Here is a 144179-nt window from a genome sequence, read left to right as displayed (position 1 = left end):
TGATAACTCATGCACTTTCAGCTTTAACTGACTTCGAATGCGTCCCGAGGTACTGACTTACAGAGTCAACGTGTCAGAGTCCCAACTACTTCATTACGACTGACACGACTGGTGACCGATAACGACTGGTGACTGGTAAGAACTGAGTGATGTGAGGTTCGCTACTGGACTTTTATGGACGATATGATTTCCCGCCGGGGTCAGCCGCGGTCAACTCCTGGAGAGGGGGGTTGGTTATCCTAAATCGGCATATGCAGGCGGATTTGGATCTCTTGCTTTATCCTACTTAATACACTGGCGATACACATTCATGTGTCGTATTCTGAACTCCTATCGTTCGGTGATCATGGAAATATCACTTAATTTCTGTCCTCCACCTTTCGCGCGCTAACTCGGCGTCCCTGATGGCGTGCTCATCTCGACCAATGGCGAGATAGCGTGGGTCATTTCCACGAATTCATTACTTTAATTTATTACGATTACAATTAATCAACATGGGAACGATATCACAAAAATCCCCTCTATTCAATTTTGTGGTTGGAATAATTTAATTATTGTTATCGGAGAAGCTAACTGGAGTTCACTCTGAGTTTTTCTTATGTTGGTTTATCTGCGGGCCTGTGATAAATTTTCTCATTGGTCAACACCGCTTCGGTTAGTTTGAAATCTCTTCCTTGTAACGTTGACAACACCAAATGCCTCGGGCGTGGAAAAAACTGGCACGTCACATTCTCGGTATTGGTGATACATCCGCTCGCCCTTGGTCCGAAATTTATACTCTTTCACTTCCTCGAAGTCATTATTCTGTTGTTGTGAGCTCTAGATTTAATCCTCTTATCTTCTGGTCAAGAAACATTTTCCCCCCTAATGACAAGCTTACTATGTAGCGACGGACAGTCGCGATATGTCCGGGCTATGTTGAAATTCTCCCGTCCACACAAAACTGACACTGTATTTCATTTGATATTTCTATATATCTGTATTTCTCATATCAAAATCAAATCATGAAACTAGGGCCTATCTCATCAGGGTACAATACAACCACTCAAGGCAATCGTACGGTGAAGCTTCAAAGGATAATTTTTCGCAACTAAACAAAACAATGTCAATTGAATAATTCCTAATATCCAACATATGTATATGTTTATGTTTTTAGCAAATATACAGTTTCGCGTACATTTGAAACGCGCTTTTCGGATTGTAATTAGATAACTGAATGTCTTTATGCTGTGAAAACGTACTGCCAATTAGACAGATCACGATTTAAATCACATTTTAGTTATAGGCATTTCCACCGACAGTTGCTCTGAAACTATTTTAAGATAATTTCCCTTTTTCACGCTAGGCACATGCTGAGGTTGTACCTTAATTAACATTTGGTCGGCTTACTTCTAAAACCTCGTATGTCCCGATGCACTTTCTACACATTATTTTCCTTAAGCCTGGCCACGCCTCCCAGCCATATATGGAGTTGCAGTCCATCAGAACAATTTTCATTGTGAACAATTTCCTATGCCGATGTATAAAGGAAAATGGACCTTATATTACTGTATAGTAGGGATGTTGTTTTCATCACGTATTTACGCATTCCTAATGTATAGAGCATTTAAGGTTCAATTTATCTTGTTATCTTACTACTCTCGCGGGTGACATAATGCATCACCCAGATGAACCGAATAATCTATTGTCAAAATAAATGGATTAAAGTTTGGGAAAATATTACAGAATGAAATTTTTGGTATCTTAAAACACATCAACTATATCAAAATAGTATACTCTGACGTTGTTCACAATTTCAATGATCGACCATGCAAGGAGCAAGTCAGCCTAGCTTCAGTCACAAGTGACATCAAAGAGTGGTCCCCGCACTCTCAACACTGTTACTGACCAGTCAGAAACAAGTTATGTACACAAGGCCTGCTTCCGCTAAAATTCCTACTGCCACCAATAATCGCAGGCTTCCCCAACAGAGTGAGACGAACCCAGACCATTCGACTTTCAGAGAATTTCAGAGAATTCTATTGGCGTAAAATATCTGAAAGGGTGGCCTCCCTATTTAAGGCAGGCTGAACGAGTCCGACACGGTACAGTTTGGGCTCAGATCTGGTAGTGATTCAGTCAGTTGAGACAGTGCTGTGAAATACTAGATCAGCGTACTACAGTGTCACCGGAGTGCTACTTGTGAACTGACGACGAAGGGGAAACTATGCACCTTAACAACGTGAGTCAGTGGACCAAGTCTGCTACGTGTGAACGAACCATGTACCGCATATATACTTGGGAGACTAAGTTGTTTATTTATTGATTTATTGTTTTTTTTAATCCGTTTACCTTCCAGTTTTTCTTCTTTCTTCGGACTCAGCGAGGGATCTTACCTGTACCGCTTCAAGGGCAATGTCCTGGAGCGTGAGACTTTGAGTCGGAGGATAAAAAAGGGTAGGAGGACCAGTATCTCGACTAGGCGGCCTCCCCAGCTTATGCTGAACAAGGGCCTTGTAGCGGGGAAGGGATAGACAAGGAAGAAGGAAGAAAGCGTCCGTGGCATTAAGATAGGTATCATCCCGGCATTTGCCTGGAGAAGAAGTGGGAAACCACGGAAAACCACTTCGAGTATGGCTGAGGTGGGAATTGGCCCCTCCTCTACTTAATTAACGTCCTGAGGCTGAGTGAACCCCGTTCCAGCCCTCGTACCACTTTTCAAATTCGGTGGCGGGGGCAGGGCGGTGGCAGGTAATCACACTAACCACTGCACCACATAGTCGGACGACTGTGTTTATAATGGCGCGAAATGTGTGTTGCCACTAATAGTTGTACAGGTAGTTTAATCCTGAAGTGCGCTCATTTCATAGTGATATTCATCAATTTGTTTGTTTTAATGGTATTAAGCAGCTCACCTGTATAATTCATCGTTTCAATACCCATGTGTTTCTGAAACTGTGAAAGGAAGCGTAATCATGAATAAGCATACTTTAGAAGCGCAAATAATATCTGGTAAACAATCTTTCACATTCTGGTACACCAAATTAAGAAATGGTAGAGAAAATTTACGTTTAAGAGTAAAAAAGCACGTAGATATTAAATACATTATTTTAATATGTATCGACTGAAGTGACCGTATGCTACGGCTAGTTCTTCATTTATAAGTTTGTCGAAATTTACTTTGATATCTTTCACCAAGTAGAGGTAGTGGGGTACTTTTACAGGAGTATATAAAATATGTGGGCAGTTTGTGCCCTAAATCAAATAAAACAATGCAAGCTGCTTTACGTCGCACGGATGTAGATAGTTCTTATGACGACGATGGAACAGGAAAGAACTAGGTGTGGGAAGGAAACAGCCTTGGCCTTAATTAAGGTACAGTCCCAGCATTTGCCTTGTGTGAACATGGATAACCACGGAAAACCATCTTCAGGGCTGCCGACAGAGGGATTCGAACCCACTATATCCCGAATACTGGATACTGGCTGTACTTCAACTATCGAGCTCGGTACACAATATAATGGGTAAACGATAAGCCCTAACGAAAAATACAGTGCACTGAGTTGCGTTGAAATTAAATTTTCTACATAAACGTCGTATGCATTTTCTTCGTTACTCCAACGGTTTTCGAAAAGTTCAGCTTCCTTGCGTTTATAGCTGTTGTCACCTTCGCTAATGAACAGGCTACTATTTTTTCGGGTGAGTCGTTGTTTGTGTGTTAACAGGACAGCTGAAATGTAAGCCCGATTTCTACAGAAAGCGTTTGGACACAAAACTAAAATTGCATTGCTGAGAGTGCTAATCGTGCTACCCATATTTGGGAAATGCTGTAGCCTATATTTTGTTTTTTTGTTTTTTCAGCAATTTTCGTTTTCTTCATTAGTCAACGTATTATATGTATATTATTTCTCTTCTTTATCTGTTTACCCTCTAGGGTCAGTTTTTCCCTCGGACTCAACGAGGAATCTCACCTCTACCTTCTAAAGGGCAGTGTCCTGGACCTTCAGACTCTGGGTCGGGGAATACAACAGGGAAGGATGACCAGTACCTCGCCCAGGCGGCCTCACCTTCTATGCTGAACAGGGGCCTTGCGGATTGATGGATGGATTGGAAGGGATAGACAAAGAAGAGGGAAGGAGGCGGCCGTAGCCTTAAATTAGGTACCCTCCCGGCATTTGCCTGGAGATGTGGGAAACCACGGAAAACCACTTCCAGGATGGCTGAGGTGGGAATCGAACCCAGTTGACCTCCAGAGGCTGAGTGTACCCCGTTTCATCCCTCGTACCATTTTTCAAATTTCGTGTCAGAGCCGGTAATCGAACCCATGCCTTCAGGGGTGCCAGCTAACCACTACACCACAGAGGCGGACATATGTATATTCCGTTTTCATTAATATTGTGCAGGTTTAAGATTCATATTTAGTAGGTTTATAATTCATATTTCATTTGCGCCATCTATATAAATAAAATTGTATGTGGTCCACTGTCTGTGATTTCGTTTGTTTTGCCATCTTTTTAGATATTTATCCGTTTCAGGACAACTTAAGACCGTATCAGTAATTTTCAGCTTTCGTGTCTGTTTATCTCCAACTGGCATTAGAAAAAGGGACCTGTCTTTGTAATGAAAACTCCCCATCTCAATTGTGAATGGCAGTTGGCACGCGAGCCTGTCTTTATATTAGAAACTCCCGAACTGCTCTGTTAATAGCAGTAGGAAGTGTGGCCAGCCATTATCCTCAAAACTCCCTAACGAGCACCTTACATTAGAAACAACGTATAGGGCCTTCCCGTTTTGTTTCTCGGATAGCGCTAATAGACATGCAATTTAATATATTACTCACTGCGTGTACAGTAATTTACGAACGTGGTGTGCACTCGATTGTCGGGAGGACATAACCTGTATCGTCCTCGCGCGAGTAAAACCTCGTGTGCCATAATGCTCTTCCTGTCCGTTATTTTCTTTAAGACTGGTCACGCCTCCTACCACATATCGATATGCAGCCCATCAGAACAATTTTCGCTGTGTTCATTTTCCCATGCTTATGCTGTGTGAGAGGGTAAATACGTCATGCAAACGTATATTCGTACAGTACGCTACAGTAAAATTCATTTTCCTTTACACCTTGGCATAGGAAGATGAACACAATGAAAATTATTCTGATGGATGCATATCTATATGTGGGTAGGACGTGTGACCAGTCCTAAGGATAATAATGGACAGGAAGAGCATTGTGGGGTATACGAGGTTTTGCTCGCGCTTCCACGATGTATTTACAGTATGTACCCGATGAGAAGGTCGTACGTAACATCTACAAGAGCGTGTTCTATGACGCCACTTTAATTTAAACACTTTAGTCCGTTTTCATAAATCCGTACGAAGAAAGGGTAATTCAGCTAGATTGTAATATAATACAATTAATCTTTTAGACATTCTATACAATTTTATGACTCCCAGGCGTACTCCCAATTGGTTCTTTTATTGTACGCCATTTGCCCACTTCAGAGAGAGATAGTAATGGTAAGTAGCTTGTGCATTACTGCAAATTAGACTCTAAATACTCTAAATCGGTGCGAATGTACTTCCAAATTTATCATAACGTTCAGACGTGGTATTTCCACGTACATTCAATCACATTTCGCACATTTATTCCATTATCAGGAATATCACTCATTTACGATAAGTGCATCTTTTGATATGGTGGACGTTGGTTTGTTTAAACATTTGTTCACTTTTGTGTAATGTTGACTCCTTGGTTGTAGCAGACAGTCCTGAAAGCTAGAAGATTGGAATTTGAATACATATCGTCGCTGGAACGGTAAAAGGTTGTATTCCACAAAGCTCTTCCTATCAATTATTCTCCTTAAGACTGGCCACGCCTCCCAGCCACGTATGGATATGCAGTCCATCAGAACAAATTTTGTTGTGTTAATTTTCCTATGCCCATGTGTAAAGGAAAATGAACCTTACAGTACCGTACTGTAGGAATGCACGTTTGCAATACGTATTTACGCACTCCTAGTGTACAATGCATGTAAGGTTCATTTTCGTTTAATCGTCGACATAGGAAAACGAACACAATGGACATGGTTCTGATGGACTGCGTATCGATATGTGGCTGGGAGGCGTGACCAGTCTTAAGGAGAATAATGGATAGGAAGAGTACTGTTGAATACAACCTTTTACCGTTCCAGCGACGATATACAGTGATCAATACCAAAGTGAGATTGGTGATGAAGAGACTTCTGAACAACGTACGAGGTATTGTGTATCATACTGTATAGGAGTACATATACTATATTTTTTTTAAATCATCAGTGTATATTCACAGTGACATGTAGTGATTAAATCTGCAACAAGAAGGAAGAAATGTAAGGCAGTGAATCCAAGGCTTTATTCTTAAAGGAGGAAGTGAGTTCGATGAGAAATTTGGTCAACACCTGACATATTTTTGGAACATATTATATATAGACTATAGAAGTCGAAGCGTATTTTAGTTGTGGTTTCTTCTTCAGTGGGAGAATATGTAGGTAATGAGAATGATAGATGGTAAGGAAAGGATTAGGCCTATATTCGTTTTGACTCACAGGTCATTTTAGGGATGAAACTTTCGATGGAATTAACGTAATTAATTCACACCGAACCTGTTAAATGAGGCGTACGAAACTGAGTAGGTTACGCAGATTTTCTCATTCTTTTGGTAACACTTGGGGATGCAAAGTATATTATTTGAACTTCATACCTGGTAGGTAAGGTAAGAGATGTAGAGACCTCAAAGCCAGAAATATAGCAATAAATGGGTACTAACAGAAATGTTTAGTTCTATGATTCGTTGACTTAACCTTTTAGGCAAAACTCCGAATGATATGGTAACTTGGAATGAAATATTAAATACGCTGGTAATAGTGATATTATTTTTGATAATGTCGACGATTGTTTCCTTAATAATATATATATATATATATATATATATACCAGGTAGCTCTCGAACTACGTACTTTCTACTTATAAATATCCCGCATGCACAAACGATGAATGGGATATCTACCAACTGATTTTCACAGGGGAACTACTGCCAGCGGGCAGGTTACGTCAGAATATGAAGAGATAAGGACCGGAGTATCGCTTGCAGCATGTTACTCAGCGCTACCGGTCAAATGCACCCCTTGCATTAGTAAACATCGTTTTCGACCGCATTGTTCTAGGCTGGTGTATGGTACAGCCGCACTATATTTGCTGTCTGCATATCGGCAATGGCTAACGTGTTCAGCAGCGACGAATATACAGACATTATTTTAATCTGGATAACCTGGTCGGAATGCAACAGAAGCTCCAATGAGATGTATGCCTTCTACATACGTACTTCACCGAACAGTATTGGTTTTTGTTTCATACATGGAACTCGTTTATCGAGTGGAATGTCTACACGTGTATAAATTAATAAGTTATTAGATTTACTTTTCTGCATCTTTGGCGTGTCTACAAACAGTAGCGGTGATAGGGGGTAGTGTGAGGAGGGACAGTCGCCCCCCCCTCACTTTGTGGGGTAAACATTAGATTTCTATTCCACTTTAGCCAGCTAGAACTAGGATTTATTTTTTAAAGATCTGTTTGTACAAACCTTGTTATCTTATCTGCTAATTACTTCGGTTATTTTCTTTAATTATTAACATAATTATTGAAGGAAATACGCACAAAATGTTGTTCGTCGCGGCTAACCAATTTATATAGCACTACGGCAAGTAGTGGTGACTTTGCATGTGCTGTGAGGAAGGGTATTAGGGGTACATTTTTTTGCCAAGGTCGTGGCCACTGAGTTATAATTCACCCGCATGCCGCGCGCATTCGTCAGTCTGGCAGTCTCTTTATTGTCTGTTAGTTTCTTAGTGTGTATTTAAATACAAAATGATTTTAATTGCATAATCATGCAGTACTTCTATTTAATTGTACCGGGTGAAGTGGCCGTGGGGTTAAGGGCGCGAAGCTGTGAGCTTGCACTTGGGAGATAGTGGTTTCGAATCCTACTTTTGGCAGCCCTGAAGATGGTTTTCCGTGGTTTCCCATTTTCACACCAGGCAAGTGCTGGGGCTGCACATTATTTAAGGCCACGGTCGCTTCCTTTCCACGCGTAGCTCTTTCCTGTCTCATCGTCGCCATAAATCCTATCTATGTCGGTGCGACGTAAAGCCAATTAAAAAAATATATATTCATTTGTAATTGTATTTCAACGGGAGATAATACCAACGTTCCTTTCACTGGGCTAAATTATTTTTTAGCGTTATGTTATTTATTAAGTAAATGTATTTAATCTGCTCAATAGTATGTGTGAGACCTGGTGAAAATTTTATTATACTGTACCAGTAAAAGAGCCCGACTCTCAGATTAAATTTTGAAGTAGCACGACTATAGTTCTCAGGGCGAAAAACTGGATTAATTGTAGCTAGGGCTCGGTACAGGAGGTAGGGTCCTATCTACAGAAAAACTTTGACTCTGATTGCACAAGAGTTTATTCAAATAAGTCATGAATTTGCACATCACCTCTAAGTAGAAATGGATTGTCTTCCTCGTATTCCAATAGCATGGCTCGGGTTCTCCAGCTCACCAAGCCAAGCTGGTTGAAGCACGTTCCAGAAGACTCCAGGGATTCCAGGGACTCCAGATACTCCAGACAGAGGCAGCTGGACTGTCTGGATTGACGGCAAGTAGAGATGTCTCGAACTCTGAGGCCCGGGTTGAACCCCGGTGATCCAGGCGATGTTGTAGATAATCATGTACAACCTCAGCCCAAGGAGACTGAGAGGATTGATGTTCCCAAGGTCACTAGTAGCACTGAGTCCATGAAAACCTTGGATGATCAACTTATAAGCAGAGTTCTTGATAATTGTACATCAAGACTTCCAACACTCCTAAAACGATATGAGTGGTATTAATAATTTAGAGTTCATCACTAGGAAAATCCTCGTCCCCGAATAACTTTTGGCAACGAAAAATACAAGTCCCTTCTTGTGAAATTATAGTTAAACTCAAAGTTCATTACTGGCGATGGTGCAAGTCTTTGCCTAAACTCGAATGAAAACACAAGTCCATTCACTTGGAAGTTTGAATATATTTAAAGTTAATCACTGGTGAAATTCATAAAGTCTTTGAGTGACCACTGACAAAAACACAAGTCCTTCCACATAAATAAATTCACTGACGAAATTTATAAGTCTTTTAAACCAACACTGGCAAATGTACAAGTCTTTGAGTAAATGTAAGTGAAATCCTAACTTCGTTTAAAGCCGTTGGAAAGTTAAAGTTCATCACTAGCAATGTTAATCAATCACTGTCTATTAGAAGGATGAGTTCCTCAACAGCTGCAAATATTCCACGTAAATAATACAAGTCCATTTCACGAACACTTAGAAAAATTCCAATCTCGAATACTCGTAAATAATACAAGTCCATTCAATGATCACGTAGAAACGTTCTGGTCTCGAACACATGAAAATAATACAAGTGCATTCAGTGAACACTTAGAAAACATCCAGCTTCCAAGACGCGTAAATACACTGACTGACAAAGCAAATGCAACACCAAGGAGGAGTGGTTCGAAAGGGATGAAAGTTGGGGAAAAAACAGAGACGGCACGGAAGAATAATTGATGTTTATTTCAAACCGATATGCAGGTTACACAATGCGCACGGCATCGACTCAGTAGGATGTAGGACCACCGCGAGCGGCGATGCACGCAGAAACACGTCGAGGTGCAGAGTCAATAAGAGTGCGGATGGTGTCCTGAGGGATGGTTCTCCATTCTCTTTCAACCATTTGCCACAGTTGGTCGTCCGTACGAGGCTGGGGCAGAGTTTGCAAACGGCGTCCAATGAGATCCTACACGTGTTCGATTGGTGAAAGATCCGGAGAGTACGCTGGCCACGGAAGCATCTGTACACCTCGTAGAGCCTGTTGGGAGATGCAAGCAGTGTGTGGGCGGGCATTATCCTGCTGAAACAGAGCATTGGGCAGCCCCTGAAGGTACGGGAGTGCCACCGGCCGCAGCACATGCTGCACATAGCGGTGGGCATTTAACGTGCCTTGAATACGCACTAGAGGTGACGTGGAATCATACGCAATAGCGCCCCAAACCATGATGCCGCGTTGTCTAGCGGTAGGGCGCTCCACAGTTACTGCCGGATTTGACCTTTCTCCACGCCGACGCCACACTCGTCTGCGGTGACTATCACTGACAGAACAGAAGCGTGACTCATCGGAGAACACGACGTTCCGCCATTCCCTCATCCAAGTCGCTCTAGCCCGGCACCATGCCAGGCGTGCACGTCTATGCTGTGGAGTCAATGGTAGTCTTCTGAGCGGACGCCGGGAGTGCATGCCTCCTTCAACCAATCGACGGGAAATTGTTCTGGTCGATATTGGAACAGCCAGGGTGTCTTGCACATGCTGAAGAATGGCGGTTGACGTGGCGTGCGGGGCTGCCACCGCTTGGCGGCGGATGCGCCGATCCTCGCGTGCTGACGTCACTCGGGCTGCGCCTGGACCCCTCGCACGTGCCACATGTCCCTGCGCCAACCATCTTCGCCACAGGCGCTGCACCGTGGACACATCCCTATGGGTATCGGCTGCGATTTGACGAAGCGACCAACCTGCCCTTCTCAGCCCGATCACCATACCCCTCGTAAAGTCGTCTGTCTGCTGGAAATGCCTCCGTTGACGGCGGCCTGGCATTCTTAGCTATACACGTGTCCTGTGGCACACGACAACACGTTCTACAATGACTGTCGGCTGAGAAATCACGGTACGAAGTGGGCCATTCGCCAACACCGTGTCCCATTTATCGTTCGCTACGTGCGCAGCACAGCGGCGCATTTCACATCATGAGCATACCTCAGTGACGTCAGTCTACCCTGCAATTGGCATAAAGTTCTGACCACTCCTTCTTGGTGTTGCATTTGCTCTGTCAGTCAGTGTAATACAAGTCCATTTAGTGAACACTTAGAAAAATTCCAGCTTCGAAGACGCGTAATAATACAAGTCCATTTAGTGAACACTTAGAAAAGTTTCAGTCTCGAAGGCACGTAAATAATACAAATCCATTCAATGAACACTTAGAAGAATTCTGGTCTCGAACCCATGTAAATGATACAAGTCCATTTCACGAACACTTAGAAAAATTCCAGCTTCGACGACACGTAAATAATACAAGTCCAAACACTTAGAAAAGTTTCAGTCTCGAATGCACGTAAATAATAAAAGTCCATTTAATTAACACTTGTAAATATTCTGGTCTCGAACCCATGTAAATGATACAAGTCCATTTCACGAACACTTAGAAAAATTCCAGCTTCGAAGACACGTAAATAATACAAGTCCAAACACTTAGAAAAGTTTCAGTCTCGAAGGCACATAAATAATACAAGTCCATTTAATTAACACTTGTAAATATTCTAAGTTCAATTACGAAGACTTAGAAAATTTTCTACAACACTCGAAGTCTTATGAGTCCACTTTATAGTACTTGGAAGAATCGTCTTCCCACACTTGTATAATGACAGAGTTCCACGATGACAGTAGCAGCAAGAGTGTCCCCGCTGACTACTCAGCTGAGACTGTCTGAATAGGCTACAGTAGGTCCTCCTTTTATTCAATCCGGGATGTCTTCGTCATAATACGGTTTGATTGAATATCTCCCGAATCCCTCGATGGATTTGCTTGAAACTCGAGCATTGGGACGTTTAGGTGATCCCAAACAAGATGACATATCGCTCGATTCACTAGCATCATTATTACAGAAATTTCAAAATTTTCTCCATCGAACTCTCTAGAACAAGTGACGTGGAATCCAGAAAATACCAGTCAAGGCTGGTAACACGTGTTGAGACGAGCGGGCGGTCTTGCTAGCCCCTGTGGCTACGTCACAGCTCACAGTCGTCATACACTCGCTAGCTGGTCCTCGCTGCTGGTAAACAAACCAGGCGTGCTCGGAACATTACGCGTGGTAAATAAACGTAACTTATGCTCAAAAATACTTATGTACAGGTCGTAACCGGTACAATACAGCATTGAATCAAATTCTCAAAAGAAAACTATTATTACGAATAATCCACGGGGCAGGTTAATTACATTTACGTATAAAATAACATAATAAAAACGAAAGAATTTAATCCGGTGAAAGTAAAGTTGGTATTATCTCGCGTTGAAATTACAATTACAATTAAGTATTCGGGAGATAGTAGGTTCGAACCCCACTGTCGCCAGCCCTGAAAATGGTTTTCCGTGGTTTCCCATTTTCACACCAGGCAAATGCTGGGGCTGTACCTTAAATAAGGACACGGCCGCTTCCTTCCCACTCCTAGCCCTTCCATGTCCCATCGTCGCCATAAGACGTATCTGTGTCGGTGCGACGTAAAGCAACTAGCAAAAAAAATGACTTGCATGTATGAAACAAATACTGTGCGGCGAAACACGTGAGTAGAAGACATACGTCTGTTTGGAGCTTCTGTTGCATTCCCACGAGGCTGTCCAGTTTAAAATAATGCCTGTCTGTTCATCGCTGCTGAACACACTAGTCATTGTCGATATGCAGACAGCAAATACAGTGCTGCTCTACCATACACCAGCCTTAGGAGTATGCGGTGGAAAACGATGTTTACTAACGAAAGTGGTGCATTAGACCGGTGTCGCTGAGTAACATGCTGCGAGCGACACTCCGATCCTTCTCTTCATATTCTGACGTAACCTGCCCGCTGGCAGTAGTTCCCCTGTGAAAATCAGTTGGTAGATATCCCATTCATTATTTGTGCATGCGGGACATTTATATGTAGAAAGTACGGCGTTCGTGAGCCACCTGGTATATATATATATATATATCCTTTCCCTTGCTATTGGTTTACAGTCGCCCTAACACATTGAATGTTTCGGCAACTGAAGAATATGAAAGGGCTTGGATTTGAAAAGAAGTGGCCGTAGCGTTAGTTAAGGTACATTTATCTGGTGAGAAAGTGATAAACCACGGAAAAACAACTACAGAGCTGCCTACCCCGGGATTCGAATACACGAACTCCCAAATGAAAGCTAACAGCTACGCGACCCTAACTGCACAACCAACTCGCTCGGTTGCTAAGCATAGAATTCTCGTCCTGTCATCTCTGGAGTATTGAACCTCTGCGTAGATTACTAGTAAAAATATCACGCTTTGTGATCTCTGATCTTGGACGCGATGGATTCATGTCACCCCCTCCATGGTCTCGCCGAGGTTCTGTGTAGGTTAGACAAGCGGGTGTGTATAGACCTCGGTGACCATCGAGGGAGGAGATGTCTAGATATCATGACGGTCAATTACAGGGTTAGATTTGTTAGTTTGAAGAGTAACTTGAATATTGGGATATTTTTCTTTTTTTTATGATAGCAGGGTTAGGGAAGTCTTAAATTTTAATTCTAAATGAGAAACAAAATTTTTAAATGTACGTGAAGTATTTCCAGCATGCAAAGTGGTTTATTTTAATTGCTATACATAAATTAATAACGATAGGAATTGAAATGATATTTCAACTGAGTTTGTAGACTTGGGGCTACATTTCGATACTTCATTAAGCTCCCTTTGATAGAATGCAGGTTTAATTTTCGGCTTTAGTGATACGTTTATTGATTTCTGTTCGTTATGTTGCAGTGTTTCGAAACGTCCCTTGCGAGCAAATTGTTATTTTGTTAAAATTCTTCAGTAGCTGTTGGATGCGTGTATCGTAAACTTATTTAAAGCTGCCTGTGATGGAGATATTTTATTTCACAAGCTTGTGGCCAAATCTGTTCTCATCATTTCAATTTCAATTTATTTTAAATTGTAATTTAAACAAAGTGTAGTGTCCACTTACGTTTTCCTTTTAACTTGCCTTTAACCGGCGCGCCTCCATATTTCTTTGTATTACCTGACTGACTGGTAACCGTAGGAAATCTGCCATCTGGGCCAGTGCCCTAAATGAAGTTCAGAATTGATTGATTGATTGATTGATTGATTGATTGATTGATTGATTGATTGATTGATTGATTGATTGATTGATTGATTGATTGATTGATTGATTGATTGATTGATTGATTGATTGATTGATTGATTGATTGATTGATTGATTGATTGATTGATTGATTGATTGATTGATTGATTGACGTATTCTTCAAAGTTTGATGTGATCTCTTGCGGTCTACAGGTAATATTAATACTATTGCTATTATTATTATTATTATTATTATTATTTTATTATTATTATTATTATTATTATTATTATTATTATTATTATTGTACCGGAGGTTCACCCGCACCGTGCATTTAAAATCAGCACCTTTCTGTGAGCCATCTACAACATAAACATGGAAACTCAGTTTGGAAGAAGTCTGAACATTCACCGACAGATGTCTCTACTATCAACTTAGGTGCCCCTCTCATCAGAGAATGGACACTTAAATTTCAAAAGAAATTTTGTAGTCATTAGTTGGTAAACCTGAATTTTTTGTAAAATGTTTTCTGTTTTCTGAAGTTATCAACACTTCTGTCCCTTCCCGCCAACTTAATATTGCAGCCAATAGGGAATTTTGTACATTTATTTAATTAACAATGAGAAAATTGTTATATTTATTAAATTAACCAATAAGAATTGTGGGTGTGGCAGGGCTTCGACCCAGAGAAATCTGGAACCATTCTCTCTCTCCTATAAAACCTGGGACATTTGATCTTTGATCGCTCCAGACCAGCAGTAGATTCTGTTAGTACAGGAGGCAAGGGAGGGCTTGCCTCGTCGATCTCCGGAACGTCCACCAGCTCAAGGTAATGGCAGCTGATATTTTGTAAGCCTGTGATAGTCTCAGAAAGCCAGTACGAGGGGAAGGTTTAACTATTCTTTAGTAAACTTCTAATTCTAGATGAAAACTCTCAAACCAGTCTTAAAAAACTTAACCGAACTTAAGGAATAAAGAGTGAGATCCTTCTTGTATTCTCTTTCAATTCGATATTGAGGTAACTATGATTTTGTAATCTACCTCTAAATTTTGTAAATTATAACTTTCTCTCCATCTAGTCACGTTCGTAGTATAGGCTTAGCCTCTGTAACTTCGGGCCGTAAACCCATATCGTGTTTTAATTATGTTCTGGTGAATTCCAAGGGAGTGTAAATGTTCGCCTCCTAACATTTTGATTTTCGGCCAGTAACATCAACATATTCTTTTTTAACTAAGGACAGGTAGAATGGACACTTATTGCCCCTGTTAAAGTTCACTATTTTCATTCTGTTTTCCCAAGTAATTTCGACTGGTGAGCAAATAAGGCAGTGTCTACTGTTGGTTTTGTTAAATGTTCTATGTGCCTTTAACAAGCATGGAACTTGTACATGTTGGAGAATAGCTTCCTAATTGTGTTGAGCAAAGACGCTCGCTTTCCACTATTGTAAATTCTAGAACTGAGTCTCCTTGAGTATTGACTGAAGGGAGCAGTAGTGCTCGTGTAAAGTTTGTAAATTAGAATCTTCAAGCTCATATTGTTATTTAATTTTGTTCTGGAAGGTTTGTTTCTCGAGCTCATGAGCTGGACGTTTGTACCTGATTATTTGTCGTTGCTTAGCAAAGTTTTAACATTGAAAAGAAGAAAAAGGCAAGAAATAAAATTACTAATTTTAAAATTTTAATTAAAATTCGATCTTTTCTCTATCCACCCACTCATGCCCGCACCTTCTTTCACCTCTATAAACTACGGTGTCCCCGTAACAATTGTTTATACAAGCGAATGGTCCAATAAGGATCACGCTACAACTTCATTTATTTCTCTTCTTGCAGAGTTTTCTCTGTGTCCTACACTCCTTTATACTTTCACTGGCCCGCTTCCGTTGTTCAGCTGTCCAGGCTCTTCCGGTCTTCTTATTTCTTCCTGCAGTCTGAACATCTTCCAGATTCTTCAGTGTGCTCCTAAACGTATTCCTTTCTAACATCTGGTCTTCCAAGATGCATAACCTTTCCATATCCATCTTCATTTCCTTAATACATGCTGTAGTGGTCTTTTCTCTCCAGAAGTAATCAAATATCTGTTTTGTAAGTCTGTTTGCCTTCATTCTGTGCGGATGTCCAAGAAACGCCAGCCACCTTTCCTTCATGGTCTCCGAGAATATTTCCACCTTTTGGTAAACTTCTTTGTTGCATTGAAGTTTCCATACGCTTTCGGTTTAGACAGCTCCCATAATTCTGTGGCTTGGTTCTAAAACGGCCAATGTCAAGATTTATCAAAACAGGTTTTATTGGTGTATGTCATAAAGTTTAACGTGCTCTCCGTAATGTTGAAACGGCCAATGTCTGAGCCATATATGATGAGAGGACACTGGGCCTTGAAGATGTAAGTCCCAAAGGGTTTTAGTAAGTTTCTCATTATAAAAAAGTGCAAATCTTGACAATGACCCTTCTTCTCATTTTATATTTCTTTTAAGAATGGCCAATGTCGACATTGGCCTTTTTTGCTGACAGATGGTTACAACAATTGAAACAGTGCTGTGACAATTGACTTAATTCTGGCGGAAAAACTCAATATTAAGAGTTGTTCCTTTAAAAAATTTCTTAACCATTTGGTGTACTGTCAATGTGGAATCTAAATACTCTTGTTAGGCGCGAACATCATGTTTCACAGTGTCAGAGGACAGTCTTTGACATCAGTGGTAAGTAATCTTTTATTTACAATAACCACAAATCTCTTGTCTTACACGTACGATACACTAATTAGGTTCATTTCGATTATATATTTGTAGTTCGGTTCCTTATTTATTATTATTTGCTTTTTCTTTAGAGAAAGCTTCAAAAGATTTACCAAAAAATGATCGGTCAGTTGTCACAAATGTAGTTTGTGACGACTCTGGACATTAAAATATACCAGATAAATCACGACTTCAGTGATTATTTTGTTCTGAAGGTAGGAGTACAATGATAACGCTAATGATACGTTGTATGTTTGAAGTGGAACAACAGCAACATTTTCATTTAACCCAAGATGCTTACGATCAGAAAGAAAGTGATCAAAAGTAAGCCGAACCGAATTCCAGTGTTGTAAACCTGGCCTTTGATTTGCAGAAATGACTACCCACTCCCTTTCAATAAAAATGTTACTTGCTTTACGTCCCACTAACTACTCTTTTACCGTTTTCGGAAACGCCGAGGTACCGGAATTCGGTCCAGCAGGAGTTATTTTACGTGACAGTAAATATGCCGACACGAGGCTGACGTATATGAGCACCTTCAAATACCACCGGACTGAGCCAGGATCGAACCTGTCAAGTCGGAGCCAGAAGGCCAATGCCTCAACCATCTGTGCCACTCAGTCCGCCCACTCCTTTTCTACGTTGTGGTGTGGCATTTTATAGAAGAAAACATTGAACATTCAGCTTGACCATTTATGTACAGAGACTTAAGGAATGTTCTCCAGTATGTCACATTTGGAATGCAACAGCGGCAGGAAGAGGAGGCCTAGAAATAACTTCGTGTCTATGTGATTATTTGATGAAACCGACCGACGAAATTATTGAGGTACGCCTGTATAGCAATACATGCACGATACAAAACTAAAATATATTTATTTCCATCATGTTTCTGAGAGTTATGGAAGAATTCATGATTCATGGAGATTTGGAAATCAACCACAAGTTTCTTGACGTTGGACATACTCAGTTGGAAGCTGATGAAATTCACGCAGCCATTAAGAAGGAAAAGAAAACAACAAATGTTGAAGTAGAACTGCCAAGAGACTGGGCCAAATTATTAAACATGGTTTCCTCAAAGTCACCCATAATTTTAAAAGAGCGTGAACAGAAGTACATATACACATTTAAAGATTTTATGAGAAGTCATTATCTTGATACAAAATTAACACGGAAGGGAATGCTGTTGTTTGGAAAAAGATAAAATGGATGAAGTATCACTTAGATATGCCAGATCATGCTGCATGCAGTTCATCAATCACAAGAGAGCCAATCCACAGTCAGAGGAAAGAGATGAAGGCGAGGATGAGGATGCTGATGAAACGAGTGATATATCGTCGTTGCCGGGACAAAACCTCCTATGTGATAATATTTTTGGAGATATACTGACCCGCAGCACATACGTTATGAAGAGTGAGAATGCCTTGACCACATTCATACAATATTGCACCTTAGATGACAGAACCTTACTGGCCAAAGTTCTAAGTTAAAATGTTTCACATAGGAGGTTTTGTCCCGGCAGCGACGATATGTTCTTATTTCTCCTCTTTTAATATCAACCATACTGTATGCAAACTATTTGTCTGATATTAAGAAATGTGAATAAACATTTTTCCTACAGATTGGAGACTAAGCAGTGTTTTCATTATTTACGGTGACAAAATACGATTTATGGAAGATGTAACAGTTGTTACCAGTTATTAAATTATTTACGAATGAATCAACGATTTAATTAATGTAAATAAGGAAATATTTATCTTAAAATCACCCTTTTCTGGTTATTCAGTGTATGTGAACCAGAATTCCAAAGGGCCAATAAGTAATTTAAGATAATTTAAGATAATTTATGATATTAAAAAGGGCCAATGTTCTCTTAAGCCCTTTTGATTTTGAAGTTGAAAATTCTAAAAATCTAGTATTTAAAAATAAACTTCAGTTAAGTTGATTTGCAATAATGATGGGAACAAATATCCCCCAATAAATCGTTAACATTTGTCAGAAAATGACAAAAAATATTCAAAAGCTTATAACTTAAATCAAGATTTTTTACATTGGCCCTTTTATAAACAAGCCACATAATTTTTCTGAGGATTCTTCTTTCTAGGACCTCTAGCTTCTCCAGCTTGTAGTTCATGGAGAGGAATTCACTGGCATACAGGCATTCTGTCTTGACGACGGTGTTGTAATGTTTTAATTTGGAATTTCAGGATAAGCACTTCTTATTGTAGATGTTTTTTTGTCAAGCCGTATGCTCTCTCCGTTTTTGATATCCGATCTTCAACTGCAGCTTTTTCTAGTCCCTTCTCCTGTATCGTCTCACCAAGGTACTTGAACTTCTTGACCCTTTATATCCATCCTCCATCTGTTTCCAGGGATTTTGGGCCATCTTTGATGTTCGTCGTGAATATCCTCTTTGACATGACTTGCTGACGGAGGTCCAGCCATTGAAAGCGCTGACGTGACATTTTATGCTCTAGGAACAGAGTGGGTTATAAAACCGTGTTAGCTGTAAAACGATGGATGTCATACTTATCCTCTGGATGCCGTAAAGTCTCTTTAGAGGAATAATTCCATATTATACCCTGTACAAATTACGGTGACACAATTTGTATAAATGTAGGTCGGAAGCGAGAATATGCGTAACATACGATGCTGCACATTTTTTAAGTACAACGTCATTTGAATTATAAGAAAATAGAATAATACATGCAGAACCAAAAGGTGTAGATAAGAAAGATAACAGGAATTGTAAGTTTTGATTTGAGATCATTTTCACATTCAGTTTTCTAACTTAAGGACACCAGTTCGATATATTTAATTAAAATGTGGTATAGAAGCTGGTATTTCCATTGTGTCTATGCTAATATGATGTAAGAAACCAAGCCATATGGCACTTTACCCTAACCAGCGACTGACGCTCAGCCTGAAGACCTGCAGATTGCGACTTTACGCATGATCAATGGGACTAATCTTCGCGGCTACTGTTGTTAGCTTCCTACAACGGGGTCGTCATCTCATCGTCAGATAACCCGTCGATAGTAATCACGCAGGCTGAGAAGATCTCGAACCAGTCCACAGGTCCAGGTAAACAACGGAGCCAGCTAGAGCAATCTGTGTATGTATTGTTCCCCATTATCTTCAGTCACGATTTTTAAAAGTGGAATTAATCATGTTAATGAAAGGCATTTAGGCATATTTAAAACCCTAAATTGAAAGACAGAATGCCAAGAAAATACGAGAATTTTCCATCATGAAATCCCACATGTCATATCATGAGATGAGGTAATGCATAAAAAATCTCCAGGTAACTGAACCTAGGTTTCTTAACGTCCTGCATGAGAAATAATCCTTGAGTTTTACGCCTCTTACTGTACTGTAGGTCCAACCCTAGTCACGTTTCTCTACGGGTCGGTTATGAAACGAGATGAATATTCGTAGCGAGTTTGCACTACCGGGTTCCATTCCCGACGTCAAGCTCATAAGAAGAGTTAATATATGAATATATGATCAATCAATCAATCAATCAATCAATCAATCAATCAATCAATCAATCAATCAATCAATCAATCAATCAATCAATCAATCAATCAATCAATCAATCAATCAATCAATCAATCAATCAATCAATCAATCAATCAATCAATCAATCAATCAATCAATCAATCAATCAATCAATCAATCAATCAATCAATCAATCAATCAATCAATCAATCAATCAATCAATCAATCAATCATCACTTATCTGCATTTGGGACAGTTGCCCAGGTGGCAGTATTCTTCTGTTTTTCACCAAGATTTCTCTTAAATAATTGCGAAGAATCTGGACATTTATTGAACATCTCACTCTATAAATTACTCCATTATTCCATACTGAACCCATGACCTTTGTGCCGTAAGAACATTATGCATAAATCGACAATCATTTAAAAGTTGGATTCTTGATAGCATGGATTTGACACGTGACGAGGGGGTGATTACCTTCGGTCCCACGCTCTGGGGTACGTGACGTCAGCCACACGTGTCAACGGCGGAAGAATCTCAAGTCATTTTTGGGAACTATTTCAAAGCGCGTGTACATGGCGTGATCCAAGCCGAGTCAAAAAAATATATAGTGCCTATCAAAGGGGGTCAATCATCTCGCAAATCGAACCCGTAAAAATTTTAAATGTCCATGAACACTACCGCCAGAAATGTAGCAAGCATGTAGTCACTTTCAAAACTCTTGAAATTACAGTTTAGGTAAGTCAGAAAATTTATAGAAATTTTCTTGGCGGCAAAGGGAGATATCCGAAGAGAGGGGGTAACTGCTATAAATATGAAGGGACGCCATGACGAAGTCTCCTTCTCCGGCATTTGTGATACAAAGCGGGCGAAAAATTGTTGAGCTGCTCTGCGAAATCAAACAACGAAAGTAGTTTGAGTTCAACTGCAGATTTTAGCCATTGCGGCTAGGTCTTGACTCAATTAGGAGATAGTTTTCTTGAGTGAAATAATTGTACCAGATAGGACGGTCAAAGTACTGAATAAATTCTAATGTGATTAAGTAATCCGTGTGCGGAAATGATTATAGTCCATTGTGTGCGCTCAGCAAACAAGTGAAGGGTATTTTCTTTTTGTTTATGTTTTATTCCAGGAAACTTGAAGAAAATTAATAATGAACTGTGAAGCCATGTATGTAAAAATGGCTAAATAAAATGCCAGGGTCGCAGGTGAGCCCTATGACGAACAATGGTGTGACGACATGAGGTAGGTGACTTTCCATCTTACTACCTCTTATATTTGGTCTCGTGATCTCTAAAAGTGTATTTGAATGGGGATATACGACGCAGTGGTCATCCCTACTAAGTTTTGTAAATGTGAGAATACGACTAAAAGAGTCATTTGTTTCATTTTCCACTTGGATACATTTTTGAAGTCTTGCGAGTGCCGTATAATGTTGTAAAAGTTACTGAATAGGGTTTCGAAGTGATATCACGTCCAATGTAGATCGTCATCCGTGTGAGTGTACTGCCTATATATTGTGAGGTCAAATTAAGATGTTCATTCGACGTAAAATTTTTCTGTCTGCAATTTGACGTTAATAATAATAATCCATGCACTCATTTTCAATCGAGTGGAAGCGCGCTGTCGGGTGAGAACCTAAGGTGATGAATTTGGTCACGGAGAGATACGTTTTTCTAGGCCCATTTTAAACTGTGTCTGACTGACAATAAAAAGATATAGTAGAATGTTTCAGTCATTTCTCGTAAAAATCAAGTTATTAAATACGATATCATTTATGTGAAGTTATTCATGATTAATGCATTGTGCGATATTAGACGTCGAGATTTCTAGTGAGGAGTTCATTCCAGTTCTTTGTCGATGATAATTGTGGAGCTGGGAAACAGAGGTTAGTTTTGTTGATATGTGATTTGTGAATCAGGTTGGACCTGTCATTGAAGCCGGGACATGGAGGCCCGAGGAATGTTTTATATGAGTTGAAATGAGATGTGCAAATCAGGTTAGAGTCCTGTCATTGAAGCCGGGACATGATAGCCCGAGGAATATTTTATAATATGGGGAATGGAAAGAAATTCATAGAAATCCATAGCGGTATTAATTGGCGACGCGTATAATTAGTGTGGGCATCTTGAAGCTTAATCTGTGCATTTTGTTGGTTAGAATATCGTATTTGTTTAATTATGTCGGCAGAGTTTAAAGAGAGCATTTTGAGAAGCCAGTCAACTGTGAATAAACCAGGTGTTTCATGTAACTGCCAAGCGAACATTGGTGGTGAGAGGCCTCAGCTGATAGGGAGAAACAGCGGGGATATAACGGGACAGGCGTGGAATTAAGATTGTACTGTATTCTCGGCCGGGGAAAACGTTAAAATGCTGGATTTAGTTGAAATTCATAGCCGGTAATGATCTGAGTATTGTGAAATACTGTAAATGGGGACGTAATGAACATTTTAAATCACGAACTTTGAGTATAAGGAACAGAGTAACCAAATTCAAGGTTGTCCAAAATATAGAGCGATGGTTGTGATGATCGGTTTGTCTGCGAGGGGTGTGCAGAATTCTTAAATGGTAATGACGAGATATGACATAGTAATTATATGGCGAATTGTTTGGTTTGTACGTAGATTCTTAGGATATCCAAGTGTTAATAACGGTTAGGACTAGATTAGATTTTAAAGTGTGAGATCAGAAGAGAAGATATATAACTGGACATGAATTATGTAATAATTCTTTTCCAGCCAGATAAACATCGCAATATTGAATTTACATCAGAGCTGCGTAGGAATTTGTGAAGAAACCAGAGTCAGCGGAGATAAATTTACTGATCTTTAACATTTCGTTAAATCATTTAAATTTATTTAATTATTAAATTCAGTGAAACCGCATTTTGAAATAACTTTAATCAAGCGAATAACTTGGAGATGCATTCTGGAAATTTTAGTTTGTTTTCTGGGGAATATTAAATGTAAAGTAACGATTAAAGGGACATATCCGAAGGAAATGGATTTTACTGCCACAAAGTTTGTGAGCATTGCTATTGTTGTAATTATTGAACTTTGATTGATTGAGCAGTGAATGTGCTGGGGATAGTAAAGTGGGAACTTTGGTCATCAACCGATGTAACTTAATTGTGTTTAGCCTTCAGCCTAGAAACTTGGATGGTCAGGGGGTCATCAACCTCAGTGACTTAGATTAGGGCCATATGCCATTGTAGCATCATTTCCTTGCGGTCATCATCCACAATGACTTTAAAGTAACTTATAAGAGTAGATGTCGGTCCATGACATAGACGCAGGTCACATCGATTCAATTAAGGGTCCATGCCGTAGAACCACTGTGTGGCACACACCAATTGGACTGCCTTAATTATACCCAGAGTCCAGAGTTCGTGTTACGAGGGCTGGACCATAACGAATCACTATGATGGTACATGTGGTCTCACATGGAAGCCGAATTTAAGGATTTCCAGACTTTCCTTTCTTAAATGATTAATAATTGAGACAATGGTTTCTAGTATGAATGCCCGTCAGGCAGTTACGTTAAAGTCTCACACCAGTGTTCTGACCTTTATGTAAAAATGATTGTGGTGTCCAGTGGACACAATTGACTTCTATGATACCATTGACATATCAGAATGCTTCAGAATTTTCCTGAATAAATAGGAATCTTTTAAACAGACCTTTCATTCCAGTAGATAGATTAGAATTACTGAACCCTACCTTTACCTCAGCAAGTGACGAAGAACCCGATACGACCCAAGAGACAGATCTCATGAACTTTGCTGATAGGTAAGGAAGGTAGGTATCACTCAATATGGACCAAAAGGGTTCAATACCTAACTCCTAATGTAAATGAATATTTACCCCAATCTTTCCTCTTGAATTCCAACTATATCTCAAAATTGTGATCTTTCCTAATTTTAACACCACCACTCAAACGTATTCGTCTGCCAATGTCATTCTACGCCATCTCTCCACTGAGAGCTCGGAGCAAACATTCTGTCGAGCAGCTCGTCTACTTTCTCCCAAGTCTTCCCACCCCAAATTCTGCAACATATTCTTAACGCCACTCTTTTGTCGGAAATCATCCAGAACAAATCGAGCTGATTTTCTTTGGATATTTTCCAGTTCTAGAATCAAGTAATCCTGATGATGGTTCCATACTCTGGAACCATTCTGTAGTTTGGACATTAGCAGAGAATTGTATGCCCTCTCCTTTACATCCTTACTAAAACCATTAATACTGTTATGACCATGTGCTGAGATCTGTACCCTTTATTTACAATCCCGTTCATGTGATTACCAGAAATAAGTTCTTTCCTCACTTTAATACCTAGGTACTTACAGTGATCCCCATAATGAACTTCATAATGGTACTAATCACGGGTGAAGCATAACAATGGTGTTCCTCCTATAGTGGTACTAAACACAGGAAAAGTAGACTCATGGTGTTTCTTGCATGGTAGTACTATTCATAGGCAATGTAGACCCATGGTATGTCACACACAATGGCACCACTCACAGGTGATACAAATCCATATCGTCGCTCGACCGGCAAAAGGTTGTATCCCACAATACTCTTCCTATCCATTATTCTCCTTAAGAATGGTCACGCCTCCAAGCCACATATGGATACGCAGTCCAGCAGAACTATGTCCGTTGTGTTCGTTTTCCTATGTCGACAATTAAACGAAAATGAACCTTACATGCATTGTACACTAGGAGTGCGTAAATACGTGATGCAAACGTACATTCCTACAGTACGGAACTGTAAGGTTCATTTTCCTTTACAGATTTGCATAGAAAAATGAACACAACAAAATTTGTTCTGATGGACTGCATATCCATACGTGGCTGGGAGGCGTGACGAGTCTTAAGGAGAATAATTGATAGGAAGAGCTTTGTGGAGTACAACCTTTCACTGGTCGAGCGACGATATAATATGAATATAAAGTTGGAATTCAGGATAGGGGAAAATATTCATTAATATGAAGAGGAATGGAAAGGGATGAAATAATTTATCAAGAAAAACCTTGGATACATTTCCTAGTTCTTTGAAATCGTTTAAGAAGAGACTAGCAAGATAACGGTTATGAAATCTGTCACCTGGGTGACAGTTCTAAAATCAGATCAACAATGATCTATCGACCGATTGATTGGTTGATTGATTGATTGATTGATTGATTGATTGATTGATTGATTGATTCATTCATTCATTCATTCATTCATTCATTCATTCATTCATTAATTAATTCATTCATTCATTCATTATGTGCGCCATTATTTTTTCTATGTCCAGAAATATTTCGGAATCCTTAAATAAAAACCACTTCCATGATATCTTAACAAAGAAACAAATTCTCTCAGTGACTTGTTTATTTTAGTGCCAATATTGCTTACTTGAAAAGTACGGGCCACTAGTGGGTGGCCTATATGTGTTCTCATTCAACCCAGTCGTCCTTCGGTGGGAAGTTAGGTGGTACTACAATAAACATTCAGTCATCATCTTCCGGGCAAAACAGAAAATGGTCCCTGTTGGCTATAGAAATGCCTAAAATAAGCTGCAGATATATTCTTCAATTCCACCAAAACGTCACTGATAGACCTTGAACAGTTTGTAGTGAGTATTTGGCGTGGGAGAAGTTCTTGTACTGTTATTCAAATGACCTTTCATGAATAGATGTTGGAAGTTTATTCTATATCGGAAAATAGTAGAACATTTTTATAGCATCATGCAGGACAACAAAACTAAATGTTCTACTGATTTAATTATTTCGTTGGCCGTACGGCCTAGTTTTAATTTAACTATGTGGGTCGTTTGTATTCAGTTTCAAAGAAATCCGATGTGTCACAGCATCCAATTTGTTTCCAGAAAGGTACATATACCTCTTTCTCTTATTTTGCAGCAAATGCCCAAACAATGTAGACGCAGTGGGGGTAGAAAATATATCTGTCTTTTAATTTCGCACAGTCTCTTTCGAAGCTGTTGCTAATGACTAAAATAAGAAATTTAGAAACAAATTACTTTCCAAGGAAAGCAGAAAACTCATTTTAAGGTTAATTTAGAAATAGTAAACCATTACTCTGTTTCTTGTTAGCTTCTACCGCTTAGGAATATGAATTCTTCCTTCTTAATCTCTCCTTGAAATTACATATCAGTCCTACGTCTGTTCAACTATCTCTTATTTTAAAAAGCATTGCGTTAAAATAACTGAAAGCTCTGCCAGTGACGCAATTATTCCAATAAATAAACTCAGGGTTGAATCAAACTGTTGTAAATGAGGAATATTAGCTCAGACACAATGTTGGTGATGATAGTGATTATTGTTTTAGAACAAGTATCGTGATTATGATTATCAATTCTGTTTGCTGGACGTGGCAACCCTCGTTGATTTATCAAGCTAAGTGTGACACAGAAAGAATAGAATGATAATACTTGTAAACTGACAAAATAGATCACTCGTTAGATAATAAAACTTTCCATTACACGTTTTTTATTCCAAAGCACTGGATTGGAAAAGCAATACATTATTAAGGAGAGTTATCCTGTTTTAATTTCAAACCAATTATTGTTTCCTGCAATTTATCGACTTCTATACGTTCACATAGTTCTATAACATACACGATAAAACTTTGAGGTAGGTAGCGGAATTTGATGGAACAAACAGGAAGAGATATTTCAAGTTTATTGTAGTGCAGATGTTACGAAGTTCTAAAAATTTACAGCACATAGAAGATCAACGTCAATGGCACCACATCAGTGTTGAAGAAAGGAAACCTCGTGTCTTACACTGCTCTTCCTCTCCATTATTTCCTTTCTGGTCATACCTCCCAGCCACATATGGATAAGCAGTCTAGCAGAACAATTTTTCCTATGTATGTGTGTAAAGGGAAATGAACCTTACAGTACCATACTATAGGAATGTGTTTGCGTGGCGCATTTGCGCACTCCTATAGTATACTGTACAAAAGTTTGATTTCCTTTTACACCTTCTCATAGGGAAATTAACACAATATTAACATTGTTCTGATGGACTGCATATCCATGCGGCTGGAAGGCGTGATTATTTTAAGGAAAATAATGTACAGAAAGAATATTGTGACATACGAGGTATTGTTTCTTCACTGACAATATACAAATCAGTGAGGGCTGCATAATATTTCTTGAAACATTTTACAGTGTAGGGTTATATAAGAATGTGATAATTACTTGAAATGTCGGAAGACAGGAGCCCTTTGCCACAATTTGGACTCCCCCCTATATTGTAAAGAAAAAATTCAGTCGTAGGATTTTCTTACGCTACTGCGGGAAAGCAAACATAAGGAATATTATTCACTCTTATCCATGAGATAGTAATACCCTGACGCTGAAATCTGAAGGTGAATATCCGGAATGTCAAGGTGCCTTTGAAAAACTGGCAGATTATTTAGTCCTGAGTTGACCTAATCTCATTCAACAACTATATTTTAAGAATATTAACTGCAAATATGTAATTATTTTGAATTATTGTCGTGTTAGATATTTTCCAGGAGTGATTCTTTCTCTATCATTTCATCAGTTTGAAAGCTGCATCCTTAACAGCAACGCCAAGTGGCATATTTCTCGACTTGTAGAGCTTACTACTAACGAGCACTTATACTGAAGGCATGAGAAAGGAGTTATCATAGATGTCACGACTGCATATTGCGTCAACTAAAACTAATATGAAAATGGGTTTTCGGCGCCTATTTACAGCAATGGAATATGTTTCTTCAACTCAATATATATATTTGCCGGTGTTCCCAGCAGGATTTGATTGGCTAGTGACCACGCGGAAACGCCTAGGCAATCTCTCTGGAATATATTATTGAAGGGGATTATATCGATGGCCTAGAATGAATACCTCGTATCTCACAAAGTTCTTCCTATCTATTATTTCACTTAAGACTGGTCACGCCTTCCAGCCACATCTGGGTATGCAGTCCATCAGAACAATGTTCGTTGGGTTTATTTTCCTATGCTTACACGTAAAGGAAAATGAACCTTATAAAACGTATACTCTACGAGTTAGTAAATATGTCACACAAACATACTTTCCTATAGTACGGTAAGGTAAGGTTCATTTTCCTTCACACACCGGCATAGGAAAAAAGAACACAACGTACATTGTTCTGATGGACTGCATATCCATGTGTGGCTGGGAGGCGTGGCGAGTCTTAAGGGAAAAATTGGATAGGAAGAACTTTGTGAGATACGAGGTATTCATTCTAGGCCGTCGATATAATAAATGAAGTGGCACTGGCTGAGAGAAAGTAGGTCGACGGATGCTGAGCGGGTGTCGGCCGACAAGCGGCCACGGATGATGCGCGGTCCGACAGCTCTTTACTCCGATCGACCAACTGAGCAAAGGACGGGTGGTCACGGCTCTGCCGTCGTCCCACGCCTCTGTATTTGGGAGACAGGGAGGGTCTGGTACCCACCATCGGCTGTCTTAGGAGTGGTTTTGCATTCTCCTCCGCTAAGGCGGGTGTCGGGACAATTTCTAGTATAGGCCACGGCTGCCAACCCTCTCACTTTCTCAGCACATCTCTTTCTTCGTTACAAATCCCCTGACCTGAGAGACGGTGTCACCATCCAGGAGGCCCACTTCCCCCTTTGAGGGAAGGAATGAAAACATTTAGTAGTAGTGGTAGCTGGGAAAGTAAACTATAAAAGTATGTGGACTGGGGAGGAACTAATAACACTCCAGTAAAAATAGAAAGATTCGATATTATGCAGTATTCAAGAATGTTATAAAAAAGGGTAAACCATTCATCGCAATGTTATCGTTTGGTATCGATCTTGATATTAGCAATTATTACCACAAAGAAAATTTCACCAGAGCAATTATTACCACAAAGAAAATTTCACCAGACTTCACAATTCTAGTTTATAGCAGTGGTTCTCACTCTCTGAGAGAGCGTGGCCCAATAGATTCTTCTGCAATACGAGGACCCAGTCCCAACGTATTTACAGATACAGTAAGTACTGTACGTTATCAATTTTTTGGTGTTCATCCATTTAACTAAAACAAGTGTTAGTATTTAGGTATTTTCGTAATATTAATTATTATTACAATGAAAATGAAAACCTACAACCTGTTTTCCAGTCATTGGTCAGGTCCGGGATGGAATGAATGAAGCAGATATATGCTGTTAGTACGATGGGGTCGCCACTCCCAAAGTGATTTATTAATGACTGATAGATGGTATGAAATGAGAATAGAGATTGTTGCTGGAATGAAAGATGACAGGGAAAACCGGAATACCCTGAGTAAACCTATCCTGCCTCCGCTTTATCCAGCACAAATTTCACATGGAGTGACCAGGATTTGAACCACGGTATCCAGCTATGAGAGGCCGACGCGCTGCCGTCTGAGCCACGGAGGCTCCCTATTAGTACAACATTAAACTAAATTAATTAACAGCTTCTGTATTTGAATTTTGAGCAGTCAGTAATATGGCAGGTTTCAGTCAATTATTTACTCAATGTTTCCTTAAATTATTTCAAAGAAGTTAGAATTTTATCGATGAATTTCCTTGGAAAATTATACCAATTCCTTATTCCTTTTCCTGTAAACAAACATTTGAACCAGTCTGACCTCTTGAATACCAACTTCACGTTTATATTATGATCCTCCCTTATTTTAAAACCTCCATTTAAGCTTAGTCGTCTACTAATGTAATTTCATGCCATCACTCCGCTTACAGCTCGGAACATACCGCTTAGTTGAGGCGCTCATCTCTTTACACTCAAGTCTTCCGAGCCCAAAGTTTGCAACATTTTTGTAACTATACTGTTTTGTCGGCAATCTCCCAAAACGAATCGTGTTGTATTCCTTTGGATCCTGTTATGGGTTCCAAATACTGGAATCATACATTAATTCTGGCCTTTCAAAAGAATAGCCCTCTCTTTGTCATCCGCAGTACAACTTCTAAATACTCTCAGAACCGGAGATCTGTAATGTTTATTAAAATCTCGTTAATGAGATTATTCCAATGAGGGTCATTCCATACATTAACCCCTAAATACTGCCAACGGCCGTAGCCGTGTTGAAACACCGGATCCCGTAAGATCTCCGAAGTTAAGCAACATTGGGCGTGGTCAAGATTTGGATTGGTTGCCACACGCTGTTGGTGGGGGGTAAGGGAATGGAGGAGCGGAAAGGAACTGGCCATCCTACCGTACGTAAACTCCGGCTCAGGCACACCTCTGCGGAGGTTCGGACCTGCCTTCGGGCAGAATACACCCTTACCTTACCATACCTAAGTACTTAAAGTGATCCCCGTGAAGAACTTTGCGCCCATCAAGACGAATTAACACTGAGAGGACTTTTTCTCTTAGTGAAACTACAACGTGACCTGTCCATTCCGTTTGCCATCATACCATCATCTGATCGCAATCTCACAACATTGTCGATGTTGCTTTGCAGCCGCTCACAATCCGGTAACTTATTTACCACTCCATAGAGTACAGCATCATCTGTAGAAAACCTTATATGTATTTCCAGCTCTTTATTCATATCATTGTCACACTTAAGAAAACCAAAAATTCTAATAATACTGTATTGCGGAACTCCCCTCGTAGTCATTACTGGATCAGATAATGCTTCTTCTTCTTCTTCTTCTTCTTAATCTGCTTACCTACCAGGGTCGGTTTATCTCTCGGACTCAGCGAGGGATCCCACCTCTACCGCCTCAAGCGCAGTGTCCTGGAGCTTCATACTCTGGGTCTGGGGATACAACTGGGGAAGATGACCAGTACCTAGCCCAGGCGACCTCACCTTCTGTGCTTAACAGGGGCCTGGCGGGGGGGTGGAAAGATTAGAAGGGATAGCCAAGGAAGAGAGAAGGAAGCGGCCGTGGCCTTAAGTTAGGTACCATCCCGGCATTTGCCTGGAGGAGAAGTGGGAAACCACGGAAAACCACTTCCAGGATGGCTAAGGTGGGAATCGAACCAACCTCTACTCAGTTGACCTCCCGAGACTGAGTGTACCCCGCTCCAGCCCTCGTACCACTTTTCAAATTTCGTGGCATAGACGGGAATCGAATCCGGGCCTCCGGGCGTGGCAGCTAATCACACTAACCACTACACCACAGAGGCGGTGATAATGCTTCACCTTCTCTTATTATTCGAGTTCTATTTGATGTTCGAGTGTTTATGATGAACGAACAGGTCTCCACATCCCAAGTAGTTTTAGATAACCTCGTTCTATACGTGCAAAATCTTTAATACAGCACGTGTCGCTATCCGTGATAACCACACGCCATCCTGACTGTTAGCAGATCCCACCACGTCGGTGGTATGGGATTGCTCGTGTTTGACGTCTTGAGGTAAACATACATCAGGGGATCTCTTAAACAAAGTTCTAGGCATTAATGTCTATGGGCGTGTTGTTCAAGTAAACCAGCATATTTTATTACTACCCACATCCTTTACTTTAAAACACGACTGCCTTTGAATACTTATGTATTTACACGATCAATATATCTCGGAGATGATGTTTGTTTGAAATAATTCTGTAGAGAACTCGGCCTTTATACGGCGTTGTTCACCTAAGACATTGCATCGAAATAACTTGCAAATCATTAAATAAAGCGACACTCTATTTTCACATTCTCAAATAGTATGGAAGTGTTAATAAAATATTTTGCTGTAACTTTCAGTGGGATTATTAACAAGATGTGGCACAACGATATGTTGACATATTCCTTTGTCGTGACTTCAGTCAGGCAACTAATACTGCACAGTACGTACAACCTTGTTTCGTAAATGTTATGCGATTTATCCTTTCGGTTGGAAACTTTCTTATGACGGACGAGAAGAAGATATGAAAGGGAGATTTATGTTCTTAAAATAAATAAAATTGTTGTTCGTTGGTTAGTATCACCTCAACATGGTCCAGCTCCATGGGCTTGCGTTTGATCACAGGGGTCCCGGGTTCGATTCCCGGCAGGGTCGGGAATTTTAACCTTAACTGGTTAATTTCGCTGGCAAGGGGGCTGGGTGTATGTGTCGTCTTCATCATCATTTTATTCTCATCACGACGCGCAGTTCGGCTTCGGAAGTCAAATAAAAAGACCTGCATCTGGCGAGCCGAATTTGTCCTCGGACACTCCCGGCACTAAGAGCCATACGCCATTACATTTCATCTCAGCATGCACTGCAGTATTAAATGAATCTCTTTGGTCTGTGATATAATCTTTTCTTCAGATGTGCAATGTCACTGATGGTCAATATTTCGAGTAGATAATAAAATATAAACTTTGTTGGGAGTGTCAAGAATTAAGGAACTACTTTTCAATCACCTCATAATTAATTTTACTGATCGTTTCTTGTTGTTCATCAAACAGCCAACGTATGACCGTAAGAAGGAATTCAGCGTACTGGTTTTAACGCATAAAGGAAAAATGGCGATGAACATGTTTTTATGTGACTACCTTGAAGCATGTGAGAAGTTGTAGGATGTTACGTACCAGCACCAAGCTTCAAGGGGGATAAATCATTCACCGAAGAACACAAGACTCATATGAAATAATAATTGCTTCTATTTTTTAAGAGTAAACGAAACGTGTACAAGACAAGAACCTTTTTCTACAGAAAACCACTAGGATATGAGAAGACATTAAGTGACTGTCTTGGATTTTATGTTGATCCCCGTCCATTGAGAGATTTTGAAATCATATATACCTCAAAGTCTGCACCTGAATGAGCAGTCTTTAACGCTGAAGGATGGTTGAAAAACATCAACCTTTGTCCCGTGATAGTAGAACACACAAACAGATAGAACAGAAAACTGAAAATCACTGATATTTTTAATTTGTACCCCTAGCAGCGGTAGCGTTAGATCTCGTTGTCCTCGCTTGCAATTATATACGGTACGTAAATTAGGGAATAATGAACTAAACATAAATACATGATTATGAAACAAAAAAATTATAACCGATCTGTAGAACATATAATAAAGAAAGAAGGAAAGAAAGAAATAAAGAAACGAAAGCTCAAGAAACAAACAACTCGCCCGTTCAAAGAAAAGTAACGGACCAAATTACTACATAACGACGGCCTAGAATGAATACCTCGTATCTCACAAAGTTCTTCCTATCCAATTTTTCCCTTAAGACTCGCCACGCCTCCCAGCCACATATGGATATGCAGTCCATCAGAACAATGTACGTTGTGTTCTTTTCCTATGCGGGTGTGTGAAGGAAAATGAACCTTACCTTACCGTACTATAGGAAAGCATGTTAATGTGACATATTTGCTAACTCCTAGAGTATAAGTTTTATAAGGTTCTTTTTCCTTTACTAGTAAGCATAGGAAAATAAACCCAACGAACATTGTTCTGATGGACTGCATACCCAGATGTGGCTGGAAGGCGTGACCAGTCTTAAGTGAAATAATAGATAGGAAGAACTTTGTGAGATACGAGGTATTCATTCTAGGCCATCGATAAGCTGGTGCATAAATAGAACTCAATATAAAATAACGCACGGGCAACACAAGTATGGCAATATACGATGACATTACTTAATATATACAGTATATATCGAACACAATACATTATGACATACACGTTAAATCAAATGTAGCGATAAACAGTGATATTACATAACTTCTACATATATGAAGTTTTTTGTTGTGTTCTTGCTATTGGCTTTACGTCGCACCGACACAGCTAGGTCTTATGGCGACAATGGGACAGGAAGGGGATAGGACTGGGAAGGAAGCGGCCGTGGCCTTAATTAATGTACAGCGCCAGAATTTGCCTGGTGTGAAAATGGGAAACCATGGAAAACCATCTTCAGGGCTGCCGACAGTGGAGTTCGAACCCACTATCTCCCGAATACTGGATACTGGCCGCACTTAAGCGACTGCAGGTATCGGGCTCGGTATATACGAGTATATGTGAAGTTAAAGCTAAATATTATGGACATACACGATATTAAATAAAGTAGTTATAATATTTACATCATGGCACTTATAAGCACTTTATTTTCACAGTAAAATGGCAATATTACTAGTCTACATATCTGTATCACAAAACCTACCTTTGCATGCATATCACGAACTTCAGTAAATCGACGCCTGGTACTGATTACATGAGAACGGAGCAGATTAAACATTTTAAGCCAAGGATCCAGCAGTGGCCTGAGGTTACACAAGGTATGGAGGAAGACTAAAGTGGCAACCTTACTAAAACCTGGCAACGAATCTCAAGACCCTGTAAGTTATCAACGAGTCTCACTACTGTTCAAGCTTTCAAGATTCTTGAATTGAATAGCTGATGACATTGACAAAGGGATAATTGTGAAACAATAGGGTTTCAGACCGGGAAAGTAATGTAACATGGAATTATGTTTTCATGATATCACTTTCATTTAATTGCACCTACCCGCACTTGCTTGTATATGAATTGGTCAGAATGTGAAATCTTCCGTAATACTTTTGTTTAGAGACCGCATAATCAAGGGAACGTAACACAATGTTATTCTGATGAAGCCTTCAGCCGACCAGTTGGGACACTGTGGCGCAATGTGTTTAAATGCAAATATTACTCGAGAATTCCCTTCACCATATAGGCTTGAATTAGGTTTAGAATTCGACTGAACTTGATTACTTTAATGTTTATGCCCTTTTATTATCATCACTCAATACTCGCTAAATAGTAAATATAAATCGAGCTTCAGTTTCTCTACAGATAAATTATTGAACTCTCATTATACTGCTAGAGATAATCTCTACTTTCACTCCTAAATTATGGGAGTGTCTTAGAACTCCAGTTGGTAGCTGGAAGTGCACTCTCTGTTAGAAGGGAGATCTATTGAACATAGCAGAATAGTTTGCGGAAAGTGCCGTTCTAGTGTTACTCCTACGGAATAAGAACCACAAATTAAAGTTTTCAGGGGATATATTCATGTGTCCATTCAGATTTTGATATATCGACATAAGTATATGAAACCTGCCGTGCCTGTCTGATTTCATCCAGGGACGAGCTTCGTAGGTAGGAGTTACATGAGCATCAAATTAAAAGCAAATCGAAGACAGAGTTATAGTTGCAATTTCGGTGCTTTTTTTCACGCTTCACATCAAGAAGTGAAGTTAAAGCTCCGTCTCATCACTTACAAATTATACATGTAAGTTACGAGCTAATAAGTTAAGGTAAGTATAAATATGTGATTATGGAACAGAAATAAATACTAAAAATAACATATCTGGAGAATATACACTAAAGAAGGAAATTAAACAAATCTCAAGAAACAGAATAAATCCGAAATACAATACTTCATAGAAAGAGGAAAATATACACCGTGATGAAGAGTAAATAAAGTATCATATGAAAACATAAGGCGGTGCATTAAAATGAAGGCATTACACGATAACGTAAAGGGAAGGCAAGTATGGCAATAAACAAGACAAGTATTACTGCAATCAACGTTTGGGGAAATGTTGTCATTACTTCTTGTCTTAAAGACGTTTCAGAGGGTGTAGCGTCAGGTATATATTTCTACATGTATTTCTTACGTGTTCAGACCAGTCATGAGAGTCACACTTAGGTTCTTCACTACTTTGCTGAACGGCATTTCAAACTGTCACAGAATTATTTGTTTTGTATATAGAGCATTTAATATTCTTTGAGGATCGATTGTAATTCTTAGAATTGTTTAGGGCCTAGTAAGGGAAAATTGCCACTGGCGTACACACTTACTTGTTGTAGGTCGGTGTTTATATATCGTATTGGGTTTGATGTTAACATAGCAGCAAATATTGTGGTAATTTGCATAAAGTTGACATCTCTTATATCATATTGTAGGGAAGGTATAATCAATATATAGGGAGAAGAGTCCCATGAACAGAACTCTGTGGTGCTCCTGATCTTCTGAGCAGCCATTCCGAATTAATACCGTGCATGAGCTATAATACTTTGCTTACCATCTCTATGACATGCACTGAAAACTTTTAAAATCTTCAATACCATAAAATGATTGAAGATTTTTCAAAAAAGTATTTTATATTTGTCGTATCAAATGCACTTCTAAGTCAAGGAGAGAACGCATTATCACCTTCTATACGCAGACAACATTGACCTACTTGGTGAAACACGTGAAATGTCGTGGCAGCCTTAGAACATTGGAGAAAATCTTTGCAGACAAATGGACTCGGAATAAGGCGTATGAAGATGGAGTATATGTTCTGTAACTTTGCCAAGCCGGAAGTGCAAGGTTCACGCAATATATATATATTTAGCGGGTCAACCATTGGCAATGACGAATAAATTCAACCACCTGGGCTCAGTTATTACCACCGATACGAAGATTGATGACGATGTGATGCATTGATTTCCAGATGTCCTCGGTCAGTTTGAGTAGGCAGAGACCGTGCCATGACCCTTCTTGAAGCCAGACGGCAGTGGGTCCATAATAGAGTGAGTATGCTGGTAATACAATATTTGAAGATGCACCAACCGTTAAAGTGCTTTGTGAAAAGCAAGGAGAAAATAAGAGAGTTATTGGACAGAAGTTTCAAACGTGGGATTACTTTAGCTTAAGATACTTCCAATTGGTTGTTAACGTTCTATTCGTCATAAAATAATTGAAAATATAGGTGAAAATATGGAGAACAGCGCCCAAAGTATTATGTATAATAGTTAAAGAAATATAATCGACACTAGGCACCCTGGATTTAATGGTATACAAATGTGTATTATCTTCCTTAGTGCTGACGGAACGAAAGACAAACTAAGATGTATTTTGTGGGTCATTGACAAGCCATCCTCCAGTGATCTGCTAAGTGGATTAGACAAAATACCTGTCTCCCGTGAAATTCACGTTTAGTCCGTCTAGTGGTATGTCGGATACCTGTATTTTTCGCGTGTTTTACCGAATTGCGAATTTTAATTTTGTCAATGCCACGTTTCTACATAATACTTATTGGTCTGCTTAATGGATGAATGCAACAAAAGGCATCAATTAATGAAGAATTTCCTTACGTACTGTGTTCACTATATCATATAATTTTCCATAAATCATTTTATTTGAATTTTATATTTTTTAAATTATAGCACTTTCTTTCCTTTGTAAATTGATCCCTTTCTTTTGTAAGCATTTAAAATAACTAGACGGATAAGCCATGTAGTATATATTTAACTTAGTTTTTCATATTTCTACATTAATCACAAAATATCGACGGCTTACTTCTAAACCCCCTATCTCGTAATGCGTTTTCTACCCATTATTTTCCTTAAGACTGGTCACGCCGCCCAGCCACATATTGATATGGAGCCCATCTGAACAATTTTCGTTGCGTTCATTTTCCTGTGCAAATGTGTAAAGGATATTGAACCTTAAATGCATTATACTGTAGGAGTGCATAAAAACGTGATGAAAACAACATCCCTACTATACAGTATGGTAAGGTCAATTTTCCTTTACACATCAGCATAGGAAATTGTTCACAGTGAAAATTGTTCTGATGGATTGCAACTCCATATGTGGCCGGGAGGCGTGGCCAGCCTTAAGGAAAGTAATGCGTAGGAAGTGCATCGGGACATACGAGGTTTTAGAAGTAAGCCGACGATATGTTCTTGCATTAGAATCTATTTAATATTTTAGTTTCTTCTTATTTCCTTATTATCTTTCAAGATCCGTGGCAGATAAAGGAACTCATTAGCTCAGTGGTAAATTGTAATCTATAAATTCATTTCATTTTAATTCAGTTTGAGGGTATACCTTCTTAAAAAAAGAAACCAAGATCAAAAACCGTTGGCAGGAATACTTCATTGAATTGCTAAACAAAAAATTCCCCAGGTACGTGGCGGTTCCTTAATGCCTTGTGCAGGGCTCTGTGCTTATGTTCACCCCGGCCGAAGTAAAGACAGCTGTGTCAAAAATGACGAATGGAAAATCAGTAAGACCTCATGACATTTCATCTGAGCTGTGGAAGGTTACGGGTCCTGAAGGATTTGGTTGATTTACTGTGATGTATAATAAGATCCTCCCTGACGCACCCATGCAGGAGAAATTTCGCCAGAGCTAACTTGTGCCTATCTCCAAGCAGAAGGGAGACGTTAGGGAATGCGGGATCTATAAAGGCATTAAAATCACCCGACGCACAATAAAAATTTCAGAACGTGTCAATGCGAATCGCATCCAGAAAATGATAAGCATACATAAGAACCAGTGCGGCTTCACAACTCGAGTCTGAACTTGTGATGCGATTCAATATTGATGGAGAAACATTGTGCACTTCACAAGGATCTCCACATGGTTTTCATTGATTTAGAGCAAGCTATTGACTACGTTTCTAGGGAAATCGTTTGGACTGCACTACGACACCAAAATGTTCTGGAGGAGTATGTGGGGCTGATGCAGGACTTGCACGTTCGTCACTCCACAAAGGTGAAGTCTAGTTCTATTACCTCTGGGAGTTTCGCTGTTGAAGCTGGTGTTCATCAAGGTTCATCTTTGAGCCCTATCTTATTCAACATAGTTATTAACTCTCTCACAGAAGGACTGATGAGACAACTGGACCCTTCTATACGCACACGACATCGACCTAGTTGGTGAAACACGTGAAGTTGTCGTGGCAGTCTTAGAACATTGGAGAAAAGCGTTCGAGACAAATGAAGTCAGAATAAGCCATAAGAAGACGGAGTATATGTTCTGTAATTTTGCCAAGCCGGAAATTCAAGATCCACGCAATACATATTATTTTTAGCGAGTGAACCATTGGCAATGACGAATAGATTCACCCACATGGGATCAGTTATTGCCACCCATACGACGATTGATGACGACGTGATACATCGCTTCAGCATTGGATGGATCACATGGTGTTTGCTGACTGGCGTCTTACGTGACAGGCAGATGCTTATAAAGCTCAAAGGCAATATATTCAAGACTGTTGTTAGACCTGCACTCCCTCACGCCTACGAGTATTGTACAGGGCAAAGGAATCGTATTGTACAAGGCAAAGGAATCGTGATCAGAAAGAAATTATAGGAGCTGCAGTTGCGCTGGTACTGTGACCGTATGCAGGTCCCGATTTAGTGAATATGGGCCAGTGTGTCACCGGGCTATCTTTGTCGGCGTGGCGCGTGTGTCCTTGAATCAAGTGGTGACTGGTTTCTAACCTGAACGGGGAGCTTGACTGACTAGGGGAAGTAAAAAATAAAAATAAAAGTATACGAAAGATGAAAATAGTTAGAATAACTTATGTTCGTTTGCAGCTACACTGGATTTATAGCAAAGGAGGGCCGATGACCTTCGATGTTAGGCCCCTTAACAACAAGCATCATCAAGCAAGCTAGTATAGCAAAGGGAATATTTACAATATTTTCGATGGCGTGATATGAATAATTGAGAAGATGTACAAAATTATATTTGGTTGGACAGTGCTAATGATATCACGTGTGACTTGTAATAATAAGTAACTGAATTTTTAACTTAATTTGAATGATATTTCAGCAGAAATTAAGGTGAATTTATTTAATGAAACCAATAAGAATTCAGTACATGAATTGACTCTACTTCCTACAACGAGTGCACATCTACAGTACTTAAAGCGAGTTATACGTACACGAGCTCTCACTTACTCACATACCGGTAATTCACTCACTCCTGTTACTTCGTTCGCTTCGCCAGAACGTCAGAGGGAAAACAGTCATCGACAGGGATATTGGACTCATTTCCTGTGTTCAACTTTTGCATCAGATCGCGACAGTCTAGGACTCTAATTAGGGCTAACCAACCGACGTCGAAAATTTCAGTTAGCTCATAAAGTACGTGTCTTTTCAATAGTTTGCAGTATTGTGCTCAGAATTTTTCTTAATTCGTTTGGCACAAGTTTCAGCAAACATCAGAGACTGTAAGCTGGAAGAGGGCCTCTACATAGTGCATCGCCAGAAGAAGGAAATTCGTGCCAGAGACTCCACACATTCCGTCATGAGCTTCTAAGTCCATAGACCGGCGTCGACAACGGAGAAATGCAAGCATTTCCGCCCTAGAATGTGTGATTGAGGACCCCAGGAGTTCGTCATGAAAGACTTCAGTACAAGTTAAGTCGACAACGTCTTTTTTATATCTGTTCTCTGTTGCTCTTCGTTTCTACTACTATTCTCTCTTTGAGATAATCTCATTATCAGTAGTTGATTTCATTTTCACGATTTATTGGTTATTTCCTTATATTTAAGATAGTACTTGAAACTTAATCCGTGTACTTGTTTGATTCCCGACCACGTGTTGTTGAGTTCGGAAATGACAGATCAGTTGAAGTTATCCATGTGTTATCAGAACCATCCTTTCTTATTGTACGAATTTCATTATTATAGTGAGTTAATCTGTGTAAAATGAATGTATCAAGGTAATATTTTCCCAATATTTTTTTACATTTTCTTGATAAATGAACTTATACTCATACCTCGTGGTAATGATAGCATGTCTTCAGGATATTAATTCCGAATCGAGATTATGGATTTAGTAAGAGTACATGTGCCGTGATATATGATTATTAATGGATTATTTAGTCATCGAGACAGAGTTAATGGGAATAAGACTTGTTATGGGACGATAACAGGGTCTTATAATTTTTCTGACAAGACATTGTGTGATATGCAGTTATGAGGAATAGTAGTCGTTATTATAATGTTGTTACGGTATGTGGAATTTATGTGAATTTAGTACATGTGATATTAGTCTTTATGATATTAAATTGTCACGTGTTAATGTGGCAACAATTTTATACACGATGTTGATCTTGGCAGACGGGAGATAATGAATCTTCGAGATTATAAGAGGTGTAGTTACTATAGTAACGTCTTCCGATGATAATAAGAATAGGTCCATGTTAATCGATGTGCTCAATAATTCAGGCTTAGTATTTTGGAATAAGCTTATTCTGATAACTCATGAAAGTCAGTAATTCGAAGGTTCAAGTATGGGTAGAGGACCTTAAGTCTGGGAAATAGATCCTCAATTTAATATCTTAATAATTATATTATAGTTCGATACCAGGCGAGCTCACTTTTCATCACCATGATTCGTACCCACGTGGAGAATTTACATTTTCAACGATACTTCTAAACGAACTTATTGGAAAGTCGTGATATTGATTAATACCCGAATGTGACGTGTAGATACTGTAAATAGTTCTTTGGAATTTCCCAGTAGTTAGTGGTAGATTTGGTAAGATTTCTAGTGCTAAGACATTTCTTGTGTACTTGTGATGTGATAATCTGTGACACTTTAGTGATATTTTAGTCATAGCTGTGGACAGGATTTCCACGTTGATGACGTATATTTTTTCTATTTAATGATTTTTTCGAGGAGTCATTATACTAACTTCAGTTCTCATGATAACCATGCGATAGTAAATTTAGTTGTTAATTCTCACGAGGAGATAAGTGGGAAGGACGTTGAACAATTATACTCGACGTCTCGAACTAACTTTATTAGAAAACAAAGTTTATTCAAGTTTCATTAGATGTTAATAAAATTTTCGATGAGCATAACCTCACTGTATTTTGTTAAAGGAAGTAAACTTGTTTATCTTGAACATTTTGCCTTACACACTTCATTAAAATTCAATGCATTTTTTTCAGATTGTTCAAGGAATTAGTGGAAACAAGCTCATTTCTCAAATGAATAAATTTCAAATTATTAAATTAATGTTTATCAAAAAGAAAATACGTTGTATTCAACACTGTTAGAATTGTAGGGAAAACTAAGTCACGTGTACCACTCCATTTGTTAGTATCTTTTTGTCACATCAATATTCTGCAGTAAATGGAGTAACGTAGCGACCTTTTTTCATCATCATATACAGCAGGATGGAAAACATTTTGTTTTATTTTATTTGAATAAAAGTGTTATAGGTTTTTACATATATAAACATTCTTATTTCTGAACTTCATGCCAAATTCTGCTACTTGTATTTATTAAGCCAACAATCCTGTCGAACTGAGCACCCCTGAGGTGTCTCTTGTACACCGGCAGACCAAGTTACGGGGACAGTACGGACATGTAAAGCGCCGAGATGAAGACAATCCCGTTAAGGGAGCTCTTGCAATCGAGGATTCAGTGAGATGGTGCGGCCTTTCGAGAGCAACCTGATTACGTACAACCGAAAAGGACTTGAATAGAAATGGCATTCCAGTGGTGGAGACATCCAAGCGCAAGGAGTACTCTCTAGAGGTCAGAAGAGCCGACCCTGAATAATACTTGGAAGTCTCCATTTCGGTCACACATACGGCCAGGAAAGAAGAAGGAGAAGAATAAGATAGCTCGGTGATGACTACAGGCAATAGCCCTATTTCGGTCCCTCGGTGATTCACGAATACTCTTGAATGTTTTGGAGTTTACTTGAAGTTGATAAGATAATCGGACAGGAAATTACTGCAGAGATTGAGGAACCCCTACAAGTTTATTTATACCAGGTGGCTCCCGAACGCCGTACTTTCTATTATAATTATCCCACATGCAAAAATGATGAATGGGGTATCCCCCAACTGATTTTCACAGGGGCACTACTGTCAGCGGGTAGGTTACGTCAGAATATGAAGAGATATGAACCGGACTGTCGCTCGCAGCATGTTACTCAGCGTTACCGGTCTAATGCACCCCTTGCATTAGTAAACCTCGTTTTCCACCGCATAGTTCTAGGCTGGTGTATGGTACAGCCGCACTATATTTGCTGTCTGCTTATCGGCAATGGCTAGTGTATCCAGCATAATCATGCCCTACATCTATTTAAGTGTACCGGGCGAGCTGGCCGTGAGGTTATCGGCGTGTGGCTGTGAGCTTGCACCCGGGAGATATTGGTTTCGAATCCCACTGTCGGCAGCCCTGAAGATGGTTTTCCTTGGTTTCCCATTTTCATACCAAATGCTGGTTCTGTACCTTAATGAAGGCCACGGCCGCTTCCTTCCCACGCCTATCCCTTTCCTATCCCATCATCCTATCTGCGTCGGTGCCGTAGCGCTATACAAATAGGTTATCCGCGACGAACGGCATTTTGTGCGTATTTCCACCAATAATCATGTTAATAATTAAATAAAATAAAGGAAGGAATTAGCAGATAAGACAACAAGGCTTTTACAAATAGCATTTTTAAATAATCCCTAGTTCCAGCTGGCTAAAGTGAAATAAAAGTGTAATGTTTATTCAAGAAAGTGGGGGGAGCGGCGACTGTCTCTCCTCTCCCCTCCCCCTAATCGCCGTTACTGTTTGTAAATACACCAAGGATGGAGAAGATATAATTTAACAACTTATTAATTTATACAAGCGTAGACATTCCAGTCGATAAAAGATTTGCTTGTATGAAACAACAAAAAAAAAAAAAAAAAAAAAAAAAAGAAAACTTATACTGATCGGCGAAATACGTGTGTAGAAAGCATATGTACGTCAGTTTGGAGCTTCGGCTCCAGTACGACCAGGTTGTCCGGATTAAAATTATGTCTGCGTATTCGTCGCTACTGAACACACTAGCCATTGCCGATATGCAGACACTAAATATAGTGCGGCTGTACCATACACCAGCCTAGAACTATGCGCTGGGTAACGAGGTTTACTAATGCAAGGGGTGCGATAGACCGGCAGCGCTGAGTAACATGCTGTGAGCGATAGTCCGGTTCATATCTCTTTATATTCTGACGTAACCTGCCCGCTGGCAGTAGTGCCCGTGTCAGAATCAGTTGGTAGACATCCCACTTTACTTGTGCATGCGGGGCATTTATAAGTAGAAAGTTCGGCGTTCTGGAGCCACCTGGTATAACTTTTGTTCAGATATTTTCAAAAGTGAAAGTATGGTCCTCTCTAAATTAAATCAATATTCAGTTCTGTCTGTAATGAAAATGAAAACTTAGGTCCCAGAATTTCGCGTTAGATATGTTTTATTTCAACTTCGTAGTTTAACTCAATGAAGAAATACGATCCTAGATCTGTATTATGAAGTGGAACTTTATAACAACGACTGTTAATTAAATTCCTGAATAAGGCTATTCTGATGAGTCAGCTAACGAGCTCTCGGTGACTCCGTTCTGCGCCAGTGCCCTCTTAGACTATACACACCCGCAGTGCATGTTATTAAATTCAGTAATGTTGGGTTGTTAATGGGATAGATTCAGTTATTCGAAATTACATCATTTGTCTTACTGGAAGGATAAACATAATAAGTCATACATTGATTAAATTTCCGTTTCACGCTGTGCATGAAATCTGAATACCAGCTTGAATACTTTGATTACACTTAGTACCTTGAGGCACATAGGAATGGGTTTAGCAGACAGCTTTTCTTAAGAACTGGTTATCAACCGTCGAAGTGTTTCGATCAGATTCTAATCGGGAGTCCAAACTGAACACTCACTTTTTCAGCTGCAGACTTTAAACGATTTCAGGTTCGCTCGACACACGTCAGATGTATATTAAAATGTTGATGCTGAATTGACAGTCAGTGGTGACGGTGACATTACTTTAAAATCCAATGTCTCCAAAAAGAGCCTAGTTACAGCCAATGAGGTCCTAGAAGAGTTGATTGGCAAATCCATCCAATGAGCAGGAAATATTTGGATTTGATCCCCGACAGTGTTGATACCGTGAATTACGTCCGGGTCGTTGAAGGAACAAAGAGCAATTTAAGAAATTATAAATATTAACATATTATAGAAGAGATAAAAACACGAGTGAGCTTAATGGTAATAACTACAAAATTTTCACAGTGTACTAATATTATAGGCACTCGTATCACTATCACAGGATTTTAATTCCTATCTATATATATAAAATAATAAGAGTTTTGTCTGTACATTGCTCAGAAGTTGAAAAGAATGGTATTTCTGCATCGATCATGTCCACAGCAACAAGAAAATGCACTTTTTACTTTTCCGTAATGTCTGTCTGTCTGTGCACGCATAGCTAGAAAACGGCTACAGAGAATTTAATGGAAATCGGTATGCGAAGTCGGAGAATTTGCTACAATCTAAGCCATAAATAATTTTATTCACGCTGATAGAAATGGTAGTTTACGGGAAGGCTTAACATTTACTTTTCAAATATTTATGTTATTATTGGTCCTATCTTAAAAAAAATGGTATGCAAAGTCGGGAAGTAAGTCGCTGCAATTCAAGCTATGTTTTCTTCAGTTTTACCGTAACGACTATGATGATTGGTATTTCAGAGTCGGAAGGAAACTAAATGTAAAGGCCTACAATGTCGAAAGCTCATAACATTGATCAACAATAACATTACATTGACCATTGTTTGTTGTGATGTTATATGTCTCTTATGCTGCTTTTCAACTCCGATAGGCCTAGATGGGATTACTGCTGCGTACTGAGTATAATAGCCTGACTGAATATTGGAGGGAAATAGCCAGGAAGTTAGAAAACTTTCTTCTTTAGCATGCCATTTCTCTGGATCATACAGTTTCTGATACAGCTTGTACGTAACACACTGGTTCTTCATAGTATTCCAGTTATTCGATCCCTACTCTGACGCACTGTTTTGAATGAGCATTGTGCATACTTCAGGCAGAGGCTAACTTAGTAGTAGTAGTAGTATGCCCTGGTCTAGAATAACAATTTAGGCCTATTCCAAATTACAGCACCACAGTTCACTAAATAACTCCAAATTCAACCCTGAAAATAGCCGTTTCTTAAGAAAAGCTTCTTCCTCATCACTTTTATTATATTCTATTAAAATTCTGTTAAAATTCAATTAAATTCTGTAAAATTTTATTCCAAATTATCAGTGAAGAGTGTGTTTCTCCTCTGGCTTGGAGGAAAAATTTGCCTGCAAGTCAGATAGAGTTTTCTGCCGCCTGTGTAGTGAATTGATATTTTCAGACTCATCGGGTTCTCCTAAGAACCAGATTAGGCACAGTTTTTGCCCTGATACTCTCCACTATTCGACCCTCCCCCCGCCGAAAAAAGATGAAGCGTGTTGACGAATCATGCTGTCTGCGACTTGGTCATTACAGCTCTGGAACTTTGGACTGTTAGATCGGCAATATAGTCCTGTTCGTTAAAAGTGAGAAAATGTGGGAAGTTTCATTTGATCGAGTATTTCATATGAAAGCATTGCTTTTAATCGCACCATTCCTACTGACGTCTTTGTAATGTATGTTAATTTCATTTGGGAAAACCACTAAGGCAGTCTTTCTGAGGATGTAAAAAGGCAGGTGGAGTGTGTCTACCATTATAATGAAAACTCCCCTACCTGATTGTGACTGATGGTATGCAAGCGGGTCTACCATTACAGTAAAAGTTCCCTAACTCAGTCTTCATATGAGAATAGATGTTTCGTGACTTCGCCATCGCGTTTCTAGTGTAACGTTTAGAGCTATGCAATTTAATACAATTTTGCTCACAACGTGTACACTAGAATTTTCAGGCAATACCCGGGGTAGGGGATATTTAATTCCCTGTAAGTAAATTACCCCCTCCCCCAGGAAAATTTAAAATTCAAATACTTTTATTTGAATTCTTTTGTTATAACATGAATGAAAATTATTGGAAAGTTGTTCCTTGCAGGCAATTATATTTATTTCCGTCCGTTATACACAGTTGAATAAAATACTAGTAAGAAGTAGGCACTTCTAACTAGGCTCAATTTTGCCGAAACTCCACGCGTATTCGACGGAAAAAGTCAATGTGAATTTCGGAAGTCTGTCTCTCTCCCTAGAGTACGACTGGTGGCAGACCTTATGAGTTGCAATGTTGAGGAATAATTTATGTGCAACAAATTCTGGACCATTGTACACATTGTGACCATAGAATCCTATAGTGACAAAGGGAAACCTAATTTAACTGAATGAGCTAATTAAAAGGTAAAATGTATGAATACAGAGTGTACTAAATATTGTATAGTCCATACATTTATCGTATCTTTGAACCCCATCCCCAAAATACGAAATATGCCCTCAGAAGACTTTTATGAAAAAGTCCTGCTAACTACCAGAGCACTAATTTGGAAAATCCTAAGTGAAAATATAAAAGAAGTGAATGATTGAAGCGCGTAACTGACGCTGATGGAAGTAAATGTACCAGCTGGTGAGGCCTATTGCACTCCCCTGGACAATTATTAATGACTGAAAAATGAAGAGATTGTGGAAACTTTTGCCGGGATAAGAGATGACAGGAGAAACCGGAATAAACTTGTTCCAGCTCCGCTTTCTCCAGCACTAATCTCGTATGGTGTGATCAGTGTTTCAACCACCATGGTGGTATGCCGACGTTCTGCCAACTGCGTCACGGAGTCATCAACGAAAATATTAAGTAATTTAATTTTTTTAAAATGAAAATGCAGATCCACTTTAAAGAAAAGGAAATTATTACAGGATAAGAAATAAAATAAAACGAAACTCACTTCAAAGAAAAATTCTGAGGTTGTAATTCTCCTCGCTGCTGTTCTTCAATGAGTAGCGTTGATCTGCCAAGTGATCTCCAGAGGTGACCATTTATCAGCGACGATAACTGCATCCCACAATCTCATAGAGGGTGCACTGAGTTAAATAGTCAACATAGCCTGCAAAGTTTTTACCAACAAGCGATTTCTTTCGGTTGTTTTGATGGTGTGAGCAACGCTGAAACCTCGTTCACAAGCGACGGTTGACATGGGAAATGAACGAGTTTTTCGTATTAATCCTTTCAAAAGAACCAGGTCATTTATGATTTTAGAGCCTATCTTATACCCCCTCCATAGCGATACCACAGTATCACCATCCAAGCCAAACAACTCAGCTGCTTTCTATACATCAGAATTGCCATATAAACCACTCATATAACTACTTGCTTCTTTTTTCAAACGCTGAAAAGCACTTCAGTACTTCACTTGAAGGAAATCTACTTCGTATACTAAACCCTGGATTATTTGTCCTCTCACTCTGACAAACTCTCTCTTTTTATCCTCCTCAGAATCGCATTTGCAATACGTTAAACAATTTTCCTCCGAAAATGTCAAATAAACATCGTCTTTCACGCGCATTTCTTTAAGAGTCTGTATTGTAGAATTAAGCTTGTTTTCGATTTCGCCATAAGAATACCATTTCTTTTGCATTGTTGTATTTAGGAGGGAAAGTACACACGATACATCTAACAGAAGAACCAACAATAGAATATTTCTTCTCTGCGACAATTTTCTGTACAGCCCTGCAAATGTACAACGACCTTTACTCAATACTTCACAGTTTTCAAATGCACAGGTTAGGTACTCCATGATGCAAGGTAAATCTTTGGTAACTGCCAATAAACAGTCCTTCTCACTTGAAATCCAATGAACATGGAAGATTTTTTTGACTTTCAAGAACCCCGAAAGACCTGTGACTGTCGCAATATGTCTCACTTCAGCAGCTGTAGAAGGTCTGCTGAAAAGTTTATAAAGGTCGTCTCGTACGCATTCAAAATTATGAACAGCATTCACAAATTGTTCTGAAACAAGGTCCACTTTATGAGCCATACAATGCACGGTGCGGAGTGTGCTGCTCCTGATTCTAGCAGCAACACCTTCATTTCGGCCGGTAAACTCTGCAGCTCCGTCAGAACCAAACCCCACAAGTTTATCTCTGAGCATTTCTACATCTATATCATCTTCTTAAAAGGCTTGAGTAATTCTATCTTCCGGCGACTTAGCATCAGCATTTTGAACAGGTACTACCTTATAGAAACAGCAGCAAGCGTCATTCTGTTTGTCAACGTACGTAATATGCAAAATCATATGTTTTTCAGAAAACCTATCCGTAGACTCGTCCACGGAAATGGAAAAACAGTCACTTTGATAAAATTCACTATTTTTGAACGTAATTGTTCCGCCGCAGTCTTGCCTGTATTAAGATGTGTCCCCATGTCTAAGCCATTTGCGATCTGTAGATTTGTAAGCTCCGGATGATCACGGAAACTCAACTCTCTTTTCGCTGCTACATGAACTGACCTTAACACATTAACAGTTGTATCTAACTTTTCTTTTCGACTTTCCATGAACAATTCACGATCACTCTCTGAATCCGCTTCTAAGACGTGTTTCTTACACATTACATCCTGGTGCACACAGTGAGAATGAATTACGCTATTTTCGTATTTATAAACAGCGTCCAGATTCTTCTTTTTTATTTTTCCTCATTACATCATCTTTCGACGAATTTTGAACACACACACACACACACACACACACACACACACTACATATCATTATTTTACAGTATTTTTCTTTGGTGGTAAACAGCAATCAGGCTCTAATTTTCTGCAAAGACGTCGAAAACTTCTCGGTTGCCACCAGCATTGATGATCCTGGATTATCTTCGTTGCTGCATTCGACATTGTGCTCGCTGGGTAAAGGACATTCCGCAGTCACCTTATGTAACTCTTCATCACATGCATGTTTTCTATTGGATTTTTATCGCATATCATCTTCATATCGTCGGCTTACTTCTAAAACCTCGTATGTCCCGATGCACTTCCTACGCATTACTTTCCTTAAGACAGGCCACGCCTCCCGGCCACATATGCATTGTGAACAATTTCCTATGCTGATGTGTAAAGGAAAATGGACCTTATCATACTTTATAGTAGGGATGTTGTTTTCATCACGTCTTTACGCACTCCTACAGTATAATGCATTTAAGGTTCAATTTCCTATATACAATAGCATAGGAAAATGAACACAACGAAAATTGTTCTGATGGGTTGCATATCAATATATGGCTGGGAGGCGTGACCAGTCTTAAGGAAAATAATGGGTAGAAAAAGCATTGCGAGATACGAGGTTTTAGAAGTAAGCCGTCGATATGTCACTGACTGAACTTGCGTCTTGACTGGTACCGTAGTGACTGCATATTAGCATTACCAATTTTAAAGAAGTTCGTAATTAAACTCTTACTTTTTACCGTGCGCTTCATTTCTAGATTCTCGATCTCGGCTGTTCATTACCATGCACAAGCTTGCAGGCAGAATGATGCCAATGGCGAGTTTGGCAGCAGTAACGTCAGACAAGTTCATCTAAAATCCAGGCGGGAGGGATGTTCTACGGAGTAAGAGAGAAGTCGTTGAAGGGAAGGAGAAAGAAAGAAAATCGGCTGAGACGTTTATGAGAGACTGTCTTTTCCTAAGAAAGTGAGAAGCGGTTTGTCCAGGTTCACTGTTTTACTACTGGAAACTTCCTCTAAATGGGCTGAATACTGACTGAGCAAATTTGTCAGTTTGTACACTCCTTAAGTGAGTATTGTCCTACTGGCTACCTGTCGGAAACACATCCTCCCCAGTAAGTACAGGAGTTGTGCAAGCTCAAGCTACGTATTTTTGCCCGGGTTTCAGATGGTCTGAGTGAAACATAAACAATAGGCTGCAGGTATGGAGTTGCCACCGCTAAGTTTTTTTATTGCTCAAGGTCTGGGAGTCATTTTATTACTTCATTATTGTGTGCATTATTGTAGATGTTTTTTTAAATGAAAATATGTACAGCAAGAATATTAATTTCAGTAATATATGTGTTCTACATGTTCCTCATTATTTTATACTGAAAGATTCTATCCGGGCAATTTTAGAGAGGGGGAGAACCTTTGAGATAAAATAGTCGGTGGGAGGAAACTCCCCATCCTTCCACGTTTTCGCACCCTGGAAGGTAGTATGATGCAGCCTGTGTGTGTGAATAATCTATACAACCTCCTTGGACACTTAAACATGGTACGTGTTACTACAAAACCGTATGGTGTATCATTTAACCGCCAGTCCTTTGGCCAAGGGTTGGCAAGCCTGACTCTTACCTCCAGGCTCCAGGTTCGATTCCCCGTAAGATCAGCGCGGTGTTCGAGGTCCACTCAGCCTACGTGAGAACAGCTGATGAGCTACATGGCGGTGAGGTCAAGTCTCCAGTGTAGAAAGCGATGAAAGCCATGTTGTTTATGTTAGACTCGTAGCATGTTTACTTGAACATCACGCAAGTTGAATTTAAGTTTGAACCAAGACGATTTGTAATTGTTGACATAAAAATGTTAACTACGAAAAGCAGCTGCTCACATCTGTATGATGACAGGAACAAATTAAGCAGGGCTGGTGAATCAAGTTTCTTCATTCCTAAAAACATTTAGCGGGGAGCGGGATCCATTTTTACTGTTCAAGTATCAATTTCTCTGAATTTTGGGCAGGATATTCAGCAACAAATGAACAAACGACTACAACGCTTCACCAAGTTTGATTAATTTTTCACCCACGTAAAGCACTCTAAAAACTGACCCATGTCAAAACTGACGGTGTTGAGCTACTCAAAAAATTTTTAATATGTAGTTTTGAAATCAACTGCAATGATTTCTCCGTTAACACGAAACTGAAAAAGAAATGTGTCGGAACTATTTGTATGGAACTTCATGAACCGTCCAAATAACCTATCTCTGAATATAATCTTTAAAGATTTTCGACCCATTTATTATTTATTTCATGATAATCCTTAAAGAATGTTAATATGTTGTGTAGCGTGCCACAAAAACGATGTTCCAGCGCCACCTCTCTAAGTTCTCTGAAGCCCTAGATGATAGCAGCATAATGATTACCCTGTGATCCATTGGGATAAAATTACTGTAGTGGAATATGTAAAAATATCTTAATTTGTTTCGTATAGAACTCTGAATGTAAATTTGCATTAAATAGATAATCTTACGCCCTTAATAACGGTACGATAGCGGTAAATTAGGGACAATGAGGAAAGAAATTACCTGGCGCACGAAATTATGTAAATTATCAAAGGCATTTACAGTACTGCAATACCCTTGGGCTATATTATAATTCACTTTAGGTTGGTCCCCATCCTCACAGATGCGCAAGTTGCCTATACTGCATCAGTTCGAATGACCTGCTAACTAACCTCACCCCATGGCACTACAGCCCTGAAGGACCTTAGCCAACCAAGCGACCGCTGCGCAGCCCGAAGGTCTGTAGATTGTCGGAAGACCTGCACCAGCCATTGCCATTATGATAATAATAATAATAATAATAATAATAATAATAATAATAATAATAAGCCATTGTCATTGTTGACAATGTAACCAGCACCATTGTCGCGCGTATGCAAGTGTGCGGGATTTATGGCGATACCAATGACATACTTCCGTGCATTATTGACCTTATTATAGAGGTGAACAATTTGATGGCCAGTCTCATTCCTATCGTTTATTTCAAATGTGTTTAAATTTGTATGTATATGCCAGAAGAATCTACTGTAATCTAAGAACGTTCTGCGAAGGAAAAGATGGCTCTTGAAGACTAACCCAGGAAAGATTAAAAATGATCGGTTTATGATCACAATAAGTTCATCGAAAATCTACAGCTTGTTTCCAGTCATTCGACAGGGTCAGGAATGATATGAATAAAGCCCCATCTAGCGGCGACAATAGGAATTGTGCCGGCTGTTGAAGCAATCCTCTGGGGCAATGATCGAAGAATGACAAATGAAATGACATATTGGACAGTGTTGCTGGAATGAATGATGACGGGGAAAACCGGAGTATCCGGAGAAAAAACTGTCCCGCCTCCATTTTGTCCAGCACGAATGTCACATGGAGAGACCGGGATTTGAACCACGGAACCCAGCTGTGAGAGGGCTGCGCGCTGCCGTCTGAGCATCGGAGGCCCCTTATAAGTGCATTATGATCAGTAAAAGCAATTGGTCCCTCCTTTTACACCCCACCGCCGTTTTATTTACCACCCTCCCAAAAAATTCAAAGAAGGCGTGTTTCTTTATGTTTAAAGGAGATTACAAACACCAATATTCACGTCTATTACCTTACATTTTGAGATATAAGTATCCCCATAAAAATAATTCACCTTTTTCACTTCCATTCACACTCCCCCTCGCCCCCAAAGTGAATTTTCCGGCAAAAAATACTTGTTTCTTTTATAGTAAAGGATCTTCTAAATACCGATTATCACGGCTCTAACTTCTTCAGTTTTTGATTTATGTGTCCTCATGAAAGGAATTCAACTACTTTTCACTCCCCCCCCCCCGCAAGATGGTTTCTCCCCAAAACGCGTTTTTCTTTGTTTTCAAAGGAGATCAAAATACCAATTTTCACGTCTGTAACAACTTTAGTTTTTATTAGATGTATGTATTCGCATATAATTAAGTCAATTAATTTTTTAATTCTTTCACCCCCCCCCCCCCACTTCATTGGATTTTCCGAGAAAACGTATTTCTTTACTTTTAAAGCAGATTCCAAATATCAAATTTCACGTCCGTATCGTCTTCATTTTTTGAGATATCAGTAGCCTAATTAAAATAATTCAACACCATTTTCACTCACATTCCCCACCCCCCACCCAAGTGGTATTTCCGAAAACTAAAAATACACGTTTATTAATTTTTAATTGAGATAAAAATACCATTTTTCACTTCTGTAACATGTTAGATTTATTGATATACTGTAGAAATTTTCATTTAAAAATTTCAGCCCTTTTTTAGTTCCCCTTATGTGGAGCTTACAAAAACAAATCACCTATGTTTCTTACATTTCTAGGAGATTCCAAATACCCACCTTTTACGTCTGTGACATTTTACGCTTCTCAGATAGTCTGTAGATATAGTCTTTCAAAAAATTCACCCCAATTTGTCACTCCTGTTTAACCGCCATTAATTGGATTTCCAAAAACAAAACATACGTGTTTCTTTATTTTTAAAGGAGGTCCCATATAAAATTTTCAGTTCTGTAATATCTTCAGTTTCTGAGATATATGTATCCTCATTAAAGGCATTCGATCCATTTACACCCCTCTTATTGGGATTTACAGAAAACAACAAAATACGTGTTCCTTTATTAGTAAAAGAGATTCTAAATACCATTTTTTACATCTGTAAACTTTTAAAGTTTGAAGATGTAGACACATTCATCTTAAAATTTCACCCCCCTTTTCACCCGCCATTATTTGGAGTTTCCAAAAAAGAAAATATACCTGTTCATTTTAAAGTAGATCCCAAATACCAATTTTCAGGTCTGTAATATCTTCAGGTTCTGAAACATAAGTAGCCTCATTAAAGGTATTCAACCACTTTCTCACTCTTTTCCAACCTTCCTATTCTGATTTTCCGAAAACAAACAATACGTGTTTCTTTTTAAAGGAGATTTTACATACCAATTTTTACATCTATCAACTTTAAAATTTTTTGGACATAGATACACTCATTTTAAAAATTAACCCCCTTTTTACCACTCCCCATAATTGGATTTTCCAAAAACAAAAAATATATTGCGCCCAGGTGGGGGTGTGATAAGCGTCATGCAATTATGATGAATTATTGAGGAATATATATTTCATTTTCAGAATAAAGAATATCTTACTGTACATACAGTAAGAGCAGGCCAGGCCGAGATGGTATGGTGAAACATGCACAGACTATTGTCTCCACTGAGATTAACAAACACAATGAACGGCAGAATTAGAATTCTCAGAAATTGTGACGAAGGGGGAAAGAGAAAGGCACGAGTTGTTGACAAGTTGCGGAAAGTTTTCATAGCCCCGGGCAGAATAGGTAGTGGCAACAGCGCAAAGAGCTGGGTGCAGATTTCTGAGAAATGATGGCAGGGTATCTCCATGTACTAGCGGGAGTCGAACGCGGGGTTGGCACTGGAAGAAAAAAATATAAAACTTCCCGGTCCCGTGGTTTAGGTGGACCAATGGAAAAATTCACTTGACCAAAGCAAGGCGACAACTTCGTATTGTAAGAAGCACTAGCGAGGCTAACTCCGCGGATTAAACTGATAGAAGGGAGTGAGTTATCAATTCAGAATAAGGTGGAATTTAGGAGCCTTACTGCATTATAAAACTTATAAAAATTAATAATTGCTGGAGATTGCATGGTGTAATTCTGAGAAATTCATGAATGCTATCCGATGATTGGCTGGAGGCAAAGGACGCCACAATAGAGCGCAAAATCCCAGGCCGGGATACGGCAGCTAAATTCGCAAATATATCCATTACCAGCGAACGATAATAGTTGTGAATTGGTATAGAGCCTTTGAGAACATAATTACATCATTGGATATCATATTTATGCCACGGGCCGAACCGCAAATTGTCGTATGAAGATATCGGGACTGCGCGTCCTAAGATGAACTCCGATGAACTCGGAAGAGAAGGGATATAGGTATAAATATGAGGTGGACAAGGACTGACAACTACTTTTGACAAAGCATTCGAGCGGATACCACGCCTGGGGTGCGCGACAACTTCTGATATTTTGTTCGAGTCGTGATTACGCCAGGGGTGCGTGTGTGTACTTATTCGTGGAGTAGGGTTCGAAGTATTATATTGTTACATAGTACAGTGATTCATGACGCGATGTAGCTCATATTACAGTCTTGAGCAGTATACTAGTATGAAGTGTTTCAAATAGACAGGACTCAGTAAAGCATAACTTACGGAGTGTGAGATTCTACCAACAAATTAGGAAGTGCGTTACGTGAGAACGGTCACGAGTGTTTATGTCACCTAGTAAACAGTCGATTCTAAACTGATACCTGGTCAGCTACACGAACGTGAGACGGTAAATTCCAGTGCGCGCACGGGCCGTTGTAAAGGGGATCCCGAGGTATCCCATGTTCCTAGTGTCCGGGAAAGGAATGAAGAATGTATATCTACATTAAGTGGGCTAGATACAAGGCCAAGAGTGTAAAATTTGTGAGTAGAATTTAGGATGGAAATTATTCCAGAGTGCAACAGTTATTTTATTTGTTTTCATTCAAAATGTGTAAAGTTGAAAAGGGTCAAGGATTAATTCTTCAAGCAGGCATAAATACCAGTGGAATGCAGGGCTAAGACTGGACGGGGCCTGTGCTTCTCGTCCGGCTTAGCAGACTACAAAAACGAGATGAGTAACCTTTTCAAATATTTGTAGATTGCTATCGTTAGGGGGAGGAAATCATATTATTTTATCATGGTAAACTGATTGTGAAACGAGCCGTTTCCGGCTCGTATAAATTCAAAGATAGATAGACAAAGGGACAAATTAATATATACATGATTAGATCGAGCACTCATCATAATTTTGATTATTAAATAGAGTAGAGTAGGATTGATTTGTTCATTCAAGTGCTTGAGTTGTTTGATATGATACGGAGCACGTTTCACGTAAAGATAATGTTAATATTCATTTTAGAAGTGCTTCCAAAGTGTTTCTCCGTTATCGGATGTTTTGTAGATATTAAGGCACGTTGTTAAGATAATACAGAGGTAGGGTTGCCAAGTGATTTGAATTGTTGTGGGACGGAATGAAGTCCATTGATTTGTTTGTAAATATCGGGAAGTTCGCCAGTGGACAAATTAATAATAATCTGTGCACTTGTCGAAGTAGTTACATTAATATGGGGTAATGTGTAAATGCGTGTTTAATAATAATCTTTGAGAATAAAGGCACGGGCCTAGTTGGATAGAATGATTGCAAATCAAAGTAATTTAAATGTGGAGACATTAGGCTATGTGGCATGAATATTTAATTTGGGCATTGAATCCGATTTTAACACTGTGCCCGTTCGCATCTCGTGGACCAGTTACAAAATGGCGGCGTAGGAAGGTATGGCCCATGCGATCTACTAAGGCAATGAACTTTACATTAATACAGCGTATAGGAGGCTATGTACGTCACGGAACGGATTAATTTCGAAGACACTGCAGAACAGTAGAGGCTCATTTTGAATTGTTTAAAAAAATATAGCAGCGGAAGGATTGTTTAAGAAGATACTAAAAAAATTACATTCGCAGAAGCAAGACGCAGATACGAGCGGAGCTACACATTTGAAGAATATTCTTAACTACTGAGGAGAATATTAACTATTTATAATCGGCGATAGCATACGATTAAATTATTCACCGGTGTATGCTAAGAAAAGAGGCGAAAAATTATATAAATAAATAATTTGTGGTGATATATGACTGACTTGGATTAGTGAGCAGCCACTCTACGATCGAAGGAATAGGAATTCACCATTTTACAATATTGATAATTTCATACGAGAAGATAGTTATTACTGTGGCAGTAAACTTAATAACTATTTACGGAGAAATTTTACAAAGCAAAGAAAAGCTTCGACGATTACTATAAATAATAGAAATATGGAATATATCATGACTAATTACTCCGCAAATGGAATTTTCTTCGTTGTCTACAGATTCAAAATGATGACTGTCTGCTAAATTAACAAGATGGACTGAGCTGGGGATATGCACCGTCGAGCCAGAGGACCAGCTGTGGATGATTGGACCGGCCAACCAGTGGACATGATGACGTGGATGAGCACCGGCCAGCCAAAAGACCGGACGGTAAGGAGTGGACCGGCGAGCTATGTGACCAGCTGATGACCATGAACATGCAATCCAACCAGAGATCCAGATCTGATCGGAGGGTCTAACTGCAACCGAGGGATGGAGCAACAACCAGACCAAACGTAGCAACTGACGAGCTAAGTCCATACATTTCTTTAGTAGAGTAGTTTCTTGTAATCTGCACCCTCAATCTAACTCGGCATGTGCTGAATATTTGGTGATATTTATGAATTAATTAAGAACGCGTGTGTAATATAAAGTGAAGTGTGAGATATTTAAGACTTTAAGATAAGATGGAAGTGTAGAATTAGAATGCTATTATGACATATACAGATAACCGCACTTGCATACATACTGTGGAAACTAGTTTGGATAACAGAAAGAAGTGTTGATTGTGAAGACCTAGTAGCAATGAGTCTAATTTACTAGTGAAATTTCGATTAATATCGCTTACCTGAACATAGATTACGTCACGAATTACCTGCGCGATACGATGAATATTGTCAAGTTAAATATTCCTTTCTTCATAGAAAGAGGGCATTGAACTCGTGCTACTGTTTTAAGATAAAGGTTATTAACTGCGTATTTTAAAAGGCAATTCTTGAATGTTTAGCATATAGTTTTGGGAGTAATGGCTATATGCATACGGCTATATGTAAGCCGGCGTTATGTTAATATAGTTTGGAATCGCGTTGAAATGTGAATAGTGAAGTTTAGAGGTTTGTTTATGTCCTACGGGAACTGTAAGAATTGCTATTCGACGAGATAACATTGTATTAGAATTAGAAGGTGAGTTTCTGTGCCATATTGGAGAAAATATGTCAAAGTATGATCATCGCGCAGATGACCATTTTAAGGTAAGATAGACATGTATTATGGTAGAATTGTGTATCGTGACTGTTATATTTATGTCTGACTTTGGTGAATAACAGGTACTGAGTATAAGAGAGTACTTTAATATACAGTTCACTAGATTCATGACTTAGTATACATCTAATGTTTTGTGGTGCGGTGACATTACAATATAATACGTAATAATTTCATTCTATCCATACAAGTTGAGTAGCTCGTATACATATGAAATATTGAGAAAGAGCAGATTGCTAGAGCACATAGAGCCGTTGATAGAGGAGTGTGTGGATTGGAAACTACTTGAATAGTTAGTTAGATGTTTATTTCTTTTCATGCAGTTATGATTTCAATTGGAGTATTTTAAATATGAAGAATATGATAATGGGTAGTTAGGAGCCATATGTCGTAGGCTTTAGGGTGGTATTGTCTTAGCCCGTAAGTTGTTACTTGTGCGTACTCGAAATATGTGACCAAATAATCAGAGTTCAGATCTATGAATGATTATAATTTATGAATGGAAAGTTGGAGAACACTTTTACGATTTAATTCTCAAGCAAGAGTTTGTTTGGGAAATAATTACGTGAAAATATGAGCAGATTTACGTTTACAATCTAACTTTTTCCCATGTAATTTTATTACGTTTTCAAGTTAACAAACCATTCATTTTATCTCAGCGAGATGACTTAAATGTGGTAAGAATACTTTAAATAATTAACGTGTCAGTATTCGCAATGTGTTTTTATTTGATTCCGTGATTGCTCAGTGATCTCACGAATATAATTGGAGAAAATGAAATACTTTTCGGAACATGGCTACGAATATTGATATATATATTAATATGAATTTGAACATTAATTAAGAAAGAATGTAAACATTTTAAGCTTTAATTATTTTATTTTATTTGAGCCAGCGCTGACTCTAATCCTTCATGTTTAATTATTACTCAGATAATACTACCCAGATTTCTCTTTATCTAACATCGAACATTATTTTGTCAATAAATAATCTTATATTTTTCCTTTAGTAAGTGACTGTGTTTTAATTTCTGTTTGGGTAACGACTAGTTTGTAAGTTAGTTGATAAGTTTGGTAGATATAAGCAATTGATTAGTTCTACAAGCGAAAAGAGATCCCTTTGAAGTTATCGGCCTCAGGTTCATACTTGTGCGTGTAGGTACTCCCGTGATGCGTATCCCAGCGGACTGATTCTCATCCGAAACCACGTAAAATAATTATATATAAAATCACAGATTTTATGAGCGGAAAATGGAATACCCTGAGAAGAAATCAAGAACTACCGGGATAACTTGGCACTGACCGCTGCATGAGCGGGTGCAACACTAATTGTTGATTTAACGTTTTTGGACTCCATAATAATCATAAATAAATTTGTTATAAACGAGATAGGCATGTTTGATAATATGGTCACGCTATGTTTGAGGCCTAGAGTGATTTGAGCCAAAGGTTGAAATTTGGAGTTTTGTGGGACAGAAATCCGGCCCGAAATGAAAGTGAATTGTACTGATGTTGATGAAGAAATAGATGGATCTTAAGGCCTACATAGAGGTTGTAATTTCTATACCGGTGATATGAGTGGCAGAAGAGAGTCCACACACCGAGGGTTAATTAATGAAAATGTTTTGAAGAGTTCTGATGGATAAATGGACTTCAAAATCGAAAGGAAGGAATAATTTAACACTTGCAGAGATTGGAGGTATTTGCCCAACTGCGAGGTGTTATGGGATTTGAGAATTGTCTTAGGAGCATATGGTCTCCATGAATTAACGACAGTACGAAAATAAGGGTGCGGGTTCGAACACTATTATGTCCCGAGCGATGTGAATTCGGATCTTGGTGATTTCTGTTTGGGAGAGAACGTATGTGACTAAATTATAAAGATGGGGAATAAAAATAAAGATTCTCGAGAGCATAAGAATATTCCAAGTAAATCATGTCTGGATTGATTAGTGCCAAAATAAATCGGAATTATAAGAGGGGTTATGCGTTAAACATATTAAGAGTGGACTACCGTGTAACAAGCAAAATTAATTTTTTAAATTAATAATAATAATAATTATTTGAAGAAGAAGAAGAATTTTTAAATTTTTTTAATTTATGAACGCAATAATGATGTTGGGAGTTGAAATGAAAATTTTGAGATTTTTAACTAATAATAATAATAATGAGAATATTTGAAGAAGGAGAAGAAGAATAAAAATGAAGCTACTTTTTTATTTTTTGATGAGAATAATAAGAGCGAGAAGTTGAAATATTATAGCGAGGATTATTACGGGTTACGATAATAACGATTTCCACTAATAATAATAATAATAATAATAATAATAATAATAATAATAATAATAATAATAATAATAATAATAATATTTTAATACTTTTATTTTATTTTATTTTCTCAGATGCTGATGATGAATGATACTAGGGAAGTCAGCTGGCGAATTAACGTGATAATGTCAAGTGTTGTGAAGAATAAGTTAATAGTTGTAAAATGAAGGCAAATCCCTACATCTGGACCATTAGGTTATAGTCTCTTTGTCGTTTCCTTCAACTAACGATTAGCATATCTTGGTCAGGAACCCGGGGAGAGTTTGTAGTTTCCCGGGTTGGTCTCATCTCAATCAAAGTGGAGGCGACAACATGGTCCATGTGATCGCGCCTACTTAGCCAACAGGTAATTGTTCCACGACCAAATATGGTCATGGTGTTAACGAAGGTAAATCTGATACCTTCAGATATCAACGGTTCCACCACCCAAATGGAAGGGTGGTCAAAAGTGATAAATATTATGTAATCGTTTTTTAGGAATAATTTGCCAAATTACCGGCAAATCAAGGGTCAACAGATATTGATTGTGTGTAAAAATTATTTTGTTTACTTAAATAAAATGCTCCTTTAGCATTTTCAAGGAAACAGTTCCAGGTTCTTGTTCTTGTAGAATAGTAAACCCTTGGTGACCGGTTAAATATCCGTCCCCATTCCTAGGACGGAGCCTTCATAATTTTCCTTTGATCTGAACATATATATAATTTGTATGTTTGATGATGAGCCCTAAAGTTAAAGATTAGAGTGTCCCGTTCAACCCTGTAGTACTGATTGCATGGCGCCCTTACATTTAGTTTGAGATCTTATATCTCAATATATATTTTTTAATTGTTTATTAGTTGCGATGGATTCGGACCGTAACACTCCCTGAGATAAATGCTGGTTGGGACTCAGGCTTTGAGCGGGTACAACATGTTTCTTTATTTTTAAAGGAGATCCCAAACACCAATTTTCAGGTCTGTAATATCTTCACGTTCTGAAATATAAGTAGCCTCATTAAAGGCATTCAACCCATTTTCACCCTTTTCCACTCTTCCTATTGGGATTTTCCGAAAACAAAAAATACGTATTTCTTTTCTTTTAAAGGAGAGACCAAATACCACTTTTTACATCTATAAACTTTAAAAGTTTTGAGATATAGATACACTCATTTTAAAAATGCATCCCTTTTCATCCCCCATTAATTGGATTTTCCAAGTACAAAAAAATACTTGTTTCTTTGTTTTTAAGGGAGATCCCAAACACCAATTTCTTTTCTGTAATGTCTTCAGTTTCTGAGATATAAGAATCCTCATTAAAGGCATTCAACACCTTTTACCCCTTTTCACCCCTCCTATTCGGATTTTCTGAAAACAAAAAAAGGACGTGTTTCCTTATTTTTAAAGAAGATTCTACATGCCAATTTTTACATCTGTAAACTTTTAAAGTTTTGAGATATAGATACACTCATTTTAAAATTTCACCCCCCGTTTCACCCCCTTGTCGTCGGAATATCCAAATATCCTCTCTTAGCGAGCACCTACATCTTAATATGAATATATCTCCAAAATTTCATTTCTTTATGTCCAGTATTTTTGGCTCGGCGATGATAAATCAGTCAGTCAGTCAGTCAGTCGAGACAAGTTATTTTATATATATAGAAGATGTAATGTGGAAGGGCTAAATGACTACTATAACTAACCCTTGCAGATACTCTAGAAACACTGGATATACTAGTTCTCACAGAAAAATTTATAACGGAACCCAGTGACTTAGAAGTATACGACTCTATCCACATTCTAGCAAGGAAACCAGCAGAAGGCAGACCATCGAGAGGCGTATCCATCTTCTATAAACTATGGATATGACCCGTGAAGGCGTTATATACAGAGGAAAGTCGAATAATTACAAAAGTAAACAAGCTAACGATAGTAGGTATTTATTTATGCCTCAACACTGAAGCAGAGGAAATAATGGAACTCCTAACTCTCTCCGGAAAGTTACAAACCCAACTAACAGGAGACATGACAGGAGACATGACCTGCAGGCTAGACAAAATCGACATGAAATGTAAAGCTATGTTGACATTCCTTGAAGTAGAAAACTTTAAAGTAACGAATGACACAAAACGCAAAAGGCAGTAGCACGCTTGTCTTGGCATTCCATAAAGGATACGACATAGAGATACTAGAATTGAAGGGCTATGGACTTCACCAGCAACACCGTTGAGGAAACACATCCCAATCCAGACCAAGTTCACACTCTAAGCTCCAAAGAAAGCAGTATAAAACCAATTCAGAACCATAATACCCGAAAGAATAAACGTGAGAGCACTGGTGAGAGAAGTAAGGAAAGTAACCGAAGCAGAGAAGACAATTAAAGAGAATGTAATTCCATGTAATACTGGAAGAAGCTCTTAGTGTGTTATGCTAATTTTCTCTTTTCAATTGCGATTGTGTTTTCATTCTAATGTACTGTGTTACTTCTAGACTTTATTCCTAAAGAGGATAAGTTACCCCATTTAATTCCATCTGTATATGCAAACAACTACAACTTAACTACGACTCACATGTGCTCATAAGTGTATCATACAAACAAGACAAAGACAGGCCAATTTCAGAGTATTATTGGTGATTGTACTGCATGTAACTTCATATTTTTATCCATCTTGTGATTAGGGCTGAAGATGATGCAATTAACATGGTCGAAACTAGTCCCAACGTTTAATAAAGATAATTATACATTATTTTACCGGTATTGAATAGGTGGACTTTCCTTCTCCCTACCCCCTTTTTGTTAGTAATTAAAGAGAAGGACCTAAACGCAGCCTTTAAAACAATTAACACGATGTTATCAGCAAGTACAGGCCCAGACGATCATCAATGTCTAGCAACGTACAAATAGGAATATGCGAACCACAATTCACAAATATTATTAATAGTATGAAGCAACAAATGGCATAATATGAATTTCAAAGTAGCAACCAACTTGAAGCCACATTCCCCATAAATACAGAAGAAGTGATGGACACCATTAAGGTCACAAAATGCATAAAGGCCTCAGGAGCAGGTGGTTTTTAATGAACACCTAACATAATCGGCGTAGTGGCTGGCAGAACTATGGTCCAAGCTGTTTAACAAGGAAATGTCCCCGGAAGAATGGAGGATATCGAGAATTTAAACCATGTACAAAGAGAAAGGCAAACCCAGCGACCCTAACACGTACAGAGGAATCACATTAGTAACCAATGCATTCAAGCTCCTCACAAGAATTCTAACCAACAGAATAGTACAAGAAATCCATTCCAGGATTCCAGAGGAACATTTTTTTTTAGAAGAGTCATTGGAACCTTGCATGCAGTCCAAACCTATTAAATGACGTAGAGGAAGCTATGAGAAATCAAAGGGGAAAATTTTACGGAGTTTTCATAGACTATACAAAAGCCTTTATTCTAATAGACAGGCAAAATCTTGTATCAAATCACCAATATGATTGAAAAAACAAAACGCCTAACAACCGTAGTAAAAAAAAAAAAGAAAGGAACACCGGGCGAGTTGGCCGTGCGTGTAGAGGCGCGCGGCTGTGAGCTTGCATGCGGGAGATAGTAGGTTCGAATCCCACTATCGGCAGCCCTGAAAATGGTTTTCCGTGGTTTCCCATTTTCACACCAGGCAAATGCTGGGGCTGTACCTTAATTAAGGCCACGGCCGCTTCCTTCCAACTCCTAGGCCTTTCCTATCCCATCGTCGCCATAAGACCTATCTGTGTCGGTGCGACGTAAAGCCCCTAGCAAAAAAAAGGAACCTGCTATGCAACCAAATCCAAAGTAACGGTGTGCTGAATGGTGACCCTCTCAGCCTCATATTATTTAATGTTTCCACAGCGGACGTAGGAACAGCAATCCGATAGTTATCAAAGGATGCTGTGATCTACATGTACGCGTACGACATGGCTCTAGGATCACCTAACAAAGACGAATTACAGCGTGCCTTCTCTGCGTTGGTAGAATGGGCAGGAAATAATAGCCTGAAAATAAACTGGGCAAAAACCGAACAGATGCTTTTGTAAAAAGACGGATGCTCTACAGCACAAGACAACCTACGCCAGGATGAGTGGCTCAGACGGTTGAAGCGCTGGCCTTCTGACCCCAACTTGGCAGGTTCGATCCTGGCTCAGTCCGGTGGTATTTGAAGGTGCTCAAATACGTCAGCCTCGTGTCGGTAGATTTACTGGCACTTAAAAGAACTCCTGCGGGACTAAATTACAGCACCTCGGCGTCTCCGAAAACCGTAAAAGTATTTGGTGAGACGTAAAATAAAATAGCATTATTATTATTAAGACAACCTACTATACAAAGAGGACAAAGTCGAAATAGTAAATTCATGTAAATACCTGGGAATCACCTTACGGACTACAGATACGTTCAGTTTACGCATCAAAGTCAAAGGCAGTATATAATCATTTCGTGTGGGTATTTCTAGCCGAGTGCAGCCCTTGTAAGGCAGACCCTGCAATGAGGGTGGGCGGCATCTGCCATGTGTAGGTAACTGCGTGTTATTGTGGTGGAGGATAGTGTTGTGTGAGTTGCATGGATGTTGGGGACAGCAGTCAAAGGCAGTGACGGCCATGAAAGTCATGTACTACATAAAAAATGTACAGCATCTATTCTTAAATACAACTACTCGCCTATTTGACATAATGATCCTGCCAATACTCACTCACGGGATACACTTGATTTAGGAAAAACTGACGAAGGAAAATCTAACCAACGTCGAAACTTGTTGTATGTCCGGCGCTCCCTTTCTCGCTCCTCCAGCCAGCAGCACGCGCGCCTGTGTATCATTCTGCTAGCTTCGACGCGCAGCCCTCAGTGCGCGTGCCTGACCATCGAGTGTACTATAAATAGGAGCTCCCTGCCTGCTCACTTGCCCACTTGCCCCGGTGTCCAGCTCCAGAATACACCCTACGTCGAGCACGGAGGCTACTCCTCTTGAAAATGTGCTTCGACCAGGTGGACTGAATTTCTGGCAGTACGAGGTTTCACCTCTGGTCACCGCTCCCTTACCTGTTTCCGCTGCCTATGTTCCGTAATTCTTATACAAGCCATTTTCATTCCCTAATTTATGCAAGCTCCCTTAGTTTCGCTAGGTGGAATTTCTTCAATCAATTGAACTTGCTTTTTTAGGAATTCAGGCACTTCAACAAACAAGGATTCTCAAAGACATTTATGTTAGTGTGCCAGATAGTTCTCGACTATCAACGTGTCAATTCACAAAGACTATCTTTTCAAGATAGAAGTGTATATAAAGACTGTAAACTTGTACATATTGTATAAAGACAGACTTTTCTCAAGATTCAATATTCCTTTTTGCTTCAAAATGACTTTTCTCAAGATTCAATATTCCTTTTTGCTTCAAAATAAATTTCAGTTATTTGTATAAATATCATAAAGTGAAGCAATAAAAGTTGTGTTTTGTAAACTTCAACCTTGGTTACAACACAACTCTATGGCGACGAGGTAAAAAAGCAACTCTATAATTCTTCGACCCTAGTTGCCAACTCTATAGCGACGAGGTAAAAAGCAACAAACTACACGTCATCAGGCCCAGTTGTCAACTCTACGGCGACGTGCTAAACAACAACGACACTCCAACCAGTTCTGACACACTGCTTACCTTACTCTTTCTTGCACGCATATCGCAATGGCTACTGCGGAACAACTAGCTACGGTCTTCCAAGCATTACAGCAGCAACAACAACAGTTTATGCAACAACAACAGGCAGCATTAATTCAGGCTATTCAAGCTATTTCTGTCTCTACACAGCCAACAGCTATTCCTCCGTTCTCTGCTTTTGATCCGGCTAAGGAAGAATGGTCAGTTTATTTAGCCCGTTTACAACAGCATTTCATCTGCCATTCTGTCACAGATGATCAACGCCGCCGCGCACTATTTCTTAGTTCGGTTGGCAATGCTACGTGTGACTTACTACGTAAATTAAGTCCGGAAGAACACTTATCTGAAGTACCCTTCACACAGCTCTTGGCCCGTCTCACGGAACACTATGCCAAAGCTCCTCACATAGTGGCTGCTCGCTATAAATTTTTTCAGAGCAGAAAGCAACCCCATCAGACACATACTGAATGGATAACTGAATTGCGTGGTCTAGCTAAACCCTGCCAGTTCATCTGCTCCAAGGACGGTTGTGGTTCATCCTACACTGATTCTCTCATTCGGGACATGATAATTTTACATACTCCTGAAGACAAAATACGTTTTGACGCTGTCAAGCAGAGTAACCCTTCTTTAGAAGACGTCCAGCGTATTGCTACGGTTTATGAGCTTACTACCAAGACTGCCGCAGCCATAGCTTCTCCACACGAAGTTGCACAAGTCTCGCCTCAGGCCCGCAAGTCCTCTGCTACAGTGAACCGTACGGATAAGGCGCTCTCCACCAAGCATTTTCGCCAGGTTCCCTCTCGTAATGCTACACGGAAGCCCAATTCTAAAAGCACCTCGAAACTCCTGCCTTCCTGCCGAGGTTGTTTCAAGCATCATGAACGTCGTGACTGTCGTTTTTTCAAAGCTACTTGTGAACGATGTAATAAACTTGGACACATTAAAACTGTCTGTCAAAGTTCCCTTCGCCCTGCTAAGACTACTGCAGCACGCCGGAAGCATATACAGCCCCGCCAAGACATGGAAGTTGATCAGATCAATCTTATTCTTCCCACAAAGGATTCTCACAAAATCATCATTCCTCTCTCATTCTCTGATCGATCTGTCGATTTTCAATTAGACACTGGATCACCTGTCTCTATTATTAACCTGACTACCTACCACGACTTAGGTTCACCTTCATGCTCTCCAGCTGACATCCAGCTCGTGACATTTAACAAGAAGAAAATTGACATCAAAGGTCAAATCAAGCTTCAGGCTAGTTATAAAGGAATTCAGAAGGCCATTCCTCTTCTCGTAGTTAACAACTACACTGCATCAAACATTATGGGCATGGATCTATTTAACTTATTTGGTTTCCAGATACATGACAACATTAACGTCGTATCTACATTGCATCCTACTTCTGACGTTACCGCTCTCCTAGCGCAGTTTCCTGAAGTCTTCGACTCTCAGCTCGGAACAGCCAAAGACTATACAGCTCACATACAGCTGAAATCCGGAGCTAAGCCTCGCTTCCTCAAAGCTCGTCCAGTACCCCTAGCACTTCAAGACCAGGTCACGAAAGAATTAGAAAGATGGATACAAACTGGAATTGTTGTACCAGTTACTTCTAGTCAATGGGCTACTCCACTCGTGGTAATCAAGAAACCTGATGGTAATGTTCGACTTTGTGGCGATTTTCGATCTACAGTCAACGCACAACTCGACACCGATATCTTTCCTATTCCACGTCCAGAAGACTTATTCCGTCGTCTCTCTGGTGGACAATTCTTCTCTCGAGTTGATCTTAAAGAAGCATATCTCCAGCTACTTTTAGACGAAGAATCTACGAAATTTCTCACACTCAACACTCCTCTCGGACTGCTCCAGCTCCAGCGGCTCCCATTCGGTGTTTCATCCTCAGCGGCTATTTTTCAGCGCTATTTGGCTCAACTCACCGCCTCCATTCCCGGTTGTGCTAACTACCTGGATGATATTATTGTTACTGGAAAAGATCATCAGGAACATCTAACCAATCTACGCCTCCTTCTCCAGAAATTGAAAGACAATGGCCTACGAGCGAATCTCGCTAAATGTACCTTCTTTCAACCTCAAGTTCACTACTTAGGACATATACTTGATAAGAATGGAATTCGTCCTAGTACACAGAATGTCTCAGCGATAGTAAACATGCCAGCACCTCAGAACCTCAAGCAGCTTCAGTCCTTCATAGGCAAAGCGAACTATTATAATAAGTTCATTCCACGCTTCGCTACAGTGGCAGCTCCATTAAACGCTCTACGTAAAAAAGGTGTTAAGTTTCAGTGGACTCCGCAATGCCAACAGGCATGGAAAACAATCAACAACGCCTTAATTCAAGCTATACAACTCACTCATTTTCAGCCCGACAAGATCATCACGCTAGCTACTGACGCTTCAGACTACGGTGTCGGTGCCGTTCTCTCCCAGAAGGATCGTCATGGACAAGAACGCCCCATCGCCTTCGCTTCGAAAACACTTAATGACCATCAACGTCGATACTCACAGATAGAGAAAGAAGCTTTAGCCATCATCTTTGGTATTCGCCGTTTCAATGAATATCTCTATGGCAACCATTTCCTGATCATTACCGATCATAAGCCTCTCGTACACTTATTCCATCCTGGTAATAAGATCCCAGAGAATTCCCTCAGAAAGCTTCAAAGATGGTACATGTTCCTTTCTGATTATTCCTATCAGATTGTATATCGAGCCACATCCCAGCATTGTAATGCTGAGGCCCTCTCCCGCTTACCCGTTGGTCCTGATACTGCCTTCGATTCTCAAGAATCTGAATGTCTTCAGTTGGACATCGAACTTGAAGATACTGTATCCAGTTTTCCTATTGATGCTACCTGCATAGCTAAAGCTACGGATAAGGACAGTACACTTGCTACTGTACGTACTTACATCCGCAACGGTTGGCCTCTTCAGAGCACACTTCCTGCCCACCTGGCACCTTATCATCGTATGCAGCATCGTCTCACGACTCGTGCCGGAGTTGTACTACTAGAAGCAGGCACCATCTTCCGAGTGGTCATCCCACTTAGCCTACGGAAACAAGTTCTCGAATTATTACACCAAAGCCATTGGGGTATCACCAGAACAAAGCAACTCGCCCGTCAACACTGCTACTGGCCCGGTATTGATGCCGCCATCGAAAAGCTAATACGTCATTGTGAGCAATGTCAAACGAATCAGAACGCCCCGTCTTCTGATCTTGCTTCATGGCCTCCTGCTACTACTCCATGGGAACGAGTTCACATCGATTTCGCAGGTCCTTTCCTCAATTCCATGTGGTTAATAGTCATCGATTCACTGTCAAACTTTCCATATGTAGTGGATATGCATTCGACTACTACTACCGAAGCTACCATTCGTGCTCTCCAGAAAATCTTTACTACAGAAGGTTTACCGCAAGTACTCATTTCAGACAACGGACCTCAATTTACAGCTACTGCTTTTCAGAACTTTTGTACACATAATGGCATTCGTCATATCCTAGCACCACCTTTTCACCCTCAATCTAATGGTGAAGCTGAACGCTTCGTCCAAACATTTAAAAGAAGTATGAAGAAAGCTGTCTCTTCAGGCTTAACTAAAGACCAAGCCTTGCTCCAACTCTTAAACAATTACAGAACTCTACCCGGCGCTGATAATATCACTCCTGCACAGAAGCTCCATGGACGACCTCACAGAACTTTACTTTCTCTGTTACAGCCTCTCCCGGCCCAGCCTAAGACCGCACCAACGACGTTCTCCCTCAACGACAAGGTTTACACCAGGACATTCAAATCCAACCCACTCTGGATACCTGGAGTCATCTGCAGATCTTTGGGTCATCGTCTATACGAGATACAGACTACGGAGAAACGTATCTGCCGCCATCAAGATCAGATACGTCTGCGCTACCGCCCCTGTCCAGCTATTGATGCTATTGCTAAACCAGATAAATCTATTGCTGAACGCGCTTTAGATCATTTAATAACAATGGGTTCCTTTCAGGACGAGACAGCGCCACTCCGCCCAGTTCCAGCTCCGGACAATACAACAGAGAAATCAGCAGCTCCGCCCCAGCATCGCAGTCGCCGCCAGCGCCGCCGCCGTTTCACGCCGTACCGGCGTATTTAGGAGGGGAGGGTGTTGTATGTCCGGCGCTCCCTTTCTCGCTCCTCCAGCCAGCAGCACGCGCGCCTGTGTATCATTCTGCTAGCTTCGACGCGCAGCCCTCAGTGCGCGTGCCTGACCATCGAGTGTACTATAAATAGGAGCTCCCTGCCTGCTCACTTGCCCACTTGCCCCGGTGTCCAGCTCCAGAATACACCCTACGTCGAGCACGGAGGCTACTCCTCTTGAAAATGTGCTTCGACCAGGTGGACTGAATTTCTGGCAGTACGAGGTTTCACCTCTGGTCACCGCTCCCTTACCTGTTTCCGCTGCCTATGTTCCGTAATTCTTATACAAGCCATTTTCATTCCCTAATTTATGCAAGCTCCCTTAGTTTCGCTAGGTGGAATTTCTTCAATCAATTGAACTTGCTTTTTTAGGAATTCAGGCACTTCAACAAACAAGGATTCTCAAAGACATTTATGTTAGTGTGCCAGATAGTTCTCGACTATCAACGTGTCAATTCACAAAGACTATCTTTTCAAGATAGAAGTGTATATAAAGACTGTAAACTTGTACATATTGTATAAAGACAGACTTTTCTCAAGATTCAATATTCCTTTTTGCTTCAAAATGACTTTTCTCAAGATTCAATATTCCTTTTTGCTTCAAAATAAATTTCAGTTATTTGTATAAATATCATAAAGTGAAGCAATAAAAGTTGTGTTTTGTAAACTTCAACCTTGGTTACAACAAAACTGTTTCATCAAATTTATTCAAAACTATAATGGGAATCTCAAAATACACGTGCTCCCTCGTAACATATGAAGTGGCACGGGAACCTTTCCTAATCGAGAAACAGAGGACAAAACTACCACTGCCGTCCACAAAGAACGTCGATGTGCACCTAGCGGAGCGAAGGAAGAAGAAATCGCTCTCGATTTCTACAGCACGGATATCAGGTTGAATGGGAACTGGAACAATGTCAACAAGATACTAAGACATATGGAAATAAAACTAGCAGTTCACGGGTACCACCACAAAATATGCAATAATATGTCTTATCACGTGTGCTCATTACGCGGAGAATTCTATGATATACACCACATCACAACCATAAATCCCTATTTGATTACAGCAAACACTAAAGTAATCAGTAATCTATGTAATGCACATTAGTGCGCTTTTCTGTTTATATTTTCCCTTCTATGACATCGGGATGATACTTCATTTTAAATCCCATTTTTATCTACAGTAGTTGACTTTTGCACTGAATGGAATTTTTAATGTCAATGTCGTACCATCCATTCCCTTTCGATGTAATCCAGGCATACATTTCATCTAGCTTATACCAAAGAGCTTTATGCTCTTTGTATATATACACATAACGCAAGCACTACAACTTTAGAGTATTTCCAAGAGCATTGACCATACCGTTAACAACTGCATAACTATGATGATATCATAGAGTTTGGTTCTTTGAGAGATAATAGACCAAATTTTACGTTTTCCGTGCATTTTACTACACATCCATAAAGCTAGCAGAGTTCATAAATAATATTGGAAAGCGAATCTTCCTTAATTGACGGCCAAATGTGCTCTAAGTTGAAAAAGTTTGAGACTCGTATGAGATTCCAATTATTTTCCGTTTTTGGGTTGGATTAAATACTTTCGGCATTTATGAAAATAGAATGTATGGAATACCACATTGCTTTAATATACATAAAATATGTAATTTTAAAACATACTGCATTATTTAGAACTAGGGCTCAGATGTTTAAGACCTAAAAATAGCGCAAATAAGCAAGCAAATATGACCTCAAAAGTGACGAAGTATGACCTCAAAATTGACGTAAAAAATTGACGAAATATGACATAATATGACCCAAAAATGATTAATCTAAATATGGGCATTTGAAAATATGTTATAAATCGAATCGTAAAACCCTTTGATACGTATTTCTTAACTAAATTCTTTATTCTTACTTTCATATTGATTTTCTGAATATACATGCTTATCAGTTATTCAGTCTATTATCCTCGATTCACTTATCAAACCTTTGTGAATACATACCTATAAAGAAGGCCCTACAAATTTCGCTAAGATTATCAGACCACACAACATTTTAAAAGTCAAAACATGTTTGCGCCCTTCATTGGTGGATTGAAATACGAGAAAACTAGAAATCAATCAATTTTTTAAAAAAGTTTTGTAACGTTCAAGCTCAGAATACATTAATATTATTCAAATGCCTTAAAGTTTAAACTGAGCACCACGAAATAGATTAAGTAGATGTCTTTCGATAGATTATGGTAGGGCGGCAGGGCAAATAGTGCAAACTGTTATAACTTTTTCATTCTTGTCCGCGGGTGGTACTGAAATGTATGGCAAGGTTCATCTTCAAAGCATCAGGCCCGAAAGACCTCCGATTATCACTTAACACATTCTTGTAAGAAGAGAAGCTCCTTTTTACGTTACAAGACCTTATTGGTGCATATTTAAATAATATTAAATCACTGCAATCGAGTATGCGCACACCTTCTCCAGTAAGAACACCATTTCTGTTGCACACACAGCGAAAACCGTCACTTCGGTTAAGCACGTTTTGAAGTTTCCTTTTTTACACTAACGCCAACTATTCCATGTGATTGTTGTGCTGAAAGTTCAGCTCTTTTCATAATTTCAATACTTGAATGAATTTCTAAGCCAACAGCTTCTAAATGAGTAATTGCACTCGATATAATTCCAAAGTTCGACTTAATATATGCCAGATTTTCTGACAAACTGTTTGAAAACAATTACTGCACAATCTTGATAGATGAGTCAGAGTATTACACTTGGATTAACTACAGATGTGATACGGAAGAGCAGTTTTGTGAATACTAGTTTTCATTCGGAAAGTTGACGATGATTTTGCACAGCTACAGCTGTCGCCAACCGCCGAAATATGACGTTTCTACAAAAATAGTTCAAAATATGACTATATGACAAAAAACAGCCAAAATATGCATTTATATGACAAGTAAAAACACTTAATTGTAACGATAATCACCTGATTTGTACCAAAATCCAATCAGACAAGAAAATAGAGACAAAGAAAAAATATGACTTTTCCTAACCATCCGAGCCCTATTTAGAACAACTTTCGACAATATTGATAGTGAGAGAATGTTTCTATAGCAAAGGAAAGTTCATCCAATTTCATGTTCTTTTATTTCTTCCTAAATACCTGAGTATTCCCTGGCTGAAATGAAACAAACTGTCTATAGGATGCGGGATGTGCGGTCGATGTAAGTTGCAAAGTTGTTAGTCCCTGAAGGCCCAGTGGATGGTATCACTATAATTGCTCTAGTTCTACTAGATTATTCGTTTGACTCAATATGTAAATACAAGTTAGTTGATAAGATTTAGTCATCTTCAATAAATATAACATAAATTCATTTTAGGTTAAAATGCCCGCTTCATAGAGTCCATAAATACAATTTACAACGGCTAAAATTAATCAGACATGTCGTGAAGTTCGTAGGGGAGTGTCATCGATAAGAAATATCCAGAACACCTATATAAGCCATCTGATTTTTTTGCAAAAGTTATAAATATCTCACTTTCCGCAACCGCATTACCTGAAAGATAATAGCGAAATAAGCTTAAGGGAAGACTATTTCAATTTAGATGGACTTGACAAAAGGCAGTAAATCAACGGTTCATAGGAATGCCATTAATTCCAATCCAGAACTTCCAAAACAAATTCGATATATTTACTGATAAGTAGTAGAAATTACTGTGTCAAAACTAATTGGAAACTAATTGGAAATTAGCGTGTTAATGTAGGGTATATATCTGTGAACGAACACTTCATTAAGGAAGGCGAGAAGAACACCATTAAGACACAACTACACCTCATGCACACATGAACATTGCTGTACTAATCAAGAGTACCTCTAAAACAGTATAAGCAGTCAAATTGAGTTAAGCTCAGGAAGTTAATATGCATCTAACTTTTCCCTGATACGATAGAAAGAAAGTGAACCGTAGAGATATTTTCAGGTATCCATATCATGGGAAGTTATTCATCAAAAACACCAATTTTATATACATATCTATATAGGAAGTATAACATTATGAAGAACATACATATAGAATACAGAAATACGGAGAAATTCTTGTCGCCTCTTTTATTCCAAATTCTATCAAAAGCAATATCACAATTATTGCCTTTGTGAGCAAGCACTGCTTTTTGGCTTTCTTAAAAGACATGTTACTCACATTTGAAGGCATTCAAGCAATAATTGTTTGTAGCCATCAAGGCGAGGTGGAAGAAAATCATTGACTGAGCAGAAGGGTTGTGCTGCTTTATATCCCTGCCTATGCACCTCACACTCTAGGATAATGCATGATCTTCACACAGCCCCTTGTCGTTTACACCTGAAGTGCACCCTCATTTCTTGACCTCAATCATTGCACGTAATATATAGTTTTGAAGCTAAACCCACTCTGCCATTCACATTTTATAAAAGAACAATGCACCCTTCACTGGCACAATATTTCCAATTAAGACATTTATTAGTAAACTACATTCTACTCTTAGTTCCGTGATGAACGACCCTGAATTAATATTTGGCCTCTTATCTTCAATATAGCTCATAATATTTAACGCCCCCACCTAAATACTTTAGGGTATTTTTTGGTAGTCATACACAATGGAATTTCATGCCCGGATGGGAGTGGGCTAGGACTGAGAAGGAAGCGGCCATGGCTTTAATTAAGATACAGCCCCAGTATTTGCCTGGTGTGGAAATGGGAAACTTTGAAAACCATCTTCAGGAATGTAAGCGGTGGGCTTCGAATACACCATCTCCTCAATGCAAGCTCTGAGCTACGCGACCCAAACCGCATGGGGCCAGTCAATCGGTTCATCACTTTAATTTTACAGGAACTGGATATAACCTTAACCTGAACGTCACGAGCATTAAAATATTATGTGCTGCTTATTGTCTCTTATTTTCTTTGAGTTGCTTTCATAGAATTTGCGCTTTCTTGACAAGAGTTTGGTGCCTTGAGAACCAACGAACATCACTGATTAATTGCGACGGAGAAGGCTAAATTTAGATGACTCGGAAAATGAAAATGATGAACGTATTTGACATGCAAAAGGGACGTGGTACACCTCTGCAGATTTTAACAACTTTTTTCTACTAATACTGTAATGGATTGAAAAATGTCGGGAGTATTATATAAGTTACTGGCGGATTCAGGGAAGTATGGAGGATAAAAGTAGATAAACAGATATTTTTTAAATTCTTGGAACAATTAAAGTACATGTCCAGTTTTAGTGTATGTTAGGATTAACACTTAAACTGGATCATCAGTTGTAGTTACTATTTAAAAAGTCATTGGATACTTGGTATGAGCATTACAGTGTATATTATGAATAGAAGTTTTACTACTCATGTGACGTACTGTATACGTAAGTTCAGTAAGATTATAACAATTATTTAAAAATGTCCTTGTAATTCACCTTGAATATAGCTGTTGTAAACGGGAGTACTACTTTGAAGTCTTGGGGTCTGCATATATTTGAGAAAGCCATATACAGCTGCCCATTGAAAAATACGGGAGTGGAGGTACTTATTTGTAACTTTATGCAAAATTTGTGCTTGTGACTGATTAGTTTCTACGGAGAAGGCTAAATTTAGCTGAATAGTCTCCCTTAAAAACTAATGGTATGTCTGGGTAATCAGGTGCGAAATTCAGCCTTACAATAATGAAGCAGAGCCTAGCAAACCTTTTGCATGGGCAATGTTGTTTTCTAGATTCAGCACAGTGAGTTGTATTCCGTGGTGTTGTTGCAGTACATGCAAATGATTTGAATTCATTTTAACGTATGAATCAATTCTTTTCCTAGATGTAAAATTTGGTTGGAACAATCTCGAATTCTGGGTGATGGTGGTGATTATTGTTTTGAGAGGAAGTACAACTGGAAAACCATCCTCTATTTAGATTTATCAGAAGGAAAAGGTCTGCCCCTTCCGAGAATGCAGGTATCAGCAAAAGAAAGGGAAAGGGTGTGAAGGATGTGAAAGTGAAAGGCTTCATATGCCTTGTAAATCTAATACCATCACGGCGGTCATAAAGGAACAAGAATTGATCAAGATAGGATAGAGGAAAGCGACTACCATGGGGGTACAAGTAAGTTGAAGCAATGTCAGACTAATTCAGGCGAACAATATTCGCCATCCAACACTCCCAAGTTGAGAAAATAGCTGATGACCATAGTTATTATCGGTTATGTAAGTTCGGGCCTATGACCTTCGATTTTAGGCCCCTTTAAATAACAAGCATTGGTTATGTAAGTTCATATTTTTTACTCTTTTCATCCACCAACTACCCGGCTCCATACCTGAATATTTAGCGTGCTGGCCATTGGTCACGTGCATCCCGGGTTCGCCTACCGGTCTGTTCGGGGACTTTAACCTTCATTTATGAATTCCAATGACTCGGGGACTGTGTGTGTGTGTGCATTCTTAACTATTAGAATTCTTCAAGTACTGCCCCATCCTCACAGATGAGCAGCTCGCCTATACTGCATCAGTTCCAAAGAACTGCACCAGGCGTCTTCGGAGGTCTGACGCCATTATTACCCACTAACTGTTCTCCTTCATAAACTATCAGGTAATCTTTAAAATTACCATTATTTAGAAATATAAGTGTATTAAAACTTCTCATAACAATTTAGTACTGCCAGAGTACATAGCCAGTCTTTGCTGAGTTGCACCTTCGAGATCTATAAAGTTGGGCATATTTTCTGGAATCTCCCTCTGATGGGTGTAATTTTCCTGCTATGATATATATGAGAGGCGTTCCGGTTCACACGGAAGGACGTGGGTTCGAATCCCCGTCAGGAAGTCGTAAAATTTATGAAAGGAGATTTCCACTTCCAGAGATGCACATGGCCGTGAGGTTCACTCAGCCTACACGAAAAATCAGTTAACCACTCTACCCCATTAAGTGCCGAGGTTACAGGTAGTGGAAGCCTTTACCTTCCACCCCTTCAAGGGCCTTCATGGCCTGTACGGAGATGACTTTGCTTTGCTATGATATATATTACCATGCATTTCAACAAGAAACACTGGCCATTACCCCCAAATGCCATTCCTATAGTATTAACTAGGCTCATTGGGACCTGGTGTTCGGAAGATTATTAAACACTTCATGAATCCCCCCTGTTATAACCATTATTAAAGCGACTTTATTGTGGCAAAGGTAAGGGTCCTGGCCCTTTCTTACACTTAACCGCTCCATGTATATAAATGAGTACTAACTTACAGTATAATTTTAACAATTTTACTATATAAGAATTTCGATATTTTATATATTTAATATATACTAATAATATAAAAACTGGAAGGACCTGCTTTAAACATATTAAATCTTTTCAACCTAAAGTATAAACTAACGAAAGTAAGTGAAGTCTAACTAAAGTATAAAGTAAAAACTGCAACACGTTACAATAAACAAGCATATTCACTCTAATTCATGCATCCCATTAGCACTTAAGGAAGACTGCAAGTGCTTATAAGATGAGTCTGGCAGAGGATTTTAAACTTTGTCTTAGATTTAGAACAGCATTCTCGCCATAAGCTTCACGTAATCGTCGATAATATTCTGATACATTTTTGCCACAGGCAACCTCGATTTTAATCTACGATCTCTGATAAGCTTTCGAAAACTTGGTTTAGAACGATGAAATCGACACTCTTCACTTAAATGTCAAACAGGAACAAGACTCCCAACCGGAAGCCTATCAGTTGCATACTACACGTCGACAACAGTGCCACCTGACAGCTCCCGATCTCCTGCAAGTGTCTGGACTACTTTGCCACTACCTTATTTACTGCCTTCATAATAACTGATAGACCATCTCTTCTCGTGATATTTCCATACCACTTGAGGTGAACTTCTCGCATCTTGTACAAAATTGTTGCAACTTCTATCCGTTGTCAGACATCGTAATTCCTGACACTGTCGAGTGCCATATGTGCTTTCACTTTTGCTATTGAGGCTGGCGAACATTATTAAGCATAGATTGCAACTGGTCTAACCATGCGTTTGTTGCCATTTTTGCCACGATGAGTTTACTTGTTCTCGAGAATCAAAAGGCGTTTTGCCACCCACAATTATTTAGGAACCGTGGTATTTAAATTGTGCCGTTTTAGTGAGATCTTGACCGTTAACCTTCACGGTGCTATACCTTTATGGACCCCATTCCAGGTAGTTAGTTTCTATAATGTTGAGGCGCAGACTCATGCCATCATTCCATCCCTGTATATTTTCTTCCAGGACCTGACGGTATTTATGTGCGGGAAATACGTCGTTAGCATATAAGATCGTCCATGAATGTATAATTTCCATTTATTTTGGAAAGACCTCCTGTATTTACAGGCTGCCGCTAAGAACAAGGTAAAACATATCAATTTTATGTACATATGTATTAATAAAAGAAAATTCAAAATTAGCTGTAGAGGTGGTGCCTCATGATCTTGATGGAGGCTCGGAGGACGAGGGTCGCGATTTCCGGGATGAGCTTCATTGGGAGTTGGAAGCGCTTCCATGTGGCGACGAAGTGACGAGGTATGGTACCGCGAGCTCCGACCATTATCCCTATTATTTCAATTTCCTGCAGGTGGTATTTAGATTTGTAGTAAGGGATAGTGAGTTTGTATTTGTTAACCTTTTCTAGATTAACCTCCTCTGGCTGACCGCTATGGTGCTCGAAACTGACCGTCGGATCTAATATGAATCCTTGAGAGCTGTTGTCTTTAAAGGCATATAATGAGCAGTAAAGCCAAAAGTGCAAGCAGATCCTTGGTGAATCCCAACACTCATTTTAAATGAAGGTGAAGTCTCTGCAAGGCAATGAACAGTACTTATTAAATCCTTGTACGGAATTTTGTTCGATGAGACATAGATTTCTGAGACTTCTTCTGCTCGGAGTGCCCTCCAGATTTGTTCATATGATACTATATTGAAAGCTTTATCCGGGCCTGCAAAGCCCCGATATAAAGTTTTGGCCTTTACTCTATTCTTATAGATGACTATGCCGAGTGCAATGCTTACATCCGCTGTACTAAGCCACATGACGAAGACACACTGTTTTGGAGAGATGAGGACTATCTCGTGTAGTAAGTTTTAACGGGTGACAGACTAGGCGGTCTGTACGGTAATTTCAACATTCGGCAACATCACCTCTTCTCTTCCAGATCGATAAGATAGTGCTCGACCGCTCGATCATCAATAATGCGATTTCAATCCACCACAAGGACTTCAGCTCCACTTTGATCGAATATCTTCAAATGGTATGTCGTTTGGTCCAGTTGCTTCGCAAACTTTTATCTTGCTTACAGCTTGTGATACTTCATGGACATTAACTGGAAAGACAGCTTCATCATCTGTATCACCGTAAGGAATCAATTAGTGTGGAAATACTTCATTGCACATAATCTAGTAGCAGTTCCTCTGACGGTCTAAAACAGCTAGTGGGTTTGGAGAAGATGGTTGTAGTATTTTTTAATTTGCAGGATATTGCCAATATATTCAGTTCTTCGGCGTCGGGATATTTCTATGTCTGAAACTTCTGCCGTAACGAGAGTCTCAAAAAGTCCTTGGTAGTGGATAATTTTTGTCGCGTGAACAATGCATTTTGTGGCAGATTTAACACCTTATACTGGTCATTATCTGCTGAGGTTTATAGATCTAGCCATACAAGCCTCCTTTTTAGCCTTGACAGCGTTTTGTACTTCTTCGTTCCACCCCCAGTCTGTATATCCACGACATGTTTACCTAATTTTTTCTTTCCTAGACTTTCAGCTGCTGCCATGTGTATCTGATAGGTGATCCCAGCCCACATGGTTTATCCATGCTGATCAGTGTTCACACTGAAAGCACTGAGCTTTGCCACGAAATTGCTCATCTTCTCGGAGAGTTTCCACCACTTCAATCTTACCGCATTAGTCTTCTGCCTCTGAGGTGGTTTTGTCTACCAAATACGAATGTCCAAAACAAGCCACGGATCAGGAGCAATAGATTCTGGTGAGATTACTTTTGCATTTAATGCCAACTTGAAGTCGCACCTGTATACCAGCCAGTAATCAAAATGAGTAGAATGCTCACCACTGGCATAGGTTACTGGGTGTGTTGATCTTTACTTATATAATGTGTTGTTAATGACTAAATTATGACCGCCCTAGTTCTAACCATGGCCGTTCTTAGTTGGTGGAGCAATTTGTATGGGTAACTACGATACCGGACTAGACTCTAGCCTGCTAAATAGTCGCATCCGGTATCCGTTCGTGCTACCGGCGACAACGCATCTTCTTATAGGGACAGGCCGCTTCTAGCCGCACGAGAGTGAGCAATAACAGGCGTGTAATGCTGCTAGATGTTCTGGGCCGCAAGCGCGCTACACTGAACGAACCAGCATGTCCTCCTAGTCCGAAAGGACAGGGCACCCGTCGAACCACCTCTGAGATTCAGCAAATTCCCTCGTCATTTCTTGTATCATGTCTCCATGGCATTGGGTATACCAATCTCTCGTTTTTCCCACATGACCGCTCAGGTCTCTACCAGTAAAAATATGATCTCATGGGGTATTTTTTGAATATGAGACCCTTACTGCTCCCAGAATTCTTCCATCACTTCTTCGGGATACCCACTTTCCGGTGGATAGCAGGAAATGATATGTATAGATGTCGCATTCAAGTCGAATCTGACCGCTATTGTGTGCGGTCTGATAGTCGACTGACTTCAACTACGGCATCAAGAAGTTTCTGAGTAACGACCATGACAACTACGTTTCGGACAGAACTTGTAAAATGACAGAGGATCTTGATGACATGACCTATTTTTTTCGAATTTTACCCTTTCCGTTTTGTTTCCTGGACACAGATGATATTGATTCGGCGGTTTATCAGGATCTATGGCAGATTCCGGCTTCTTCCATTGAGAGTTTTAATATTAATGGTGGCTACTCGTAGACAGGGGCTCAGTACTTTAGCTCGCTCCATCAATGTACACGTAGCCCTTTCCCATAAATTACCTCGTTCGGGCAGGACAGACGCGCGTCGCTTCTCAGGAACGTTTCATCTGTCGTCGGACTGTAAATCAGCCTCCATTAACATAGGGAACAGACGCTTTTAGTAGCCGCCCCTAATCAGCAGTTCTAACGCTACCTGATCGGTTTGAGTGGCATTTATTTTACTAAAGGATCACCACGCCAAAGAGGATTTTCCACCCGAAACTTATGGCTCCTTTTATTTGTCTTATTTTCCACCACTGGCCGCACGATCTGCTCCATTACGTAGCACGAAGATATACAAATCTGGAGAAACATCTCTGATCTTGCCGAGAATTGAACCTGGCGCCTTCTGATAAGAGATAGGCCCGCTACTCCTAGACCTGGCATCCGGCCGTAATTAACACTATACTGTAAACATATTCACCTAATTAAACACACTCAAAATATCTTTACATCCTTACAAGTCTACAGGGCAAATTACCACCTGGATTACACTAACTATGATAGGTCGCCGAAAAGTATCGGGAGACACTCGTTAACAACATGGAAATATCTGGCGTACACGTAGAAAATTAGGTGTAGCGGTGCACCTGACTACTGTATGAACGCGGAATTATCATTTAAGAACCAAATGAGACAGAAAATTTCCACCAGGCATGTAGCAATGTGTTAAAGAGGATAAATACGCAAATAATATCTGACAACTTTCCTTAATGTTTCACATAGTCATCTCAGATATTTAGACAACTGCCATGATTGACGACCAATTAAAGAATTCCCTCTCACAGTTTTGCAGCATGTTTCTTTACACGGTCCGTGGCAGCGTCCTTTCCGTAATCATCACTATCGAGGTCTCTTCCAGCTAGATGCATCTTTCGTCCATGGAAACCGCTCAACATTCAACTGTATGAAGTCCAGATGATAGGGTGAGTGTGAAAATGTCTGCCAATGAAATTCCCGCAGCAAGTCATGTGTCTTCCCGGTAATACACGGTTGAGCAGTTTCATCGAGAACAATTGACAGTGAAAGCTTTCATCTATGGTGGGTTGAAAATCCAGACGAAAATCTCATTTAATGTACCAGAAAACAGATGCTATGAGTTTATACAATGACGCAACTTGACATCGTCCGACTTCCTTGGCGAGTTTGAATTGAAGCGGAGTCAGTTGTATATGGTTAGGTTAGGTTAGGTTGGTAGTAGGATACTACGAAAAGTCAAGAAAAGACGAGAGAGTAAATAATTGTCGTGAATCCACAAGAATGTGCCAGTTTGTGGTTAATTTTATTAGTCTAAAGTAACAAAATCACGCTCCCACTGTCAAGAGCATACGCTAAACCACACAGAAAAACATTCTTCACCGAAAATTATTAGAGTTACGAAGAAAATTCCTATAAGATTTTTCTGGCAAATGGAATAGTGCCAACTGCTGAGGCAGTGTATTCACTTTTCAGGGTCCCAGACGTAGAATTGCTCTAAATTGTTTCACATTTACTTTCGCTATAAAACCCGGATATGGGATAGTGTAATAATAAAGCACAAAAGGCAATAAACAATGCGTATTTTTAATACATTGTGGTCATATATCAGGTAACGATTGTAATTTCATCTGGAACTGAAGTAATGAAACTATTAGATAGCAGAGAGTGGCATATAAGGAGATTCATTTTATATTCGTGTAACCTGGAATCCATTTACAAGGACGACGTGCTGATGTAGATTGAAAGATAATCTACTGTCTTGGTTCATGGGAAATATGAAGTGAACAAAGTTAACTGTAAGATTTATAACAATGAAACTAGGAAGGAAATGTTTCAAGGAAAAAGACGCCGTATCGTTTTGGAGCCTATTAGCGGAGTGTAGGTATGGATGACAAAAAAGAAGTGACCTAGAACTTGAATATGGAGGCCATAAGTATCGAGTATCATGTATACCGTAAAATAGAAAAGAAGGAGAATGATTCATAAGAAAGGAAAATTTGAGAGGGATTTCAAATATTCAATTGAAGTAGACATATCAGAATTCTAAGCAAGTAAAAAGTAGTTTTGGTTGAATAATGATATATTAACAAAAGTTAATTTATTAGTATTATTAATATTAATAATAATACTAATAATAAGAGAAGACGCAATAATTGCCGAACTATAGAATCAGGCTGGGGACAAAGCAATTATCAAGTCAACAGAGATCCTACGGAACATTTGGGAAAATGGGAGGCTACCAGATTACTCGACATCTGCTCTGATTTACCCCTAACACGAAAAGGGTAACTTGAATGACATCAACAACAGAGGATCTGAATGATACCAGTTACCAACAATGTATTATTTAAGGCCTTATTAAGAAGAGTCGAACCCCAGTTGGATCCACAATTGGGGAAATACCAGGGTGGTTTCATAAAAGGACGTTCTTGTGCTGCATAAATCCTCAACTTGAAGTCCGTATTAATGCAAGTTAATCTAGCGGGCAAGAAGTATGTAGTAAGCTTTGTTGACTTGAATAAGGCATACGAATCAGTAAACATAACTAACCTCATGAGAATTCTGCAGGAAATGGGCCTGGATGAAAAAGATCCTGAGTAATACGCAATCTTAAGTTAAGGTAAGACCGAATGCCCGATCTCGCCAATCTTAATTTTGTACAATGTATGTTCCTTTATTTTTTCAAAAACTGCTAAAGATAAATGCATAAAATGTTTACAGTATATTCTTCAGCTCTTAGTAAGTACTGGGATCTACAATCGGAACTTTTATTCAATAAATGTGGGAGTAATGATTTATTTTTGAAAATATTTATTCCGATAAAAATCATGAACAGTGTGGCATAACTCTCAAGTTATTAGTCGCAATGACCTGATTGTCGATCCCCAGCTGTATTGTATACACATTACGTACCTGTCAAAATTTCATGGATATAAATTGTATAGTTTTGAATAAAAAGGAATATTTATTGAGAATTTTTAAGTTTCAACAAAATCAACTCCAAAGTTGAAGAGTGAAAAAAGTATCTTAAGAGTTACCCTATACGTTTTTCTAGACCAATTAGAAGCATACAGCACTATGATCTAACTCTTCACTGGCTAATCTGCTCCTTTTACTTCTTTGTTGCTTCTTTTGTTACCAGATTTGCCGCAAATTCTACTTTTTGCACCCTTAACCTGTCAAGTACTTTCAATCCAGATGCTGTATGCTTTCCTATTTATGCTCCCAGTTCTTCAAGAAACTTAAGTTTGCCTGAATTCGCATGATTTAAGGTTATTACAGCATCTGAGACCCCTAACTTTAATGTATTATATCCCACAAACGCTGGTCCAGATGATATTATTAAAAACTGAAAGAAATGTGAAACCACACCAAGGATTCAATAAACATATAACTTTATCGCCAATTATTTGTTTGTAAACAACAGTAGGCAGGCATGTTAGAGCACAACAGTATAGCCAACTTCCGGAACTTTAAAATGAGCCAAACCACAGCCTTCTAGGTCCAGAAGTTCTTGATATGTCAATGACTATACCAATCGGTGCAACACGAAACAATAATCCATGCAGTGTAGATGTAAATTTTAAAAATATTTAAAAATAATTCTAGGACGAATTTCTATATAAATTATATACCATAATGTTCGTTAAAGTCCAAATTGTAACATAAGTCAATAAACGAAGAAAGTAATTTTCTTTCAAATTTTGGCGTTCGATCTTACCTTAAGTGAGACGGGCTCCACTCCCTAACCCCCACCCTCCCCCCCATTCTCTTCAACTGTGCATTGGACAAGGTCAACAGAGAGTGGCGGAAGGAAGGAAAGTAGAAGAATAAAATATACCAAGCCGTATTTACCCGGGACACAAACGGTAGGGAGTACTAATGAATGTTTTGGCTTTCGCGGATGACCTGTCACTTCCGTCAACCACAGCACTAGTAGAAGTGAAGTAGCTCAATGCACCCAAAAACACCAAACTGCTAAGGTAGCATTACAGGTGTCTTTAGAAAGGACCAAGTACATCATCGACATCAGTGATACTCCCAGCGAACTAAAGTTGGTACAGGGCCAGATTAAGGAACCTGGGAGAAGGACTGGAACCTAATTTGGCACTAAGAACCCGAATTAACGAACTAGGGAGTTACCAGACAGTTACCCTCCTAGAAGCCCTGTACATCACCGAATGCTTGATACTGAACAGGAAAGGATTGTTGGACAAACTGGAGGTTCAGTAGAGGAAGATCTTGAGAGAGATACTAGGACGGATCGAAATAGATGGCGAGTACAGAAGACGACCAAACCTGGAGTTATGCAGTTATAACGAAAATATTACAGACGTAGCCAGGAAGAGGCGTTTGGCTTTCTAAGGATATGACGCGAGGATGAACTCGACTAGAATGACCTACTTACTTCTCAACTATTGCAAGAACGGGAAAATAGGGACACTGTGACGAACAGAACTGTAAAAAGACATACAAGAATTAAGACTATCCGAAAATGATATCAGATACCCAGCACCTCTCAGAAGAATAATCAAACAAAAGAGTTTTCATGAAAACCACCCTGTAAGAAAACAAGTGTCCTCTGGACAAAAGGAAAAAGGGAGAAACATAGCCAGCGAATACTGGGTAAACATCAATTCAATCTCTAAGCGAAAAAATTGAAAATCGTGGTCCTCAAGTGGCCCATTTGAAATAAGAAGAAGAATAAGAATGTGATCTTCCTGATCATGATAGCTGACTACTCCCACTCTTCTCCTTAGGGTGGACGATGGTAGAGTACGGACATATCTTAATAGAGGAATATATTAAAAGCTTCAGGGTAGCGAAAAGAAGGCCCTCGAGCGTAATATTCTGTCTGTTAAATCTTCATCCCAGATACTGAATCTTCAAATAGCACCACCAATATTTGTACAGTTTTACGAAAGCCGCAGCACTATTAATAGGCGCACAAAGCATGATCAGGGCCGAGTTTACATCCTCACTGAATAGAAAATACTATTGCAGCACTACCTCTCCTATGAGTAGCATCATTTGGATCATATATATATATACAATAACCGTGCTCCGAATGTCATTACTCACAACTATCCATATCTCAACAGCCTCCATACTGTCATAGCCGTAAATCAGACAAGTACTTCAATGGAAGCTGCATTTTGCTCTGGAATGTGCAGAGAGAGATTTAAAGAGGCTGCATACGTCAAGAAGCAGCAAGAAGCGGACTTAGGCTACAGTTCACTGAGATATATTTCATATTATCTGGCAGAAAACTTGTTTCATTCACTTTCAGAAGTTTTCTGCCAGTTCCTTGATGTGAGAAGTATTTGCCAAGATTTGAGGCATTCCCATGCCAGAACGATTATTATGATCTTTTTTTCAAACAGTTTGACTAAATTATCTGCGTATTATATGCTTCAATATATTTATTTAAATCCTTAATAATTATGTTGTAAACACGCGTCTTCAATTTAAAGTGGCGAATGAATTTGGTTGTAATGCAAATCTGTTCTAAGACGTTTCGTTACCGGCAAATCACGCAGTGCATTATAGCGTAAATTACAATACATGTGACTGTAAAATCACTCCCTATTATGTAATGTATATTAAAATTTTATTGATTTTCTGTGAAATGTATTATGGGTGAAGAAACGATACCTCGTATGTCACAATGCTCTTCCTATCCATTATTTTCCTGAATATTAGTTGCGACTCCCAGCCACATTTTGATTTGCAGTCCATCCGAACAATGTCCGTTGTATTAGGTAGGACTATCTTTGTGAGATACGAGGTTTCGTTTTTTTAACAACGATATTGGTTCCTTCTAAAAGTGCTTTTATTTTAAACAATATCGTCGCTTCACCGGTAAAACGTTGTATCCCACATTACTCTTCCTATCCCTTATTCTCCTTAAGACTGGTCACGCCTCCCAGCCACATATGGATAAGCAAACCGTCAGAACAATGTCCGTTGTGTTCGTTTTCCTATGCCGACGAGTACAGTACAGTACAGTAAGGTGCATTTTCCTTTACACATGGGCATAGGAAAGTGAACAAAACGAAATTTGTTCTGATGGACTGCATATCCATACGTGGCTGGGAGGCGTGACCAGTCTTAAGGAAAATAATTGATAGGAAGAGCTTTGTAGAATACCACCTTTTACCGGTGAAGAGACGATATTAATCAAGTAGGCCTATTTTTTTACTCTTAAATTAACAGAGCAAATTAATGTTTGTTGTGCGATTTATGTTCTTCCGCCAGGGACTAGAGCCTCTCAGCTCAGCACTTTGCCCATTGACGGCGTGCCATTGGATGACTTCAATGTCTAGTTTTGTTCACATACAGAGAGGGAGACAGGTGAACCGACTATAAAGTAGATGACAAATTTGCACGAGAAGAAACATAACGGAGAACAGGTCGCGTAGTCTATGAAAAGCCACCTACCCAGTTGTTCGAGGAGCTCTTCTGGTGGTGATGGGTTTGGTCAGACGGACGAGATGGATGAAAATTGTCTCGAGATCTTATAGCGTCTCCGTACACCTCAGAGTCTGTGTGCAAAGCTGTGTGTGGTGGGCTTGTTGAAGATCGCGATCTCCGTAGCAGACATCTATATAGACTAGTAAGGTAAGGGTGTATTCTGCCCGAAGGCAGATCCGAACCTCCGCAGAGATGTGTCTGAGCCGGAGTTTACGTACGGTAGGGTGACAAGTTCCGTAACCCCACCAATATCGCGTGGCAACCCATCCAAATGCTGACCACGTCCAATGTTGCTTAACTTCAGAGATCTCAAGGGGTTGATGTTTCAACACGGCTACGGCCGCTGGCTATAGACTACAGTAGTAGTACGGTGTAAATACTCTGCCCCCCCCCCCCTTCTGGTATCACCTGACAAATATTAAGAGCGTTCCCTCTCAGAGCCACGAGGGTTGTAACCGAGGGCTGTAACCTGCGTGAAGCATTGGTAGATTCACCTTGGTCGAACTCGTTACTCCAGACGTTAGCCCCTCTATATACGTCCCGTCTCGTACGTTATCGGGTAGCTGGCTTACTCGTTTCTGCAAATTATGTCACACACCGTTAAATTTTTGGTAAACCTTTTATATTTTCTCGTCAACTTGATGTTCCAGTGTGTTCATTTTTTCTTCAAGTCCGTTTATCACTTTCACTGTTTCTGCCGGCAACATAATGCTTCATCTCGTGGTGACCCTCGCTGATCTTCTTGGTACGTCTTCCATTTCCTCTGGCTTCTTGCATCTTCTCCCGCATCACCTTGCGACTTTCTTCCATCATTTCCATCATCAATATCTAGCCTTCTTCCATCTTATAAACCACCATCTACCGGTATTCTTCCACTTCTTCATCATAACCGCGAGCACACTTAACTGACCCTTCATTTTTATATGGCGTCTGGTCTCAGTTGGCATGCCGTAGACTAACATGCCGCAGAGGAAATGTAAGTATGTATATGTGGGTGAGCCCTCTGTCCACAGATGTCCTATAATATTCCTGGCAGCGTTGGAAACCTGCAGTATCCGGTCCGCTGATTTAGACCGATTGCAATGATGTATCACGCACGGGGGTATTCTGTCCTCTGACACTAGATTTCTTATTGGCTGTGTTATTGGACTAATTTACTCTAGGATGATCCATTCAGTAAACACACAATTATACTTGACGATAAATGATAACACGTCACTAATTACTGGATATTTACGAAAGTCTGTTGTCCTTACAACGGGTCTTCGGCTGGCAATCTTTACCTGGAACTGGCATTCCTCCGTACTGATTGATTTAACCTTTCACTTTCACTTCACTGCACTCGCGCCACAGTCACTTCACACAGGAGTTCCACGTAGTCAGGTCTGAACACACGCGGATTGGCTATCAGACGCAAGAACGCTGTACACTTGGCTCGACTCCAGACAAGACCGACAACTCACACAATCAAGTCAGGTGACTGCTCCACACACTGCACTCTTAGCTCATGACTCGTAACTTACCACACAACACAACACAACACAACACAACGACCTCTCAGAGGCAATCCTGCTTTTATATAACTGGTGATGACATTCTAGGAACTTCAGTCACCGAGCTCGATAGCTTCAGTCGCTTAAGTGTGGCCAGTATCCGGTATTCGGGAGATAGTAGGTTCGAACCCCACTGTCGGCAGCCCTGAAAATAGTTTTCCGTGGTTTCCCATTTTCACACAAGGCAAATGCTGGGGCTGTACCTTAATTAAAGCCACGGCCGCTTCCTTCCCACTTCTAGCCCTTTCCTGTCCCATCGTCGCCATAAGACCTATCTGTGTCGGTGCGACGTAAAGCAACTAGCAAAAAAAAAGTTGAAGAAACTTCAGGGTACAGCGATAATACGAGTGTCCAACTTTCGCCTTCCGAAATATTCATGAATGCACCAGTCCAAACTGACAACAGGAGCAGAGATTGTCACATGCCCGTAGGCCGGCTGGTAGTTTCCCATTCTGACTTACTCATCCCTTCCTGAAACTACCGAAGGGGAATCAAGGGCGCTGACAGTCGCATAACCACATGAAATTATTCTTTACACATGGAATTACAAAGCTTCATTTACATGTAAATGAAAGTACACAGCCTGTTTCCAGTCGTTCGGCTGTGTCAGGAATGGAATGAATGAATCACCCCTCCAGCGGCGAACATAGGCATTGTGCCGGCTACCGAAGCTGTCGCACTCCTCTGGGGCAATGATTAATTACTGATAGATGAGGCTAAATGATATTGGAGAGTGTTCCTGGAATTAAGGATGATAAGGAAAACCGGAGTACCCGGAGAAAACCCTGCCCCGCCTCCGCTTTGTCGAGCACAAATCTCACATGGACTGACCGTGATTTGAAACACAAAATCCAGCGGTGAGCGGCCGGTGCGCAAGTCTCTGTAGTTATGTCTGAAAAACTTCAAAATTCTCCATTAGCAACATTGCCTCACATTTCCTCTTTATGTAAAGTTTTGAATTCTGGTTTCAGACATAATTTTGCTGTTTCTGGATTCAGTAAATCGTTCACCTGCTAGGCATTTGTAGTCGATGGGGAATTATCTGTACGTACATTATACCTCTGAACTGAGGAAGCTCTTAGTATTCTAGAAATCCACTTGTGCTCTATAGACTTATTTGTATGCCAAAACATGCGCACAGTTTCACCATTGTTCTTCTTGTATTCAACAGTGAATTTCACATTACAGCTATATTAATCCTGTTGTTGTTGCCAATTATGGTGCCCATGCAAGTTCCGGAAATCCTCTGAGGTTAAACTGTGCAGGCCTGTTCTATGGGATGTATGGAGCGTGTGTGGTAGAGAAATGTATAGTTATAATAGATTATACACTCCAATGATCAGAGAGAAGAAACCATTTGATAATTTTTTGAGGTCTCGGAATCTACAGACGTGAACGCGTAAGGCCATTGTCAGTTAAGTTCAGTTCAAGCCGCTTCTTGAAGAAACATATTTTGCAAAATTATCGAGAAATTTCTTATAATATAGAAATCTGAAACGCTCCTTTGCAGATCAGAAGAAAGGTTACCTCGAGAAGTCAACTACATGCGTTCACTTGTGCAATTTCAGGTTATAGAATCAAATTCCAGCAAAGACACAGATGTGAAATAAAATAACTTCACGAGGGTATATTGGAAGGAGGATGAAAGAAAAGAAATGAAGGCAAGGCTGAAGTGAAAAGCGGAAAGAGGTGAAGTGCTTCCCCTGTCGGTGGTGGGCGGTAGGTCAACATTCATTCTATCCCCTGCCCGTCATAATAAGTGAGTTAATATGGCGCAAGGGATTCTGAATTTGGGAGAGTGGGTTGGCGACTATGGGGCACAAGATGAGTCCTGGCATTGCTTCCACTTAATTGCGCCAGTTCCTTCACTTTCATCTACCCCATCCGACCTCCCTTCGTCTATTCTTGTTCTTTTTCGACCGCGACGCTAATTTATTTGCGAGGCACAGGAAGCATGGCTTGAATATGTAACCACACTTCACAATTAACTTTACAAGTAATTCACTGAACTGTTAGTCTGCATTACGACGACAAAAACTTCGGCCGTTACCGAACTGACACAAGAACTCGACGCGAACATAAATACGGACAACTACGAACATATAATCCAACTGGTCACTGAAGACTACGTATCCATAGAACTGCTTCTTCTCCATCCCACTCAACTCTTCATCGATCGAGGCTATTCATCCAACTGAATACAACACTTCGTCGTTCGAGGCTGTCCATACAAGTGACTTCCACAATGTGAGACCAGCTCCTTTTAGAGACACTAATTGCCACATGGTATTACACCCACGTCATGGTTAAAACTGTCCATGACATCACTCAAACTAAGTATCAACGTATTGCACGTGATATTTTAAATAGCCGCAGGCTAGGTGAGCTCGGTGAGTCACCTTCCGTTTTATCAATGAACGATATGACGTATGGGACAATACAATGACTAGACAGTAATTGTGACATTATTGCATCACGTACGGTAATGCAATGTCTTAAAAAATGTTTCACAAAATAAATATATATATATATGTAAAGCAGCAAATATCTCAGTGTACATTTCCTTAATACTAACAAACACACACATACACACTTATAATACATACTATATAAAATAAAATGAAACGAGCGATAACTAATCAATAAATATCGAAATAATATTATGGAATTGAATAAAGTAATAATAATAATAGTTATAATAATAATAATAATAATAATAATAATAATAATAATAATAATATTAAATAAAGATCCTCTAACGCTTCATAGAAAGGGCGAGCTGGAAAATATCCTAAAAGAAGAGCGAAAAATCATGAGGAAAATTTTAGGACAAAGACACACGGGAGAAGGGTACAGCCTCCAAACCCGGAAATCCACAGATTTTTTTAAATATTGCAGCAGACCACAGGAAAAAAAGGCTACAATTTTATGGACATGTTAAGAGGCTTCCAGAAACCAGACTAACCCACCAAGTTCTTGAAAGAGTTGATAAACTGAAGAATTTTCCATGGATACAACAAACAAAAGCGGACATGAAGAACGCACAAATTCAACCCGAAGATATTTCGAATCGAAATATATATAGAAAGAAAATTGACAAGTGGGAAGTTACTCCAGAGGTTGTAGTACCAAAAAGAGCAGGTACCAAGTGGACGGAAGAAAGGAAGAGGATCTTTAGTCAACATGTGAAAGCATCCTGGATTCTCCGCAAACGAAATCATAAATAAAGCTTCATGTGTTCCGAAAGGAACCATTCACGCATAATAATAATAATAATAATAATAATAATAATAATAATAATAATAATAATAATAATAATAATACAGATAAATGTTTGTAACGGGACTTGAACCGTCACAACTGACAGTCACATATCGTTGGCCAGTTACATGTCTGATATCGTCTGAAATTCGCACTAATGCCTCAGCGGTTCTATGCCTTTCATAAAGCCGGAGTGTAAATGGTCATGGGGGGAAATCTGGGTCAGATATTCAGAGATATGTGCATGAATCAGTCGTTCAAGTGCTTTTGTGAGGAATGGGGGAATGGGTACGTGGCGGTAATCTGAGGGAGAATCCAAGGTAGCGTAGTGTTTTTCGGGATTAGACTTATCACTGCGTCTTTCCACACGTGAAGGAATACTCCATTGGTCAGGCAGTGGGTATGTATTGGCAGTAGATCCCCGATGATGGTTTTAATTAAATCTAACTAGATAATATCATACCTATCGCATTGTCAGTGATAGAGTATGCTACAGCGTATGTTTTAACATTATTAGCACTAAGGGTGCCGAAAGAGAACTGGCCAAGCTCGGAACGGTATACGGAGTTTGCGGGATTAGCCAGTAATAGCACTGGTCCGCCTTTGAGCTGATAAAGTAATTATTTAATGTATCTAGAGAAATGGTTGAAATGTGCGCCACTATGCCCAAATATAGTATCATCTTCCAGGTTTGGGTTAATTTATTATTATTGCCACTAACTGTTAAAAGTAGTGGCATTACTCTATAATTAGATGTATAATTTTGTTCCTAAGTTTCTTGTATTTCTCAAAGTCCTTTTTGTCACGTGTGCGACTGTATTGTCTATACCAACTGCCATGGCTGGCTATAGCATGTTTTATATCTGTCGCCAGCCAGGGGAATTGCGGACAAATCGTAGCTGCCTCTTCGGAGCACAGGTTCAGCGCAAATGAGCTAAATCTTTTAACATTCCTACCAATGTCATGATTATTACGTATGCCGTCCCACAGTAAGTTGTAGTTGTACGTTGCGTAGGTCATCTAAATCAATTTTCATGCCTCTTAAAATAACGTGGCGTGCTTCATATTTCGGTCCTTGGATCGAGTAACATAAGTACAATAAGTCATTAGTTGAAATCCATGAGCTGGGATATGTCCGTGCTCAGTGCTGGACGATGAATAAAAATTGATTTAAAAAAGCGTGCAAATCATTACTTACTTTGGAATGATAACAGTATATTCTACAGAATCGACTGACGGAAACTCTTAACACTTCACATTTGAGGGATATTTCGAAGTACTGATTTTTTTTTAACCAGTCCCGTATTTCTTGGATATTTCTTCACTCTTAGCCGTCGACGCAGGGTACGTTCAGTATACTTAAAATTCTTCACTTCGCACACAAATTCCTTTCGACTTGCTAAAGCCATTGATTTCAAATATTCTAATCCACCATAGTCGATAGATAACACAATTATGTAAATTTAAAAAATCAAGGAACTTACATGAAAGTACATGATTTATACTAATTAGGCAATGCCAAATTCGAATCTGTCGTCCATTTATTTCCGTCAACATCAGTTCATTAGATATAGTACCCTATCTCATTAAAATTATTGTAATATTTCACGGATTTGGTTCAACATCACTGATTAGAATCTGGAAGTTATGGATATATTATTAAAAAAATATTAGCATTAAATATAGAATAGATGGTACATTATCTCTTGACCCTGTATCGTGGAGAAGTACGGAAGCTATTTCGATGCGATTTTCTTTTATGCGAAGATGAAACTTCCTGCAAAAGAAACCGCCAAAAGTCGCTCATGGTGGAGGGATTCTACCTGCCTTGATATCTACGTTCCATCTGCAGTACGTCTTGATGAAAAATTCCACTTGCTCGTCACAAACTGCACCCAAATTCATAGCAAAAAAAAGTCAAAGTGTGAATATAGAAAATTATTAATTACACCCTATGTTTCTGTAAAATGAAATGTCGTATGGCTTTTAGTGCCGGGATATCCCAGGACGGGTTCGGCTCGCCAGGTGCAGGTCTTTCTATTTGACGCCCGTAGACGACCTGCGCGTCGTGATGAGGAAGAAATGATGATGAAGACAACACATACACCCAGCCCCCGTGACATTGGAATTAACCAATTAAGGTTAAAATCCCCGACCCGGCCGGGAATCGAACCCGGGACCCTCTGAACCGAAGGCCAGGACTCTGACCGTTCAGCCAACGAGTCGGACTATGTTTCTGTAGTTAAAGAATCATTGACAAGTACATTACTATTTTGAATTTGTTTGTTTTCCGGAAACCCATCCACCACGTATTTACACTGACTGACAGAGCAAATGCAACACCAAGAAGGAGTGGTCAGAACTTTATGCCAATTTCAGGGTAGACTGACGTCACTGAGGTATGCTCATGATGTGAAATGCGCCGCTGTGCTGCGCACGTAGCGAACGATAAATGGGACACGGCGTTGGCGAATGGCCTACTTCGTACCGTGATTTCTCAGCCGACAGTCATTGTAGAACGTGTTGTCGTGTGCCACAGGACACGTGTATAGCTAAGAATGCCAGGCCGCCGTCAACGGAGGCATTTCCAGCAGACAGACGACTTTACGAGGGGTATGGTGGTCGGGCTGAGAAGGGCAGGTTGGTCGCTTCGTCAAATAGCAGCCGATACCCATAGGGATGTGTCCACGGTGCAGCGCCTGTGGCGAAGATGGTTGGCGCAGGGACATGTGGCACGTGCGAGGGGTCCAGGCGCAGCTCGAGTGACGTCAGCACGCGAGGATCGGCGCATCCGCCGCCAAGCGGTGGCAGCCCCGCACGCCACGTCAACCGCCATTCTTCAGCATGTGCAAGACACCCTGGCTGTGCTGTTCCAATATCGACCAGAACAATTTCCCGTCGATTGGTTGAAGGAGGCCTGCACTCCCGGCGTCCGCTCAGAAGACTACCATTGACTCCACAGCATAGACGTGCACGCCTGGCATGGTGCCGGGCTAGAGCGACTTGGATGAGGGAATGGCGGAACGTCGTGTTCTCCGATGAGTCACGCTTCTGTTCTGTCAGTGATAGTCACCGCAGACGAGTGTGGCGTCGGCGTGGAGAAAGGTCAAATCCGGCAGTAACTGTGGAGCGCCCTACCGCTAGACAACGCGGCATCATGGTTTGGGGCGCTATTGCGTATGATTCCACGTCACCTCTAGTGCGTATTCAAGGCACGTTAAATGCCCACCGCTACGTGCAGCATGTGCTGCGGCCGGTGGCACTCCCGTACCTTCAGGGGCTGCCCAATGCTCTGTTTCAGCAGGATAATGCCCGCCCACACACTGCTCGCATCTCCCAACAGGCTCTACGAGGTGTACAGATGCTTCCGTGGCCAGCGTACTCTCCGGATCTCTCACCAATCGAGCACGTGTGGGATCTCATTGGACGCCGTTTGCAAACTCTGCCCCAGCCTCGTACGGACGACCAACTGTGGCAAATGGTTGACAGAGAATGGAGAACCATCCCTCAGGACACCATCCGCACTCTTATTGACTCTGTACCTCGACGTGTTTCTGCGTGCATCGCCGCTCGCGGTGGTCCTACATCCTACTGAGTCGATGACGTGCGCATTGTGTAACCTGCATATCGGTTTGAAATAAACATCAATTATTCGTCCGTGCCGTCTCTGTTTTTTCTCCAACTTTCATCCCTTTCGAACCACTCCTCCCTGGTGTTGCATTGTCACTGTCAGTCAGTTTAAGTGATAACCACTCAGCACATTCAGTGGCATTCAGCTTATATCGAATTTGAAATTTATACGTAATTTTCTTATTTGTGGCCCAAAGAATATCCCTTATTTCATCTTGGCTTCACCCGTTTAAAAGTTTCAACAATAGCTTGTGTTTATAGTTATGCATCCCTGGTTCGAATTTTTCTCTCTTAGGCCATTTCTTTAACATCGTAGTGTTCTACAGTAGCTCGACTGTCCCACAGGCAGAGGGAATGACAGAATGTTGTGAATCCACTCTGTAATCCTAGGGCAAGTCCAATCACTACAAATACCGCAGTTATTGTCCATTTTAAATGTAATGGCTTGTAGGATCAGCGACATACTTTCATATGTTTATTTCATACTAACTGCATGATCCACAGAAACTAACGGCAGTTCATTGCCATTGTGAAGAAGCACAGCCTTCAAATTAATATTTGAAAAATATCAAACAAATGCCAGTATTTATTATTGTACGCAAAGTTTAGTTCTGATATCAAACCATTCGCATCACAACAACGTAGAGCGAACCATCTTTCCTGATATATGGTAAAGTAAACTCGTGTCGTCATCCCGAGGTGGTGCGGTTCTTTTCAAGGACAGCCCAATGGAGGAGATCTGCATGTTATATCACAACCACATACCATATCTCCTGCCATTCTTAAATTTCTGGCAATGCCGGAAACAGAACCCGGGCCCCCGAGGACGATAGCTCTTAGCACTCACCGTCGCGCTACGGAGTCGGACTAAAGTATGGTAATAGGTGTTTATTCCTCTTGCGAAAAAATATAACTTTCGTGTCGTTTCCCAGTAAATTCCACTCCTGATGCCTTAAAGCCACGAGTTTGCTTTGGTGCTGATGGAGCAGTACTAAACCCGATATGGACCACCTAAGCTGACCGAGATGTCATCAGAGGATAGAAGATGAGTACTTTCTAATTAAATGGCATGACTAGAGGGGACGAGAATTATTTGTCATAAATAGCTATAATATTAGCGATATAAATCTTATTTGAACGTACAAGTGCCAAAGATGAGCACATAGTTTCTTTTTCTTGATAACAAGTCTGGGTGATTTTAATTGTAAATATGGGAAATTTTTATTATGAGAAATTTGTATGCGGGAGAAGATTCATTTATTTATATGATTTGGGAAATCTATAGTTAATTAATGCTTTATAAGACCAGTAGTTTAATAGATTCAAGGATTGATAACTTAAGATAGGTTGGAGTTAATATTGTGTTGGTAATTTTATGAGTAGTGGTAGTACTGTAAGTTAAGCTACGTGAGAAGTATCAGAATTGCAAGAGATGCTCACCGGACTGATACCCCAACTCCTCCCCTGAAATATTTAGTTAGGGATTGTTTCAATTTAAGTTGGGTCGCTTTGATCAGTTTAATTATAATTTAATTATGATTTAATTATCAGGTATGATTTAATTTCGATATGATTACCAGGTGTGTGGCTAATTATTGCGTGTGTGAGGCAAATCACGTAAGGAATTCGTTGGATAGCTGAAACCAATAATAATAATAATAATAATAATAATAATAATAATAATAATAATAATAATAATAATAATAATAATAATAATAATAATAATAATACGAATATTAGTATTATAAACCGGCGTTGTGACGTTTGGAGAAAGGTGTGACATTTGAAGTCATGATTCGGCCGTGTGCAGAATACGTGAGGAATTGAGGTTCTTTTATTTGAAGTCAGGACGGTTTGAAGTTTGAACTCACGGTGTGAGGTGTTATAATCACACACACTGAGGGTTATGAATGAGGAATTGACCACAGTATTACTACTTAATTATGAGTTAATTGTGATTTAATTATGAGTTAATTATCATGTGACAATTTAACTATGATTTAATTTCGATCTGATTACCAGGTGTGTGGTATAATTATTACGTGTGTGTGAGGCAAATCACGTAAGGAAGTCGGTGGACAGCTGAAACTAATAATAATAAGAAGAAGAATGATCATAATAATATTAATAATAATAACATTAATAATGATGATTAATGATAATTATACGAATAATAGTATTATAAACTGGTGTCGTGATGTTTGGAGAAAGATGTTTCATTTGAAGTCATGGTTCGGCCGTGTGAAGAATGCGTGTGGAATTGAGGTTCTTTTATTTGAAGTCAGGACAGTTTGAAGTTTGAATTCACGGCGTGAGGTGTTATAATCGCACACATAGAGTGTTATGAATGAGGAATAGACCTCAGTATTATTGAGTGTGTACCGCGGTACTATGCATCTTTAAAGGGACGGCTTGTTTTGTTCGAAAGAGGCGAGGCTAATGACCGCCAGCACTAGGGGGTGAGTCTCGACTTTGAGTCAGATATATATTTTGTGTGTGTTCGTCTCAAAGGAGAGGAACTTTGGGCTGAGAAAAGTAGGGCCTGACTGAATATGGCTAGCGTGAACCATGTGGTTGGAAATATTTAACACGGCAGATTAATCTATTTTGCTAATAAGCGACACGGTAACTGGTACTAATGCTTTGTTATATTATTATTATTATTAATATTATTATTTATTTGAGTATAAATTAGCTAGGCTTTTCAGCGCCACCTGCGTCATTGGGGATCATCAGATCAGTCCTGGGCGTGGGCACTGTTATTCCACAGTGGTGGGATGAAGGATGTGTCTGACTTGATTCTTGTACATAATATGTTTATGATGCTCTGTGTAACATGTAGTGATTATAATTAGCACGGCGAATTGTGTATTCAAGTGAGGGTTCGGTTCAAACCTGGGTGTTTGATCCATGTCTGTATAATTTATCTTCTGGTATTCCGTTGGGAAATAATTCGTGTGTTCTAGATTAGGCATCACTCAGACTTGTTGCACGAGTCTAGATTTTATTTGGCCAATAATATGGGATAGCTTCAGTGTTTATGATAAATGTTTCCGTTCATGTTGCGTCATGGCATCTCGCATCGCGGTAGATAGTACTCGGACCTATCACACAAGACCAAAGGTTAATAAACAATTCACAACGAAATGTAGAATCAATTCTGTACTTCATTTGTGTATATAAGTTTCATTTCCATGATCATCAGGATTCAATAAACCGATTGATTTATTTTAAATTTTATAAGAATGTAGTCTCATTATAGTTAGGTACGCCCCGTTTCTCCTACCCTGTATACCGCTAAGTTAATTTAAGAAATGCGCTTATTCGTTATGACCCGTTACGCCCTGCAGATTTCTCGCCGGAGCCTTTTTAGGGTAGGGGCGGGTACGATAATTTTCATTATTATAACCAGTAAACCTAAATTTGTTTCCGGTGAATACCAATCAACGTTGCAGCGCCTATTTATTCTCTACACCTGGATCTAACCTAGGGTTTTGCAATTTACAAAACGGAATAGTCATTTTTATGTCAAGTACGAAAAGCAAAACTTAAGAAGAACCAGAGAGTTTTTTAATGCATTTTTAATTTTGATCATGTTTATTATAACCTTCCAATGTATGTCAGGATGAGATTGGTGAACACATTGGAAGTTTATGTTGAGAAATAATGTCAATGAAATCTTATGTCCGGTTATCACACCTCCAGGTGAATTTGAGTTCAGTTGACTTGTCTAATTATGTGAACGGCATCGCTGAATTGAAGATATCGGCGGATTGATAACAAGCTCTAAACCCCGTGGTGCCTTGGAAATATTGGTAGACGATTAAACATCGTGGAAGATAGGGCAGGATTAAATGACCACATTCCTCAAGTATAGTTACTGAAATGCGTATGAAACGGCAGAATATCAATGACAGAATGTTACTGAGGGCCATGAAATGTGCGAATAATAAGTTTATATGAGAGGGCCATACCTTGTACATCTAGTCTCGCACGATTCGACGATCGAGATGAATAAATGAAACTGTCGATTACTAACCTAAATACAAGGCGGCAATTATTAAATAAGTTCCTTTGCTAGTACAGCTGATTTATACGAGATCATTACGCATTATGTGTCAAATGTTTCCAATTGTCAAGAACATATGGGAGCTGGAAGCAGAGAAGAATTCTAAAAGCAAACCGTCTGCGATTATTATGTTGTTGTAGAATTTGTTTTGTCTCTGAGGAAGTTGACTTTTCAATCTGTATCTTAGAAGGATCGGAAGCAAAAATTCGTAGGGAAAAGATTGTGTTGAAGAGATATATTAGCGTGATATTGGCATATTATAAACACTTATTATATTGTACAACAAGATATCTTGTTATTGAAAGTGCAAAGGCAAGTGTATCAATTGAACTGTAAAATTGTATCAAGGTGTATAACTCTGTCCTAATTGATATCTCTGAGTTTCAGGTAACATGGAACCGTCAGTTATTGGTTATACATATGAGATGACTGCACGTATTAACATGAACAACTAAAATAGAGGGACCTCGAAGGATCTGGCCAGAAATGTGAAGGACATTAATGAATAATATTTATGGTTGAGAGCTGAACACGGAAGGTGACACCGTCGTGGAGCAACAACCCAGGATGAGTACTTGAATATCATCTATATATTCCGCCACTTAGTTGCTTATTTTAGATGTAGAGTAGTATTTATTTTTAATGTCGATTTAAGACATGTTCAATTTTCAACTTGAAGGCGACCGTTATTTGTTAATCATTGCGTTGTATTAATTATGATCGTTGCGTCTAGTGCAGTGAGTCAATCTACGTTGTGATAATATGCGATGGGTCGTGTAAGTTTTCTTTTAATATCTGCTAGCAAGGTTTTACGGAATGGTTTTTCGGCATCGATGTTATTGGTACCGTAATGGTGTTATGGTGATGAGCATTAACCTAACTCATGGCTCAAAATACCCCGGAGGAGCTTAGTATTTGCGACGTGCGATTCTGTGGTCTTCAAATATTATGTGCTTGTGCAGAAATGCGGTGTTTGATAATGGAAGTGTGATATACTTGTGATGATATGGTGTTAATGCGGCAACGTATTTAGTAGTTTTGACGTGATTGCCTGAATAGATTATTCCTAAGTATTGTGAATTCACTGTGCATGACGATTTGTGCGACGTGATAAGGTGTTTGATACGGTAGGATCTTTGAAAATATGTACGTGGATAGTGAGATGTGGATGGTTATAAACGTGTCATTAGGATTGCGTATTTTTATGATGATGTAATGTGAAGGTCCTGATGATGGCATTGGCGTTAGGAATTGTGTTGGTCATGCGTGAATTTTGATGTTGTTGTGATGAATGATTTATTTAGGCACGAGGCCGTATTTTAGAATAATGTTATAGGATTTTGCACTCACGAACACTTATAGATGGTCGTCACATTTATCCTATTTAAATACAAGATTGACCAGAGCGCACGGTATTAAAGGGATGTTTAGGATCTTCACAAAATAAACGATAACGTATAGATGTTCGGTCATGTCGCAAAGGGAATATGATCTCCGATGGTAAGTAAATAATTTCTTTGCTAGTTGGATATTTTGTAGATCATTTGAGTTGATGCCTAGTGCTGATGTAGTTATTTCAGACCAAACATCGCAGTGGAATCCGGAGGCGCAGAATCAACGTAGTTAGAGAAGGTTATTGTAGATGCTGCAATGTATATTGATGTCCTTTATCTAGGTGCAGTCTTCGATGAATGTTCGAGAGGATCGAGTCTGTCTTTTAAATGCATGATTTTGGTGGATGACATATTATGTTACGATCCTGTGTCCTTCAAACATTTCTCTTGCATTTATGATGATTTATGAATTTAGAATAACGGTGTTTTCAAGTTGCTAGGTAGACAGTTTACCGATAAATAATGCGATGATTTAAATTAGAATGACGGAATATTATGAGATATTTGAGTAGGAACAGCATTCTGAAATGGACGATTCTATAATTCCCAGTTATTTATTTCGAAATGCGTGTTGGATAATAGATCTTTCACTGTAAGCCTTCAGCAGTGGGACACTTTGTCTCTTTTGTTTTTTTGATTTTCTCTTGATTGACGATGTTATAATTTCTTTGTAACAAGAGCAAGAAGTTAGGTGTTTATTTCAATTTAAACGTAACATTTATTTTTTCTTTTCTATATCCGTTTGTGTTGCTAATAATTTGCTCATAATGTAATTGACATTCGAAGCTATTTGAAGTCATTAAACGGAAAATCCTTCCATAAATGAAACATTTTACAGAGTTCTCATTTGAAGTAGCGTAGGAATACTAGGATAGTTATCTAATTTAGGATGAAATGAAATGATGGCTAATGTATCTTGATGAATATGCCAATATCCTAGATCTCTTAACATTCTGTTGCGGAATATTCACATAATAAATAATAATTTCGTGTGGCTATTTCTAGCCGAGTGCAGCCCTTGTCAGGCAGACCCTCCGATGAGGGTGGGCGGCATCTGCCATTTGTAGGTAACTGCGTGTTATTGTGGTGGAGGATAGTGTTATGTGTGGTGTGTGAGTTGCAGGGATGTTGGGGACAGCACAAACACCCAGCCCCCGTGCCATTGGAATTAACCAATTAAGGTTAAAATCCCCGACCCGGCCGGGAATCGAACCCGGGACCCTCTGAACCGAAGGCCAGTACGCTGACCATTCAGCCAACGAGTCGGACATTCACATAATTTTAGGCAGGAAATGACGATTACTTTCTACGTTTGAACCACACTGATAATAGTCCACTATATGAACCTGTGACCCGACTCGTCGGACTTGCACGTCCCTAGAGTGGAGGCTTCATGGATCTCCGACTGCTTTGCTTTGCCGCGGCATAACCCAACACTGAGATACAGAATTAAGATGTGCAAAATGGTCACAGGGATTGCTGTCAGGGCTCATTATGGAACATTTCCTCTGAACGTGATCAACATAGAACAATGAAAGCGTTGAACGTTGCTTCTATGGACATTCCACTTACCATAGAGGAGTACGTTATTAATTTTCTTGTTGTCGTTTGAGCTACAATGTTTCAGATATATGCTGCAATATTTGTTCACAAGCGGGATATAATTCGTTATGTACAACATGTGCAAATAAAATGTTTAAAGCAATCATGTTAAAACCCGTACAGTAAGTTTTATTTGAGTATCATCAACATATTCTGAGAACATTATTTTTATACTTGCATAAAAGGAGTTCTTAAAGCATCATAAAGACAAATTCCAGTCTCTGATCATATAAAAAATCTTTAATGTTCTTATAAACGGACTTCGTTCATGTTACATGGCTCCTATCCAAGCAAAATATATGAATTATATTTACTACCGTATCTCAAAACAGGAACTAAATGGAAACATAAATTTGGAATATAACCCCCTGAGACTCCATTTAAGCGGACGAACCCTGTAATACTGGAAGAGAACACTAAGGTTTTCAGAATACATAGTAGGCCTACACCCAATAGTTTTATTAGGAGTTCTCTAATAAGCAATTTAGAGATTATTTTAAGTAAAAGAAACTGCGAGTTTTTCTCATATTCGTTCTGAATTTCAAATTTAAAAAGTTTATATGAAATGAAATATGGCAACCAATCCACTTCTAATATTGTTGTTACGATGACATATTGGCTTTAAGAGTCCTCAAAAGTGTTGCTATGACTGTTATCAGCCCAAGAAACAACTATTCGAAGAAATATGTGCAAGAAATACGTTTCTGCTCTCAGGAACATTCGTCAGGTAAGACTCTTATTTGGCTATCAAAATTCCCGATAATTATTCTCTGATATAACTGGGATTTTTACATCTAGTAAGATTAGCCATAAGTCGTCCAGAGGTATGAATTTTTAATATGCTCTTAAATTTTAGATGGACGGGCCGGCCTTACACGAGTTCTGTCTACCGCAGAACGCTGCAGGGATTAATTGTGTACAATGTCATATAGTGCAGCTGAAGGAAGTATTGACTATTTCATGCTAGCTAAACCTATATGACTATACAGAGCATATGCTTGCGTTATATTGTATGTCTCTAGTACTGTTGCTTCATATTTACCGTATGCTAAGCAGTAAGTAGCAGGCACTCTGTACTTGACTTAACCACACAATCACAAGATATTACGTTTTTGTTGGATTTTATGAAAATCAGGCGTAAATACTGAAATAACGCAATGCAGTACAATAGTTATGAGGAATACGAGTAAAGGACAAAAACGATCAGAAGGAAAAAAGACAAAAGGAGAACCTTCTAATTGTTTATCGATGGCCTAGAATGAAAACCTCGTATCTCACAAAGTTCTTCCTATCTATTATTTCACTTAAGACTGGTCACGCCTTCCAGCCACATCTGGGTATGCAGTCCATCAGAACAATGTTCGTTGGGTTTATTTTCCTATGCTTATTAGTAAAGAAAAATCAACCTTATAAAACTTATACTCTAGGAGTTAGTAAATATGTCACACAAACATGCTTTCCTATAGTATGGTAAGGTAAGGTTCATTTTCCTTCACACACCCGCATAGGAAAAAAGAACACAACGTACATTGTTCTGATGGACTGCATATCCATGTGTGGCTGGGAGGCGTGGCGAGTCTTAAGGGAAAAATTGGATAGGAAGAACTTTGTGAGATACGAGGTATTCATTCTACGCTGTCGTTATGCAAAGGGCTGGTCTAAGTAGTTTATATTAAACACATTCATCTAAAACAATTCTTGCGCTCTTTTAGAGTATTTGTAGAAATATAAGTGGATGCTTAAGGCTCTCACTGGCAGAAACTCATTAAGAACACCAACTAACGGTATTAAAGGCCAGTGTTTAGATAAAGCAGAACGGCATGAACATATTTTCAATTGATATTAGATATAGAACATGTATTATTCCTTATAGCGCGTGTCAAATGAGAAGTGTTTCAGGTTCGACAGACAATTCAGAATTACGCAATCAAGTGGTTACTGCATTGTCACGTCATCTCTCAACGCGCTGCGATCCGCGGGAAATTTCACTGCGTGAAATATCACTTACTCAAAACTAAGAATGACAATGACCGCAAGAGATACCACGATTTATAACTGGATAGGAGTAACTCTTCGGTCCAACAACGTACTGGCCTTCAGTTCAGAGGGTACCGGCTTCGATTCCCGTCCGCGTCGGGGAATTTAATCACTTCTGATTAATTCTTCTGGCTCGGAGACTGGGTATTTGTGTCCGTCCCAACACTCTCCTCTTCATATTCACACAACACACTGCACTACCAGCTATCACAGAAACACGCAATAGAGATTACATCCCTCCATATGGGGTTGGTGTCAGGAAGAGCATCCGCCCATAAAACAGGGCCAAATCCACATGTGCGACACAGTTCGCACCCGCGACCCCACAGGTGTGGGAAAACGGTAGGAAAATAAGAAGAAAAAAAAGGTGTAACTGTTTGATTTAAAATCTACGATTGATATCTTAAAACAATAAATCCACGTACTTAAAAATGAAGTCAAAGTCAGGAATCTTTCAACATAAATATTAGAATGCTAGTTATCTTTTCTAACGTAATTTTCTTTCTTTCTTTCTTTCTTTCTTTCTTTCCTAATTTATTTCCTTCTTTCTTTTTCTTTCTTTCTGTATGACTGGTTCACCCAGAAAGATCCACGTTTCCTCTTTCATCAAAGTTAGGAATTTACTTTATTTATGAAAACAACTGAGATTCCTTTAACAGTGAAGCTTAGTTTAGGACTTAGTCTGAGATTTAATGTCCAATGGTCTTCGTGTTGTTCTGATTCGTTTGTACAGGAAAACACAATCGAAGCTTCAAGGATATCAAATACTGATATCAGTACAGTTGCAATAAACTTTCCATCTGAACTACTTAAACGAGAATAATAACAAGCTGTCGTAAATGTGATGTTAGTCTATATCTAGTAGATCTGTTCTGAACAGATACAATGGAGCCTGTCTGCTAAGAGCAACGGGCATACATTATAATGATAACACAGCGGTGTATGAACGATGACAAAAGTAATGATATATAATGCTGGGAAATATTTGACTATCATTATCAGTGCACTTCCCTTCTTAGAAAGCAAAGGACTTTAAATATACTCGGATTCCGTATTGCATTGATGTACATACTTTTCATAAGTATCATGTCACCCAAATATTAGCATATGCCTAGCTGAAATGGCAAAGGATTGCCCGGTTCACCCAGAAAGATTCAGGTTCACTGTTTCATCAAAAATACGAATTTACTTTCGTAATGAAAACAACATAGATTCCTTTAACAGTAATCGTAATCACAATTACCTCCAACATTGTTATTATTATTGCCGGACTGAATGGATCAGACGATTGAGGCGCTGGCCTTCTGACGCCAACTTGGCAGGCTCGATCCTGGCTAAGTCCAGTGGTATTTGAAGGTGCCCAAATACGTCAGCCTCGTGTCGTTGGATTTACTGGCACGTAAAAGAATTCTTGCGGGACTAAATTCAGGCACCTTGGCGTCTCTGAAAACCGTAAAAGCAGTTAGTGGGACGTAGAGCCCATAACACTGTTATTATGTTATTTACTGTTATTAAATATAAATCCCTTAGAGGCTCCTGGTCAATTCTGAGAAATTTTGTAGATATAAATCTCTTCGAAGTTATATTTATCTACATTAATTTAATTAAATGCTTTGAACCTCACTTTTGAATTGAGATAATGGGATAAAGATTGCAAAATGAAATCTGTAAATAGGAATGGATCAATTATTTAATTGTGCATAGCTATTCGAGAAATACAAGCGTAGGATACAGAGAAATGTGGATGGAAATTAGAAATCTCAGCCACGAGCGAACAGGCCTCGGGGAATTTACTAAATATGGTTATTGAATTTCACAAAGCTTTTACCAGTGTTATGGAAAATATAGAATGGAAAATAGTAGAGAATGAATGCAAGGAAATCTCATACGAGTCGTCGAACTGAGTAATTGTTTTAATTTAATTAGTAGTAAGAACAGATCCTTCCTCAAACACCTTAAATGCCACGTATTCTGTTTGCAGTGGTAGACGAAAACTATTGAATTTGAGCACTATTCCATTGCTATGAATCTGTCATTGTCGATTTAAGGAAAAACATATATGCTAAGATAATGCAAATTAATGCTATTGGCTGAAAAATTTTCTCTTTTACTTCAAAAGCATTGTAGAAAAAAAGAAATTTCGAATAAATTATACACTTTCGTTAGCTAATAGCTACGAAGAAATGAAAAGATTAGCACATGATAGGGTGGCATGGAGGGCTGCAACACACTGGTCTGTGGTATGATGACCCAAACCACAATTCAAGGTCATTAGTATAGTTTAACTTATTGGCGATCAACTACCTTCTGAATACCCTCGGACTTAAAAGAACTACAACAGATACTTGAGCGCTAAAATATGATGAAACGACAACTGAGGAAGACTATGACGAAAGAAAGCACATCTCTAGTATTTACACTAAGCTTAGAAAAAAGGAATTAAATGTTAATCAAAAGTCGATGTATATGTAGCACCACAATAAACCGTTGGGACTTGTTGTGTTTGAGCTTGATAACCCATATTAATTACAGAACTCAGCAAGGTTTCGAGAAATGGGAAGGAAAGAGGTGGATTTTATTACACATAACGTGCTGATTACATTTCCTGAAAACATAATGTTTTTATCACGTCGGGAAGATAAGATATCGTTGTTAATGCTTACCGCTGCATACATGAATATTCGGATTGTTAAGTGAATGCGATTAGGACTGTTTATGTTATTTTAATTGGATGACTGGAGGTGTGTTTATAGAAATGTTCTGACTTGGAAGTTCACTTCCCGAACACGTGTATTAGCTAATATTACTGTTTAAAGCGTGCATACACAGTTTTGAATTTTCAAATTTTGCTGTGGTTTTGTGCTTAGAAAAATGAAGAAGGACAAATAATGTGGTTGTAACAATTACCCGAATTGTTTTTGGTTCGTATGAGGGGATTTCACAAGTAGTAATCAAAGGAATATTACAAAACTGCTGGAAACTGCATATCGCCTGTCCGCTCGGTGACCAAAATAAAGGTTGCGCTCCGCGCATAACTTGCAACATGCGCTATGTATATCTGATTCTGTGGCTGAAAGGGAAGGAAGAGCTTATGTCTTTCAAAGTTTCCATGATATGACGTGAGAGAGTATTCATACTGATGATTGCTATTTCTGCATAACCAAAATAAGATATTTTTCATCAAAAAATAAACGGAGAATGTCATACCCCAATTAGCGTTCAGTCATCACACCAATACCTCATGGCAATGAATAACTAATATCGTTAACTCCTTCAGTTGGCAAGAACTTTCAGAAGTGGAAGATAATGATTTATACAACCGTATAATGGCATCAACATCAAGCATCCGTCTTACAGCCCTGAGGACATTGAATGACTTAGTGCGTGACTTACACCTGTCAAAGCCGTTGCTCAGGGCCGCATGTTTCCAGTCAGTGTTCTAATTTAATTACTCTCTGTTGTGTTCACTGCAAAGAAGTTCATCACCGCACCACCACCTTAACACCTCCATCCTTTCCGCCATTTGCTCTTCGTCCGCATCCAGTATACCAACCACTCTACCCTCTCCCTCCTTGTCCAGGCTCCCACCTCAGTTTGTCCGCCTACAGAAGCTATCTCAGTCCTGTCTCCAAGAATTCACGTCCTCCCGTGATCCTCATTTCCTACGTCTACACGTGCCTCAAGGTGCAGTGCTTAGTCCCCTGCTCTACACCATTTACACCAATGATCTAGAAACCATATTTTCACTCAGGATTAAAATGTTACAATATGGTGACGATGTGTATACGAGTGAAAGCTTGTCAACTTCCTTTTACCGATAATCTATCATTTCCTACCTTCAGTTGATCCTCCACTCTATCCCCCAGAGGATGTGATTTCTATTTAAGTCATGGTAATATGTAAATATAATCGAAAACCACCTATATTAGTATCGAATCCATAGTTTTTTGCGTCGCTGAGATGAATTGTTTTAGTCCGGATGCCGTTTAAATCAGAGTTAATCCCCAGCTGGCACAACGGTTAGAGGGGATGAAGAAGAATGTCCAAAATGACATGGATATATTTGCGTACCAGGTGTATGCATAACTTTTTTCCGGTTTCACTAAATGATGGCGCAAGCGAACAGTACGCAGCGTATGAATTTGACATATACGTCAGTTTGTTCTTCTGACATTAACGTACCAACGCACACAAGTTGATTCCTCCAAACACTAGCGTCTGTGTTGCATCGTTCAGTGATCTTGTCGACGTTTCTGCCTGGAAAAGAACACTTGCTTTTCTTATTTCATCAAAAGAAAAGTTTGTGGAAAGTCATAGTTTACTAGTAGAAACATATGGTGAATATGCTCCATCGATTAGAACGTGTGAGGCATGATTTCGACAATTTAAACGTGCTGCATTTAATGTAAAATATAGTGCACGCTCTGGTAAACCATAAAAGTGCGAAGACGAAAAATTGCAGGCGTTACTGGACGATGACCCAAATAAGTCAGCAATAATTGGCACAAGCATTAGATGTGTGACAAGAAACAACTATCAGACGTTTACGAGCAACTGAGAAGGTCAGTAAACACGGTAAATTGGCCCCACACAATTTGAATGAATAGAAAATGGAAAATCGTAGTCAGTTTTGAAACCGTGCTTCAACGCCTCCAAAGAAAATAATTTCTGTACCGAATTGTGACGGGTGACGAAAAATGTATTTATTTTGAAACCGAAGCGGAGGAAATCGTGGCTGCCATCTGGCGAAGCCGGTCCTTCAACACCAAGGCCAAGTCGCTTCGGCAAGAAGACGATGCTTTATGTCTAGTGGGACCAGAGCAGTATTGAGTGTTATGTACTCCTGAAGCCCGGCGAAACCGTTAATGCACCACGCTATTGCCAACAAATCATTAATGAATATGCATCGAGAAGGCAGTGACTGATGATGTTCGCGAGTAATTACCTTGCTCAAGTTTTGGTATATAATAAAGTTTCGTAATCGTTACATTAGTGTAAGAGTGATCAGAAGTAAATATTTAGATCACCTATTATATTCTTGTAAGTAAGATACCTGACATTATTTCCGTGGTCCTTGTGAGAAGTGAAGAACTATACAGATAACCTAAAACCCTTTGTTGACCTACTCAAAATGGCCACCTCTGTTGATAGAGGTCGGCATCTATCGAATTCAATGAATGAAAAAATCAATGATATTTTTCCTCAACAGACACCATGCAAGCCAACAAATAATAATAACAACACCGTAAATAATCCTCCACATCCTAACAGTGCATCAGGTAACCAAATGACAACCGTCACAAGTAGGCCTAGGCCTAGTAACGAACGTAATTCAAGGTTAAGCTATTCTGCTGCAATACAGTCGTACCCCTCCAAAGAACAAGCTATTGTAATCGAATCTCTTGATGGGATCAGTATCAAGGATTATGTGCTAGCTATAGGTAAACTTACAACCCCTAGCAACATTCGGTTTGTTTCACGTATATCGAACGGAAGGATATGCATCTTTCTCTCTAGTAAGAAAAATGTCGAAGATCTGATATTGACAAACCCTAAGATCTTAATAAACAATGTATCACTGGAAATACGACCCCTTCTAACAAAAAACAAGCGTATTATATTATCCAACGTCTGTCCTGTGATCCCAAACTATGTTATTGAAGAGGAATTGTTAAAACTCGGTGTGAAAATCATGTCTAGGATTACCCCAATCAGAGCAGGTTTGTCAATTCCAGGATTCTCCCACATTTTAAGCTTTCGAAGACAAATGTACATTCAAAATGAAGACTTTGATAAACTCCCCGAATCCCTTCATCTCGAATACGATGGTACAAACTACTGGATCTACCTATCATCCGACTCATCCACTTGTTTTCTTTGCCATACCGAAGGACATCTGGCCAAAGATTGTCTAACAACGTATCACTTAGAAAAGATGAATCCTCTTCGAATAATTTTCCTCAGCTCCAAGAGATTTCACAAAAGTCACAGGTCGAAAACCCCAAAACAGACATCGGTTCTTCTAGCTCTTCTAGCTCACTCCCAAAAGATAGGCCTACTCAAGAAGCCACTTCAATGACCAACCCTGACTAAGCACTTAGCCGTCTGTAATGATCCTCCCCCTCCAGAATTCAAATTGAGATAGAAATTGCAGCACCTATGGGAACACACGCCACCCCTACAACAGTGAATTTTCCTGGATGTAAAAGGCCAATTTCACTAGCTAGCAGTGAAACAACTAATCCAAATCCTCCTGATAGCAACAAATCCATACTGGCCTCTCCTGAACAAATCGAAAACCGTAAGACAAATCACACTTCCAAGAAACCCAAGACAGACGCGCAAAAATCAATAAGTGATATGCTCCTGCCAGTAAAACAAGTTCTGGAAGCCGACCCATCAATATTTCCCCTCAGCTACCTACAGCTCCAGTCCTTCTTTGAAAATACAGTTGGTGCCAAGGACATATCAGAAATTGCTTCAAACTACACACAAGACATAGAAGGTCTTGCTAAAGCCCTTCAAAAACTCTATCCTTACTATATCGATAAAAGCATAAAAAACAAAAGCACTCGAATAGTTAAAAAAACTACTGAAATCCGCCAGTCAAAGTGAAGACCCAACGCATATCAATGTAACGCCAGACTATTCCAGTGACGACAATTCCTTCCCAGTATAACAATGGAGATAAACCTCGTTCTGCTTTTGATCATTATTATGGCAACATTACTCCAATGGAATCTTAACAGTTATCGATCACAGTTAGAATATCTACAACTCCTAATAAACAAACACTAACCATCTGTTATCTGTCTCCAAGAAACAAACTTTCAGAACGACTTTGCTGCCAATCTAAGACTCTAGAGCAGGGCCATCCAGCCATTGCGCTCCGAGAGCGCGCCCGCGCTCGGGGAGCACTGGGCAGTCAGACTAGCGCTCCTTCCCCTACCACCACTACAGTGTGGCAGCGAGGAGACCTGAGAGAGACGATGTTCGGACCGCGCTGACCAGATACGTACGTACAGTCATGCGTCCGACGGCTTTTGTGGGTTTGTTAACATAATATTGATAGGGCTGTTTTGCCATAAAAATATACCGCATCTACAAATCGAAAGGTACTCCGACGTATGGAATATGCAGGGAACGAAATCAAGTGCTAAGTAAAGAATACAGTAATGCGATTTATTCAAAACTGAAATTTGAACATATCTGCGAGGAAAATTCAACAACGTTTTACCGATATGAACAGATAGTACAGACATTGAGTGACTTTCGGTCAGTCGTTTTTACGACCTGTTACTTTTGGAGCAAACAATCATCTCCAAACTGAGTAGGCCTACAATATTTCTGGACACAGCTATTCTTAAACAATTGCGCAAGTTCTATCGCTTATCGTTGCACGATGTTTACTTTTGTTAAGCTTAAGAACCGAAAAGAAACGCTTACAAATGTACGTTGAGCCGAACATTGACAGAACTTTACATGCATGTTTATACAAAAGGGGATATTCTTCTTGCGGAAAACGGCTGTAAAATTCTTCTAAACTTCGTGACATTAGAAAGCGGTCTTTAAGACGAACATTGCACTGCAGTTCAAGCAACTCTAATTGAAATAGCTGTGGAGCACTGTCTGCACTAAGAGAAAATGGTCGAACAAATACATCTAACACCGCTTGGAGTTCTGTAATCTGAAAATCTCTTTTCAAACTCTTCTTTTAATTGGAGAATTACCTGCAAATACTCATCAAAGTCGACACCTTATTTCACTGTTTCAAGCAATGGAAAATGTCCTGGGTTCCTTGCACGCAGCTGGTTTTCCCACAAAATTAATTTTCTTTTGAACGCTTGAATTTTTTCCACCAAATCGGAGATAATGTGCTTTTCGCCCTGAAGCGAAGTGTTCAAAGTATTCAGATGGGCAGTAAAGTCACTTAAAGGGGCCAAGTCCGCCACCCACTTAGTATCACGCAAAAGAAACTCGGGCCACCCTTTCATGTCATAAAAGGTATCTATTGCATTCCGCAAGCAAAAAACTCGATGAAGCACTTCGCGTTGCTCAGCCATCTTACTTCTGCATGGTACGGGATATCCGGATACTCCACTTCGATGTCATCCAAGAACTCTGTTTTTTTTTCTTTTCCTACTTGCTTTACGTCGCACCGACACAGATAGGTCATATGGCGACGATGGGACAAGAAAGGCCCAGGAATGAGAAGGAAGCGGCCGTGGCCTTAATTAAGCTCACAGCTGCGCGCCCTAACCGCACGGCCAACTCGCCCGGTACTCTTTGAATTGACGGTGCGTGAGTCCATGGGAGTGAAGAAAATTTACCATTCGCACAACTGTTCCCATTACGTCTTTAAGCTTGACGACTTTTGCACAGATTGCCTCCTGGTGTATAAAGCACTGGATTGCCGCCATTAGGGTACTACCGCTCTCAGCCATGTTTAATTTTACATAGCTGAGGAACCCGTGCGTAGACCACGTAAAGCAGGAGCTCCATCCGTCGTTACACTAGTCAACCGCTCCCATTTTAATCCCATTGACTCAAAAACACCCTCCACTGCTTGGAAAATATCGAAACCGGTAGTGGTGTCTTTGAGAGCTACCAAGTCTAGGAAATCCTCGGTGACCCGAAGATCGTCATCCACCCCTCGAATGAAAATAACGAGCTGAGCTTTGTCCGCAATGTCGGTTGATTCGTCGAGGGCGATGGAAAAGGATACAAAATTTGCTGCCTTCTCCATTAAATGTTGTTCCATATCAACGGCCATATCGTCTATTCTGTGAGCCACAGTTTGAGGAGAAAGAGAGATTTTATCAAATTTCTCAACTAGCTCCATAGGACAAATACATGCCGCCGCATCCATTAGGCACTCGTTGATTACATTCTCTTCTGTGAAGGGTTTCCCAGCTTTGGCAGTTCGCGGCGAACAGTTGTAGCTTGTTCGTAAAATGGGTCCACCAACTCACTCTCCTCAATCACCTGTCAGACAAAAATACGGCAAGTCACAATTTTAGTATTCTTCAGATAATTCAATCATTTCTTCATTCCCATTTGTAAACAAGCATTTAAAAATTAAAACAATAATATTTACAGAACAGTACTGCTTGAAATTTTCTTTCGATTCTTCCAACTTCGATTGGCGTCTGGCGTCTGTCAAATCACCGTAATCATCCCTATGGTTGGCACTGTATTGCCGTTCCGAATTGTGCTTTTTTTAACACATTAAATTTCGGTGGCACACTTAAAAATTTGGCATGCCCTTTATAAGCTGTACAGAAAAATTAAATTTCCTATTCTGCTTTAAAGGCTGTTGCTTCACCACTTCTTTTTTTGGTATGACGTTTAGTCATGACAACTGCGAAACTGATTTAGTTATTTAGTTACACGCTGTCAACAAAGCGCATTGGACTAGACTACAGTGACACTATATATATAGTCGCTGTAGACTAGACTACGACTGATGGATCGACTGCTCCCTTCGGCGCGGCGGGCAGACCGCTCGCTCAGCCAGCCAAGCTTCTCCCACCACTACCTTCCCCAAAGCGCTCGGAGCACTGGCTTGGAGCGCAGCCAGAGCGCTAGCGCTCGGGGAGCGCTGTTTGGATGGCCCTGCTCTAGAGTATCTACCACAAAAATAGAACTAATGTGAATCATGCGAGTGGAGGAGTAGCTACTTATATCAAAAACAATATCTATGCCAAAGGAATTACTGTTAACACTAATTTAGAAGCTGTAGCAATTTCAGTCCATCTACCACCTTCTCTATGTATCTGCAATGTTTATATTCCAAACAGTTATTTGTTTCAAGGTGACGATCTACGAAACCTTATCCACCAACTACCTAAACCATTCATCCTAGTAGGCGACTTCAACAGCCACAACACGTTATGGGGTAGCCATAGTTCTGATGCAAGAGGAAAAGAGATAGAAAAGATACTCCATGAATTTGATTTAATTCTAATGAACTCTACTGCTCCAACTCGCTTTGACATAGCCCACGGCACCTGTAGTAGTATAGACCTAACCATCTGCACACCGGACGAAGCAACCCTTTTCAACTGGCCTGTTTATTCAACACTCCAAGGAAATGTGACCACTTCCCGATACAAATCAATAATGAAAATTCTTCTGTCAACTCCTCATTTATTAACAACTCTAAATGGAACTTAAATACGGCAGATTGGGCGAAATTTAAGCAGACAGTCAATAATCACTTAAAAGACTTAACCCCTCCAAATGATTTCCCTTCTAAGCACATAAATACCATTGTTCAAGATTTCACAGAAGTTCTTGTAAAAGTGTTCCAAAAGTAATCTCAAATTCCTTTAAGAAAACAGTACCTTGATGGAATGACACTTGTAAGCAGGCTATTAAGGATAAGAATCATGCTTTCTACCTCTACAAAAGAAAACCAACACCTGAAAATAAAGCTCAATTTCATAAGTATAGAGCAATCGCTCGAAAAGAAATTAAACTCAGCAAAAAAGAATTCATGGCTATCATTTGTCTCCTCGCTAAATTCCCAAACCCCACAAAAGGAAATGTGGAATAAATTTCAAAGAATAAATGGCAAATATAATCACTTCTACATTACTTCCCTCAGAAACTCTGTTGATGGAACCTTCATAAACAAACCTCAAAACATCGCTGGTAAATTAGCTGACACATTTGCCGAGATCTCTAGTGACAAAAATTATGATCCTGAATTTCTCCATACAAAGAAATCCAGTGAACCCGTTGATCTAAGGAAAGCCATCTCTGACCCCAACTATAATCTAAACGATGATTTTCAACTACAGGAAATAATTACTGAACTTGACAAATGTGGCAAATCTAGTCCTGGCCCGGATACGGTCCCTTATGAATTTCTAAAACAGCTTCCACTAAGTGCAATAAATTATCTTCCGGCCATTTTCAACCACATATGGAGCTCTAAGACATTTCCTGGCCAATGGCGAAATGCCATTGCAGTTCCAATACCCAAACCAGGGAAGACAACACAATTGCAGAAAATTATCGCCCTATTTCTTTAACTAATGCGATGTGTAAACTCATGGAGAAAATAGTAAACAAAAGAGTACGCTGGTATCTCGAACACATAAATTTCTTCAGTAATGTGCAAAACGGGTTCCGTAAAGCACACTCCACAACATACACTTTGATAAGTCTGGAATCTGAAATACAGATAACCAACACCTAATAACCAACAATAACCAACCAACCAATAACCAATAACCAACACCTAATAGCAGTCAGTTTAGATATTAATAAGGCATATGACATGGTATGGAAAGACTATGTAATCAAAGTACTAATGACACATAAGATATCTGGAAATATCCTATATTTCATTTATAATTTTCTCCAAATGCGCCCAATTCAAGTTAGAGTAAATGGAATGCTGTCAAAGGAAGTAGTAATCAACAATGGAGTCCCACAAGGATCAGTTATCAGTGTAACACTGTTTCTTGTGGCAATTAATGGTATAGTCTCTAACATCCACTCACCAGTTAAGTGTTGCCTTTTTGCTGACGATTTGATAATCTTCTGCCCAGGGAAAAACATTATGACGACTCAACTCCTATTACAAGAATCAATTGTAAATATTCAAAACTGGACTAAAACCACAGGATTCAAATTTTCTAAAACTAAAACCAAATGTATTCTCTTCTGCAAATGTACACATACCATCGCTAACCCTGAATTATATATGGAAGACCATAAAATTGAATCAGTTAAAACTATTAAAATTCTAGGACTTCTATTTGATAACAAGCTCACCTGGACCCCATACCTTAAAAATCTTAAAGACGAGTGTCAAAGAAGAATGAATATCATGAAAATTCTCTCAGCAAAAAACTGGGGAGCAGACTACCATGTCCTAATGAACACATACAGAGCCACAATCAGAGCCAAACTGGATTATGGCAGTATAGTATATTGTTCTGCCAGACCATCTACTCGTAAGATCCTCGATACCATCCAATCTTCAGCTCTTCGAATTGCCCTAGGAGCCCACCGCACCAGCCCCATAGCTAGTATAGAGATTGAAGCCAACAAACCACCACTTGAAATCAGACGTAAACAGCTGAGTCTGACATACGCACTCAAGATAGCTGGTACAAGTAACCAACACTTGAAAAAACACCTAATTTCAAAGAGACATAAATGAAAACTAACTGGATCTCAACCCCAACGCTTTAACATCAGAATATCCAATCTTCTCAAAGAAATAAACCTCAGCCTTCCACCCATTTTATTTCCACACAACTCACTAGATACCCCTCCATGGAAAACTCATTTGCCTCCAGTCAACTGGGAATTGAACAACAATCTTAAAGCTCAAACTGACACAGCAAAATTCCAACAGTTATTTAATGAAATTTGTAATAGATGCTCATCATATAGTGCAATTTATACTGATGGATCAAAATTCAATGAGAGAAATGGTTGTGCAGTGAAATATAAAGACTATAGTAAGCTATACAAATTACCAGATCTTTTCACAGTTTTTACAAGTGAACTGTATGCTCTTAAACAGGTCATGATTCATACTTCAAAAACAAGCTACAATAACTCATTCATAATATTCTCTGATTCCAAAAGTGCATTAACTTCAATACAAAATCCATCAACAACACACCTCCTTGTTAAAGAAATTCAAATGCTGTACCACAAGATCAAGATTGCAGGAAAAAATGCTATTTTTATGTGGATACCATCTCACAGAGGAATACCAGGCAACGAATCAGCTGATCAAGCAGCAAAAAAAGCTACTAGTCTTCCAATCAATGACCGTAAAATTGCCACGCCACATTCTGATATCATCGCTTATATCAAAATCAAACTACACGAACAATGGAAAATGAACTGGCTTAAAACTTCCACTAGGAACCTCCAAAAAATTAAAATGATATCTACGAGAACATATCCTCTCCAAAACCTCACCATACATGAACAAGTCTTAATCTCCCGACTAAGGATAGGTCATACGAAGATCACCCACAACTATCTTCTAGAAAAGGAACAACCTCCCACCTGCAGCAAATGTAACTGCTCTCTCACTGTCAAGCATTTCATCTCAGAATGTCAACTGTATGACCATTGGCGCCAACACCACAGCATCCCTAAGGAAATGGAAATTACACTGTCTTCTCCAGCACTGAGTCATCAAGTTATCAACTTCCTCAAAGACACTGGCTTGTACTCCAAAATGTAATTACATTATACTTATTTTTTCCTCACATTTTTATAATTACAATATTATTATTATTATTTTTACTATTATTCTGTAATCATATGTAAGAGTCGCGATAAGACCTTGGAGTTAAAGCGACTATAAACAACCCTAATAAAAAATCATTAATTTAAATCACGCATTGGTCGAAATAGACCGAAATGGGCCAGAAGACACGGCTAAGTGATTTTGTTACACGACAATGCGCCGTATCACATAGCAAAACCAGTGAGAGACACCTTGAAATCTCTCGGATGAAACATCCTTTCGCACATGCCGTACTGCCCCGACCTCGCGCCATCTATCACCACTTCGCATCAATGGAGCATGGGTTCGCAGAGCAGCACTTCATCAATTTCGTGGAAGTTGAAAAATGTCTCGATGAAATGGTATGACACAAAAGACAAACAGTTTTCCTGGCATGGTATTCATAACTTACCTAAAATATGGGCGAATTGTTTAGAAGCCGACGGCCAAAATTTTGAATTTAAAAACTCAATTTCCCTTGTAAATTACGTGTAGTCTTTACCATAAAAACCGGCAAAAGCTTATGCATACACCTGGTATGTTCTAGCATAGCTCTCATCCAAACTTGGTACTTGAATTAATATCTGGGGGGAAAAATGTGGGATTAATACAATCCTAGCATCCCTAGGGGCGGGGTTTGAAAAGGGGTGAAGTCTAAAAATAGAAAATGTTCAATATTAATGTAGAATCCATATATTTCGAGGTCGCTGAGACGAACAGTGACACTCCGAATGTCTTTATACCGTATCTTAAGCCTCATTGTCATGGGGGATGAGAAGGGGTGGAAAAAATGCCCATAATGACCGATGTACGTGTGTATGTTGTAGCATAGCTCTCAACCGAAGTTGGTACACATATGACTTACTATCCGGAAAAATTGTGTGCGGTCAGACACCCCTACCATCACTAGGGGAGGTGGTAAAATGAAAAAAAAAAGGAAGACGACATACATTAGTGTGGGACCCATTGTTTTCGGGGTTACTGAAATGAAATGTGACGCTCTGGATGTCGTTTAAGTCTTCGTTCAGCCTCAGTCGGAATCGGGGTTGAAAATGGCTAAAAAGGGATGTACGGAGAATATGGAATTTTATTTGTACCTATGTTCCATCATAGCTATCAACCAAACATGGTACTTATACGACTTACTATTTGGAAAAATGTACTCTGTGGGTAAGACACCCGATAGAACCCGTAGGGGTGCGGATAACATCAAAGTAATCGAAAACGAGCAATATTAGCGTCGAATCCATAGTCTTCTGGGTTGCTGCCATGAACGGTGACACTCCACAGACCGTTTAAATCCAATTTTCCCCTCTATAACACGGGGATGAGAAAGTGTTAAGAAGAAAAACGTCGAAAAAACGAGATTTTGAATGTATGTGTGTAATTTGCAGAACAGCTCCTGATCAAACATCGTACACATTCGACTTACTATCGGAGATAAGAAACTGTGCGGTAAAATACACCTAGCATTCTAAGAGAGGAGATGGCATATAAAAATAATGTAAACGAGAAATATTAGTGTCGAATTCATAATTTACGTGGTCCCTCAGATGAATAGTAAAACCTTGCATGCCGTTTAAGTCCACATTCAGCCCCATCACCATGGGGGTGAAATGATGTGACAACGAGTAAGTCCAAAATGTACGGGATTATGGAGGATATATGAGTGTATGTTCCACAAAGAGCTCACAAGGAAACTTGATACACATATGACTTAATATCTGGGAAATATACTGTGCTCTAAGATACCCCTTTCAAGACTTGGGGAGGGAGTGGCATACAAGATTAATCGAAAACGTAAAATATTAAGGAAGACACGGTAGTTTTCGGGGTCGCTGAGATGAATTGTGACACTTCGGATGCCGCTTAAGTACAAGTTCAGCCCCATCAGCATGCGGGTGAGAAGTGGTACAGAATAAAATGTCCAGACTGGCCAAAATTGTGTTCAATCCACAGTTTTGGGGTCAGTAGGCTGATTGGTGTTAGTCCCATTTACAGGTTGGAATCGTGTACATCGTATGTACGGTGTGATGCGTACATACGTAGTCACCAAATATTTTATTTTATTTTAATTGTAAGGATCCTCTACTGCACAGATAATCCGGACAGCTACAGGCCAAAGTTTAAACGTGAAACGAAATAATATAAAATTAAAACATAAAATTAAACACTTAAAATAACTTTTAAGCTAAAAATATTTCGCTAAATATCAATTAGCCGGGCTGAGTTGCTCAGAAGGTTAAGGCGCTGGCCTTCTGACCCTAACTTGGCAGGTTCGATCCTGGCTCAGTCCGGTGGTATTTGAAGGTGCTCAAATACGACAGCCCTGTGTCGGTAGATTTACTGGCACGTAAAAGAACTCCTGCGGGACTAATTTTTGGCACCTCGGCGTCTCCGAAGACCTTAAAATGTAGTTAGCGGACGTAAAACAAATATTATTATTATTAAATATCAATTATCGTAATAATAAATCAATCTATAAAAATTTCTTCACACATAACTAACAGGTAAAACAAATCCTAAAAATTACCATTGAACAAAGTACCCGGGCAACGCCGGGGAGTACAGCACGTATATCTCCTTTGCACATGACTTAGAACGTAAGAAATTCATAATTTTCCCGATCCAGCTTCAGCACGACTGCACAGATAGCACAGATAACTTCAACATTCTAATGACTTGCTGTTCTATACGATACTTTCTATTCAATCTCCAACGGCCATTTCTTTAGAAATCTGTGCTGCATTGGAATAACAAGTCGGAGGACGTCCTTCATTTACCTCTTGCTTTGACTTTTCCATTTTATTACGCCGCATTTTTATATAAGAAGTACCATATTTATTATTGTACCTTTGAAAATGATAGTGTTAATGACAACGATGACGATGGTAATAAAATTGGATCATTAAGCATTCAACAATTACTGTCCACCTGCTTATTTAATCACACTGAACAGAATACAGACCATTCTTCAAATTCCTCGATTTTAAATCACGTAAAGCTAACACTAAATCAGAATCAATCCAGCTCAGCACGTGACTAGATTTCACCAGCTACCTATATTCAGTCAGGCTGATTTGGAATTAGTCCGGTTCCATAGTAAAACGGTTATCACGCTGGCCTTAATCCTAGAATCATAAACTTTCGTCTCCCAGACTACGCACCCCTATAGTTTCCGCGGTAATTTCCAGATGCTAATGAACTGTGCCTTCCCCCTCCATCTATTCTTCCCCGGCTATCAACAATCAGTGCTGACCTTGGTTTCAAGCATAAAATTCCAGTTGTTTGTTCACTGCGATATGACCGTCGTCTGAGAGACGAAAGTTTATGATTTGTGAAAGTATTCGTGATTTGTACATAGCTGTAAATAGTGTGAATATCTGGTTTATTACAGTAATGTTTTTGTACGTAATACGTAAGCTTAATATGATACTGAAATGGAAAAATCTAGCCCACGATAATGAATTGATAACGGCAGTGTTTTCAGTATTAGACAAACAACCACTCTCTTCAGGAGACAATAGTGGTAATGTATTTCGTGAATGAAATTACCCGGCGAATACATGCACCAAACATAAATATTATGACCGACAATTGGTTCACCTCAATTCGTCTGGCTGATTCTCTGCATTGCGACCATAACCTGACAATCATTGGAACAATGAGAAAAGACAAGCCACAGATACCACCAGAGACGAAAAGTCAAGGGAAGAAAGCCTGGGTCCTCCATGTTTTGTTATGATGGTATAGAAACAATGGTATCCTATAAAGGAAAACCAAACGAGAACGTAATCCTCCTTTCTACATGCCATTAAGTAGGAACAATAGCAGCAAGTCGGAAAAAGATATGTCAGAAGACTACACTGGGACTATAGGTGCCGTGGACACTCTCGATGAAATGTCAACATTGATGTTCTCTTCAAGAAAAACGAGATGGCCAATGTGTATCTTTTATAGTATGATTAATTCATCACTTCCCAATGGATACATTATTTATGTGCATAAGATGGTTCAAAAAGGCCAAAAGCCACTTTAAAGGCGAGAGTTTTCAAAAGATATATCCAAAATCCTAATGGCTCCAAAGCTGCAAGAGAGACTTCAGACACCAACATTCAGGCGCAGCCTGAAGAGGACCATTACTGAAATTCTTGGGAAAGATGGCATTCCTGAAGAGCCTCAATCAGATACTGCTGAAGGAAGAAACGTTTATGCGTTTTGTCCATCAAAGAAAAGAAGAATAACCCGATTCCTTTGTACGACATGCCGAAACACATTTGTCCTTATCACCAGGCAAAACAGGGCATTGAATGTGCCTATTGAAGAAAAACTGACCACTACTTGTGGTAGTTTTAAGTTTAATATTCTGTATTTTGTGTAAAATGTTGGTTTTATGCTTATTAAAGAATTTGTAAGCTACGAAAAAGTTAAAGATGAGACACATGAAATTCTAGGTTTAAGGCTCATTTCTAAAGATAATAGTCAACTTGATATATTTGGAGTGTACAGACCGGGAAAGGGTAGCAATGACACGGATTCAGAATTATTTGATAAGATAATCGGCTATGTAGGAAACGACAAGGAAAGAAATGTGATTGTAGCGGGAGATCTCAATTTACCAGATGTCCATTGGGAAGGAAATACGAACGACAGGAAGCATGACCAACAAATGGCAAATAAGCTAATATGGGAAGGACAGCTGATTCATAAAGTGATGGAACCAACCAGAGGGAAAATATCCTGGATGTGGTGCTGATGAAACCAGATGAGCTCTATAGAGAAACTGGAGTAATAGATGGTATTAGTGACCATGAAGATGTTTTTGTCGTAGTTAAAAATAAATAAATGTGATAGAAAAGAAGGTCCTAAAAGTAGGACTATTAGGCAGTACCATATGGCTGATAAAGCAGGCATGAGGCAGTTTCTAAAAAGTAACTATGATCGGTGGAAAACAGTAAATAAAAATGTAAACAGACTCTGGAATGGGTTTAAAGAAATTGTTGAGGAATGCGAAAACAGGTTTGTACCTTTAAGGGAAGTAAGGAATGGTAAAGACCCACCTTATTATAATAGAGAAATAAAGAGACTAAGAAGAAGGTGCAGACTGGAAAGGAATAGAGTTAGAAATGGCTGTGGAAGCAAGGAGAATTGAAGGAACTTATTAGATAATTGAATCTAGCAAAGAAGACTTCTAAGGATAACATGATGGCAACATAATTGGCAGTCTTAGTGAAAAATGGAAGGGTATGTATAGGTATTTTAATGCAGAAACAGGTTCCAAGAAGGACATTCCAGGAATAATTAATGAACAAGAGGAGTGTGTATGTGAGGTTCTTCAAAAGGCAGAAGTATTCAGTCAGCAGTATATAAAGATTGTTGGTTACATGGATAATGTCCAGATAGAGGAGGAGACTAAGGCTAAAGAAGTAATAAAATTTACGTATGATAACAATGACATTTACAATAAGATACAAAAGTTGAAAACTAGAAAAGCGACTGGAATTGATAAGATTTCTGGGGATATATTAAAGACAATGGGTTGGGATATAGTACCATATCTGAAGTACTTATTTGATTATTGTTTGGTCGGAGGAGCTATACCAGATGAATGGAGAGTTGCTATAGTAGTCCCTGTGTATAAAGGAAAGGGTGATAGACATAAAGCTGAAAATTACAGGCCAGTAAGTTTGACATGTATTGTATGTAAGATTTGGGAAGTCATTCTTTCTGATTATATTAGGCATGTTTGTGAAATTAATAACTGGTTCGAAAGAAGGCATTTCGGTTTTAGGAAAGGTTATTCCACTGAAGCTCAAATTGTAGGATTTCAGCAAGGTATACCAGATATCCTGGATTCAGGAGGTCAAATGGACTGTATCGCGATTGACCTGTCCAAAGCATTTGATAGGGTGGATCATGGGAGACTACTGGCAAAAATGAGTGCAATTGGACTAGACAAAGGAGTGGCTGAATGGGTTGCTATATTTCTAGAAAATACATCTCAGAGAATTAGAGTAGGTAAAACTTTATCTGACCCTGTAATAATTAAGAGGGGAATTCCTCAAGGCAGTATTACCGGAACTTTATGTTTTCTTATATATATAAATGATGTGAGTAAAGGAGTGGAATCAGAGGTAAGGCTTTTTGCGGATGATATTATTCTCTTTAGAGTAATAAATAAGTTACAGGATTGTGAGCAACTGCAACCTGACCTCAAAAATGTTGTTAGATGAACAGCAGGCAATGGTATGATGATAAACGGGGTTAAGTGTCAGGTTGTGAGTTTCACAAATAAGAAACGTCCCCTAGGTTTTAATTACTGCTTTGATGGCGTGAAATTTCCTTTTGGAGATCATTGTAAGTATCTAGGTGTTAATATAAGGAAAGGTCTTCATTGGGGTAATCACATAAATGGGATTGTAAATAAAGGGTACAGATCTTTGCACGTGGTTATGGGGGTGTTCAGGGGTTGTAGTAAGGATGTAAAGGAGAGTTCATATAAGTCTCTGGTAAGACCCCAACTAGAGTATGGTTCCAATATATGGGACCCTCACCAGGATTACCTGATTCAAGAACTGGAAGAAATCCAAAGAAAAGCAGCTCGATTTGTTCTGGGTGATTTCCAACAAAAGAGTAGCGTTACAAAAATGTTGCAAAGTTTGGGCTGGCAATAACTGAGAGAAAGAAGGAGAGCTGTTCGACTAAGTGGTATGTTCCGAGCTGTCACCGGAGAGATGGCGTGGAATGACATTAATAGGCGAGTAAGTCTGAGTGGCGTTTATAAAAGTAGAAAGTATCACAATATGAAGATAAAGTTGGAATTCAAGAGGACAAACTGGGGCAAATATTCATTTATAGGAAGGGGAGTTAGGGATTGGAATAACTTACCAAGGGGATGTTCAATAAATTTCCAATTTCTTTGATATAATTTAGGAAAAGGCTAGGAAAATAACAGATAGGGAATCTGCCACCTGGGCGACTGCCCTAAGTGCATATCAGTATTGATTGATTGATTGATTGATTGATTGATTGATTGATTGATTGATTGATTGATTGATTGATTGATTGATTGGTTGATTGATTGATTGATTGATTGATTGATTGATTGATTGATTGATTGATTGATTGATTGATTGATTGATTGATTGATTGATTGATTGATTGATTGATTGATTGATTGATTGATTGATTGAACGTATACGAATGCTAATACATATACACGTATGAATCAGTAAAGATATTTAGGGTGGAAATGGGGTAAGTACAGCAGTCTCTGAGGTTATATAGGTGATAAGTGGAGCTGTAAATGAAGGGATAAAAGACGGTAAGGTACACATTTCTTAAGAGTTATATCTATTTTTATTCGCAGTAAATTCGTCTTTACAGGTTTACTTCGCTGTTAATTAACTCGTAAAACGCTCTAGTGCATCGTATAAACACCACGTTATTTCAGCTAAGATTTTTTTAACTTTTAATGAAATCCAGTATGTTTACTCTTGTCCGTACATTCTAGTCAGGCCTGATTACTTACTATATTCGTCATTAAGTAATTTGGTGTGAGAATATTCTCCACATCGGTTGCAAGCGTATGTTAGGAGTGCAGACTTAAAGTAGTGTGTTGTTTGCACTTATCCTACGGAAAACGAACACTACGCCACTCTTCATGATTTACAGTACACACATGAAATAATTGATATGTACTATTAGATCCTACTGTCTCGAGGCCTCGAGTTCCATCGGATTTTATTCCTGGTCTGAGGAGTGTGACGGGATGTAATCATTCTTATGTTTGCATTCCAATTTCAATTTTTCCTTCTTTTTTTTCTTCATTTATATCTATATATCTATTTTCACGCAACATCATAATATAAATTATACACACAACAAAAACATATCGTCATTACGAAAACCAATATGTGATAATATTATTGGAGAAATACTGACCGGCAGCACGTATTATGAAGAGGGAGAATTCCAGGATAATATTCGAACAATATTGAATCTTAGATGACAGAATATTACTGACCAAAGTAAAACTCCCGATAAGGTCAGTACAGAAAGTGTATATACATTTCCTACACTCCCCCCCCTTCTAATGGTTTAGTGAGTATTCTTATGTCGAATGTGTTGGTTGCCAGGAAAGTTATGTTTTTATATATTTTACGACGAAGGTATTTAAATTCTTTATCATAAATACGTCTATTGAACACAGCTGATATGATGCAATATCTTCACTATATAATATTTGGTGGATCTATAGGTGTTACTGTTGCAACTTTAGTGCGAGTCAAATAGATATCGTCCTCTCATTGTTTTTTCATAGATTTTGATTTTCATAGATTTCATAGATTTACCAAGCTCGAAAAGCAGGATTAATTTCGGAAAACAAAATACAAACAACGTATCAATGACAAGCGATATTTGCGTCAAGGATAGTGTGCCACTTCAGAATTTTCAAGCAACGTCCCAAGATGTAACACCAGGTCAAAATGTAAAACCAGCCACTTCATGCCCCATCTGCAATAAACAATTCCGATCAGTTAACTTCCACATTAGTAGGTCCCACCCATCACAGGGTAGAGAGAACATTGTCCTCCGCGTGACAGCTAACAATGACTCCCTTCTAGCTATACCCTTAAATGATGATAGCGAAGCTAACGATGAATTGTCAATTAGGATTCAAAGTGACGTCAACCAAATTACTACTATTAACAATAAATTGGATAAATGTCACTATAGATTCATAGAAAATATTTAAATTGATGTAATTGATCATACGGTAGAAGTATTTACCGATTTCACAGCACAACCTATCACACTTTTATTGGGGCCTAAACATCCAGCTACAAAGATTTACCAAGCTCGAAAAGCAGGATTAATTTCGGAAAACAAAATAATTACAAACATTCCAGCAATCCTACTACATCGTCCAAAAGGCTTCGGGAAAAAAGGCGTGAAAATTATTCAACCAGAAAGCACAATTTGACTTCTATAACCAGGGACGGAAAATTGAACGTACTGTTTTACAAAATAGGTCCAATAAACAGCTTAAAGACAAATTACGAAAGACAAATTGCATGACGCATTTTCGGCAAGGTTTTAGCAGGAAAACATCAACATCCGGAGATATTGTAACGAACACATTACTAACAGCAGATAACAATTGACGAATGATTCAATACTACCCTTCAGTCAGCCAACAGCTTGTTATACGAGCAATGAAGACAATTAAGATTGATACAACGCTGGTCCTGATCGAGTAATAATAAGAGCAGTTAAGAGCGAAAATATTTTGTTATTTTAGCACTGATTTCTACTCGTATGTTTTTAACAAGCTATGTTCCTCCATGACTTCATAAGGCTAGAACCATAATGATCCACAAAGGTGGCAATGAAACAGACATTGGGGAACTGTAGGCCAATAACGATTTGTTCGATACTAAGAAGAATTTTTGAGAGAATACTAGACTTAAGATTGCGGAGCTGCATTCGTTTCCACAGAAATCAGCGAGGTTTCTCTTCTTGTCATGGGACATATACGAATATAGCAATTCTGGACAGTATATTAAGAACTGCAATACTAAGAAAAGATTATGTGACCATAGTATTTCTCGATATAACTAAGGTGTTTCTTAATTTAGGCCATATCAGCATTGAGAAAATATTAAACCATCTAGAATTAAAATCCAAACTAAAGCAAGTAATACTTCAGTTGCAAACAGGTAACTTGAATATTATAGAAGCAAATGGAGAGCCGTCGTATCGATCCAGCTTAGAAGAGGAGTTATGCAATGTGCGCTACTTCAACCAGCTCTATACAACATAACTACGGATTTCATATTGGATGAACTTTCGCTGGACTCGTTCTCCTCTGAGTACAGTTATCAGCTTGTTCCAGGACTTCAGAAGCTAACTTGCATGCGGTTTGCAGATGACACCGTCATAATAGCCAATAGCCAAGAACACTCCGCCGGCGCCGTACTAACTGGCATGGCCAACAAAGCGTTTATAGAAATCGGGCTTCAGCTAAATCCACCCATAATTTCAGTGGCAATAAATATTGTAAATGGAAGGCTTTCCTTCTGCACTTTTGTAATTGAAGAGGGACTTCTTACTATTCGACACCTTGAACCGGACTAAAATATTTGATATTTGGGAGTCAGCTTTCAGGACATAATTATTTTCGATCAGCAAAATGTTATAAATGACCTAAAATGCAACTCAACAATTTATTAAAGAGTCCTCTGTTAAAAGAATAGAAAAAGTTCTTAATTGTAAACCAGTTCGTATGGCCCACTCTTATATACCCTTTGCAGAACGCTAATACCACTAAAATACTGCAGTCCTTAATTTAAGCCGACAAGATCATTAGAAGCACAATCAAAGAAATTCTTCAGTTACCTGGGGACACGCCAGACAGCTCTCTATATTCTGAAAGGGTTTGGGCTGTGGAAAGCAGAACGGGAGGCACCACTTCAACATCTTTAGATCTGTCACTTTCTAGAGAAAGCTGGTAATGAGTACGTAACATCATTGTATAATCTGGTAGAAGTGCGGAAAATGTGCGTTCAGAGACTTGACCTAAGAATTCCAGACAAAACGCAACTCGAAGAACGTAGCTCGAGGAAGTTAAGAGAAACGCTAAGGAAAAAAAAAGAGTATAGCGAATGGTGTGCATTAAGAACTCACGGTAAGGGAACCACACTCCATCAGGAGTACACACCGGCTAACCGATGTGTCGACACCCTAAATGGACTCTCCGGATCAGAGAGGAAAAACGCGCTGAAAATGCAATAAAACGTGGTTCCTGCACGGGCCCTCCGTGGACGTAGCCGGGATGGAGTACACTGCAGACTGAGCCTGAAACCCTAGCTCATATTCTTGGTTCATGTCCAGGGGGGAACTTGCTTACGAATGTCATGTTCAACGGAATAAGATTCTGAATTGCAGAAGCATTCTCCCAGAAAGGTTACGAGGTACATCAAGAGGTGCCATGTGTTGCTGACGGTGGAAGCAACCGAAGAATGGATATAATCGCAATTGGCCGTGAAAAGGGCTTTTCATAAATTCTGGATCCTACCATTAGATGTGAGGTCGACTCAAGTCAGACAGCAGTGGTGGACGCGGAGAAGCGAGCCATCTATGAACCAGCCAGCAGCTACTTCAAAGAATCATGCAAAATCTCCTGCATAAGGGTTGAATGACTTTTCATCGGAGAAAGAGGAACCATATCAGAATATTTAGTTGAGTTCTTCAAAAGTGTGGGCATTCCCAAGAATCTGTACTGTGATTTAGCCGTCTTGGCCTTTAAGGGATCCTTTCAAATTGTTAGAAATCACCTGTATAGTACTGCTCAGGAGAAGGATTAACTACAGAAAACGCTTCCGTCTTATACATACATTCGATATTCAAATGTTATGATATGCTTCGTCAGATTTAGGCAAGCCTACCATTGTAGGAAGTACAAATAAATAAAATATGTCGCCCCAGACCTGCTAGCCTCTCCCGTCGTTACGCTGTCCCAACTTCTTTCACCCTCTAGCACCAACCTTGACCAAATTACTGCAAGTATTCTTAAGAATTTCGTCTCGGAACATCCCAGAGACCTACACGTATGCCATATAAGCGGGAAAAGCTTATTAGCAGCCAACCGAATTGACGAGGTTGCAGAAATATTCATCCCAGCTGTTTTCCAAGCCATATTAGTGTCTGAGTCATGGTTAAAAGTTAAGAGGCAATTTTCTTTGTGTAATCTTGAATGCTACTCGCTTCTGAGAAATGACCGCACTCACAAATGATGTGGAGGGATATGTGGCTATTTCCTAACCAGCCTCAAACCCAAGTTGTTGGGTCATTAACCAGGCCAGTATGAGAGGAAACCGGAATACATGTTTGAAGAAATAACAACGAACGGGATTAAAGCCCTTGTAGGAGTTGTTTACAAACCCACAAATACAGGTCCCATAGAAGATTTGGAAGCTTACATAAACTAACTACTGCCAGACTACCCTTACACATAATTATTGGAGATTTAATACGGACTTAATTGAATAAACCTTCTTCCGAATCCCCACGACTGAAAAAGTTGTTTCAAGCCTATAATATGGACATCTTGCCTCTCTCTCCGGCTCACCATATATCTCATTCGCACACTCTATTAGAACTTAAAGTTACCAGACTCAGACAGAGTTCTCAATGTTGGTCAAACCTCTGTACGTAGTATATCTGCACATAACGCAATATACACCTCGTATAAATTCTGGCCACCGAAACCCTACCTGAAATTAATCACCTGTCAACCACTGAAAAATATAAATAAAGGTAGACTCTTGAGAACGCTGGAAAAATACCCTGCCATGACACAACCAACTACATCAATCTAGACGACAACGTCACCTTCTTTAATAGCAAAGTAATTGAACTATTTGTCAAGCATGCCTCAAAGCGGTGAGCGAGAATAGGACCCTCCCCGTGTTTAAATTACGAAATTAGACAAATATTGAAACAAAGAAACTGCGCTCACAGACGGTACAAAAATGACCCAACCGTACAAAACTTTTACGAATATAGGTATTTACAAAATAAGACAACACAACAAATACGAAATGCTAAGCTGCGACACGCTAACAGTAGAACAGCAACGACATTGTGGTAATCTATTAATGACCTTTGACTTACAAAGAGCAAGAACAGATAAGAAAATACAGTACCTCTCGAAACTCTTAAGGACTACTGTACTGCTAATTCCTCCGTAGTACGACCTGACGACAAACAGAGATTTATGAAATATCACGATACACACCCCACCTCTGACAGAGAGAAATTCTATTTCAGTCACATGGCGCACTTTCAAGTCGGGAAAGAAGTTCTCAGAGTAACCACGAATGCCAAAGGAATTCATGACATTGGAACTGACATGACCAAACTAATTCTTGATTGTATATTACAAACCTTAACTCATATAATCAATTTCTCTCTTCTATACCCGGCATATCCATCTCCCTGTAAGAAGGCTATTGTCCTACAATCTTACAATATGTAGTCCATACAATAGTCTGAGTACCTTCGAACGCGCGATCTCGTTAATCCTCTCCAGTCCGGTTTCCGACAAGAACATAGTACAACTACAGCCTTACTCAAAGTGACTGAGGACGTTAGACAAGCAATACAGTAAAGCTTTCGACAGCGTAGACATTGGCATTTTACTTGTAGAACTGAAGGCTCTACGTTTTATCTCAATGTACGATTGCTTGAATGCATTCTTATCTTCATGGACGTCAACAGTTTGTGAAAGGTAATAATGGAATCGTTTCCTCGTTGTGCCACGTGAACAGAGGAGTTGGTCCTCTTCTTTTCGCACTCTTTGTGAATGACATATCATGGAATTTAAGACACTGCAAATCCCATATCTGTGCTGACGATCTTTAACTCTACACAGAATCTACAGCACGAGATATTCAAGAAAATATCGACTCAATAAACATTGACTTACAAGCTGTTAGTGAGTGGTCTGCTGAGCACGGCCTGTAATCGAACCCTACAAAGTGACAAGTAATCCTTCTTCTCCTTCAAAGTCAAATGACAAGTATAACCAAACGTCCGTTGCAAAGAATACTTCTTCAGGATGTTCCATTTCCTTTTGTATCACAAATGAAGAATCTCGGCGTTATCATAGACAAACGCATGACTTAGTTTACACATGTCTAACGTATTTGTCAAAAAGTTTACTCAGCTTTACATTCTTTATATAAATACACAGTTCACAAAAATTAGGGGAACATGTTTTGTAACATCTGGTATGTGAAGGTTAATTTGGTAGATGGGGTTTCAATGGTCGTACAGTATACCTTAGCTACTCAGCGCACGTCAAATCGAAGTTATACTCCATCTGTAGGCGTAGCCATTCATTAAACTATCAGGTGACCCTTCAAAACAAAGTGAATAGCGGTTGGTCCGTGTGTCGTTGTGAGGTATACAGACTACTGCGGTCATTTGAGCACGTTGTACGTCAACCAGAACATCCCATGAGACATCTTAACGAGGTTCAAGTCACAAGGGCCGTCACTTTGATCCAGGAAGGGTGGACTTTTCGTCGTGTTGCTGTGGATCTCAATGTCTCTCCGTCAGTTATACACCGCTTGTGGAATAGCTACAGTGAGACATGCCAGTTCACAAGGAGGGTTGGACAAGGTCTTGGACGCATGACAACCCCACAGGATGATCGATATATGACCATCTGTGCGTTGCGGCGTCGTTCAGCAACCGAGAGAGAACTGTAACAAGACCTCAGAAGGCTCACTGGGGTCATGGTGTCTGACCAGACAGTAAGGAACAGGTGAAGAGAAGTGTCCTTACTACCCAGACGCCCTGTTCGAGTGCCCCGTTTAAGGCAGCAACATCGTACAGCTCGCCTTCTGTTTGGCCGTACCCACGTCAACCGGCAACTTCGCCAATGGAGAGCTGTGTTGTTCACAGACGAGTCCAGATTTCCCCTGACAGAGCGTGTGGGACGTCAGCGTGTATGGAGACACCGTAGTGAGCAGTACATACCAAATGTTGTCCAGGAAGGCGACCGATTCGGACAAGGTTCTGTGATGGTGTGGTCATTTTAGCACGTTGATCAGTACTGATGGCCATACGGATCTTATCGTCGTCCATGGTAATCTTAAAGCTGCGGGGTACATCGAGCAGATACTGCTACAGCATGTGTAGGTTGCTGCATTCCGTGTTGGTACAGAACTCGTACTCATGCACGACAATGCCAGGGCTCATGTAGCGCGCATCACCAGAGCTGTCGTGCGAGAACTGGACATTCAAGAGATGGAATGGCCAGCAGTGAGTTCCGACCTTAATTCCGTCGAGCATATGTGGTATAGGGTTGACAGAAGTGTTCGTGGGCGTCCTGTTCCACCACAGACTCTCCAAGACCTCGAACAGGCTCTCATTGAAGAATAGGACCTGATAACACAACGTAACCTCCGTCGACTTATACGGACCATGCCACGTAGGTGCCAAGCTATGATAAATGCTCGTGGAGGACATACACCATACTGTCGCTCTCCAACTATGATAAACATCCACCCTGGAGGACAGTTATGACTTTGTTTTCGCGCCTATTTTGGCATTTCGGTGTGTGTTCTGAAAACGAACGCGAATCCATCGATGCTCTTTTGTAAAATTCAACGTAAGGAATAAAGGTTTATTTGGTAATACACCTGGGTGTGAGGTATTGTTTTGTGGAGCAAAAACATGTTCAACTATTTTTTAACTGTGTATAAACGTATGTTTCCAATAAACTTTAGAAAGAAATTAATTGAAGCTCTTGTAATGCCACATTTTGACTATTGTGATGTTCTTTTTCGATGATGTGAGGCCGCAATTTCCCTCAGGTTGCAGCGCGCTAAAAATGCATGTGTGAGATATTTACGCAATTTAAGAAAATATGACCACGTGTCACCATGTTTCCTAAAACTAGATTGGTCGCGACTCCATGTTCGTCGTTATCATCATACTTTGTCTCTCCTCGATCGAGTTCTTACTACATCTTCCGCATCTTACCTTTCTTCGATTTTCCATTACTTCTGAAATATAAAAACTCATTCTCTGTGTTTCCTGCACGAGAATGGAATCTTTTACGGGATGACGTCAGAAGAATACCAAATACAGTGGCATTTAAAAGAGCGTTAATAGGTACAGCAGGATACGAGTAAACTGTGCATTTCCGGTCTTTTATTGATCGTGCTATTACAATATTATTATTATTATTATTATTATTATTATTATTATTATTATTATTATTATTATTATTATTGCTGTTGTATGTATGTTTCACTGGGGTGTATTTTATTTCAGTTATACTTTGATTGCGTTTAATTGTGTTTTATCTAGTATTAATTACGGAGTATTAATTATGACTGTAATGTATACCAATTATTGGTTTAGCTTAAGAGAAGGCCCAATGGCCATAGCTATGCCAATAAAGATATGTATCTATACATTTATCTACCTATCTATGTACCTACTGTCTGTTATTGATCAAATTCAAGTATTTCAAGAAACAATGCAAACGACAGAGAAGAATGTTATTTCGGCAAATAAAATGTGTCATCTAACATTTCCACATTTAAAAAAGTAGTAAAAATAGGTAAGAATAAGAAATTTTCTCGACAAAGTTTAAAAATCTTGAACCTTTAGAAATAATCCATTAATGCTAAAGGGTAACGCTTGTTGACGTACTCGATACATTCTATAACACCAGCTTGGAACACCTTAATAAATGGGAGACTAGCCGTTGCAGAACTGGAAAAGTAGCTCCTTCTCCAGTTATACCTACTTGGTCTGAAGTTCATTGAGCGTTTCCACTGTCTATATAAATACTCTTTGTTTTACGTAGCACCGATACAGATAGGTTTCCTGGCGACGTGGAATAGGAAAGGCCTAGGAATGGGAAGGAAGCGGCAGTGGCCGTAATTAAGGTACAGCCCCAGCATTTGCCTTGTGTGAATGTGGGAAACCATTGAATACAAACTTCAGGGCTGCAGACAGTGGGGTTCAAACCCACTATCTCCCGGATGCAAGCTCATATCTGCGGGCCCCTAACAGCACGGCCAACTCGCCCGTTCTCTATATAATAAATGTATTTGTAGGGTGTCCGCTGTCTTTAATTTCGTTTATTTTGTCAATTTATTGATATATGTATCTGTTTTAGGTCAACTCAAAACCGTGGTAGTGGTTTTCAGCTTTTGTTTCTGTCTGTCTGTCTGTCTGTCTGTCTGTCTGTCTGTCTGTCTGTCTGTCTGTCTGTCTGTCTGTCTGTCTGTCTGTCTGTCTGTCTGTCTGTCTGTCTGTCTGTCTGTCTGTCTGTCTGTCTGTCTGTCTGTCTGTCTGTCTGTCTGTCGGGTTGTTCGACCATCACGGTGAAACGGCTTGATAGACCTCGACCACACTTCATATCTTGAGTATATTCATCCAGGAACAGGTTTATATTTGCACCTAATTTAAGAATCACTGACTAGACTTAGGGTTTATACGAAAACCAGATCAGGTTTCTTCAATTTCCTCTTACACTATGGATTTTCTGTAAAATCCGAAGACAGTATATTAAACTTCCCTTCATTTTAAACATCATATTTTATATACATATTTTCGCTTTCTCTTTAAATGACGGAGAAAATTAATATTTTCTGTGGGTTTTATGCTCTGCATTGGAGTGACCAAAAATGAACCTACCGATTACATGGCAACGCCTCTGACTGATTTCCTGGAAGGAAGTATCCATAACATTTTCGTCATTATTACTTTAAACTCGTGGTTGTTCGTTGGGTAGAAGTCGAGAGAGACAGCAAGCTGCCATTCTACGGGATATTTGCGGAATACCGTAGGGGGGTTACAATCGTGCTTCAAATAGCACCAAGGGAGACCGTTCATACTTCAACAGTACTGAGGCCTCTAGGCCATTATTTCGCACCTGTGTTTTAGGGCACTTGCCACGAATTTTACTGTATTCCTCTTCCACTTCCGTTCTCTCATTTTACTTGTTGCATCTCCCTTGCCTTTCTAGGCTTAAGTAATAACACCAAAAGTAATATGCTTATCTATGAATCCCTGCACCTAAATTGTTCTTCTGTTGCCGATTTCTTAAATCCGTATCTCATTTCATCACAATTTATTGAGGAACGTTTCATGTTTGCAATACATCCACTTCGTTTTTAGCTTTAGATAGAGCTGCATTTCTCTATTATAATCAATCCTCCAACTCGATTCTGTTTTACATTAGGAAAAGGGGCCTCTCTTTATAATGAAAACTCCACGTCCACATTGTGAATGGCAGTAAGCAAGTGAGTCCACCGTTATAGTAGAAACTCCCGAACTTGATTGTGAATTGCGGTAGGAAACGTTGCCTGCCATTTTCATCAAAACTTCCCAAAGGGCACCTTACATCCAAAACAACGTATGGGGTCCTCGCTGTGGTGTTTTGCGGATAGCGCTAGGAGACATGCAATTTAATATAATCTTACAGCGTGTACAGCAATTTACGTAGATATCTGTATACATTGTGAAATATAGTAGCTAAGCACGGGTACATTTACTAGTTCCTAAAAAATGAGCGAAAGCTAATATCCTTCATAGTTCAAAAGACGAATCTAGACTGTTTGATCAGCAGTACTGTGCAAAAGAAATCATAACACCCATTCAATACCGACGGAAAATGGAAAAAAAATCTTTCTGTGGCTGAGAGAAGGGTGCAAATGTTTAACAATTTATTAGAAAAACAAATTAACTATGACATCCTGTTCAAGGATTTGGAAATTGTTTAATGCTTACTTGGTACATCTACGCCTGTGGAACGTGTTTTAGTCCATAATAAACAATGTGTGGACAAGTGAAAAATCTTGCTTGAGTGTCTCAACAATGAAGTCTATCCTATTGTTACGAGTGAATGTTGAAGAATATTATGGGGACTCTAACGAACGGCTCGTTAAGAATAAAGTTAAAAAAAAAAGATTCCGAAAAATTCTTCTGGCTTTCCGGAAAGTCGTTAACTTCAGTATTAAGAACGGTTCATCAGAGGGCAGAAACACTACTATATCTAAATCATCTGAGGTGGTACTATTTATTAATTATAATGGCTAATATTATCTGCAGACCTATATAATATCCTATTCTTATATTATGTTATTTCCTTATTAATGCTAAAATCTAGAACAACGTTTTCGTTGGTGAGGTTCGAGGAGGTAAGCTGACTTGCTTAAGTGACCCGTTTTCGGGTCAACTTATTAAGGTTAACATACTCCCTCACCTACTGCCCAATGAAAACCTGCTAGTTTACACGAATGACAATGACTTTTAGCCGACAACCTCCAGCAGAAATACCAACTTTATGCATCTTACGTCTTGTACTGCGCAGTTTATTAAATGCTAGTTGTTTTACGTCGCACCGACACAGATAGGTCTTACGGCGACGATGGGACGGGAAAGAGCAAGGAGTGAGAAGGAAGCGGCCGTGGCCTTAATTAAGGTACAGCCCCAGCATTTGCCTGGTGTGAAAATGGGAAACCACGGAAAACCATTTTCAGGGCGGCCGACAGTGGGGTTCGAACCTACTATCTCCCGAATACTGGATACTGGCCGCACTTAAGCGACTTCAGCTATCGAGCTCGGTGTTTATTAAATGAGATAGTGTTATGTACCATTCAAAATTCCTAAATATTCCCACTAAATATTTTCGTAGATATATTTAGAGACGCATGAAATTTAAGTCAATGAAAATACCGCCAACCTGAGCCTGTACCGAACCCGCAAAGTTGAAGACAGAAAGCCAGAGACCTGCCACCTAATACCATACTCGCATAAACAATTTGTACATTTATTGGTATCAGGCACTGTCTGTTACAGCACCGTCCAACGTCAGTCCTCACTGTTCAAATAATGTGTGTTTCAGAAGAGCAGCTGTGCATCCCTTCCCTTATTGTACGTCTTCCTTACCCTCTACTCCACGTCATTGAAACATGCCACTCTGTAATGTGCATTCACGGGTGTACAGCTGTGGAAATTTGCACAGTATGAAGCGCTCTGGACGCTACTGGCCTATTATATGATTACTAGTACGATTATTACGTACATACAGTTGGTGATGTATGACAGTTTATAGCAGGTTGTCTACCACCGCCAATCTTTCTACTTATAAGTGTCCCGTATGGGCTAACACTTTTTTTACATGAATATTACTGCTTGCAGGTAGGTGACGTCAGAGTACATAGAGATAACAACCGGACGGTCACTCGCTGCATGATCCTCAGTGCTATCCTTTTAGAGCGCCACATTCCGTTAGTAAGCCTCGTTTTAGAACGCTCAGTACTAGGCTGGTATTTGGTACCGCAGCAGTACAATTGCTGTCAACGCGTCAATAATGGCTAGTGTGTTCAGCAACGACATAACTCTGTAAAGAATCTGGTCGGAATGTAACTAATGCTCACGGACTGAACATGTAGGAGTTTCCAAGAGGTAGTCTCGAAACTATAGCCTATACGGTACATATTTTGCCGAACATAGTTAAAATTAGGAGAAAACGGATCGTTCAAATACAAGGCACCTTTTGGTGGAGTGCAATGTCTGTACGTGTAAAAATTAATGAGTTATTATACTTTATTTTCTACACCTTTGGGTTATTTCCAAATGCACCCTGTTACAGAAGAGTGTAGTAAAATAACTGCTATTCTTTTTTCACATCCGAAATATAGGACGTTGTAGCGCTCGTTTATAAACCAGAGAGTACGCATCCTTTATTTATTTCTTAGCCCGTTTAACGTTCAGGGTTAGTTTTTCACTCGGACTCAGCGAGGGATTCTACCTCTACCACCTCAAGGACAGTGTGCTGGAGCGTGAGATATTTGGTCGGCGATACAACTGGGGAGAAGGACTACTAGCCCTCCTAGGTGGCCTCTCCCTCTATTCTGAACAGGGATCTTGTGGTGGATTTTAAGTTTGGAAGGGATAGACAAGGAAGAGGGAAGGAACCGGCCGTGGCTTTAAGTTAGGTACCATCCCAGTATTTGCCTGAAGAAGTGGGAAACCACGGAAAACCATTTCGAGGTTGGCTGAAGTGAGAATCGAACCCTCCTCTACTCAACAGAAATCCCGAGGCTGATTGACCCCATTCCAGTCCTCGTACCATTTTCCAAATTTCGTGGCAGAGCCGGGAATCGAACCCGGACCTCCGGGGGTGGCAGCTAATCACGCTAACCACTACACCACAGAGGCGGACCAAAATGCAAGTAAAGCTCAAATATTTGTTAGAGGAAGGGTAAAGGATGGGACTAATGATCAACTTAAAGAAGACCAATGCTCTAGGAATTAACACCAGCAAATTAGATCCATTTGTCTTCAGTGGTGAATCTATCAGAGATGTGAATAGTTTCATTTACTTGGGCAGTGTATTTGCCAACGATGGGGGAGCTACACAAGATGCCTCGCAGCGCATTCAGAAAGAAAATGGTGCTTACATTCGGCTCTATCTGGTGTTGAATGACAACAGAATATCTATCAGGACCAAACCCCGCATCTTCCGAACTGCGAGTAATGCCAAGTCTGTTCTGTTATAAGGGCCCGAGACTTGGAAAGTGCCTGGAGTAATTACACCCAAGTTGCAGACCTTTGTTAACCACTGTCTGCGAAGTATACTTTACATCTACTGGCCGGAAGTAATCTCCAACGATGAACTCTGGAGGAGGATGGGAGAGAATGAGATGGCCATACGGATAAAGTGGCGGAAATGGAATTGGATCGGGTATACAATGAGGAAGGGGAACGAAGCAATTCAGAGAGAGGCACTGGACTGGAACTGGCAGGCTGAAATGAAGAGAGGTAGACCCAAGCAAACGTGGCGAAGATCTATTCTTATGGCAGCGATGGAAGAAGGCAAGACCTGGAGTGAGGTAAAGAGGCTGGCTGTCCACAGGGCCAGATGGAGGTGCTTTGTTGATGCCCAATGTTCCACGAGAAACAACAGGAGTTAATAACTACTATTAACTACTATTCCCAAGGAGGGATATAGCGAGTCCCGCTTGTCAGCATGTGCGCCTACCTTGATGTTAAGTGAGGCATAATCCCTTTATGTGACATTTGATGTTAATCAAGTTTATTAGGTCAGATCTAACATGATCGCTAATTCAGTATAACGACAAATGTCAGTAGATGTATTAGGCTATTCCACTGAATGGCAAAAGTATAAGCGGTCTCTATGGATCAGTGGTGAAGTATCGGCCTCCATATCCCGAGATAGCGGGTTCAAACCCGAAAGAGATAGTCGTAAGATGTCGGCTTATGAAAGATCACTTGTGAACCATTTGATGTTTACCCGACAAAATTCATTAAAACTCAGTAATTAGTGTCCAGGAAAGATTCTGTTTATTCTCCCATGTAGTAGGCCTAGAGTAAAACGGCATCCAGGAGTCGTCAAATTAAAAATGCCTGTACATGGCAGCTGAGTCTATTATTATTATTATTATTATTATTATTATTATTATTATTATTATTATTATTATTATTATTATTATTATTATTTCTATTAAAGTATACTTGGCCAACGGACTTCAGGAAGTACTGTATATATATATCACTCAGAAACGTTTAGTAAACTACTGCTCAACATATTTCTCCTGCCGGGCTGAGTGGCTCAGACGGTTAAGGCGCTGGCCTTCTAACCCCAACTTGGCAGGTTCGATCCTGGCTCAGTCCGGTGGTATTTGAAGGTGTTCAAATGCGACAGCCCCGTGTCGGTAGATTTACTGGCACGTAAAAGAACTCCTGCGGGACTAAATTCCGGCACCTCGGCGTCTCCGAAGACCGTAAAAGTGGTTAGTGGGACGTAAACCAAATAGCATTATTATTCATATTTTTCCATTTAGTTGTTTATAATTTATTTTTATTTATGCATTTATTTGCCTTTTCTTAATGCGTCGCGCAGCTACGGTAAAAAAGCTTTGCGTTTAACTTAATCATGCTTAAGATATTCACGAAAATAATACTCGATTCGTTCTGGGTGATTTCCCGCAAAAGGGTAGCGTTACAAAATGTTGCAAAGTTTGGGCTGGGAAAAACTGGGAAAAAGAAGACGAGCTGGTCGATTAAGTGGTATGTTCCGAGCTGTCAGCGGAGAGATGGCGTAGAATGACATTAGCAGACGAATAAGTTTGACTGGAGTCTTTAAAAGTAGGAAAGATCACAATAATAAGATAAAGTTGGAATTCAAGAGGACAAATTGAGGCAAATATTCATTTATAGGAAGAAGAGTTAGGGACTGGAATAACTTACCAAGGGAGATGTTCAATAAATTTCCAATTTCTTTGAAATCCTTTAAGAAAAGGCTAAGAAAACAACAGATAGGGAATCTGCCACTTGGGAGACAGCCCTAAATGCAAATCAGTATTGAATGATTGATTGAAAGAATATCATGGGCTAGGAAATAATTTTAAAAAGTAACCTAAACACTGATGATAACTGTTACAAAACCAAACCCCACGGTACAGCAGCTCCGAAGGGCCATGGCCTACTAAGCGACCGCTACTCATCCTGAAGACTTGCAGATTACGAGGTGCCGGGTGGTCGGCACGACGAATTCTCTCGTCCTTTATTCTTGGCTTTCTAGACCGTGGTTGCTATCTTACCGTCAGATAGGTGCTGAATTGTAATAACGTAGGTTGAGTTGACCTCTAACCAGCCCGCAGATTTACTTAAAAATCCCTGACCTTGCCGGGAATCGAACCCGGGACCTCCGAGTACGAGGCAGACAAACTACCCCTACACCGCGGGACCGGTGATACTGAAGAGTTGTGCAGTTGACACTGTGATATCTGAAGCCATCTCTTTTCAGTTTTAATTAAGTAAATTTATAACATTTTCATCAGTTTGTCGAAACTAATTTTGGATAAATACATTCATAATATGCTAGAAAAAAAAAACATATGGTTAGAGCCCTGTGCTGATATACAAAATATTTATCCGCATCTACTTCCTTCTTCCGCACCCGCATCTGCGAATTGTTGTCCGCGGATATTGTAAATATTTAACTACAATATATTATGCCCGAGGTATTAACGGATAGATCTGTTAGCATAATACTATATGCCCGACATCTGGCACCAGAACCCCTACAGTCATAGGTTTAGCAGAAATTTTCTCTATGTTCCTTCCATTAACTGTGGGCAGGAGCCAGGTAGACTCAGGTCATCTTTATGTATCACTTATTAATATACATCACCATTCTCCCATACCGCTGTCAAGGGTCTCATAATCACAAGGAAAAAGAAGAGTATACCTGAGTGAAAATCAATAAACGTCATTATTTAGAAATTATCAGCAAAATTATCCGCCCTACCATACAGTTTGTATCCGCCAAGACAATAACTTCGCGAATATCCGCGGAAAAATCTGTGGATCCGTGCAGGGATCTACGTATGGTAACAGGTATTCTAAATAATAATAATAATAATAATAATAATAATAATAATAATAATAATAATAATAATAATAATAATAATGAACCCAAGGCATTTAACGCCCTTGAGAGGGTCTTGGCCTGCCCAGCGACCGCTGCTCAGCCCAAAGGCCTGCAGACTACGAGGGTTCGTGTGGTCAGCACGACGTATCCTCTCGGCCGTTATTCTGGGCTTTCGAGACCGGAGCCGCCATCTCACCGTCAGATAGCTTCTCAATTCTAATCACGTAGGCTGAGTGGACCTCGAACCAGCCCTCAGGTTGAGAGAAAAATCTCTGACCTGGCCGGGACTCGAACCCGGGTCCTCTGGGCGAGCGGCTGGCACGCTACCCCTACACCACGGGTAATAATAATAGTAATAATAATAATAATAATAATTTTAATAGCAATAGTTGTCAGAAATAAATGAATAGTAAGTGTTTTTATACTAGTTTTGGAATAACGTTCCTCATATCAAGCTCCGTGAGTCGTCCATTACGCAGTTCTAAACACAATCTCTACTTGTCGTGAAGCAGTGGTTGTACTTCCCTGAGGGAAGGGGTTCTGAGAACTAGAGAAGCTGAATGTTGAGCAGTTGATACCAAGTATGAAGTTGCCTTCTTGTTTGTAGGTTGAGCATTGGCGATTGGTTAAGGTATGGAGAGACATGCTGTCGCATTTCCAAGTTGAATGTGAAACGAACCTAGGAAGTATGAACTTACTGCAGCCTACTATCTAACCGCGTTTTAAGATTGCTTCACACAGCTTCACTGCAATATAGTAGGGGCTTTATTAGAGTGTCGATTATAACTGTTTATTGTTGATGGAAATTTCGTATTTATTTGAAAGGACTGTGGGATTGAAACACTTTCGAAAAGATACATGTTTACATGTTCTACCGAAGTTCTTCGAACATGGTGCAAAGATTTTTCACTATTATCCTCAGTGCATATTTTGTGCCATATAACACAAGATGGAGTAGGTTCTGTTATAAAAGGAAAATAGGGTTGAAATTGAGCGATGACAGACTTTTGTTCTAGTATGCTTTCCACGATGTTACATATGTCAGAGTGTTTGTAGACTTGTAGGACATTATCACAGATATGTCAAATATTGGCTGTTTCACCTATAAATATTGCTTATTGGAAATAACGATGGACCAGACACAGAGGATTGATAAATTTCGTGAGTGCCATTACTCCTGGAGGATGAACTATTGCCAAAAGTTACTCTCTGATACCTACAGTACTTCTGAAGATGAATTAAACTACTTCGACGAGCCATTAGTCTTTCTACGTCTATATTTTCATTATGGCAGTTTCCTGTGGACGCTTATAAGAACGTTGCAGTGTATTTACTATTTATGGTGAAATGAATTACAGAGATTTTTT

The sequence above is a fragment of the Anabrus simplex genome, chromosome 1 (assembly GCF_040414725.1).
Source record: "Anabrus simplex isolate iqAnaSimp1 chromosome 1, ASM4041472v1, whole genome shotgun sequence".
Lineage (NCBI taxonomy): Eukaryota > Metazoa > Arthropoda > Insecta > Orthoptera > Tettigoniidae > Anabrus > Anabrus simplex.
Note: the sequence above shows the minus strand (reverse complement) of the source record.